Source organism: Odocoileus virginianus, chromosome 20 (assembly GCF_023699985.2).
Source record: "Odocoileus virginianus isolate 20LAN1187 ecotype Illinois chromosome 20, Ovbor_1.2, whole genome shotgun sequence".
NCBI lineage: Eukaryota > Metazoa > Chordata > Mammalia > Artiodactyla > Cervidae > Odocoileus > Odocoileus virginianus.
In genome coordinates this window covers 4771611-4908272 of record NC_069693.1, presented here as the reverse complement: position 1 = coordinate 4908272, position 136662 = coordinate 4771611, and the positions used below count along the sequence as shown (strand labels likewise).

General features: G+C 51.4%; 10 protein-coding genes and 2 long non-coding RNA genes across 18 annotated transcripts; 2 read left to right on the top strand and 10 right to left on the bottom strand.

The window, feature by feature from the left end:
* Positions 1-118: 118 nt before the first annotated feature.
* On the bottom strand, positions 119-5904 carry KLK8 (kallikrein related peptidase 8). The gene is made up of 6 exons (XM_020890489.2): positions 5765-5904; positions 5271-5348; positions 4677-4836; positions 4230-4489; positions 2208-2341; positions 119-324 (listed from the first exon to the last, which is right to left on the bottom strand). The coding sequence occupies exons 2-6, from the start codon at positions 5338-5340 to the stop codon at positions 169-171; spliced, it is 780 nt and encodes a 259-aa protein (XP_020746148.1). The 5' UTR covers positions 5341-5348; positions 5765-5904; the 3' UTR covers positions 119-168.
* LOC110135445 (uncharacterized) lies at positions 5830-10057 on the top strand. Of its 3 annotated transcripts, XR_011482013.1 has the most exons (6): positions 5830-5943; positions 6267-6415; positions 7170-7277; positions 7414-7599; positions 8304-8725; positions 9497-10057. It is a non-coding gene; the product is annotated as an uncharacterized lncRNA (long non-coding RNA). The 3 variants fall into 3 exon arrangements; XR_011482011.1 differs by lacking the exon at positions 9497-10057 and having other exon boundaries at positions 5831-5943; positions 8304-9422; XR_011482012.1 differs by lacking the exons at positions 7170-7277; positions 9497-10057 and having other exon boundaries at positions 5833-5943; positions 8304-9422.
* KLK9 (kallikrein related peptidase 9) lies at positions 7564-13352 on the bottom strand. Its single transcript, XM_020890490.2, has 5 exons — positions 13310-13352; positions 13017-13173; positions 10262-10527; positions 8359-8495; positions 7564-7716 (listed from the first exon to the last, which is right to left on the bottom strand). The coding sequence occupies exons 1-5, from the start codon at positions 13350-13352 to the stop codon at positions 7564-7566; spliced, it is 756 nt and encodes a 251-aa protein (XP_020746149.2).
* A 3813-nt stretch (positions 13353-17165) lies between these two features.
* On the bottom strand, positions 17166-22201 carry KLK10 (kallikrein related peptidase 10). Of its 2 annotated transcripts, XM_020890487.2 has the most exons (6): positions 22069-22201; positions 21502-21609; positions 20111-20294; positions 18927-19201; positions 18608-18741; positions 17166-17744 (listed from the first exon to the last, which is right to left on the bottom strand). In XM_020890487.2, exons 2-6 carry the CDS (start codon positions 21593-21595, stop codon positions 17592-17594), a joined length of 840 nt encoding a protein of 279 aa, XP_020746146.1. In that variant the 5' UTR covers positions 21596-21609; positions 22069-22201; the 3' UTR covers positions 17166-17591. The 2 variants fall into 2 exon arrangements, with proteins under 2 accessions (XP_020746146.1, XP_070306508.1); XM_070450407.1 differs by lacking the exons at positions 21502-21609; positions 22069-22201 and having other exon boundaries at positions 20111-20769.
* A 1429-nt stretch (positions 22202-23630) lies between these two features.
* LOC110135469 (kallikrein-11) lies at positions 23631-28442 on the bottom strand. The gene is made up of 6 exons (XM_070451898.1): positions 28362-28442; positions 26487-26561; positions 25906-26067; positions 25293-25649; positions 24627-24763; positions 23631-24114 (listed from the first exon to the last, which is right to left on the bottom strand). Exons 2-6 carry the CDS (start codon positions 26524-26526, stop codon positions 23962-23964), a joined length of 849 nt encoding a protein of 282 aa, XP_070307999.1. The 5' UTR covers positions 26527-26561; positions 28362-28442; the 3' UTR covers positions 23631-23961.
* Positions 28443-29173: 731 nt separating this feature from the next.
* Positions 29174-33716, bottom strand: KLK12 (kallikrein related peptidase 12). Its single transcript, XM_070451897.1, has 5 exons — positions 33643-33716; positions 32888-33047; positions 31785-32044; positions 30765-30898; positions 29174-29736 (listed from the first exon to the last, which is right to left on the bottom strand). The coding sequence occupies exons 1-5, from the start codon at positions 33677-33679 to the stop codon at positions 29581-29583; spliced, it is 747 nt and encodes a 248-aa protein (XP_070307998.1). The 5' UTR covers positions 33680-33716; the 3' UTR covers positions 29174-29580.
* A 9873-nt stretch (positions 33717-43589) lies between these two features.
* LOC110135461 (kallikrein-13) lies at positions 43590-51436 on the bottom strand. Of its 3 annotated transcripts, none has more exons than XM_070450402.1 (5): positions 51291-51436; positions 47615-47804; positions 47040-47308; positions 45453-45589; positions 43590-43751 (listed from the first exon to the last, which is right to left on the bottom strand). In XM_070450402.1, exons 1-5 carry the CDS (start codon positions 51418-51420, stop codon positions 43590-43592), a joined length of 888 nt encoding a protein of 295 aa, XP_070306503.1. In that variant the 5' UTR covers positions 51421-51436. The 3 variants fall into 3 exon arrangements, with proteins under 3 accessions (XP_070306503.1, XP_070306504.1, XP_070306505.1); XM_070450403.1 differs by having other exon boundaries at positions 47259-47308; XM_070450404.1 differs by lacking the exons at positions 47040-47308; positions 47615-47804.
* Positions 51437-60752: 9316 nt separating this feature from the next.
* Positions 60753-86878, bottom strand: KLK14 (kallikrein related peptidase 14). Of its 2 annotated transcripts, none has more exons than XM_070450405.1 (6): positions 86800-86878; positions 65755-65816; positions 64480-64651; positions 62252-62505; positions 61868-62004; positions 60753-61260 (listed from the first exon to the last, which is right to left on the bottom strand). In XM_070450405.1, the coding sequence occupies exons 2-6, from the start codon at positions 65792-65794 to the stop codon at positions 61105-61107; spliced, it is 759 nt and encodes a 252-aa protein (XP_070306506.1). In that variant the 5' UTR covers positions 65795-65816; positions 86800-86878; the 3' UTR covers positions 60753-61104. The 2 variants fall into 2 exon arrangements, with proteins under 2 accessions (XP_070306506.1, XP_070306507.1); XM_070450406.1 differs by lacking the exon at positions 86800-86878 and adding an exon at positions 78086-82910.
* On the top strand, positions 72670-80806 carry LOC139029802 (uncharacterized). The gene is made up of 2 exons (XR_011482009.1): positions 72670-73002; positions 76849-80806. It is a non-coding gene; the product is annotated as an uncharacterized lncRNA (long non-coding RNA).
* Positions 82986-90713, bottom strand: LOC110135460 (cytoplasmic tRNA 2-thiolation protein 1). Its single transcript, XM_020890513.2, has 3 exons — positions 90588-90713; positions 86800-87343; positions 82986-84323 (listed from the first exon to the last, which is right to left on the bottom strand). The coding sequence occupies exons 2-3, from the start codon at positions 87305-87307 to the stop codon at positions 83788-83790; spliced, it is 1044 nt and encodes a 347-aa protein (XP_020746172.2). The 5' UTR covers positions 87308-87343; positions 90588-90713; the 3' UTR covers positions 82986-83787.
* Positions 90714-98411: 7698 nt separating this feature from the next.
* LOC110135459 (cell adhesion molecule CEACAM18-like) lies at positions 98412-107533 on the bottom strand. The gene is made up of 6 exons (XM_070451576.1): positions 107482-107533; positions 105924-106280; positions 104465-104734; positions 102896-103204; positions 101347-101482; positions 98412-98511 (listed from the first exon to the last, which is right to left on the bottom strand). Exons 1-6 carry the CDS (start codon positions 107531-107533, stop codon positions 98412-98414), a joined length of 1224 nt encoding a protein of 407 aa, XP_070307677.1.
* A 4337-nt stretch (positions 107534-111870) lies between these two features.
* On the bottom strand, positions 111871-117270 carry LOC110135458 (cell adhesion molecule CEACAM18-like). Its single transcript, XM_070451575.1, has 4 exons — positions 116961-117270; positions 115246-115518; positions 113423-113698; positions 111871-112001 (listed from the first exon to the last, which is right to left on the bottom strand). Exons 1-4 carry the CDS (start codon positions 117268-117270, stop codon positions 111871-111873), a joined length of 990 nt encoding a protein of 329 aa, XP_070307676.1.
* Between the last annotated feature and the right edge of the window lie 19392 nt (positions 117271-136662).

Below are 136662 nucleotides of genomic sequence, written 5' to 3'. Positions count from 1 at the left end.
TTTGGACAGTGGTGATGGGCAGAGTGACCATGGGGATTCTCATCTCTCCATCTCCAGGGTGCAGACCCTCTGCCCCGCCACCCCTCCCAGGAGGGCCAAAGCACAGACAGGCAGAGAGCCAGGTTGATGTAGTGATTTATTGAGGGAGATTTAGAGCTTGTCTTGGGATCAGCCCCTGCCGCCTATGGTCTTCTTAATCCAGTCCAGGGAGCGGCAGACTTTGCTGTAGACACCAGGTTTCTCAGGCCGCCCGCAGGGGTCTGATCCCCACGATGTGATGCCCTGGAGAACGCCATTGCATACCAGTGGGCCCCCAGAATCTCCCTAGAAGGGGAGAATAGAAGATTTTCACCTAAGTTGCTCAAACATTACCAGCATTTCCTGGGCTTCTCTGGTGACTCAGATGGTAAAGAATCTGCCCACAATGCGGGAGACCTGGGTTCCATTCCTGGGTCTGGAAGATCCCCTGGAGAAGGGGATGGCTACCCACTCCAGCATGCTTTCCTGGTGAATCCCCTGGACAGAGGAGCCTGGTGGGGGCTACAGCCCATGGAACCACAAAGAGTCGGACGGACAGAGCAACTAAGGGAAACACGCACACCAGCATTTCCTACCATCTCTGTCACGTGATTGGTTCCCCGGGCATAGGATCTTTGTATCCTGGGACCAATGATGAGAGACAGGGGTGGGGCCTCCATGTGTTGGGATACAGACAGGATGTCTAAGGGCAGTGATCAGCGGGGAAAGAGAACGCTCTCTGGAGGGTCCAAGAGTAGCAATTACATCAGGGAGACTGAGCTCCTCCATATTTTGGCCAGTTGATGCGAAGAGCCGACTCACTGGAAAAGACCCTGATGCTGGGAAAGACCGACATCAGGAGAAGGGGACGATAGAGGATGAGATGGTTGGATGGCATCACTGACACAATGGACATGAGTTTGAGCAAACTCTGGGAGATAGTGAAGGACAGGGGAGCCTGGCGTGCTGCAGTCCATGGGGTCGCAAAGAGTGGGACACGGCTGAGAGACTGAACAGTAACAACAATTCCTGGCCAATCTTGAAGAGATCATCTAGTTACAAAACACAGGAGAAAGGAGCCGGGTTCTTGCGGATATACATACACCCAAGGGGAAAAGGTGGGAGTATGTGGGGAGACATTATTGTCTCTGAGCGATCATCTGGAAAAGACTAGCTTCCATAGCAGGATCTACTCATGGAAATGATTCTGTTCTTGGCCAATAGGAAAGGGAATGATTCTATTCCTGGCCAATAGGAAAGGGAGCATTGAAGCATTCTCTTCAGGGACCAATCACTAGCAAAGGGGGCGGGGACATATCCAAGTGGAGCCGTGAGGACTGAACTAGAAGCCAGTAGGCTAGAGAGTGCTGTATCAGTGGCAAAGCCCAAGATGTGTCATCTTGAGGATGGGAGCCCACTGAGGGAGCCCCGAAATCAACGGTGCCATCCTCTGGCCAGTTGGGAAGACAGCATTTCTCCCCAAGGAGCCAGTCATAGGAGAAGGCAGCCATGCTAGGGAACGCAGTCAGGACCCGGAGAAAAGGAGCTCACTCTACGATCATCGGGAAAGTCAGCACAAACTCCAGGTGCTAACAGTGGGAAAGAGGGCAGAGAACTTATCCTTCATGGACTTCCTTTCTCCTCCCCGCAACTTCCCCGGCTGGCAAGCGTTCCCAAGGAAACTGCAAGGACGATTCAATTATTCTGATTCCTGCGCTGCGCAGCCTGCAGGGAGAGTGTGCCTCCTCTGAACGCGCTTCCCACTCTGTAGAGACAGGGGTGCTGACTCTTTGGGATCGCCCCACTGCCAAGCCTCACGTCTCTGCAAGGCGAGCAAGGGAAGAAGGGAGTTTCAGGACTTCCCCGGTGGCCCAGTGGGTAAGAATCTGCCTGCCAACGTGGGGGACTTGGGTTTGATCCCTGGCCTGGGAAGATCCCACATGCTGCAGAGGAACTAAGCCGGTCCGGTAACTACTGAGTTCACGGGCCTAGAGCCTGCGCTCGGCAGCAAGAGAGCAATGAGAGGCTCGCGCGCCTCAACGAAGAGGAAGCCCGCCGCCCCCGCCCCCCAACACACACACACACCCCCACCCAGTTCGCTGCAACTAGAAAAAGCCCGAGCAAAGCCACGGAGACCCAGCACAGCCAGAAATAAGTAAATAAAAGAGGGAGTTTCCGAAGGCACTCACCTGGCACGTGTCAGCCCCACTGCTGTCGCTGGCACAGACCATGCTATCCGTGACTTGCCCTGGGTAGGCTTTCTCACACTGCTCCTGGGGAATGATTTTTACTTCTGCACAGTTGAGAGTGTCAGGAAAATTCTCTGAGGGAGCAGAGGTTGTAAGTTGCCAGAGACAGCAATCCTTTCCCTCCATCCCTGTTGGGATCTAACCTCCCGTCTGTGCACCCACAACTGCACAGGGCATTCTGAGACATCTCACAGGAGGGCACATCCTCCTCTCATCACAGGAAACAAAGCCGCGGCCCCTGCTCTTTCTTTTTCTCCACCCACAGAAGGACCTTCGGACCCTACTGTTTGTTTCTTGCTCTGAGGTCATTTTCAAATGAAGGATCTGGTGACTGGGGGGCCTGGAAGCGCCTCTCTGTGACACCTCTGAATCTTTCCAGTCTTCCCATTCCCAGACTAGCAGGTCCTTCATCTCAGCTCGGTCCTACTTCTTCCAAATATCACCTCTTCCTAGAAGCCTTCCCTGATTATTCTAACTACAACACCACATCTCCATCACTCCCTTTCCTCTCACCTCGCCCCTGTAATATTCCATTCTAGCGCTTGGCTCCACCTAATATTTCATTTTATATGTATTTGTTTATTGTCTATTCCCCCACCTGCATGCAACTCCACAAGGCTTTGTATGGTATAATACCTGGGGCATATCAGATGCTCACAAAATAAGTGCTGAATAGATGATGGGCAGTGGAACTAGTTTTTCTTATTAACCTTTGAAAAACAGACTTCAGAGGGAAAAATTCTACCTGGTACCTCTATGTACCAGAAGATATATGCCCAAAATCTCATTTAATCCTCACATGAGCTCTTGGAAGGAGGGAGTCATTCATTCCTTCATCCATGCATTTCTTCAACAAATGTTTACCAAACACATACTGTATCCCAGTCACCACCCTGAACACTAGGAGAACACAGTGAAGAAAACAGATATAATCTGAGCCCTCGTGGAGCTTAGAAACCTGTTGGATAATTATCCCCATTTTGTAGCTGAGCAAACTGAGGTCAAGAGATGGGAAGGGACTTGCCCAGAGAAAAGGGGCAGAACCATGATTTGAACTGACCTGCCTGATTCATGAGAAGATAGGTTTCCACAGCAGCCCATTGTTTTCTTAGGAGTCAGACAGGCAGGGACATGAATCCTGATTTTTGCTTTCCTAGCAAATCACATCACCTCTGAGCTGAGCCCCAATCTCTTCATTGTGAAGCAAGGCAAAGGCCTCTCTGAACTCTGAAGTCCCAGAGGGAGGACCTCAGTGGAGTCCAGACTTGAGTCAAGAAAGAGGAGGGAGCTGGGTATCTAGACTGAGTGTCCTGGGGGAGAAAAGGCCTGGACTCCTGGTTGTGACAAGATCTGGGGCCAGAATCTTGGGTTCAAGATGGAGAAGAGGGAGACTGTTTTCCTGGCCACTGAGTCCCTGTATCCCAAGTCTGTTGTGAAGATTATGTAAAACTCTGAACAAGAAAATAGGGCTTCCCTGGTGGTTCAGACGGTAAAGAATTTGCCTGCCAATGCAGGAGTCCCGGGTTCAATCTCTGGGTCAGAAAGATCCCCTGGAGAAGGTAATGGCTACGCACTCCAGTATTCTCGCCTGGAGAATTCCACGGACACAGGATCCTGGCGGGCTGCAGTCCATGGGGTCACAAAGAGTCAGGCTCGACTAGTGACGAACACTTTGACTTTCTCTACCACAAAAAGTCTCATAACTCTCCACCTTAAAGGACCATGCATTCACTCATCCACTCTTCATTCATCCATCCACTTTTCTGAGCCCTATTAAACAATCTGTTTCCTTTATCCCCCATCATGCCTATCAACATTCTGGTCTTGAAGGTTTCTAATGTGAACCACCTGTGACTGTCAACCTCACAGTCACGTTCCCTTCCTCATCTGCTCTAGAGGCAAAGCATCGCCAATGGCTTGGGGTCCACTGGGCCAACCAGCTCCTCCTCTCCCTCCCACTACCTAGGGGGCTGGTGACAGTGCCCCAGCCTGAGATGATGCACTTCTGGCCAACTTGAGGGCAGTGATCCGCCAGCTTGATGGGCTTCACTTTGGGCCCCAGGGGTACCCGACCACGTAGCTGAATGAGCATCACGTCGTAGCTGTGGTCGTTGTTGCTGTTGTTGTAGCAGGGGTGCGGGATGGACTGAGCCACGGCCCTCTCTTGTTCTGACTCATCCTTATTCTTCAGGCTGTGCTCTCCCACGCGGACCGTGTATTTCCTGTGATGATGGGGGTGGTTGGGCACCCGGGCAGGGATCCGGGCTCCCAGCCCCCTCCTCTCTGAGACCCAAGTCCCCTCTTCTCTCAGACTTCCATTCTCAGAGTCCCGGTCCCCAGCTCACCCCTCCTGAAGCAAAGCCCCAGCCCGCTCTTTCTCCACCACCTCTGCTGCAGGAATCCACTCACTTCTTTTGACAGTGGGCTGCTGTAAGAACCCATTTGTCCGCTATGAGAACACCCCCGCAGACGAGCCGGACGCCCTGGAACAAGGCCGTCTGCCACGGCTGAGAGTGGGGCTTGCACTCCTTGCCTTCCAGCACCTTGCTCTCCTGTGCCCTCAAGTGTCCTGGAGGCAGGAGGGAGAAGTTTGGGGCAGGAAAACACGGTGCGTTCAAACAGATACACACGCACACACCCTCCTCCGGCGTCTGCCGCCCGGCTTGCACGTGCTGCTGCACAGATGCACACGTACCCCTGTGGAAGGCCATGAGTCACCAGACACGGAGTCACACACCTGACCTGCGTGCACCCGCCCCGGAGACTCGCGTGAATGTCTGCGCCCCTCGGCAGGCAGCCCCACTGGCTTTGGTGCGCTCCTGCAATACCCAGCAGAGACTAACACATTCCTAGCTGCTGCCACGTGTACCAGGCCTCCACCCTCTGGAAACCCCATGGGAGCTCCCCATCTCACACTCCCCATCTCCCCACACGCCGCCACAGGCACCAAGACGGTGTCCCCCCAGGCTCACGTGCTCCACCGATGCCTCTGGGCCCTCTCACCTGCCCGGGATTCCAGCAGCAAGGGCAGGAGCATCCAGATCAAGACTGCAGCAGGTGAGGGGCATCCCATGGTGGGGCCTGGGAGACAAGAGGACAGGGCTGAGGCGGGGAGGAAGGAGTAGACCAAAACCCTGGGGATCTCGGGGTTGAGGTGGGGAGAAACAAGACCCTGAACCATTCTTCTGGGTCTTGCAGGAAGCAGGAGCTGAGGACCCAGAGTCTCAGGTCTGAAGAATGAAATGGGGCTCCAGATTGCTGAATCTGAGTTGCTGGGAGCCCATGGGGTTGGATTCCCACATTCCAAGGAGGGAGGGAGTCAGGGTCTCCGACTCCTGGGTCTGAAGGAAGACCCAGCCGGGAGCTGAGACTCCCACGTCCTGGAAAGCATGGGGCTGGGGTGCTGGTTGCTGGGTCTCCAAGGAAGAAGGGATCTGAGGTTCTGGGGGAGGGGGCAGGGGTCTGATGCCCTGTGCCTGAGAACTTTGGCATCTCACCTTATAGAATTCAGGGGGCGGGGTCACCTACTGATTCGGGCCCAGAGGAAGAGCTCCCAGTGCTTCAGCACTGCGTGCCTGGTACAAGATCCTGGAGCCTTTTAACCGGAACAGCCCGCCTCCCGATCTGACTCCTCCCACCAGGGAGCCGGCAGAGTGCTGAGGAACTGGAACCCTGGGTATGGCTGAGAGGCTGGGGGGCTGAACGGGAGATCTAGAGGGAGCAGGGGTTGGAATCTCCAGCTCTTGAGGTCTTGGAGGGAAGGAGCTTAGTACTGTGACTCCAGGAGCTGAAACAGAAAGGAATGGGTGCCCAGACTTCTGGAGCTGAGGGAGGAGGGGCTGGGGTCCTGGGCTCCTGGGTCTGAGGGAGAAGGGGGCTGGGGGTCTGGACCCCTGGGTCAGAGGGAGGAGGGGGATGGAGGCCTGGATTTGAGGTCTGAGCAAGAAGGCGCTGGAGGCGGAATTCTTCATGTTGTGTTTTGTTTTTTTTTTTTTGAAGGAGAAATTCGGAGCCTCGGTTTTTGTGGGAGGAGGGGGCTGCCAAAAACCCGAATGGGAGACAAGACCGTCTTCTGGGTCCCAACTTCTGAGGGCGGGGCGCCCCACCCTCTGGCGGCCCCCTGCGAGGTCCAGATTCCGGGAAGGCAGGTTTGGGAGGCGCTGTGACCTGGTTTCCCCTTCCCCTGGGGGCGACGGGACTGGCCCAAGCAGAGCCCAGGAGCCTTGCTGCAATAGGGCTGATGAGGACAGACCTAGGCAGGACCTACTCCGGGCTTATGGGGAATTGCAACGCAGCGGCCGTGTTCCCTCTTGCCCTCTATCGCGCACCCGATGCCCATCTTTTGTCCTACAAAACCCGCAGAAGGAAGGCAGGACTCCGCACGTTTAATGCAAAAATTATCCCTTAGATCGGGCGGGACTGAGCCCTTCTCCCAACTTCTCTCCTCCCGGTCGGTCCCCGCTAAGATGAACACCCTGGACACGCCCAGGAAGGGGCCATGGTGCGGGATGGGGGGAGTGGGCAGAGACTGACCCACTGCCTGAGTTCCACTTGGGGGAAGGGACCCTCCAGTAAGGCGGGGTCGCTGACGAAGGAGGTGGGGCCGTAAGGGGAAATCTCATTGGACAAAGCTCTGGAGGGAGACGCTGTTTATTAATTAACTTATTTATTTGGGTCTGTGCTGGATTCTCCTTGCTGCCTGGGCTTTTCTCCTGTTGTGGAGCCCCGGCTGTCGGTGCCCCAGCTTCTGTAGCTGCGGCGGGCACGGTGGGCTCAGCGTTGCAGTCCCTGGACTCCAGAGCGCAGGCGCAGTTGTTGTGGCTCCCGGACTTAGTTAATCCCGGGCACGTGGGACTCTTCTTCCCAGACCAAGGATCTAACCCAAGTCTCCTGCATTGACAGGCGGATTCTTTTCCCACCAGGGAAGCACCTAGAGAAGCTATTTAGTGGATGTCTTTCCCGAGGTAGACCGCAGGGGGCGCTATTTTATGGGAGCGGTGCCAGTTCCCGGTGAGTCAGAGATGCGGCCAAGAGGGATGGAGGTGTCTCCCCGCTCCTTTCAACTGGGAGGCAGCTATACAGTTCACGGGGAACTCTCTGAATATCTGGGGAACTGTCTGAATATCTGACAGTTTGAATCTGACAGGTCTGAATATCCAGAAACTGGGAACTTGAATATCCAGAAGGCGTCTCCAGGCCAGCTGAGGCCAGGGGCGAAGACCGTCGAGACTGGAGTCTTGCAAATCCGCCTGCCCTGCACCCATCCTCCTCTCCTGGTCGTCCAAGGCGCGAGGGCTCAGTTGTTCTCCATGGTTTCTTGGATCCAGTCCAGGTAGTGGCACACGCTTGTATAGACGGAAGGGCGCCGGGGTCTGGAGCAGGGTTCCGAGCCTCCGGACACCACACCGGCCAGGGTCCCATTGCAAACCAAGGGGCCCCCAGAGTCCCCCTGCACGCGTAACAGGAGCAGAGAAACAGTTAGGTCGGTCTACTCAGGACCTGACACAAGGCATTTTCTTCCTCCGAGGAAGCTTCCAGTTCCCTTCTCCTCCAGAACCCAGGCGTCTGGGTCTCCAGTCCCTCCTCCCTCAGTCCACCTGTGCGGGCTCAGTCATGTCCAATTGCTTTGTGACCCCGTGGACTGTAGCCCGTCAGGCTCCTCTGTCCATGGAATTTTTCCAGCAAGAATACTGGAGAGGGTTGCCATTTCCTCCTGCAGCCTAGGGATGGAACCCACGTCCCCTGTGTCTCCTGCATTGGCAGGTGGATTCTTTACCGCTGAACCACCTGGGAAGCCCAAAGATGCAGGAGTAAAATCTCATGGCCTCCACCTCCCCCCAGGACCTAGCATCGTGGATCCTAAGCCCTCTTCTCCCAGGACATAGAGTCCAACCCCTAGTCCCCTCCTCTTTTGGGTCCAGGAATCCTGACAGGATTGGTTCCCCGCCTTCCCACCCCTTCCCAGGACCCGGGTATCCCAGATCCTTCCATGTTCTGTTCTCGGAAGTCTGGGGCTCCAACTCTCTTCTCCCCCAGGACCCCGGAGTTGCTGCAGAACACCCACCCCCATCCTTCCCAGAGCAGGTCTCACCTGGCAGGAGCCCCGGCCCCCCTCCCACAGGCCGGCGCAGAGCATGCTGTCAGAGATGTGGCCTGGGTACGCCCGATGGCAGAGCCGGGGCTCCAGGATGCTGATGTTGGCACACTGCAGCGTCAGTGGGTACTCCACTGTTGGGAAAGCAGGTCGGTAAAAGGTCAGCAGCTGCCTCCTCGCAACTCAGCCCTCCCCCTCCCCCCGCTTTTCGAAGACGGACCCACCGCCCCACAGCACAAGACTCTCCAGACTCTCCAAGACAGGAACAAGTGACAAAGCAACAGGATCACAGCTTGGAGGAGAGACAGATGGGGACGAAGGGGAGAGGGCCGGAGAGACAGAGAAAGATGCAGAGGGCCAAGAGGTGAGAAGAGATAGGTATAAAATCCACACAGAGAAAAAGAGGGACCATGGTGGGAGACAGAGACCACTGGAGGGGAAAGAGAACTCTCAGAGGAGGCAGTGAAGAAATAGGGAGAAACAGACTCAGAGATGGGAATTCCCTGGTGGTGCAGTTGGCTAAGACTCCACATTCCCAATGCAGGGGGCCCAGGTTCGACCCCTGCTCAGGGAGCCAGATCCCACATGCTGCAACTATGAAGGCCACGTGCTCCGCCTGGGTCAGCCACCACAATTAGAAGCCTGAGCATCACAGCTGCAGGGTAACTCCCAGCTCTCTGAAACCAGAGAACGCCTGCATGCAGCGACAGAAACAAATACAATAAAAAAAATTGTAAATAAATAAACAGACCAAGAGACATCCAGGGAGAAAGTAGTGAGATCAAGGGGAGGAGACGTTTACAGTGAGATAGCCGTTGGCAGAGACTGAGATAAAGACTAGATAGAGATGGGGAAGTTGGGGAGGGGCTGTCTAGGGAAACAGTGGTCCTTGGGGGTGAGATGCAGTGAACCAAAGTACCCGTGTGTTGGCTGAAGGGCACAGCCTCCACTGAACTGTGCCAAATTCTGCCCAACAGTGGTCGTTATTTTAGAAATACGGACCCAGCATTGTCAGTTTTGAATTTTTCAAGCAAATCAATAAACTTGGCTTTTGTATCACATTGCTCAGGTTTTAACTGTTGGCAGCCACAAACCGACGTTTTTGTTTTTGTTTATTTTCATGGCCCTTTGAAAGCCAGTACTGCCGTGGGAAGCCGAATTTGACTAATGGATGTGCTGATTTCTGACTCCGAGTGACATAGACCTTATTTCAGTTCTGAGATGCATGTATTTTCACAAGTAAACATCTCTGAAATCAGGATGTGCCTTCCAGTAAATGATGTCATACAGGGATGGATGGAGACTTCCCTGGTGGTCCAGTGGTTATGAATCCATCTGCCAGTGCAGGGAACGCGGGTTCGATCCCTGCTCTGGGAAGATTCCATTTGTCGTGGGGCAACTAAGCCCGTGTACTACAACTTCTGAGCCTGCTCTCTAGACCCTGTGAGCTGCAGTCACTGAACCCATGTACCCCAGAGCCTGCGCTCCGCAACAAGAGAAGTCTGCACACCACAACTAGAGAGGAGCCCCAGCTCGCCACAACTAGAGAAAGCCCTGGCACAGCAACAAAAACCAAAAATAAATAAGAAGGAATAAAATTTTTTAAAAAAGAAGATAAGTGAAAACAATTGCAAATGTGTCTTTTTAGCTATAGGTACTTCCATGTATCTTGTAAGAAAAGGATGGCTGAAACCTGTTTTTCTTTTTCTCATTCTTAGTGGGTTGTAAGATAATGGTGCATCTTATCATTCATAGCATTTAGATCTGATGAAATATATGGATGCATAGATAGATGATAGACAGATAGAACATAGAGATGGAAAAGCAGAGACAGAGACAGAGAGGGGTTTCAGACCCCCGGCATGAGACATCAGGATGTCTGCGGCGGGTGAGGCTGTACCGTTAGGACTAGACACGGCCCCCCAGCCTGAGATGAGGCACTCGGTGCCGGGGGAGACGCAGGTCTGGCTGAGGTTGAGGGGCTGCACGGCAGGGCCTAGATGCGCCTTCCGGGGCAGACGGACCAACATGATGTCATCGTTGTGGTCCTGGGCGGTGAGGTCCTGGTTGAACCCAGGGTGAGGGAAGAAGTCTGTGGCCCGGAACAGCTGCTCCGGACCCTCCCATTTCCAGAGGTGGTGCTCCCCGAGGCGGACCCACAGATACCTGTTGGACAGGTGTCAGAGGTCAAGGTGGGAGAAGGCGAAGTGTCTTCTGGGCCCTGATCCTCTTTATTCTGACCACTGGGATGCTGGATGACCCTCCACAAGCCATACACCCTCTCTGCGCCCTTGTCATCTCTACGTGACCCACAGTGCTGTGTGACTTTAAGCAAGGCACACACCCTCTCTGGGCCCCTGCCTCCCACTCCATCCCTTTGTCTGCCTCTACCTTCATAGCTCTCCCCCAAAGCTCACACCTCTTCTTAGCCCCATGTCAAGTGAACCACCTTCCTCTCTGCCCCACCTGGAGCCCCAGTGGTGACCTGGGTCCCCTGGAACCATGGAGGGAGGTGAGGCCTCCGCCCATCACCCCACGACAGCCCTACAACCTGCACCCACAGGTCTGGTGGCTTCTGTGGGGTGTGGCGCTGTGTCTTTCCGTGTGTGTGTGTGTACGTGGAAAGGGTGGGATACGGAAAATCCCCAAGCTAGGCTCATTCGTGGCCTCAGACTTTTCCTGTCTGCTATATCCCTCATCTCTCAATGCACTTCTTCCTGAAATCCAGTCTCAAACCCTCTTCCTGTGGTGACAGAGCCCACTTGCTCTGCTCTGGCAGCCAGGGACCTACATGTCCATCCCCCAACCCCTGGCCTCTGACACTAGGGACCAGGCTAATGATTGAGAACTCAGGGTTTGAAGACTGTAAGGTGTTAGCTCTGTCTTTTCCCTCTCTGTCACACTGTTGCCGTGGTTTCTGGGTCTGGGAAACCAGCCCCAACCCCACCCCACAGCCCCGACTTGTCCCTGCTCCTGAATCTCCTGCATCTCCGTATTTCTGCTTCTCCCCTCTGTCTTTGGTACTGAAATGTGGCCATTGTTTTCCTAGCCTGATGTACAGGCCTGAGCTAAAAGAGTGGTGTATGATGGGAAATTCTCACAGAGCAGCCTGGGTAGCCCCTATGCTTCATTTCTTGAGGGAAAATATCCAACAGGAGTGATGGCCCCTTTCCCCAGATAATATAAAAAGGATTTCTGCACCAGGTAGATTCTAGAATTCTATTAGAATGCCCAGAATCTAAGATTCTAAAATTCTAAGGTTCTAATGCCTTGGAAACCCACAATTTTAGAATTCTGTGAGGCTCAAGCTCTAGTATCTTAAGAATTTGAGATTCTAATGTTTTTGATTTCCCTGAATCAAAAAGTCTAGGATTTTTAAATTATCTGAATTAAATCTAGGACATAAACACGTAGGGTTCTAATATTCTGGGACAGTAAAACTAGAATTTCATCATTCTAGAAATCTAGAAATCTTTGATTTTTAGAAATGTAAGAATTTAGGTTTCAAATAGTTTGAAACTCTCGAATTCTCTTGGTTAACACTTTGGGAATTTTAGAAATCTTGAATGGTAGTATGCAGGAATAGTAAATCCACCAGATTCTAGACATGTACGAACATAATCTAGAATTCTCTTGGTTCAAGATTCTAGAATTCTACAAACCACAGTATTCTAGGACACTGTAATTCAGAAATTCTGAGACTATGAGCTTCTCTACTCAATGAACCTAGGTAGAGCACTTTGAATCTAAGATTCTAGGGTTGAGCTATCTGACACAGTGATTGAGCGCTTAAATGTGGCTAGTCCAAATGGAGATGCAACATACTTGTAAAATGCAAGCCTGGTTTCAAAGGCTTAGTATTAAAAAAAAAAAAAGACTAAACTATGTCATTCATAAGTCTTTAAAATTGATTCCATGTTGAAATAACATTTTGAGTATGGCAAGTTAAATCTGCTATTAAAATTAATTTTACTTTTTTTTTTTTTTTTTGCCTTTTTGGTGTGTCTGCTAGAAAACTTAATCTTTCCTATGTGGTTAGGGTTCTATTTCCATTGGATAGTGCTGCTCTAGACTACTCAGATTCTACCTGTCCCTGAATCTATGTTTCTCCAATTCAGCAACATCACTAATGTAATTGCTTACTTACATTAGTGTAAAATATCCTTGGATGCAAGATTTTAGGAATGTATGGCTCTGGATTTTTCCAGGTCAGAGTCTAGGCATCTAGGAGTCTGAGTGAGTGAAGATGATCAGTAATGTCCAACTCTGCGACCCCATGGATTATAGCCCACCAGGCTCCTTTGTCTATGGAATTTTCCAGGCAAGAACACTGGAGTGGGTTGCCTTCCCTCCTCCAGGGGATCTTCCCGACCCAGGGACAGAACCAGGTCTCCTGCTTGGCAGGCGGATTCTTTATGGTGTGAACCACCAGGGAACTCACCTAAGAGTCGAAGTTTCAAAATCTCACCCTGAGGACCAGCTTCTTTAAGATGCTAGAATTTAGAGTCAACTCTCTGTCACTCTAGGAGATGAACTTGGGGAACAGAGGTGGAGGCTCGGCCCTTCCTGCCCACGGCTCCCTCCCTCCTCAACAGAGGTCCCTGGCCCCTCTCTCTCTTTCCTGACCTCCAGCCCCATCCGTCCGGGTCACTCACCGTTTGCGGCAGTGGGCAGCTGTGAGCAGCCAGCGGTCACTGATGAGGGTCGCCCCGCAGAAGAGGTGGGTGAGGTAGAACAGCCCAGCCTGCCAGGGCTGTGAGTTGGGGCGACATTCCTTGGCCCCGATGGCTCGGGTGTCTGCCCAGCCCTGCCCTGGGGTGGGGACGGGAGGCAGAAGGGTTATCAGAGAGCCAGGTGGCAGGGCTCGAGGAGAGAGGCTAGACAGAGGGCCTGATGGAAGGGTCCCGGCGGGGGGCCATGCAGGGGAGCATGCTGGCGGGAACCTCACCTTCCAGGAGGGAGAGCAGAGCACAGAGGAATCCCAGCCTCATGACCTCTGGGGTGCCTGGATCTTCAAGCCTGTGCTCAGTGTCCCTGCTTCTTTATGGTAAGCCATACTGTCTTCCTCCTTGGGGCCGCCCCATGATTAATCTGGGTTGGGACATGTCCTGGGGAGGAGGGGGAAGCCCAGGGGCCTTGACTGGGGGCCGTGGGGAGGCAGACTGCACCGGTAGACCCTTTGTCAGGATGAGCCAGGGGCCGGCAGCATCAGGGGTCTGGCGCAATGGGGGAGGGGCCGTGGATGAGACAGTCCTTCTCAGGTGGTTTCTCTGGAGAGGGCAGCCCTGATTCGCCCTGGCTTCGGGGTGGCAGCATCTGGTTACAGGATATTCTGTGGCCTGGAGGAGGAAGAGAGAAAGGAGGAAGGAAGATCCCTAAGGTGGAGTCCTAGGGTGGAAGCAAGTTCATTTTGAATGAAGTTGCAGTGGGCTGGGACCAACACACTCGGCAGGCTGGAGTGTTACCTAGCAAGAACTCCAGGGAATCAGGCTAGGAGTGGGAGAAAGAATCAGGACTCAGATGGAAGATGCTGGCAAACTAGACGGCAGGATGGGGGTGAGGTAGGGAAAGAGGGAGAAAGAAAAAAAAACCCAGGGAGACAAAGACACTGAAAGATGCAGCAAGAAAAAGAAAAAGAGACAGAAACGCTGTCTGGAGTGGCAGAGACCACAAAGGGAGCTACACACCCACAGAACCCTCCCTGGCACCGGGGCTTGGCCCCTTCCCACGAGGATAAAGGCCTCTCCCAGGAGGTTGAGAAATATGATCCCATCTGGGTTAACCTACTCTTGTCATAACCTACTTCCGTTTCCACATCTTTACCACCCCAAGGATCCAGGTGCCCAACCTAGCTGGTACTAAGCACTTTTCCCATTAATACCACCAGATCTTGGCTAAGTCCTGAGAACATGGTCTTGTTTCTTTTCTACCCATCTCCTTTCCAGTGTCCTTCATATCACCCCATGTCCCCTGCCTCTCTCTCCATCCCTCCTTCTCACCAGATGAGCAGTCCCTTGAGGGCCAAACCCAGATCTGACTCATCTCTGTGTTCCTCGCATCACCCTGTTCAAGGGTGGGCTCATGGGAGGCCTTAGGAGATGTTAATTGAATGAGTGAATGTCTTTCTCCATATACTTCTTAGTAGTGAACTCCTACTCATCCTTCATGACCCAACCTAAATGCCCCCTCCTCCAGGAAGTCTTCTCTGATTCCTCCAGGCAGAGAACATCTTTTCCACACCGGGCACTTCCACCCTGGCCCTTCTATGTTCTGTTGCTGTAAGACTTATGATTCAGCTGGGTCTGGGCTCCCTTGAATGTGTACACCTCACCAGGATGTAGTGGTTTGGAGCATGGACTCTGGAACTGGACCATTTGGGTCCAAACCTCAGTGCTGGTAATTGTTAAGTGTGTGATCTTGGGCAAGTCACTGAACCTCTCTCAGTTGCTCCATCTACTAAGTAGCAATCATAACTGGGGTTGTGGGAGGATTAACACATATGAAGCACAACAGTGGAAGGCTTTCAATAAACATGCCTGTCCCCCTTCTACAGAGCCCTGCACTGCCTCCATCATAATACAGATTATCCATGACTACAGTTGCCTTATATTCTCTGCAGACTGGGAGGTCCTTGAGACCAGAGACTGAACACCCGCTCTGTGCTAAGTGCCATAATAACTGCTTTAAAGAATATTTTGATAGCCAGCTTTTTTTGACTATTTATTCTTTGCTGGCAGTTGGGTCAACATTTCACGTATGTTTTCTCACTACATTCTCACAAGAGTCTAACTAATCTCTATTTCACAGTGGAGATAGCTGAGGTAGAGATAGCACTCAAGTATTTTGCTCAAGTCACCCAGTGAGTTACAGAAATATATTTCCTTCTCTACTTGGTGAACTCCTACTTATCCCTTAAAACCCCATGCATATGTCCCCTCATCTGAGAAGCCTTCCCTGATTCCTTCAGAAGGAGTCTTCAGGTCCTCTTGGGAAACCCTGGGCCTTCTTCTGTTACATCATTGATCATTTTGTGTTATTTGTTAATTTGGCAATGCGTTGAATGCCTTGTGTGTGTCAGGCATCAGATTAGGTGCTTAGAAAACCACAGTGAATAAATCAGAGTCCTTGCCCAAATTGACTGGGTGAGGGGAAGGAGACAGACCATTATGGAGTAAACAGATACTGAGATCATTTTTGCTATAACAAGTGCTGCAAAAGAAATACACAGAGCGATGGATTAGTGACCAGTGCGGAGGTTTACAGTGGGGAGAAGCTTTCAGCCAGGGAAATCCTGGAAGGCCTCCTTGAGGAAGTGACTTTGAACAGGGACCTGAATGACAAGAATGTAAGGCTTGCCTGCCTCCTGGACCAGACTAGCAGCTCCTTGAGGGTAGAGCCTAGTCTGATTCATCTCTGGGACCTGGCATGGCACACAGCTCAATAAACACTTATGATGTGACTAAAGGAATGGGTGAATTGCCTTTAAAAATGAATCGAGTTTTCGAGTTCCCACCTTCTTCACTCTGATTCTTACATAATAAGCTCAACTGATATGCCTCATTGGCGCTTCCTGGGTGTGCTAATAGGGGTGGGGAAACAGTGGAAGACAGCTGTGTCGACTCTGCTCAAACGCTGTGCCCCAGTCTTCCGTGGGATCTGTGGGGGTGCGGGGCAGGGGCCTTGTGGTCACCACCGTGTTCTCAGCACGCAGTAGTGAGCATGCCATACAACTGGTGCTCAATAAACTGATGTTGGGAAGAGAAAACAAAATAACCTGTGCAGGTTAGAAAACTTCTATTGTGCGTGTGTTCCACTTGTGTTACCACTCTAAAGTCCAGGCTCAGGGGAGGAGACACCTGGACTTCCGTTAGCTCTGCTTGGATTCTGTGTATAACAGCCCCTGTTCTATGCACTCAGTTATGTCCAACTCTCTGTGGCCCCATGGACTGTAGCGTGCCAGGCTCCTCTGTCTGTGGGATTATCCAGGCAAGAATACTGAAGTGGGTTGCCATCTCCTCCTCCAGGGGATCTTCCTGACCCCGGGATCAAACCCGTGTCTCCTGCATTGGCAGGTGGATTCTTTACCATAAGCACCACCTGGGAAGTCGCATTTAGCCCCTAGCATGGGAATATTTGCACAGAGACAGTATCAGGGAGAGGACAAGAACCCCCTCATCTCAAATTTTCAGGGCAAAAAGCTCAAAGCCAATTTAGGGGAGGAGAGGGGAGGGGATGGAGTTGGAATGTCTGGTTGTTGGATCAGCCAATAAGAATGGAGATGTGGTATAGAGATGGAATTGGATGGGGATGGATCTAACCAAGAAACCAAAATATTTCCCTTAAATTTCAGAGGGCTTCTTTGCGTAAACTTAGCAACTGAGGTAAGGGAGAGGTCCTCTGATCTTAGAGACTCAGATGCCTGTAAGGTGAGGTCCCTTGAGTTTCGGTGGCCCCAGCAAGGCACGGAAGGTACCAGATGACTCAGAGACAGCCCAGGTCCTGGGACAGGAGGAACAGGTGTTGGGTGGACCCCAACGTGGGAAACAGTGGGAGGGAAGAAGGAAGTGCTTAAGAGGTGCTCTACAGAACTTGACAGGAAGAAATGTGATTCTCCCATCAGTCCTGATAGACGGGGCTGGGAACGCAAAGGGTGGTTAGGATTAGAGGCTACCTCTGCACTCTTCTCCCCAGGTCACAAAAATCACACACATGCCCACCAGGACCTGGTGCCATTTAGTCAGAGTTCACCACCCACCATGTTAATACTTGATATGGCAATTTCCATGACAATCTACACGCACATGTTATAGTCTCCTCATGACACGTTTTATGAGGTAAGCACTTCATTGTTCCGGTTTTCCAAGTGAGGATAAACTGAGGCTCAGAGAAGGTACTGGCTTGCCCAAGGTCACACAGCAGGTAGCAGTGAAGAAGGCCAGGTCGGGTGATGGATAACTTCTCTCAGAGACTAGTGACTACCAGCTTCATTTCTCATGAACAAGACTTGGCCAGCTCTTTCTGCATCTTGGCCACCGCTGTCTGCATCTCAGCTTCAGCATGGGCAGAGAGCAGCAGTGGGCAGGGGGTGTGAGGAAAGAGGAGACATGTTAGCAGGTGTGCATGGGTGGCAGAAATTTGAGTAGGGCAGGGGGAGAGCCCAGCCCAGCTGGAGGAAGGAGGGGAGGTCGAAGAAGAAGGCAGGTGGAGAAGGAGTTGCAGGGCATCCTGGGTCAGTTGGAGCGGATGGTCTTCTCTATCCAAGAGCGGTACTTGCAGATCTGCGTGTAGACAGCTGGATGCTGGGCGGAGCCGCAGGGGTAAACGCCCCACGAAAGGATGCCCTGCAGGGTCTCGTCACAGACCAGAGGGCCACCAGAGTCACTCTAGGAGTGGGAGGAAGGAAAGATCAAATAAATACACCAACGGAAAGGCTGCCACCTAGGGGTCTGGGGTAGTGATGGGGAAGGGAAGGGTCGGGTAGGGTTGGAGCTGGGTTGGGATAAAGCTGAGGCTGGGGTGGGGTTGAGGTGGGATGGGGTGGGGATGAAGTTGGAGGTATGATGGCACTGAGACTGTTGTTCATGGTAGGTGAGGGATGGAGCAGGCTCTAGAGATAAGGCTGGGGTCGGGCTTTAGGAGGGCTTCCCAGGTGGCGATAGTGGTAAAGAATCCGCCTGCCAAGGCAGGAGACGTAAGAGATGTGTGTTTAGTCCCTGGGTCGGGAAGATCCCCTGGAGGAGGGCATGGCAACCCACTCCAGTATGAGAATCCCAAGGACAGAGGAGCCAGGCGGGCTATAATCCATAGGGTTGCAAAGAGCCGGATACAAATGAAACAACTTAGCCCGCAGGCATTAAGGAATGGCTTGAGGATGGGGATGTGGCTTAGGATGGGGTAGGAAGGGGTTGGGAGAAGAAAATGGCAACCAGCTCCAATATCCTTGCCTGGGAAACTCCATGGACAGAGGAGCCTGGAGGGCTATGGCTCATGGGGTCGCAGAGTCAGACATGACTGAGCAACGCATACAGGATGGGGAGACGGGCTTGGGCGTGGACTTGGAGACAGGGTTGGGCATGAGAAGGTGGACACAAGGGAGTAGAGTTGAGCATGGTGCTGACGTTGGGGTAGCAGTGGGATAGTGCTGGACATGGGGAGGAAATTGAGCTGGGAGTAGGGGGTGTCTGTTTTCCCATAGCCTCCCTGTCCTGCTCCCACCAGTCAGAGACCCTCCCTGGCCAGTCTGTACCTGGCAGGGGTCCTGGCCCTGATCCAGTCCTGCACACATCATGTTGCTGGTGATCACGCCGGGATAGAAGACTTCACACTCCTTAGGGCTCAGGATAGTGACCCTGGAGCAGCTCAGGCCCTTGTTGTACTTCACTGATGGGAGAAAGCATCGGGTAACCCTGGGGCCCCAGCTCCCAGTGCCCCAGGACCCAGGAGTCCCGACACGCAGACCGTGCCCCTCCCAGGCCCCAGACTCCCAGCCTCTCCTCCATCCGGGAGTCCCGGCCCCGCTTCCTCCTTCCCCGAGATCCAGGCTGCCCTGGGCCCCTGGCTCTTGCCTCTCCGGGAGGAAGTGGTGGCCCAGCCAGCGATCTGGCACTGGTCCCCGGGCTGCGTGCAGCGGAAGGGCAGGCGCAGGGGCCGCACGCGAGGCCCCGGCACCACGGGCCTGCCGAGCTTCAGCAGCATGAGGTCATGCTCGTCCGTGCGCCTCGGCAGGATGGGGCCCGAGCCCTGCTGGTACTTGGGGTGGACGATAGGACGAGAGGTCCGGCGCAGCTGTTCGCCCTGCAGCAGCAGCAGGTGGTCGTCCCCGACTCGAGCCCACAGGGGCCTGGGGAGGGAAGACCCTTCATCGGGACTGGGGCTGAGCCCCGAGTCCCTGGGAAAGAGGGTACAGGCATTGGGGTCGGGGTGGACTCTCGAGTCCTGGCAGGGGAGGGGGCTGGGGCTGGGATTCTAGGGTCTGAAGGAGGAGGGGCTGGGGGCCTAGATTCTTGGGTCTGATGGTGGAGGGGGCTGGGACTCCTAGGTCTGAGTAAGCACCGTGTAGGGGAAAAGGGAGCTGGAGACCTGAGGTGGAGGCATGGGGATATGTGACCACGGGTTTGGGTCCCTAAGTTCTGCAGGATTTGAGGGCAGAGGGTCTCCATGGGTAAACCTACTCTTTTCTTCCTCCTTCAGTGAGGACTCACAAGGTGAATAACTTCTTTTAGTTTTAAAGTCCTAACCACACTAGACCCCAACTTCTGTCTGCTGCACAAAACTGTCTACACCTAAGAGGAAAACCCTGATGTTGGGAAAGATTGAGGGCAGGAGGAGAAGGGGGCAACAGAGGATGAGATGGTTGGACAGCACCATCAATAGACTCAATGGACATGAGTTTGAGCAAACTCCAGGAGATAATGAAGGACTGGGAAGCCTGGTGTGCTGCAGTCCATGGGGTCACAAACAGTCTGACGTGACTTAGGGACTGAACAACAAAAACAGAAAAAATGGAACCCTAAGAGATTCGGCTGGGCAGTGGCTCTGGATGGGCCCAGAAACGCTGAGAAAGACCACACTGCCCCCTCGTGGCCACAGCACAACTCCACCTCTCCTCCTACAGGAAGCCCTCCAGGACTGCCCCCACGTGGAGCTGGCAGGCCCATACCCTCACGTGCTCCCGCCCCTCCCGCCCCCCCCGCCCCCCGGGGCCTGTCTCCCCAGCCCCTCCGTAGCGCCCCAGAGGAGCTCCCCCTACTTATTGTTCCCGCAGTGTGCAGCGGTGAGCACCCAACTCCTGTCCACCAGGACGCCGGCGCAGTGGAACGAGAGGCCATTGAAGAGGGACACCTGCCAGGGCTGCGAGCCGTGAGTGCACGGGGCGCCGGAGGCCACGACGCGGGAGCTTGTGTCGTTTGCGGGGAGCAGCAGAGCCTCCGAGACTGGAGAAAGAAAGCAGGTGGGGGTCGGAGCAGTCAGGGCAGTATGGCCAGCACTGGGTCTGGGATCCGAGTGGGGCCATAGGACGGGGCTTTTTCGGGGGTGGTGGTGCACAGCCTGAACCCGACGGCGTGTGTGGGAATTGGCTGTCCCGAAGCAACCGAGTGGAAGTGGGCGGAGAACGGCGTGAGAGGGGAAAGGAGACCCAAGGGGCCTCCCCTGGTGGCTCAGACAGAAGAGAATCTGCCTGCAAGGCAGGAGACTCGCGTTCGATCCCTGGGTCGGGAAAATCCCCTGGAGGACGCGATGGCAACCCAGTCCAGGATTCATGCCTGGGAAATCCCGTGGACAGAGGAGCTTGGCGGGCTAAGTGCATGATGACTGAGCGACTGACACTTTCACTTTCACTTGCAAGGAGACCGAAGAGGCTGATTCTGGAGGAGTGAGGAGTGAACCGAGTACAGGACGAGGTCAGGAATACAAGGAGGCGTGGCTGTGGGTGTGGCTAATGGGGCGTGGCTAATGGGGGCGTGGCGAAAGGGACGGGGATAGAACTCTGCGCTGCGGCGGTGAAAGTTAGGGTTGGGTGGGTGAAAGTTAGTTAGCGCTACCGTGCTAGCAGAAGGGGTGAGGGCAAAATACTGTAAAAGCAAGGCTTGGGATAGGGACTCCTCTGTTGGTCCGGTGACTGAGACTCCACACTCCCACTGCAGAGGGCGTAGGAGTTCAGTCCCTGGAGGGAACTAGATTCCACAGCCTTCAACTAAGAGTTCGCCGGCAGCGACTGAAGATCCCACACGCCAAAGCTAAAAAGATGCCCCAACTAAAAGTTGCAGCTGTGTGCTGCAACTAAGACCCGGCGCAGCCAAATAAATAAATACATATTAAAAAAAAAAAAAAGACTTGGGATTAAAATAGGGCGGAGTAAGAAGGGGCGGGGAGGGGAAAGGCGAGGACAAAGTGGGGGGTGTACTGATCCTAGCGGAGTGAAAAGGTTGGGATAGCTAGGGCGGAGTTAGAAGAGGGGCGGGTCTGACTTGGGGCCGGGCCTTTCCGGACCGGTGGGTGAGTGCTGGGGGTCCCAAGGGGAGGAGAAGTGCGCGACAGGTTTGGTGATAACAGCCCACTCTCCCATCGCCTCCCCGCCGCCCGCCCGCCGCCCACCCCATTCCCCGGCAGCCCCCATCCAAGCCTGCCTTCCCGCCTCACCCCAGAATTGCGCCATCAGTAGCGGCAGCAGCAGCTTCCCCAGGCCGCCCTGAGCGCCGGAGGCGGCGGAGAGGTGGAGATGTGGAGGTCTCATGGCCAGGACCTAGGCTGGGTAGGAGCAGCGACGCAGGCAGTTCAAAACACTTGCCGGGTCCGAGACCCCCACCTTGCCTGCCCGTCCGTGCATCCTGGGCCACCCCAACCTGCGGGGACCCGTTTAACCTGCGGCCGACGGGCGCAGGGGTGGGTAGCCTGGCGATTCGGGCCTGAACCGCCAGTGATGGGCGCAATTACCCTAATGACGCCCCTCTGGCGTCCTCCCTCACTCCCCGTCCCACGCCCGAGGGCAGCGCCCTCCTGGCCCGGGCTGTCCCGGGCTGTCCCGGGTGCCAACCTCTCGGCGCTTCGGGTTCCTGCCCTCCTTCATATAAATGGGCTGGAGCTTCGAGGCTCAGAGGATAAAGAGGATAAAGAAGCTGAGTCTCCAACAAGTCTACCCGCCACCCGAAGGTGCCCACCTGGGCTCTGGCGACCCACCCCCACCAAGGTGAGGTGCGTGCCGCTCACCTGGGAGCTGTGGAGGGGAAGACGTGCCTCAGCCCTGCCTTGTGGGCCGCTGGACTCCTCTGCCAAGGGACCCCTGGGCAGGCCTCCCCTTTTAACCCCGAAGAGCCTGTTTCCCCACCCTCCCCTCAGGGAGGTACCCACTCCCTTTCCCTCTCCCTAATTATGCCGTGGGTGAGGCTGGGCCCCAGATTCCTGCTTTGGGAGGGGCCCAGGAATACAGGCTTCTCCTAGTGCCTGAAACACCCTTTCAGAACTTGGATTTCGTGGGGTTTCCCCAGGTCCGGTGTTCCCAGAAGCTTTCTTAGGTGAGGAGAGAGGGGGGCCACATCCCCAGAAGTTGCCCGGGGGTCACTGGCATAGTGCTGGAGACAGATGACTGTAAGCAGAGAGAGAGGGAAATAAGTAAACAGGGAAATGCATACTGAGAGTGACGTAATGAGAAAAGCCGGGCGGCTGACCTGGAAAGAGGGAAGCAGAGCGATAAGACAGATGGAAGGAAAAAGAGTGGGAGCAAGAGACACAGACACAAGGAAAAGAACGCACAGAGAGGCAGGTGCGGACACAGAGGGATGCTCTGTGCCTGGGCGCGCACCCGTCCACAACCAGAGTGATGTCCTTGTGTGTCCTGGCCCCTGTGTGTAGGGGAGGTTCCGCACCCTCTTCGGGCACGTCCCATCCTTCCTGCCACCTGCGTGTCTCCAGGTGAGTCACAAGAGGCCAAAAGCTGCAAGGGGCATCCCATGGCACTTCAGCCAACTCCCTCATTTCGGGTGAGGAATGGGAGGCTCAGAGAGGGCAGTGACTCACAGGAGGCCACGCAGCAAAGTCCACTTAACCACTCAGAGGCCCCAGTCCCAGCTCGGGGCTCTGACTCCTCCTGCCAACCACCTCCCCTGCCAGGCGAGCAGAATGTGAGGAGAGATCTAGTTCTGGACTATTTGTGATGCTTCTTCTCCAACAAGAAGTGGGTTAATTCCAGAGGTAGCCCAGCTCTGTGCCCTCCAACTGAACTTTCTGCCGCGATGGAGAGGCTCCGTATTTGCTATCCAACGCAATAGCCACCAGCCACATTTGGCTACAGAGGTTTTGACATGCGACGGGTATGACTCAAGGATTACATTTCTGATTTTGGGCCATTTAAATTTAATGTTAATTTAAATAGCCACATGTGGCTAGTGGCTAATGTATTGACCTGCAAAGGTCTTGATGAACTACCTATTATGAAGGTTGGAAAGAAAACAATGATCCCTTCCTTTTATTGGGTCTCAGCTATGTGCAGGCTGACTGACGGAGTGTACATACTTCTGCATGCACAATTTTACAGATAAGGAAAGGAGTCTTAATCAAGGCAGTGTTGTTAAGAAATGATCCCTTGCTCCTCTTACTTACTGGCTGTGTGACCGTGAATAGGCGACTTCTTATCTCTGTGTCTTAGTTTTCCTCGTCTGCAAAATGGGTATAATAATAACAGCACCAGCCTCATATGGTTTTGTGAAGATTGTGTCGGGTGACATATTTAAAAGCCCTGGGACCAGGGTCACCAGGAGCATTCAAAAGATTCATTCGTTTAGTAAATATTTATTGAAACCTTAGTGTGTGCCAGGAATTGCATTTGCAGCTGGAGGTACAACAGTGAACCACACAGCTATTTTCACTCCCAGAGTCACAAGTTAGAATGAGGCAGGAGTAGAACCCAGGTCTCCTAACTCCAAATCCTAACCCTGATTACTAAGTAATCACACTGATTACTAAGTTAACAGCATCTCTCGTGGTCAAGAAGGCCTCTCCCCCCACAAAGTACATGAGGCTCAGACTTCCTTATTAACAGAATGAACAGGAAACCACAGCCCCAAGTAGGGATTAGGGGATTGGGCTGTGATCAGCTGGTCCTGGCTAATTGTTCTCCATGGTCTTCTGGATCCAGTCCACATATTTGCAGACCTTTGTGTAAACACCAGGCTTTTTGGAGACAGCACATGGATCCTGGCCCCAGGAGATGATGCCTTGAAGAGACCCATTACAGACCAGAGGGCCACCAGAATCACCCTGGAGATGGGGAAAAGAGAACCAGTTAGACAAGAGGTGAGAGGGGAAAGTGTTCATGGTCTTCGAGAGGACGTGGGGATAGTGTTAGAAGAGAGGTGGAGATTGAAGATGGGATTGAGGATGAGGTTAGAGTTACAAGTGAGAACAAAGATAGGAGAGAAAACTGATTGGGGGGACTTCCCTGGTGGTCCAGTGGTCAAGAATCAGCCTTCCAATGTAGGGGATGTGGGTTCAATCTCTGGTCAAGAAAGTAAAATCCCACATGCAGTTAAGCCTGGGGTCCACCACTAGAGCAAGCATGATTTGAGGATGGTTGGGGCTGGAAATAGGGGTGGGGATGGGAGTGGAGCTGGGGATTGTGTTTAGGTTAGAAAGGGGAACCAGGAGTGGAGCTGGATTGGGGGGTTGCTGGGGAAAGTTGGGGAATGAGATTCTGGCTGCTGATGAAGATGCGACTGAGGTGGGAGCTGGGAATGGAAATGTGGTCGGAGACCCAGGCCCTGCCCTCTGACCTGGCAGGAGTCCTTGCCCTCCTTTCGGACACTGGCACACACCATCGTGTCCGTGATGTTGCCGGGGTAGGCGTCCTCACACTCCTTGTGCTTGATGATGGTGATGTTGGCACATCGCAAGGTACGGGGCAGGTGCACTGTAGAGGCGACATGAGGGGGCACAGAGAATGAGAAGCCCTCGGTCCCCTTCCCTACACTGCAGGGCTGCCTCTAACCCCGGCAGAGAACCAAGGTCCTTTCTCTGCACCCAGTTCCCGTCCTTCTTGCTTGCAGCAACTCACCTCTCTTCTTGTAGCGACAGTAACAGTAATGCCATTAAGTAAAATTCTTTATGCCAGTTGCTCTATAAACATTATCTCTTATCTAGACCTAGCAGGTGGGTGTGATTATTCTCATCTTATAGAGAAGCCACTTGCCTAAGGACCTACAACTCTGCAGGTCGTGGATCTGAAATTGCACATCCTGTCTCTGAATCCAGGCCCCAAACGTTTGTCTCCACCCTCCCCAGCCCTAACATTTCCACTCTTTCTTTTGACTTATCCCACTGTTGACACCCCCGGGGTGGCCTCCTTTTGTATTCCTGCAAGTTCTCGTCTTTGCTATCCTTCTGCAATCATAACCGCGTGCCCCGCCCCTCCCCATCGCGTGCCCCTCTGGAGCCCCTACACTGGGGGCTGGACATGGTGCCCCAGCCGGAAATGAGGCAGTTGGCGCCCGCGGTGACGCAGCGCCGTGACACGGTGAGGGGTCGTACGGCCCAGGTGAGCTGGGCCGGGGTCATCATCTTCACCAGCATGATGTCGTTGCGGTGGTCTTTGTTGGGGAGGCTGTTGTTGAAGTCTGGGTGGGGGAAGGACTGGGTGGCAGTTCGGGTCTGCTCACAGCCATCCTGCTGCCGGAGGCTGTGCGCCCCCAGGTGAACCACGTATCGGCTGAAGTGGGAGACACACCGCGGGTCAGAGACGGAAGGGGAGGGAGACACAAGAGATGGAGAGAGGTGTGGTGTGGGGGTGGAGGGGGAGAGACGGAGAGAATGAGGAAGCAGCGCGGCTCCCCCTCCAGCCTCGTCCCCGTCGCCCACAACGCACCACGACCTTATCCTCAACACGACATCCGAGCCCAGCGCCATCCCGGCTTCCGACATCCTTCATCGTCCTAGCTTCAGTCTCAGCCCCATCCCACCGTCGATCCCTGACCCCACAGTCCCCACCCGAGCCCCTCTCCACCCATCTCTCCATCTCCAGCCCCCTCCCCTCCCAGCCCCGCCCCAGCCCCCGCACCCACGGCTTGCGGCAGTGGGCTGCTGTCAGGAGCCATCTGGGGGCGATGAGAGTGGCCCCGCAGAGCAGCCTCGTCTTCTGGAACAGAGCCACCTGCCAGGGCTGTGAATGAGGGGCGCACTCGTAGCCCTTGATGATTCTGGTCTCTCCCCCGACGTGCCCTAGAAGGGTGGGGAAGCCAAAGAGGGGGCCCAGCCATGAGAGGACTCCCAGAAATGGGGGGGAGGGGATCACAACCCTGGGGACTCACTGTATGGACCGGCTGGGCATTAGATGATTGAAACCCTTCCATACCAGCTGCTCAGCAGCCACTGTCCTGAGCTCTCTGAGTGTCTCCCACACCACCCCACCTGCCCTAGGCCCTCCTCTGGGACTGTCTTTGTCTCTTCCCTATTCTAGCTCTAAAGGGATTACACCTTTGGGTGGCAGGGGGCATCCGAGACTCGTTACGGCTCATCTACTCTTTCAGATGCCCTGTTATTCTGTATTTTTAATATCAGCTCCATCAGTGTCTACACCTTGAGGGCTGGGAATCCTAGAGACTCTGGAGGCCCCTGCCCGTCCCCACCCCCCACCGTACCTGTCACCAGAGCAAACATGATTAATTGCAGAGTCATCATGGCCTGCAGCGGGGGAGGGCAGGCCCCAGGTTCTTCTGGGAACAAGATGGACAAGAGGCCGAATCACTTCATGGGGAGATGGAGGGCTGGTGCGTGACCCTGCTCCGGCTCCTCCCCCAGCAAGAAACAACCAGGTTTGCGGAATTCCCTGGTTCTCACAGCCACCCCAACCTCCAAATTTTTAAAAATAAATCTCTAGTATGGAGGCTGGCTTTGCAGGGCCCAGTCCCAGTTAGGGGCTTCCCCAGTGGCTCAGTGGTAAAGAATCCGCCTGCCAAAGCAGGAGACCCAGGTTCCACCCCTGGGTGGGGGAGATCCCCTAGAGAAGAAAATGGCAGCCCACTCCAGTATTCTTGCCTGAAAAATCCCGTGGACAGAGGAGCCTGGCGGGCTGCAGTCCATGGGGTTGCAAAGAGTCGGACACAACTGAAGTGACCGAGTACACACGCATACACTCCCAGTTGGAAACTCCAGAAGCTAGGGGAGGGCTTTGCCCAGGGCAAGGGATGGGCTGACCCTGTGTAGTCAGCCATGGGACCTCGTAGGCCCTTCTTGCCCATCTGAGACTTAGGGCCCAGCCAGCTGGGGGTCGGGGGATAAAGGGAACCAGGCTCCATTCAGTAACCACCCCAGAGCTATCTGGGGTGTAGGAGGGAGCTCAGCCTGGGACATCATTCTGACCCCCAACTCTGCTGAACCCCTGCCCCTTGGAAGAACAGCTAGACAGGGCAGAGTGGGGCTGGTCACCTGGCCAGTGGGGGTGGGGGTGGAGGAATGGACTCAGTGATGGAAGCTGGGGTCCGAGGGCACTAAGCTTGGGGTGGGGGGCAGCCTGCTGGAGACAGATCAAGGCAGACAGACACAATGCCTCCACCCCGAGAAGGTCTGAGCAGGAGGAATGATGCCAGGCAGAGGCCTGGCACCCTCAGCAGGGCGCCTTCCCTTCCGCCCTCCCACCACACCCCCAGACTCACGGGCGCTGGGGCTGGGGCTCGGGGGGCCGGCCGACACTGATGCAGCAGGTCTTGGAGTGGGAGGCACCAGAAAGGTGAGCAGGCAGGGGGTGGCCCCGGGCGGGCCCAGGATGACTGGCCTCCCAGCCCTGCCTTGGCGCCCCCGGGGGCAGGGTGTGGGGGGCACTCCCCAGCCTGGCCCCGGCCCTTGGGTGTGTTGCCCACCTGCCACTGTCACGTCCCCAAGTCTCTCTTCTCTGTGCATCTGTATCCCCTCGCACCTCTGGGTCCATCTGTCTGTCTGCATCCTTTCCTGTTCCTGTGAATCTGCCTTTATCTTTCCCACTTTTCTATAATTCTGTGTGTGTGTGTGTGATTTTTCTTTCCGGTCCTTTCTCTCTCTTTGTCCAACCCTGTTTTTCCCTCCCAGTCTCTGCAAGCCTCCTGTAATTCTTCCCATCTTTCTTTGTGCCTGCCTCTCTCTCGTCTCTGCCTCCCTCCATCCCTGTCCTTCCATCTCTCCCCACATTCATGTCTAAATCCCTCTCAGTCCTCCTCCTCTCCCAGTCTGCCTGTGTCTCCGGTCTTTACTCCTCCCTTCCCACAGCCCCCAAGCCCAGGGGGGGCCCTGGCCCCTTTGTTCACCATTCCAAGGAGTGGGGTGGGGTGGGGGGACTCGGGCATCACACAGGTGGGGCTGCTGCCAGGCAAAGAAGCAGGCAGGAGGGTGGGGGAGGCAGGATGGGGCCTGTGGGATTCGAGGCCCAGGAAAGGGAAGTCCGCCCTGGGCTGGCATCCACCCCCCAGGGCTCCTCCAGGGCTTCACTTCCCTGCCCACCCTTCTCCCGGGGTCCTCGGGAGCCAGCTGTGGCCCTTACTCACTCTGTGACCTAGGTCCGATGACTTCCGGAATCTGAGCCAGCTCAGCTTCCTCCTCTGCAAAACTCAAGTGCCGATCCCTACTTCTGCGGGTTTGTTTATTATCACTTAGATCTCCCTCTGTCTTGCCCTCCTCTCTCCCCTAATGAGATGTGAAGCAAGACTAGGGGATAGGCTTGGGTTCTGACAGCAGCCAGCCTTGGCCCCAAATCTGGGCACTGCCTCTTCCTACCACAGTGACGTGGGATGAAGGACTCCACCCGGCTGAAGCTCAGTTTCTTCATCTGTGAGATGGGGGTGACAGCTCTGCCTCAGGGGGTTGGGATGGAGACTCAAGGAGAGCCGGGTACAGTAGGCAAGCATCCAGCAAAATGCTGCCATGGCTGTCCTGATCGCCCCTCACCCTCTCTCATCTCAGTGTCCCTTCCATTCATTGGGGAGAAGAAATTCTCTTTCCAACTCCTGGAGAGGTTATGAAGACAGACCCTAAGAGGTGGGCAGAACTATTTTAAAACCGAGGCTGGGTCCTCTTGTTTTCTAGGGCTACAGCCCCTCCTCCATCATCACAGACATCAAAACAGACCTGCACCCCACATTAAATATAACGCGTACTCAACTCCAGCTGAGCCAAGTTGTGATTGGCTCGTGGGAAGAATGTTATGTTTTATAGACGTTTAATTAAATGGTAGTGAATTTTGATCTTGCAGCTTTCATTTGGTATTTTGGAGCTGACAACCCTGTCCCCCACCACCCCCACCACACACACACGCACCGCCCCATGTCAGGTCCTTCATGGCCCTTTGAAAAGTTTATAAGCTCTAAACTTATAAGTTCCTGTTGCGGCAGATGGAGAAAAATGGCCTTAATTTCTAATGCAATTTTCTCTAGTGCATTCATGTGAGGCTCCTGAGGGAAAAGCCTTACCCTCTCGCATCTTTATTTCCACACCTGTGGGCAGGGTCACTGATGAGACCTCCCTCTAATCTCAACCAGCAGAGGGATTCAAATAGACACAGCCCCTTCTCCAGGTTTATTTATTCCAGTCACACACTTCCTTCTGCTTCAGCCGTGGGTCTTAGGAGGGCTGGCTGGAGTTGGGAGTTCTGCGAAGAAGATCCCCAGTTCAAGAAGAGTGGGAGCTAGAGGTGATGATGGAGACGGTGTTGGCGCTCTGCGGGTCACAGTGGCCCCCAAGCTGAGGTGTGACGATGCAGAGAGCAGGTCAGCTGCTCCCTATGACCGTCTGGATCCAGTCCACGTATTTGCAAATATTGGTGTAGACCCCTGGGATGCCTTCTTGTCCGCAAGGCCCCACGGACCCCCAGGACACCAGACCCTGAAGAACCCCTCCACACACCAGGGGCCCCCCGGAGTCACCCTGCAAGACAAGAGGTGAAGGAGCACGGTCTGAACATGGGGAAACCCTGTGCCAGTTTCCTCTCCACAGCCTCCTGCCCCCTCACCCATTTCTTGGGCCTTGAGGATGGTGGCTCCAAGCCTTGTCATCAGGGAAAACAAGAAGAGCCAGGTTCCCAGAGGACAACAGTGACTAAACAGAGAAGAACACATTGTCCTTAGGGGCCAATCCCAGGGAAGGAGGGCAAGCCTCTACGTCAGGTTAGAGGGTTCTCTCAAAGACAATAGCTGAGCCTTGACCAATGAGGAAAGAGAGTACAGGCACCGATGACCAATCCCAGTGGAGGAGGGCAGGACTCCATGTTGGTCAAGGAAAAGGGCTGGGGCCCTGACCAATGAGAGAAGAGGACACTGGTACCAGTGACCAATGGTAGAGAAGGAGAACTGGACATCTCAAGAGCCCTCTCCAACCATAGCTGGGGCTCTGACCAATGAGGGAAGAGAGCACAGGCATCAATGACCAATCCCAGTGGAGGAGGGCGGGACTCCATGCAGGCCAGTGACCAATGGTAGAGAAGGAGGACTGGACGTCTCAAGAGTCCTCTCCAGGACTCTGGCTGGGGCCCTGGCCAGTAGGCAGGGGCAGCCTTCAAGCTGGAGGACCAACAGGACAAGGTAGCCGAATTACAGGATGAGAGAGCCCTCCAGCCCCTCTCTCCTGGGCCAGCAGCAACGGGAGGATGGATGGAATGGGGAAGACTCAGGACTGGAGAGACACGCGGTCACCTGCCTGAGCTCCGAATGCCCGCTACCTTTCGCTCCCCCTCCTTTTGTGCCCCACCCCAAATCTCTCCTGCTCTGTACCTGCGCTCCCTCTCTCTGTCCTCCACTCCCTGGGCTCTCTCCCTGGCGCTTTCTGTGCCTCTCCTTCTTTCTGACCTCCTCTCTCTCCCCGTCTCCTCTCTCTGACTTGCCCGTTCTGCTCCCCCCACCCCACCCCGTTCTCCCGCCCCTCCCTCCCGTCCTGGGTGTTCCCTGCAAGTCGCTCACCTGGCAGGCATCCTCCCCAGCTTCGCCGCCAGCACACACCATGTTGTCTGTGATTCTCCCGGGGAACACTGCTCGGCAGGTGGCATTGGAGACGATGGAGAGGCTGAGGCACTGGAGTCGGTCTGGGAACGGGCCTGGAGATGGAAGATGGATGCTGGAGGATCCCCCAGTGCTTCCCTCATCCCGCCCCCCACAAAGAGGCCACATGGAAGCCCAATACAAGTTTATCCTCCACCCCCTCCCTGTGACCTCCAAGACAATCCTCGGGCCTTTACATTTCAGATGATGATTTGATTACATAGTGGCTCTAGATTTCAATCCATTGGCCCAGTCCCCCCGACCTTTAGCCTATGACTCAGATACAGTGACTCCAGACGTGACCTTCTCCTTCAATCCCAGCTACTGTGACCTTTGACCTTCAATCTTTTAAAATAACCCTTTGAGCCCACCTTGGCCTCACGTCTTCTCTCTGTCTGTCTTCCTTGTCTTCAACTTAACCTCTGACCTCAGCTCTGCATCCTCTAAACCACTGGTTCCTACTCCAAAGTGGCCTCTGATCCTAGTTTACTTGACCCCAGACTCCATGACCTCTAACCCTTGGCTCCACACACCAAACACTATGGCTTCCAGTCCCAGACCGGTGACGCTTGATGGAATCCCAGTTTCCGTCCTCAGATTGCGGCCGACATCTGGGTCCCATGACCTCAACTCCACAGTGACTGACGCCACAGTCCATGACCCCAAGAGCCTATTATCTATGCCTTTCGCTCTAGCCTGATGACCCTTGACATCTGTCCGACCTCTAACCTCATCCCTGACCCATGACTTCCAACTCCATATTCAACCACTGAAACGCTTTGACTCCCAAGGCCCTTGATGCACCATATTCTCAGACCCCGGGGCATGATCCTGATGGGGGACCGTTTACCCATCCTTCCTCTGAGAAGGCAGGACCCTTGACCTCACACCCTATACCCCCAGCTCTGTCCCTCCTGACCTCTGACCCCGGGACCCCCTTACTCCATGGGTGGTTGGTGGTGCCCCAGCCCGAGATGTGGCATTCGGTGCCAGCTGTTGCACAGGTCGTGGGCAGGGGCAGGGGCTGGACGCTGGCAGTCAGCCGGACAGGGGTGCCCAGTCGCAGAAGCCGGAGGTCATTGTCATGGTTCCCCAGGTTGCCTCGGTAGCTGGGGTGGGTCACCGAGAGGCCGCTGCGTCGGATCTGTTCCGTCCAGTCCAGTTTGCTCAGGCTGTGTTCCCCCAGGCGCACCCAGTACCTGCTAGGGGGGTATGGCGGGTGGTGGGTGGGCTGTCCCGGGGCTCCCAGGCCCCCTGCCCCTCCCTACCGCTCCGCACCTTGATAGCTGTCCTCTCGCTCCTTCATTCCCTTGCTCTCACTGTCTGTCTCTTCCCATCTCTTGGTCTCTACTTCCATTGCCATCTCTGCTTCTCTAGCGTCCGTCCTGTCTCCCCTCTCCAAGCCACTGTGTCACTTTCTGACTCTGATTCTCTCAGCTGGTGATGCCCATGGGGCAGGGACATCAGTGAGTCCTGTTCACTGCCCTGTTCCCACCACCCAGCAGAAGGCTGGTCATCAACATTGTCAACTAACTGCAGGGGGAAATAAGGAGTAGATTCTGTTTGTCTTGCTGGTGTCCCTCCCTGTCCCCACATCTCTCTGTCTCTCCATCCACATCTGAGAGCATCAGACTTATCAAGCCCAATCCCCTCATTTTACAGATGGGACCAGTGAGGCCCAGAGAGGTACCAGATGTAGCCTTTGACGTTGCACAGAGAGTTTGGGTCAGACATTGGCCCGACGGCTCAGACTGGGCCAGGGGACGCTGGCCTGGTGACACACACCATGTGGGAAGGAAATGAGACGTGAGGGAATGTAGGGGCTGGGTGGGCAGGTTGCAAGACCCCTGCTCTCCACCCCACAGCTCCCCACGCAGGTCCACCCCAGGCCCACTGTGAGGAAGTCCTACTTCTTGTCTAACCTCAGGCTCTCTTGTTGCAGGACCATCTGCTTACTCCTGTGAGCCCCTCCCCTGCAGTCCTCCCCTCCCCACCACCCTCCCTTTGACCACCCTGAGTAGGGAGGCTCCTAGGTGGGGGCTTACCTGCCGCTGCAGTGAGCAGCCGTGAGAACCCACCTGCGGTCAATGAGGACCCCCCCACAGCGCAGACGGGTGCCCTCAAACAGCCCCACCTGCCAAGGCTGAGAGTGAGGGATGCACTCGGTGCCGTTAACGATCTTCTCTTTGGCCTCGTGGCTGAACCCTGAGGACAGGGTCACAGGGCAGAGGGATGGGGGTCAGAGGCTTAGAGACTGTGGATCAGATAGAAAGAGAAGTACAGAGCTCTGGTGCACACACGCCACAACTAGAAAGTCTGCGCGCCTCAATGAAGGATCCTGCATGACCACGAAGATCCCACGTGCTGCAACTAAGATCTGATGCAGCCAAATAATAAATAAATTTTTAAAAAAGAAAAAAAGAAAGAGGGACACAGAATGAGCAAGAAAAAGGCAAAGAGAAAGAAACAAGAAACAGAGACGGCGGGAGAGGGGGCTCAAAGGCAGGAAGACAGACCGGTGATATACAGAGAGAGACACATGGAAACACCCAGAGACACAGAGAGGAAGAGAGAGGAGAGAGATGCTTCAGGAGAGAAACAGACATTCAGAGAGAGAAAGGATGGAGGCGTGGTGACAGGGAGAGACAGAGGGGAGATGGATTGGAGGATAGAGAGAGAGAGGCACAAGACCCCGGAAGAGGGAAGTGAATGGAGGTGTAGAGTCAGCCCGCCGCCCTCCCCTCCTCAGTGCTCGGCATTCTCATGAGGGAGGGACCCACCTTCCCTCTGGGAAACTCACCAACGAAACACAGGAGCAAAAAGATGCTGGCTCTCATGGTGGCCCACTTCCAGGTTCTGGGGGCACAAGATACAGCATCTCAGAGATGGCAAGTGGACCCTCCCACTCCCATCCCTTGCATCAGCAACTCCACGAGGAGGGGACGGTCCACACGCCCATCCTTCTCTGTGCCCATCCCCCCAAGGGTCACCCCGCCCCCACCGGTGTCTGCCTGCCTCCTCCTCACCTGGTCTCTCTGCCTGCCGGTTCCTCCAGGTGTCTGTTGCGATCAGCCTGTCTGTCTCTCTATCTCGTCTGCCCACCCACCGGCTTGTCCTTTCATCTGCCGGCTACCCTGCCGGTCCACGCTCCCGCTGTCCACCTGTCCCCCTCCTTCTGTCTGTCTGTCCCAGACCAGCGGCTGACACAGCTTTTAACTCTTCTTTGTCCCAGCCCTAGCGATTTTTCCGGGTTGAGGGAAGGGGACAAGGAAGTCGTGGGGTGGGGCTCCCTCTAATCCCGGGGAAACTCTTCTAGGCTAATAACACTTGACTGAGATTTACAGTTAAATGGACGGGGGAGGGGCCTGGATGACTCCAGAGGGAAGACCCAGCCCCTATCCTTCTCCCCTCCTCTCCAGATCGGTCAGCATCCCATGACTCATGGCCATCTGGGAGCCGAGTTCTAATCCCGACTCCAGTGACAAGCCTCAGGGAGGGTTGGGGTGGTGGATCCCTGGGACTTTTGCCCTGAGAGGTGCAGGGAAGGGGCAAGAGGGTGGAAATGAGAGTCGGGGAAACTGAGGACAGAGAGAGCCCGAGAAAGAAGAGGTGGAAAGGGAAGAGGTTTCAAAATAGGTGAGACAGAGGAATTTCCAAACTGGGATCCAAGGAAGTCTGGTTCTAATGGAAGTGTGCAAACAATTCTGTTCCCTGCTTTCAGAGCACAGGTCTTGTGATATCAGGTTGATTTATCTAATTCCATGAAAATTGTTTTGCATGGGGACTTCCACTGAGAAAGAAATGCAATAGGAAACAGAGGGAGAGAGAAAGAGATTTAAGGCAGAGTCCTTCTCTCTCATTCTTTCTGCCATCATCTTTTTTTTTTTTTTTTGAAGTAAAATTCACATGACATAAAATCCAGTTTTGGGGGACTTCTCTGGTGGTCCAGTCCCCAATGCAGGGGACATGGGTTCAATCCCTGGTCAGGGAACTGAGATTCCACAATCTTCGGAAAAACTAAGCCCGCTATGAAAGATCCCACATGCTGGAACTAAGACCCAACATAGCCAAATAAATAAATAAATATTTTTTAAAAATCCAGCCTTTGAACCAGTTTAAAGTCTACCATGCAGTGAATTTTCCTGTACTCAGAATGTTTTGCAACCATCACCACCATCTAATTCCAGAATATTTTCATCACCCCCAAGAACACCCTCTACCTGTTAAGCTGATGCCTATCCACTGATGAATGGACCAATAAAATGTCTGTCCCTACTATGGGGTTTTTGGGTGTTAAGTCACTTCAATTATGTATGACTCTTAGTGACCCTATGGACTGTAGCCCACCAGGTTCCTCTGTTCATGGGATTCTCCAGGCAAGAATACTGGAGTGGGTTGCCCTGTCTCCCTCCAGGGCATCTTCCCCACCCAGGGATCGAACCTGTGTCTCTTACGTCTCCTGCATTGGCAGGCTGGTTAGCACCACTTGGGGAGCCCACTATAGGGTATATTCAACTATTAATATTAATTAACTAATTAATATAAAAGGAACAAGTATTGATATGTGCTATACATGGAGGAGGGCTTCCCTGTGGCTCAGTTGGTAAAGAATCTGCCTGCAATGCAGGAGACCCAGGTTAGATCCATGGGTGGGGAAAGATACCCTGAAGAAGGAAATAGCAACCCACTCCAGTATTCTTGCCTGGAAAATCCCATGGACAGAGGAGGCTGGCGGGCTACAGTCCATGGGGTTGCAAAGAGTTGGACACAACATAGCGGCTAAACCACCATCATATGTGGGTGAACCTTGATAACACTGTGGAGAGTGAAAGAAGTCAGTCACAAAGGACCACAAACCATACGATGATCTCATTTATATGAAATACCCAGTAAAGGCAAACTGATGGAGGCTGAAAGTGGTTTAGTGGTTGCCTGGGGCTGCAGGGAGTGGGGATGGGGAGTGACCACTTGGTGGTTCTCTTTGACACACAGGCTTACAGCTTGTGGCTTCTGCATAAAGCCAATTCCTTTCTGAAGCTGGTAGCTCCAAGAGGACAGACCTCCTGCTTTCAAGAAAAGCACCAAGAGCCTTTGTCAACTCTCCCAGGGAGCCCCCCAGAGCTCTCAAGTCCTTGTTCCTAGTGCTTTCCTCTTGGGCATCACCATAAGCTCACTATGAAGTCCATTTATAGGGAGAACTCGGGCCTCCCAACACGGGGGTGACGTCCCCGAGCACGGAGACCATCATGGGTGAGGAAGCTGACAGCTGAAGGAAGCCAATTGCTCACAGTCACACAGCTGGGAAGAGGCAAAACTGGAGTCAGAAGCCAGGCAGACTGGCTCCAGAACTTGTATGGTTAATCACTTTCCAAGTATGTGAATGAACAAAAGAATGACTAATTGAAGGAATATACATGTGAATAGATGAATGTAGAAGTGTTGCTGTGGGTTTCAAAGAAATCGGGTGAGCGTTTGGAAAAGTACAAACTGGGTTGAAACCTCAGTTTGTCTCGTGGCTCCCTGGGGGCCACTGGGACACTCTCTTGTCCTGTCCTCTTGCCCATCAGAAAAATGGGTCTGGGAGGTAGGTAAATGTTTACCCACCACTTCCTCTTGGGGTCATCAAACAAGGCAACAAAAGATGAATGGGAAGGGAGAAAATAAATGAGGAGTTTGAGATTAATATGAACACACTACTATATATAAAATAGGAAGAAAAAAAACCAAGGTCCTACTGTATAGCCCAGGGAACTATACTTAGTATCTTGTAATAACCTATAATGGAAAAAGGAATCTGAAAAAGTATATATGAATATATATATATGAATCACTTTGCTGTATACTTGAAACTAACATAACAATGTAAATTACACTTCAAGAAAAAAATAAAAACAGACAGAATAGATGGATAGGGGGACTTCCCTGGTGGTCCAATAGTTAAGAATCCGTCTGCCAATCCAGGGGACATGGGTTCGATCCCTTGTCCGGGAAGATCCCGGGCAGCCAAGCCTGTGTGCCATGACTACTGAAGCCTGCGGGCCCAAGAACCCAAGCTCTGCACCAGCAAGAGAAGCCTCCGCAATGAGAAGCCTGAGCTCTGCAACTGGACAGTATAACCCGGCTCGCTGCAACTAGAGAAAGCCCACACACAGCAACAAAAAAGACCCAGCACAGCCAACAATAAAGAAAAAATTTTCAAAAATCATGGATGGGGTACATGTATGCTAAATGCAGACATGAGTAAGATTGCCCCTATCCATTTATTTCTTTTTATAAAGAAGGGACTTTCAAAGCTGACAGATGACAGAATCTTTCTGCAGTCTTCAGTTTATCCTTACACCTCTGTCTCATTCTATTTCTGTCTCATTCATTCACTCAACAGGCATTTTGCGCTTGCCCTGTGTACCTACCTGATCCTCTGCTGGGTGATGCTGGGGTCACAGAGTTTAATCAGAACCCACAGCCCCACACCCCCTCCCAGGCATTGCCCTGTTTTTCTACCATCCTTCCCAGCAGAACTTCTCCATGGAGATCTACTCACTGTTTGCACCCCACAGCCACAGTCTTTCTTGGGTCTCCAGAGATTTCCATGTTGAGCAATCCAACGGTCACCTGTCTGTCCCTGTCTTACTCAAGCTTCGGGCAGCATTCAAAACACGGCCAGCCCTCCTCTGCCGGCTTCCTTCCGGGACACCGTGCATTTCTGGTTTCCCTCCTACTCCTGACTCTCCTTCCCAGCCTCCTTCATGAATAGGACCTTTTTCCTCCATCAGTGTCAGTACAAACAAGGGTGTTCCCAGGGCTCTGTCCTAGGCCGTGTCCTCTGCACCTGAGAGTGTACAGCTGACAGTTTCACCCATCACCTGGGGCAGCTTCGTTCTCAGGTTTCTCCCCAGCTTCATTCCTGAGCATCCGACAGCCCTCTGGACAATCTAAACCTACCTCGCCGTCTGTCCCCACCGACCTGTTCTCAGACCCCACACTCTCCACCTTTGTGGTTGGCTCCACCATCCACCCAGTCCCCTGCCCAGGCTCTTCTCTCTGGAACCCAGCTTCTTTTCTTTCACTCTCTTTGCAGACCACCCCTTGTAGCAGTTTTTCTTTTTGCATTACAGAAAGAAGACTGGGGAACAGTACATAGAAGACAATGGGCTACAGGACTGCCAGACCCAATTACCACTGGATTACTGGGTTACCTGATGCCAGCTGATGACTGATTTTTGAAACAAGGCAAGAGGAAGAAGACAAGATCTTTTCACCTTTGTTCCCCATCACCTACCCCTGACTGTGAGCCCTCCTCTTACAGAATCGCCCAGATTCCTCACGGAAGGTGGGGGTGGGAGGGCACAGTTCTTGAGGCACAAGCCTACTCATTCTCCCCTCCAGCAGCTGAGGATTAAAGCCACCTTTCTATTCCCTCTGAACTCTGTATTTTTCTTTTCGTCTTTTTGGCGGGGAGAGAAAGGGAAGATTTTGGCGCCATCATCCTCCCCAAGATGGCTTCGAACACTTACTCCTCTGCGTCTTTGAAACCTGGCTCCCGAGGTCCGGTCCTCTGCAGGCTTCGCCCTTGGGCGTGCCCCCAGCCCATCTCCCTCTGTGTCCCCCAGGAGCTCTGCGTCCTACCCCTAGGTTATCTCAAGGAGACCCCGCCACCTACTGATTAACTAGGCTGAATCCAGACACTGTCCTCCTTCTTACCCCTCCTCACACTGTTCCTCTTGTCTCCGATTCTCTCAAGCCCTAACTTGGCCCCAACTGGCCTCGTTCCCTCCTCCTAGACCCTCACCCAAGTCATCTACCTGGATTCTCAGCCTCTGACTGCCCCTCCCCACTAGTCCACCACTCAGAAAGCCCCAGAGGGATCTTTCTACATCTAGAGCCTTCTCTGGTCCAGCTCACACCCCTCCCGTGGGTCCCTGGTATGCATTTGATTTTCCTCCTGGATTCTGGTCACAGATGTTTTAAAATTTTTTGGAATCTCTCAAGTGGTAGGGGAAGGAGGCCGAGTGGTGAAGAGTTGATGCTTTCGAACTGTGGTACTGGAGAAGACTCTTGAGAGTCCCTTGGACCATAAGGAGATCAAACCAGTCAATCCTAAAGGAAATCAACCCTGACTATTCATTGGAAGGACTGATGCTGAAGCTGAAGCTCCAGTACTTTGGTCACCTGATGTGACAAGCCGATTCGTTGAGAAAGACCCTGATGCTGGGAAAGATTGGGGGCAGGAGGAGAAGGGGGCAGCAGAGGATGAGATGGTTGGACAGCATCACCGACTCAATGGACATGAGTCTGAGCAAACTCCAGGGGACAGTGAAGGGAAGGGAAGCCTGCCGTGCTGCTGTTCATGGGTCACAAAGAATTGGACACAACTTTTAGTGACTAAACAGCAACATACATAGAAAAGCACAAAATTCGCTAACTGGAGATGTTTGTTTTCTTTATTTAACAATCATCTCTTGATGTTCCAACTACCTGGTTTTTGTTGCAAAAACTCCTGTGTATCCTGGCGCCTCCCTTATTTCTTGGAAAGTTCCCTGGAGCTCTCTGAGAGGCTGTCTCCCAGGCTTAAGTCCTCAGCATGTCTGTCAAATAAAACATAATTCTCAGCTTTAAGGTTGTGCATTTTTTTCAGTCGACAAGGTGGTGGCCCTATCAAGGCTCCCACTCACAGTGCCAACTGTGGTCACCCCTCAGAGGTGGAAGTGACCCTTTGTCGCATGTGTGGCATCATGAATCATGACATCTGAACCAACCCTTGGATGAGGAAGTCCATCCTATTTCTGTGGGAGTCACTACATTATTCTTCATTATCCCTTCCTCCTGGGCTTCCCAGGTGGCGCTAGTGGAAAAGAACCCCACCTGCCAATGCAGGTGATGTAAGAGACTCAGGTTCAATCCCTGGGTCAGAAAGATCTCCTGGAGGAGGGAATGCAACCCACTCCAGTATTCTTGCCTGGAGAATCCTCAGGGACAGAGGAGCCTGGTGGACTACGGTCCACAGGGTCGCAATGAGTCAGACACAACTGAAGTGACTTAGCACGCATGCGTGCATCCCTTCCTCCAAAAAGCCCGACTTGAGTTTCCAACCTCCTCAATCCACTCACAACCCATCTGCTTCTTTCATCTTAACATTGAATTTGTTAGGATGAAATTGTGGGCTCATATGCCCATTGCTCCCATTCACCTGGTAAGTCCAGCCTAGTCCCTTAAACAAGGCCTCACATAGACTTCCCTGTTGGTCCAGTGGTTCAGAATCTGCCTGCCAACACAGTGCACACGAGTTCAATCCCCGGTCTGGGAAGATCTCACATGCGACGGGGCAGCTAAGCCCAAGCACCATAACTCTTGAAGCCTGTGCATCCTTGCACCTGTGGCCCGCAACAAGAGAAGCCACCGCAGGGAGAAGACCGTGCACCACAGCCAGAGAGTAGCCCCTCCACTCAGCACAGCTAGAGACAAGCCTGTGCAGCAACGAAGACCAAGTACAACCAAACAGTTAATTAATTAATTTAGCAAAAAGTGAAACCAAACAGGGCCTCACAAATGGGGCAGTGGCTCAGCCCTGTTTGGACTGGCGTCCTTCCAGACTTGTGGGGGTCGGGGGTGGGGGTGGGGGGCGGAGGTGGGTGGGAAGGAATGTCCCTGGGGATGTTCTCAGAGGAGAAATACAAGAAGGTGTCTCCATCAGCCTGGAGGGATTCGACTCACTGCTGGATTGTCTTTAGGTCCACGCGGCTGTAAAATGGGGGAGCTGATATTTCCCCAACTGGGGCCTCGAGAGAAAGACATGAAACGGCATTATCCGCTGGACTGATGATAGGAAGTGTGGTTCTCTTTTTGCTCTGGTCTCCCCCTTCCTCACCACCCATCGTTTCACCTCCACTGGCCTCCAAATTCCTTCTTGCACAGGATCTCATTGTTATTAAAAAATCCCCCTGGGGCAAAACAGGAAGGAGCGGGCAAGTGGTTACAAAGTCCCCAGGAGAGGCAAGGGAGGCAGGCGGTCTGAACAGCCTGCCACCTGGCTGGCCTTCTTGAATTAAAGTCCTGTTGGCAGTCAGATCCTCCTGCTCAGGTATGTCATTATTTTCTGTTCCGCAGGAAGGATTGGGCAGCCGCCTCCTGGTTTCAGATCCTCAGCTGCCACCCAAGGCGACCTGCTCGGGGCTGGAGCCTTGGAGACACGGCACCATAACAATGACATCAATAAAAAGAACAATAATACTCGTGACAGCTGCCACTTAGGGAGCTTCACTCAGTACTGGCTGTTCTTTGAGTGCTTTCACGTATGAAATCAATCCTCTCAAGAGTCCTCTGAAGTAGGTGATGTTCTCTTTACCTTTATTAATACACTGAGATGGTTCTTCATCCTCAGATCGGGAGAAGTGAACTCACTGGTGGCACATTATTGTTCATGATCGGTACAAGCCTCTACTTTTGTTTTCCTTCTTTATTTCCTTTCGCCCTCATTTCCTTCCGCTGCTACCTTTATTATTGTATATCTTTGCCTAGCGTTTCTGTCACTGCATATCCTCTATGATCACTTTCATTATTGTGTATCCTTGCTAGTGCGGGCTTCCCCCCATGGCTCAACGGTAAAGAATCTGCCTGCCAATGCGAAGACACAGCAGCCGTTGGTTCGATCCCTGGGTCAGGAAGATCTCCTGGGAAAGGAAATGGCAACTCACTGCTATTCTTGCCTGGGAAATTCCATGGACAGAGGAGCCTCTGGCTACAATCCATGGGGTCACAAAGCGTCGGACATGACTGAGTGACTGAACAACAATCTCGATTTGCAGTTAGTTAGTTTGTGTTGTTTATTTCCTGTGAAGCCACCCAGGGCAGAGTTTATGGCTGCTTGCTTATCCAATACACAGTTTGAAACCAAAACTTCTGGCCTTTCCCTGAAAAACTGTTCCTTCAGCTTCCTCCCATTTTAGTAAATGGCAGCTCCATCCTTCTGCTTGCTCAGGCCAGAGTCTTGGAGTCATCCTCGACCCTCCTCTTTTTCTTTTTAATGTTGAACATTAAAAAAATTTTATTTTATTTTGTATCGGAGTTTAGTTGATTTACAATGTTGAGAGAGTTTCTGGTGTACAGTTAAACATATACATAGATCCATTCTTTTTCAGATTCTTTTCCCATATAGGTCATTACAGAGTACTGAGTGGACTTCCCTGTGCTATACAGTAGGTCCTTGTTGATTATCTACTTTATATAGAGTAGTGTGTTTACGTTAATCCCAAGCTCCTAATTTATCCCTCCGGCCCCCTCGATCCTCCTCTTTTTCTCACGTTCTCCGGCTGAAATCAACAGACACTGTAACAATCCATTCAAACAAATCTAATATCTGACCTCTGAACTCCTCCGAGGATATCATTCTGGTCCAAGCACCATCACCTCTCACCTGGGCCATTGCAGTCATTCCACACCAACCTTTGCACCTTCTTCTCTAATCTAATACACCAGGTGGGCTCCTGCCTCATGGCCTTTGCTTTTGTTATACTTTCCACTTAGGCATTTAACCACTGCACTTGAGGGTCATAGACAAAGATGTAACAGCACGGGGTACTGAACAAGGATTGTGAGCAACAGAACAGAAGATCTGGTGGACAATAGCCGCCAGGAGACCAAACCAGTCGATCCTCAAGGAAATCAACCCTGCATATTCACTGGAAGGACTGATGCTGAAGCTGAAGCCCCAGTACTCTGGCCACCTGATTCAAAGAGCCCGACTCATTGGAAAAGACCCTGATGTTGGGAAAGATTGAAGGCAAGAGGAGAAGGGGGCAGGCAGAGGATGAGATGGTTGGATAGCGTCACTGACTCAATGGACATGAATCTAAGCAAATTCCAGGAGACAGTGAAGGACAGAGGAGTCTAGTGTGCTGCGGTCCATGGGATCACAAAGAGTCGGACATGACTTAGCAAGTGAACAACAACAGCAGCAAAAAAGCATGGAGGCCGCTTGGAACAGTCAACCCCAGCACCCTAGAGTTTAGAGCACTGTTGATATTGAATGGGCATGGGGGTTCAGAAACAGGGAATACTGGCAGAAATGGAAAGCAGGTAGAAATGGGACAATTGGGGAGACCCACAAATGTCTCCAGAATTTCCCCAGGTTCGTTTGAATGAATGAACCAGCATGTGGCTCCAACGTTAGCTGTGATGAATCAGAGGTGCACATTAATGTTGTCAGGGCAGAAGATGCTGCAGACAAGAGAATATAGGAAGAAATGTCTTGGGAGTCTAGAACCCTCTTGAGTACAAAACATAGAAGGATCTAGAATACTGGCAGTGAATAAATACTTGAAGGCGTATAGGATGTTGTCAAGGAAGTTCCGTTCATAGAACATGGATGAGATCGTTGGATGAGATCACATGGATGAGATCACAGAATATCGTTGAGATGGGCAGACGGAGGCATTCAAGTGTTCCACAGATTGCACATTCAGACGATGATCTAGGTTTATGTTGAAACAGCTGGGAGATCTGGCACGTTGTCTTCATTGGGATGTCCAGGGACTGGGATGTTTCAGTAATGCAACGTCTGGGAGAGCGTGATGCTGAAAATGATTGAATGCTTCTGAAATATGCAGTGTCAGCTGGGATCGGATGTTTGGAGAACATGGGTTGCCAGTGCAAGTAGAACACTTTGGGAGGGACAGAGAAGAGCTGGGCAAACCGAGTCAGGGGGCAGGAAAGCCAGCCCTACTTTTATTGCGGGCCCTTCATCCATTCCTGCTACCAGGCTTTCCGTTTTCGGATTGTTTCTTGGATCCATGGAACATACTGAGAAACTCGGGTGTAGACACCAGGCCGGTTGGGCTGCCCACACGGAAAGTCTCCCCAGGAGATGATGCCGTGAAGTGTTCCGTTACAGACCAGGGGACCCCCGGAGTCACCCTAAGTGGGAGAGAGAGAGAGGTGGGGTGTCCTAAACCAAGGCAGAGACACACACAGAGGCAGAGATAGAGGGAGACAGGGATACGGAGAGAGGGTGAGAGAGAGAAAGAGAGATAAGCAGACAAACACAGACAGACAGACAGACAGACATTTCTGTGTCTCTCCCTGGTTTTCTGTTCTTCAGTTCCATTAAAACGGTGGTGGCTTACCTCACACCCCTGTTCTTGGTTCTCAAGCCCCAAATCTCACCTTCTACCCTGCCCCACCTCTCAACCCTGCTTCGGCTTTATGGTTCCTTGGTATCATCTTACTATTGAGTTAATCCAGCCGTATTCCTGGTAGGGTACGCAATACACCCGAAACGCCTCTTCTCCCTCTGGGCCCAGGGCAGAATTTACTGATTGATAAGGCTCATATTACTAGTTCATTATCATACCCTTTCCCATGAAACCAAAACTCAATCTTAAGAAGCTCCCCTGTCTTGGGTATAGGGTTTTTGTTTGTTTGTTTGTTTGTTTTGCCTGTGTAGTACCCATTTCCCCTCATTTTGATGACAGCCTCCTGAGTTTTTCATTTGGAGAATGCCTTCTCTCCTACTCCCAATGCATACAACTTGTCCATGCCTCTGTCTGCCCTCTCTGTCTGCCCCAAGCTAGTCACACGACTCAGACTTGGCCCATCAGAGAACCCCACAGCTCTGGCTCAGGACACAATGCAGCTGACCCTTGGATGGCACAAGGGTTAAGGGCACAGACTCTCTGCACAGTAAAACTCCCCCTATAACTTGTAATTAGCCCTTTATAAATGCTGTTCCTCAGTGTCTGAGGTTCTGCACCTGCAGATTCAATCAGCCTTGAACCGTGTATTTGCTGTAGTACTTACTACTGAAATAAACTCCATGTATAAGTGAACCCATGCAATCCCAACCCGTGTTGTTCAACGGTCAGATATCCTATGTCAGCCTAGTGAGAAAATCATGCTCAGTGTTTATGTACACAGCTAGAAAAGAGATCAAAGATGGTTCCTTACAGGGTAAGATTTAAGACCAAAGCTGCTGGGGCCAACATGCTATGGCATGGGGAAAGTTTAACTGAGAATGAAACCAAAACAGAAGAGCTGAAAGTTAAAGAGAGACAGACTCTTAAACATCATGTGGGCACCTGGATCCACCCATGCCTGAAACAAGACATCCTGGACTTTTCAGTCACAAAAGCCAGGGTTTCGCTTAAGCTGGCTTGTGCTAGGTTTCCATCACTCTCAACCAAAGGAGTCCCAACATTGATATACCTCAATACAGGGATCTGGGCAGCCACTGTCAAAGCCCAAGCTTAAGATGAATTCTGCTTGCCAGCCAGGGGTACCCTCTTTTTATCCTGACCCCCTTGTGGCTCAGCTGGTAAAGAATCCGCCTGCAATGTGGGAGACCTGGGTTCGATCCCTGGGTTGGGAAGATCTCCTGGAGAAGGGAAAGGCTACCCACTCCCGTATTCTGGCCTGGAGAATTCCGTAGACTGTATAGTCCATGGGGTCACAAAGAGTCGGACATGACTGAGTGACTTTCACTCACACTCACTCACTCTATGCTAAGAGACAGCTCACCTTGCAAAGACTGGTTTGCCCAAGGCTGGAAGCAAATCGTTCCCCCCAAGCCTCTGTCCCCACCTGCTGGCTTGTGGCACCCCACCACCCCCTTGGCCTCACCTCACAGGAGTCATTGCCACCCTCTTTTGTGCCGGCACAGAGCATGTTGGGTGTGATCTTCCCCGGGTAGACTTGACGACACTCCTCATCTGAGCGAAGCTCGATGTTGGCACATTGGAGGGTTTGGGGGTAACTCACTGAGGAGGAGAGAGAGGAAGGTCTAAGGATGTCTGTTGTGGACAGGTTATAGAGTGGAATCTGGATGGGAAGCAAGTTTGTAGAGAATAACGATGGGAAGACAAAAATGGGAGAAGAGATGGGATATGTATTTGGGTAAAGTGATGGAAGACAGAAATGTGGAGAGAAGGTGGGGGAGAGCTGGAAGAAAGGATGAGAAGTAGAAAGATGGAGAGGAGTGGACAGGGGTAGATAAATATATCTCAGTAAGAGATATAAGCGGGGAGGTAGCGGGAAGGTGGCGGGAGAGACAGGAGGGCAGCAGTGCTGACAGAGAACTGGAGATGGGAAAAGCACAAGGAAGAGGAGAGATGGAGAGACAGGTGGGAGAGCAGGAGAGAGAGGCGGGAGAGCGGGACAGAGAGGTGGGAAGAGGGGTGGGGCACGCTGGGAAGGAAGAGACCAGTGGAGAGCCAGGGATGCTGAGGAGGTGCAGAAGGCTCTTGCTGCTGTAGAGCTCACCGTATAGTCATATGCATATATATTTATATCCAACAGATGTATTTATTCATGCTTTATTACACTTAATAACCAATATATTAAATTTAGTTTCTAAATTATAAATGATACATCTATATTTAAATACATATTTATGCATAATATATGTTATTTGTATACAATGTATTTAAATAAATATATCATTTATAGCTTAGGAAATAAATCTAATTTCTATAATATACATATTTATATACAGATGTTTTACTATGTATATCCATATAAATATAATATGTACATATACTATATATTATATATTTGTATATACTTATAAGTTTATATATATAAAGGAAACATAATTTTATATATGGTATATAACATATGTAATTATAGCTCTGTATTCATAAATTATGCATATTTATATATATAACTAATCATTTACATGATATGACATATTATATATAGCTATATATATTAATACATTTAGATTTATGTATTCTTTATAAATATGGACTATAAATATAACTATATATACTTACACATTTATATTTATACATACTTTATAAATATAACTTTACATATATTTAAGTATTCTTTATATAGAATATAAATATAACCTTATATATACAATTATATTTACATATTCTTTATAAATATAAAATATAAATATAACTTGATATATATTCACACATTTGCATATCTTTATAAATATACATTTATGTTTTTATATATTTATATATTCTGTAAAGGATATATAAAACTATACATTATATATAACATTATATAACTTCATATTTATACTTTTACATATTTACACTTCTATATTTACATGAGGGATAGATATACCTTTATATATCACTATGTGATTCATGACTCATCCCATGTCTAGTAAACCTAGTTTTGTCTGTAGAGACTCCTGCTCCGACCGGCCCTCCCGTCTCGCCCGCGTCTCCCCGCCGCCGTGCGGGCGCGTACCCTGGGGGCTGGTGGTGGTACCCCAGCCAGACACGCGGCAGCAGGTGCCGGGCGGCAGGCAGCGCTGCCGAGAGAGCGGCAGGGTCTGGATGTGCCTGGTGAGCTGCACAGCAGATTTCAGCTCCAGAAGCATGATGTCGTGGTCATGGTTCAGGTGGGTGGGGCTGCTCTGGTACCGAGGGTGGGGGATAGCTCGGGCCACCTCCCTCACCTGTTCGCCAGCCTCCACGCGTGCCAGGACGTGCTTGCCCAGGTACACTCTGTACCCTCTGTGGGTGCAAGAAGCAGGTGGTCACAAGGGTCCAGGAGCTCGTCTCCAGTCGCGTCCCCAGTCTCACCCTTCCCCGGCCCGTGGCCTTATTTTCAAAGGTGTCTGCTTCCACACCCTCGACTCCAGTTCCCTCCAAAGCCTCTGCTGGGACCCCCTTTCCACACCCCCACGTCTCCACCAAGCCTCGCGCTCACCCCATGCCCATCACAACCCAACTCCAACCTCATCCTCAAATTCAGCTCCGCCGACACACCACCTCACTCACAGTCTCACCCCACCCCTTGCTCCCCCGGGCCCCACATACTCCTTTAGACAGTGTGCTGCAGTGAGGACCCATCTGGGGTGCACCAGGACTCCCCCGCAGAGCAGCCGACCTTGCACCTGTAGGGCTGCCTGCCAGGGCTGAGAGTGGGGGGTACAGGTGTAGCCGCCAGGAAGGAACCCGTTGGTCCCATTGGTGCCATTGAGAATCTTGGGGTGCTCCCGAGAGATGCCTGGTGGAGGGGAGAACATGTTAGAGAATTGGGGCTCACAGGGAAAGAAGGCTGGGCGTTATGGTTCTTGGGCTTGGGGAGCGAGTCAAAATTTTGCTTTGGGTGGCCAGGAGCTGATGATTCATTTGTCGGTCTCTGGGAGTTGCCATTTCTATGTAGTGGAGTTGAGCCAGGGCGAAGAGGTTGATGTCCCTTTTTTCGAGAAGCGCCAAACCCTCCACTGGAGGTTAAAAGAAGGGTTTGGGGAATGAGGAAGCTTTCTGAGCAGAAGCCTGACTTCTTCCCACCTGAATTTTCTCTCTTGGTCCACCATAGGGATTGATTTCCAGGAGTAGAGGTGAGCCTACCCTACCTATCTCCTTAAGCAGTATCCATCCATCCATTCCTCCATCCTTTCTAAACACTTTTACTGAGTGCCTTCATGGCCTTAAATACCATTCATAACCTTTGTGAAGGGAACTCTCCTGGTGGCTCGGATGGCAAAGAATCTGCCTGCAATGCAGGAGACCCAGGTTGGAAGCACAGCAGTCCACACAGACAAAGAAGGTCTAACCCGGGGCTTCCCTGGTGGTCCAGTGGTTAAGAATCCACCTGTCAACGCAGGGGACACAGGTTCGATCCCCGGTCCCGGAAGACCCCACATGCTGAGGGGTAACTAAGCCCATGCATTGCAACCACTGAAGCCCGCATGCTCTAGAGTCCCTGCAACAAGAGCAGCCAACACATGGAGAAGGCTGAGCACCACAAGGAAATGTAGCCCTGCTCGCCACCGCTGGGGAAAGCCCCAGTGCACCAACCAAGACCCAGTGCAGTCAAAACAAGTACAATAAGCTAAGAAATTTAAAAAAAAAAAAAAGGACGTTTAATCCTGAATGTGCCACTTCCTGGCTGGGTACAAGTCTCAGCTTTCTCTCCTGTAAAGGAGGGGAAGTTATAGATCGTCTCTCATCGGACAGTCGTAGGTTCCATAAGATCCTACATTCAAGACACACACAGGACCTGCTGTGGAGCAAGCACTCAGGAAGCGGGGAGTGTTTTAATTGCATCCTCAGAAACTGAGTCATCATCACTTCTCTTTCAAACCTGATTTTGCCAGGAGAAAGTTTTCATGATGGTGCTCATAGCCTTTTAACATCTCTCTTGTCTTGCTGAGCTCACCTTTTCAAACCAGGAGGAAGCGGAAGGTTGCCTTCGGCTGGCAACCCCCAAATTAAGTAGAATCAGCTGCCTTTCCTACTATGGGGGAGGTCAGAAAGGGAAATTGCCTATCATTGAGGGAGGTCAAAAAGGTAAACTGCCTATCATCAACAGGCAATTCAATAAATATTATAATTGAAAACAATATTGGTCCAATTCAATAGATACTATTTTTGTTTATTGTGCGGAACTGATTTTTTTTCCATTGTTGTCCTTCAGTCTCTAGGCCCTGTCTGACTCTTTGTGACCCCCATGGACTGCAGCATGCCAAGCTTCCCTGTCTTTCACGATCTCCCGGAGTTTGCTCAGATTCGTGTTCACCGAGTCAGCGATGCCATCCAAACATCTCATATTCTGTTGCCCTGTCCTTTACCTTCATTTATAGCAAAGGATGCTGTTTTCCACTTAGAATAGTGATTAACTTCAAATATGCGCTAAGAAAAAAAAGTTGCCTCTATGAAGACCATTAGGTTGAAAATAATAAAGATGGTTTGTGCTAAGTCCCTTTAGTCGTGTCTAACTCTCTTGCGACCCTGTGGACGATAGCTCGACAGGCTCCTCTGTCCATGGGATTCTCTGGCTGGGGTTGCCATTCTCTACTCCAGAGATGGTTTGCCAGAGCATAAAGTCCAGGGTGTGGAGGCCAGAGCGGGCAACATGGATTAAGGTCCTGACTCAGGCACTGCTGCTGACTTTGGGGCAGGACCCTGCTGTCTGAGCATCTTGGGCTTTTCAGCGGTGAAACTGGAGTAATTCCAGTGCAGCTGCCTCACCAGGCTGCTAAGGGCTCCGTAAGACCTGCCTGTGGAGCTCCTAGCTCTGGGGCGTGGCACCCAGGAGGGCATACGGGAGTCCTAGGGGTGTCACCCCAAGAGAGAAGCTACCCTGCCTTCAGCCCAAGAGTGGTGATGGGTGCCCGAAGAGCCCCCTCCTTTGGGTCCCAGCTCAGGCGTCAAGTCCTTTGGGGGCCCCGGTTCTAGGCCAGGAACTACCATTACATCTCTGGGCTTCCAGGTTGGCTCCGTGAAGCCATCACAGTTCTAACCATTAGGGGAACTGTCTGAACGGCAAACATCCCCACTAGGCTCTGGGTGCTGAGCACAGGAACTGTGTCTACGTGTACCGCACCCAGCACACTGCCTGCTGCTCGGCTGTCTGTTGAATGAAGGGATGAATGCGGTTTCCCCCTTGCCTGGCGAGGCAGGGCAAGGGGACTGAAATGTGAGGAAGAGGAATCTCTGGGGACCAGCTTTTCATGGAACCAAGGTTGGGGGTCTCCTCCCTGGTGACTCAGGTGGGAAAGAATCTGCCTGTCCGTTAGAAGATGCAGGAGATGTCGGTTAGATCCCTGGGTCAGGAAGATTCCTCTGGAGAAGGGAATGGTAACCGACTCCAGTGTTCTTGCCTGGAGAAATCCCATGGAGAGAGGAGCCTGGCAGGCTACAGTCCATGAGGTTGCAGAGAGTTGGACATGACTGAGCAACTAACACTGTAATGATTATCAAGGGCTAAAGAACAATCTAGAAGGTTCTGGAAGGACCTGAGAATAGACAGAATACTACCAATAAAGCAGTGTGTGTGTATGCAGTCACACGCATGCTCACTCACTCATCCCACCGTGACCCCAGGGACTGTAGCCCGCCAGGCCGCTCTGTCCATGAGGATTCTCCAGGCAAGAACACTGGAGTGGGTTGCCATGCCCTTCTCCAGGGGATCTTCCCCACCAAGGGATGGACCCCTTGTGTCTAATGCATTGGCAGGTGAAAGAATTCTTTACCATGATGGCCACCCGGAAGCCAATAAAGCAGTAATAACGACTAACTTCCCAGTCCCTACTATCTTCCAATATTCGCAGCCACCCTTTGTGGTAATGTTTCCATGTTACAGATGAAAGAAAGAAGCTGAGATACTGGCTCAGTGAGGCTGCGTCGGGATTTGAACCCCTGTCTTTCTCTTCTAACTCGAACTTGCGAAGGTCTTGGGGGTGGACTTTCCGGTACAGAGTAGGACAGTCAGTAAGAGGGCTGGTGTGCAAGGTCTGGAAGGCTTAACAATAGGGCAAGCCCATCTGAACCGGGATACCCCAGGGAGAGGTCTGGGGTGGGTGGGGAGCCTGGACTGACCCCAGCTGGGTCACCAGGTCACGCAGGGACAAGCAGGAAGCACGCCCTAGGGACCCGCCTCCCCACAGGGGGCTGGGGGCGGAGCCTGCGGCTCCCCGCCCCTCCCACCTCCTACCTCTGTTTGCAGCGGCCACCCCGCCTCCGCCCCCGCGCATTGCATTCTTACCGCCTGACCAGGCCACCGTCAGGAAAGAGATCGCGGCGGCCAGGGGCCACATGGTGACTTTGTGGTGGGGGGCAGGGAGGGCGGGGCCTGAGAAGTTGAAAGTGGGTAAGAGCGGGCCAGAACCCCTCATCTCTGGATACTCCCTGCCCTCTGGATACTCCCTGCCCGCTCTGCTCTGCCGGCTTCCCAGTCTTGAGTGTCCTCTCCTTTACTCTGAAAACCTTGACCCTGGAATCTGCACCGACCCCCCATCTCCCAGTTCCATTCTTGGTGTGTGTGTGGAGGGGTGGGGGTCCCGGTAACGCGATGGGAGGGGCAGCTTGCACATCCCTCCCCGGGGCTGCAGCTCTCTCGCCGCCCTTCACCCCGGATGGCCCGTCCCTCCACCCCAGCCCTCCAGCCAGCAGGGTCCTTGGTGCACTCTCCTGCCCCTCTCTACCGTCTGCAGGCGCCTTCTCCCCTCTCCGACGCCTGGTCTAAAACTGAGCATCTTATCTTTCCGCTGCTTCACCTCTCAAACCTCTGCAGATTTCGGCCTGGAACCTTGCCTCTGGCCTCTGTCTCCCTCTCCCTGACTCAGCTGCCTCCCGCTCTCTCCGACCCTCCCCCCTCCCAGTGCTCCTGCCCCTGCCTTAGGCGGACCCTACCTGGGTCGGCCCCGGGTGACTTCTGCTGCCAGCTGCCTCCAACTTCAGCCTCGACCCATGGCTTTTAACCCCTGAACTCCCTCCCCCAGCGCCTTCAGCGTTTCCCTGTTGCTGGCCTTCCCTTCTCCACCCCCAGTGGCTCAGCAGTCTGTCGCCGGCTCCCCCAGCCTGGGCTTGGCCCTTCTCAGCGGGGCGGAGCTCCCAGGACAAGCTAGGACCCAGATCTGGTTCCGCCCAAGTTGAACCCGCTGTGAACTTTCAGGCAGCAGGACCCATCTGGGAGTGGGGGGAAGAGCCCAGTTCCTTCCCCAGGTCCACCTTAAATCCCCCGGGGTCCTCTCTAACACCAGCCCATTTTTCCATCCCACTTTCTTACCTCCCCTCCAACCTTGTCTGACTCTTTGTGATCCCATGGACAGTAACCTGGGTTCCTCTGTGCCACTGGACCAACAAGAAGGTCCCTCCCACCCAACCCTACCCGTATTCTTAATTTACATCAGTTCCCAGCCATTTTCCATCCTCTTCCCACCTCCCTACCTAATTTTGACCATTCTCCACACTTAACATCAGCCCGTCCCTCAGGCCCATTCCCGTCACAGCCATTCTCAAGTTTAATTCTCCACGTCAAACTCAACATGTCTAAGTTCCAGTTCTCAGCCTCATCTCCAGCTCCAACTCCATCTCCAGCCCCTTTTCTTCTGGAAAACACAGGGATGCCGAAATTTACCCTACCGTGCCCCTCTCTCCAAATCACACACAAGAAGGGGATCTTCAGATGGGTCAATTTAGAAAGTCAATTTAGATTGGATGTGGGCAGGGGTTGGATCTGGGAAAGCAACATTTTGGATAAACGTGGCCTTTTAGGAGTAGGGATGAGGCAGTCCACGGGAGCGTAGGTGGGGACGAAGAAGCAGGAATCAGAGTTCTCGGGTGTCTGGGGGCCGGATGAGCGGGAAGAGGAAGGAGGAAGGGAAGGTGTTTTAGGTGTTTGAGGAATGAGAAGGCGTCTCCTGGAACTGGGCCTGGGTGGATTCTGTGAGCTAATCCCAGGGGGTGGAGGAGGCAGGATTAGGGATTAGACAGGACTGAGGTGGGGTCAGAATTTGAAAGAAAGCCAGGGATGAGGATCAGATGAAGTCTGGAAAGAGAGACAGCAGTGGTGTCATGCGGATTAGGAACTGAGATGAAAGGAGTAAACCTTCATCTCAAAACTGGTATGACCCATATTGAGAGATTAAAGTTTTGCATTTAAGGGTCAAATCTAGTGTTAAAAGATTTTTTTTTTTTAAACAGAGGATCTAATCATGACACTCCTGCATCTATAAAATGAATATATGTCGAAGATGTTATTTGGATTCATTAATACGTGATGGAGCTAGCAAGCTGTTACAAAGAACCACATGCATCTAGGCAATAAGTGCTGAAAGGAACTAACAAATAGATGCAAAAGTGGCTTATTCTGTGTTGTTGTTGTCTAGTTGCTAAGTTGTGTTCAACTTTCTGCCACCCTATGGACCATAGCCCGCCAGGCCCGCCTGTCCACGGGCTCTCCCAGGCAAGAATGCTGGAGTGGGTTGCCATTTCCTTCTCCAGGGGATCTTCCTGACCCAGGGATGGAACCTGCATCTCCTGCATTGGCAGGCAGATTCTTCACCTTTGAGCCACCTGGGAAGCCCTATTCTATATGGAGGGAAGGGAATTGTACTTCCACCTGACAGAAGTCATTCCACTCGGTTGTTATGGATGAGAATTATTTGCACTGCTATCAACTGTTTATCATTCACAGGATGGTAAAGTAGCTCAGACAGTAAAAGAAGTTGAGACCCCATCCAATCATAACTCATCTAGTGTTTCATTCATGGTATCGATGGGTCCATCTTAAAGCATTTCACAAATTTTCCTACACTAGGAAGAAAAGTTTGTGGTCAGGTTTAGGATGGTAGGGGGTGTAGTTGGGGACGGGGCTGGGGGGGTCTGATGATAGCAGGCGAATTTGGGGAAGAGAATGGACCTGGAGTGAGGGTGGGGTTGGAGTCGGTTTGGGGGATAGGATTGAGTTGTAGATGGGAGGGATCTGGGAATAATGTTGATGATGTCCAGTTGGCTTGGGGCTGGAGATGATGCCAAAACTGAGTGTTTGGATGTGGAGGCGTTGAAATATGGTTGAGGTGGTGTTATGCGTTGACAATGAGCACTAGACGTGTCTGTGTTGGGATCAGGTTTTGGTGGGAGTGGGCTGGGTCATAGCTGGGAATGCCTCTCAAGGTGACAGAGAGGTCACTGTCCTTCCCCACCTTGGAATTAGCCCACCTCCCAGGACTGGGCCCAGAGTAGAGACTGAGTTCAAGTTCAGCAACCCTCCCCCGCCTTTTTTTTGTTGTTCCACTGGGATCTTAAGTTCCCTGACCAGGGATCCAACCTGTGTCCCCTGCATTGGAAGCGCAGAGTCTTAACCACTGGACCACAGGGAAGTCGCCGGGTTCATTCTTTTTCCATCAGTCTGGGTTCAGAGTGAGTGCCAGGAGGGCAGATGTGGGGTGAAGTGAGGTGACAGACTTGCGTGGGAAGTCGGGGTACCTGTGCCCTCTGGTGGCCTGGGTTCACATTTCCAGAAAAAGCCTCTCTCACTTGGGAAGGGCTGGAACTTGGAGTGGGGGTGGCTGGTTTTGGTATTTGCTGAGGGGTGAGTACCAGGTCAACACTGACATTAGGACTTCTGACTGGCTGGCTCTTGCTGAAGTGAGGTCATGGACCCCGCTAAGGACTAGGAGTATACCACACCCTCTCCCTGGATGAACCGGAGCCCGTGGACGGCAGTGAGCTGCTGAAAGGCACGTACCAATTAGACTGAATCCAGGGGGGTCTCATGGATCAGGGTCTGTTCCCCCCTCACAGAGAAGGGCTAGAGAACGAAAGGGAAAGGACTAGAAAAAGAGACAGTGTTCCTAGTGGTTCAGAGCTGAGTTCAAGTGGCACGGCCACTCTGTGACTCAGGGTCCCATTTGTAAAATGGTGCTCTCAGTAGCACCTCCCTCATAGAGAAGGAGTAAATGAGTTAACGTTTGAAGATGCTTAGACCAGAGTGTGACATGAACCAAAGGCCACAAACGTGACTTGTTATATAAGTAAAGCTGGTGATGGAGGCAACCCAAGGTTCCCGGGGTGGGGGGGGGGGGTGCCCCACCCTAGCTTGGCTTCAAAATGGGATTCTTTGTCAAGCAGGAACTGGAAGTTCTGGTTGGAAGTGCTGGCTGGGGCGAGAAAGTTGGCCCCACACCCAGGCCTGGAGCAGAGGCCCTGGTGCAAATACTAAGGGAAGAGGAGACAGACAAGGACACGGGGAATACACAGAGATAGAAAAACAAGGGGGATGGGAGAGGGCAGGCAGAGGAAATGCAAGGAGAGACCAAAAAAAAAAAAAAGGGCAAGACATTTAAGAGGGAGAAAGATGGAGAGACGCCTGGGGGAGAAACCAGACTTGGGCTTTTGGAGAGAAAGATGCGCAAGAAATTCAGGCACGTGAATTCTTTCTTTAGAGCTGGATCCGTGTTATTAAGGATGTTGGCCCTGGTCACCATCTTTCTCCACAGCCACGAAATACCGCTTTTCACCCATCGAAACAGCAAAAACTAGAAGCGTCAGTCTTGCCATCTACCTGCATCTGTGCCCACATCCTCCGCTTCCTCTCCCATTTCTATAGATGAACAATCTTCACCCCCTTATAAGACAGACCCCCTCCACCTGCGCCAGGTACCCCATCCCCTCTCACCTCTTTGAGGGCACTGTTGCAGCCAGCAGTTCTCTGCTCCCTCGCCTGCATCATCATTTCTTCCCCTTCCCCATTATCATACGAACACATTACAATTTCTCACATGTTCCATGGAAAAGAATTAAAAACAAAAAAGCACCCTGCTCTCAGCCTTCATGCTCTCCTAGTTTGGGCTCCCCTTGACAGCAAGTCTCCAAAACGTTGGCTACACGTCCTGTCTGCATTTCTCTTCTCCTGCTCTGAGCCCACTCCCTGCAGGCTTCCTCCCCTGCTGAACTTTACCAACTGTGCCCCTTTGACGGGCACCAGTGATGTCTGTGTTATTGAAGCCAGTGGCTGGCTCTTTGGGGTTCACCTCACTTGATTCATCGGCAGCATTTAACGAGCGGATCCCTTCCTGCTCCTTTGAAGTCTTTCCCTGACTTCTGAGACACTACTCACTCCTGGCCCTTCTCTTAATTCATTGACTGCTTCTCCTGCGTGCCTGGTGCTGTTTATTCTCATGAACCTCTATATGATCAAGCATCTGGGTCTCTTCTTTTCCTCTGTCGACGCTCACTCCCTTGGTGATCTCATCGTGGCTTTAAATACCATCAACATGCTGACGACTCCCACATTTCATGTCTCCAGCCAGACCTGGCTCTTAAATTCCCCACTTCATGTCCAACTGCCTACTCAACAAATTCACCTTCAAAACCAAGCTTATGACCTCCACCCTTCTCTCGTTCCAGATGAGCTCCTTTTAGAGTCCCGGTCTTCTCAGTAGAGTCTCTTTGTCTGTTCCACCCTTCCGCCATGACCTCAGTCTTGCCCTTGAATTTCTTTTCTCGCACGCCATGTGTCTGTTTCTACCAAACCCTGCCCGCTTCAAAATAGACCCGGAATCGAGACCATTTCTCAACACTTCATCCTCGCCACCCCGGTTCCTCCCAGCAACACTCATCTCTCACCGGGATTGTCACAACTTTCTTATCTGGCCTCAATGCTTTCATCCCTGTCTGCCTACACTCTGCTTACCGCACACAGCCGCCAGCATGACCCTTTAAAGATGTAAGTCAGGGCAGGTTGCTCCTCTTCACAACGGCCTGCAGACCTTGCTCTTGTTCAGAGTGAAGGTGTCCTCGTGGTGGCCGAGAAGGCTCTGGAACCTCTGTTCCCAATAGTCCTCCGATATCACTTACCCCTTCCTCTTCTCCCGCCTTTCCCATGCCACACACAATCCCATCTCAGAACCTGAGCAGTTATGGGCTTCCCTGGTAGTCCAGTGGTTGAGAATCCACCTGTCAACGCAGAGGACATGGGTTCAAACCCTGGTCCGGGATGATTCCACATGCCGTGGAGCAACTAAGCCTGTGGGCCCCAACGACTGAAGCCCGTGCGCTCTAGAGTCCATTCTGCTGCAACAAGAGAAGCCACTGCAATGAGAAGCCCACTGGTCACAGCTCAAGAAAGCCCGTGTGCAGCAATGAAGACACAAAATAATAAATAACAATAATAAGCCAAAAATAATAAATAACAGAAAAGCACTTCAGTAGTTCAGTTCCCACTCCCGGAGCCCTCTCCCCCACCAGGTGTCTGCCTGACTTCTTCCCTTCTTGCCATCTTCCGTGAAGACTTCCTTCATCGCTGTAGCTGGAGATCCTTGAGACGAGGTCCGGGAATCACTAAGCAGGACTCACAGAGCTCAGAAAATCTCCTCTACCCAGGATGTTGGTTTATTCCAGAGAGAAAAATGGCGCACGCGGCCAAGTCCAGGACTAACCAGGCATGAGCTTCCAACTGCCCTCTCCCGTGGAGTCGTATGGACAGTGCTTCCTTTGCCCAACAACCCTGTGTGACAACATGTACAGGGTATGGCCCCCCAGGAAAGCCCACCTGAGCCTGTGGTTTTTATTGGGTGTTGGTCACATAGGCACATGGCTGTCTGCCTGCACCGCTAGCTTTAGTCTTCAGCTCCTCCGCAGGTCCAACATGCCCCCAGACCTCCACCACGAATCCCCTCATTAAGATAGACTATCTGATGTGGCCCAAGGCCCCCGGGTAAAGAAAGACACTGTTATTAGGCGGAATATTCCAAGGGCTTACAGATTTTCTCCTAGAGACTGGGCAAGGGCCAAACTTTTCTTTGTAAGGTAAATAACAGTCCTGCTGAATTAACCACTCAATGCACGACCTGCTTACAATTATAACCTTCCTCTGACGTTCTCTGCATTCTCTATCCCCTCACTCTGCCTTGAAAGTGAAAGTGTTAGTGGCTCCGTTGTGTCCAAGTCTTTGTGATCCCATGGACTGTAGCCCGCCAGGCTCCTCTGTCCGTGGAATTCTCCAGGCAAAAACACTGGAGTGGGCTGCCCTTCACTTCTCCAGGGGATCTTCCTGACACAGGTTTGGAACCCATGTCTCCCGCATTGCGAGCAGATTCTTAACTCTCTGAATATTTGCTGGATGCGTGAACGAGCTGCAGGCATTTTTGAGGGTGTGGTGAGATATGAATCCTTCTTATCTGAGCAAAAGCTTGCCAGTACTTGGTGAAATTGATTAAGAGTAAGACTTTTGGTCCAGCGATCCCGCTTTTGAGAGTATTCCAGAGAAGCCTTCTGTAGATTATATAAGGGGCCTGCCCCACAGTGGTCATTGCACTATTGCCTGGATGTCCATCACTGGGGAACTGGGTCATTAAACATGGTGGGTGTATACCATGAGTGGTGCTCCTCAAGTTAAAAAGCATTGAATCCCCTGGATTGCAGGGGTGGGGGGTGGGTTGGTGGCTTGGGCAGGGGATCTTGTTACAATGCAGATTTTGGTTCAGTTGGTCTGGGATGGAGTCCGAGACCAATATTAATTTTTCAATATTAATTTATTTTTAGCTGTGCTGGGTCTCCGTTGCTGAGAGGGCTTTTCTCTAGTTGCAGCCGAGTGGAGGCTCCTCTTCGTTTTGGTGCCCGTGCTTCTCACTGTGGTGGCTTCTCTCGTTGCCTAGCACAGGCTCTAGGCGCACGGACTTCAGTAGTTGTGGTGCACGGGCTTAACTGCCCCCAGCATGGGGAATCTTCCTGGACCAGGGATCAAACCTGTGTCCCTTGCATCAGCAGGCAGATTCTTATCCACTGCACCCCCAGGGAACTCCTGACTCACAATGTTAAAACTTATGCTGCCTTTGCAGTTTTTGTGAAGTGTTGACTCTGTTCTCCCCCAGCAGTCTGATGAGCTGTAGCAGCTGGGCAGCTCCCAGGCTGCCCCCTCAGAACTCTCTGATCCTCAGTTGCCCCCCACGGCCGAGCAGATGGACACATGTGGCCACGCAGGCTTCCACTGTATCTGATTCTGCAAGCACAGAACCTCGAGAAGATGGAGATGGAATCGGGAAGGGATGCCCAGATGCTTGGGGCTTTCCAGGTGGCACTAGTGGTAAAGAACCCGCCTGCTAAATCAGGAGACAGAAGAGACGCGGGTTTGATCCCTGGATCAGGAAGATCCCCTGGAGGAGGGCATGGCAACCCACTCTGGTATTCTTGCCTGGAGAATCCCATGGACAGAGGAGCCTGGCAGGCCACAGTCCATGGGGTCGCAAAGAGTCAAACACGACTGAAGTGACTTGGTACACATAGATGTCCAGATGCTCACCGTTACAGACATAACGTGACAGATATAAATAGCCTTGAAGCATAGATATCAGCAATGATAATTAGGAATTGATGAGTTTTGAGTATTGACTTTTCAAAAGTATACATTATTTAATTGTGAGTTTCTGTAATTTAATTTTCTTTTATGGTTGTGTTGAGCAACCGGCACTCCAAATCCCTGAAAATTTGCCAAGAGGCTCTTATGGGCTGGTATGAGCTGGCTCTGGCGTACATACAAGGCCTGCCACCCAGCCCAGGTTTAATGACCTTTTTATTCCTAGCGACTCTCTACCTTTAAATGATGTTTACTGTTTCTTGTCTGGCATCTCCTGCTAGGACGTAAGCTCTGTGATGAGAAGCGTTTACATTTGTCTGGCTTGTTCGTGGGCCTACTTCCAGTACCTAGGAACCATGCCCGGCGCATAGTAGGTGCCCAGTAAATAGCGGTTCTTGAACGAAAATAAGAAAGAGAATGAGATTCAAAACACAACGATGTTGTACAAATTAGAAGCAACACGATATGACAACCAGTGTGGGCCAAGGAGGCACATTATTGCAGGCCCAGCTGGGCTGGTGCCTGTGGAGAGGAGGGTATCCGGAGTCAGGGGGTGACAAGTAGAAATAAGTAAATGAGTTCAGGACCTGAACTCAAGGGTGTGATTAACTCAAGTCTCCTCACCTAACTGCTGATGAGGAAAAGAAGGACCTCTCCATTTGCACCGTGTTTTCCCAGGAAACAAGGTCGGGCTTTGCCCTGCCGGTCCTGGGCCTGGCAGTCCCTAATCACAGGACCCTGAGAAGAGGCTGGGGGAGGGGTGGTCCTGCTCAGGGGGCCACACGGCAAGGCTGGAGTGTTTTCTTCCACCACACCAGGTACGGTGGATGGCGAGGGGGCGGACCCCCAGGGGACACCATGCGCCTCAGGACACGGCTCCTGGCTGGCCGTGATTGGACCGCTATGCCTGTCTGTTGAGTGCGTTAGATGAATGGGTGAATGGAATTTAAGATTGTTAAAAAAACTTTCTTTAAGCTTTTTATTTTGTATTGGGGTACAGCCGGTTAGGGCTTCCCTGGTGGCTCAGCGAGTAAAGAATCCGCCTGCCAATGCAGGAGACTCGGGTTCGATCCCTGTGTCGGGAAGATTCCCTGGAGGAGAAATAGCAACCCACTGCAGTATTCTTGCCTGGAGAATCCTCCTCCCCTGGACAGAGGAGACTGGCAGGCTATAGTCCAAAGGATGTCAAAGAATCGGACACAACTGAGCGGCTGAAAATGCAGGCAGAGCCGATTAACAAACAACGTTGTGATAATTTCAGGCAAACAGCGAAGGGACTCAGCCTCACTATACACATGTATCCTTTCTCTCCCAAACGCCCCTCCCATCCAGGCTGCCACATAATATTGAGCAGAGTCCTCTGTGATATACAGTAGGTCCTTGTTGTAGGACTGTTAAAATTTTATTGATGGTATTTGTCTGGCTTTTAGAGACATTGAGAGCTTTGAAAATTGTCCTCTTTGGAATATGGTGCCAGTTCAATGCCTCTGTGTTCATGCGCCTGCTCTGGTGTCTCAGGGGTACCCTGGATAACGATGGGGAGGGTGTAGGGGTGCAGGGAGAAGCCCTGAAGGAACCGCTCTGGGAGAGGGGAGTTCTGAGCCAGGGGTCAGGATCAGGATGCTGGGGGTCCGAGGGAGGGGGTGCTGGGGGCTGGGTCTTGAGTGGGAGGGGCAGGGTCTTGGGGAGCCTGTGGGCTGGTGAGGTTCTGTCCTGCCGGCTACGATCTGCTCCGCATGGTTTCCTGGATCCAGGTGTGGTATTTGCACAGGTTGGTGTAGACGCCGGGGTAACCGGGCTGGGCACAGCGCTCCATCCCCCAGGACACGAGACCCTGGAGCTGCCCTCCGCAAACCAGGGGTCCCCCGGAGTCACCCTGATGGGGAGAGGCAGAGACTGAGACATCCGTGGACCAACGGCCAGAGCCCCGGCCGCGGGGAGCCCTAGAGGCAAAGATGTGGGGATGACTGAGACTCTCCCCCCTGCCCGGGCAGGGCCTCTGGAGGTCTCAGCTCCTGGGGCGTGGGGTCCCTTGTCCTGTGTGTCTCTTGGGCTCCTCTTCATCTAAGCTCTGCGTCTAGAAAACTGCATGTGTGTTTCCACATGCAGTGACTCTGCATGACTCTGGAGCCGTTGCTCGGGGATGGATTAAGACCTCCAGACCCTGAGCAAGCTTTCCAGGGGCCCACATGTAACAATGGCAATGACTGTGGTGGTCAGAGCTCTGCACTCTTGCCATGGACGAGCTCATCCCATTCCACCCTGTCCTGCTGCCCCCATGGGACAGGTGAGGAAAGTGAAGCCCGGAAGGTTACGTCCATACCGAAGGGCGAACAGCTAGGAGACAGCCTGGCTGTGACAACCTCTCTTGGTCTCTGGGGGTGGGAGGGGGCCTCCCCTGATCTTCCTGCTCCTGAGGTCCTCTCATACCCAAGTCTTAGCCCCGACAAGCTCCCCGCCCAGGCTTTCTCCCTGGGGCTCACCTGACAAGAGTCCTTCCCGCCTTGGGGGACCCCTGCACAGACCATGCCCGGGGTGATGGCTCCAGAGTAGGCCCGCCGACACTCCTGATCCGAGAAGATGTTGATGTTTACGCATTGCAGAGAGTTGGGGTACCTGGCTGAGAGGGGGTGGCATTGAGGTGTTAAAATGAGGTCTACTCTCCAATAGGACCCAGAAGTTTGGGCCTGAGACCCTCCTCCCTCAGACCCGGGACTCAGCCCCCCAGCCCCTCTGCCCTCAGACCCAGGGGTCCAGGCCCCCAGCCCCTCCTCCCTCAGACCCAGGGGTCCAGGCCCCCAGCCCCTCCTCCCTCAGACCCAGGGGTCCAGCCCACAGCCCCTCGTTCCCGATGCAGGACCCCTCACCAACAGGACTGGAGATGGTTCCCCAGCCTGACACAAGGCAGGAGGAGCCCACGCCGGCGCAGGAGCGGGCCACGGAGATGGGCCGCACCCCCCGCCCCAGCCGAGCAGGCCGCTCCAGCCGCAGCAGCATCAGGTCGTTGTCGTTGGTCCGAGAGTTGTACTGGGGGTGCGGCACCTGGCGGGCCACGCGCAGCACCTGCTGTGTGGCCTCCCAGACCTTCAGGTTGTGCTTGCCCAGGGCGACTCGAAGGATCCTGGCCCACGACCCCCAAGAGTGGTGCTGCTCAGGATGTGAGCTGAGACCCCGCCCCACCATCCAGCGATGCTCCTGCTCCCGGGACGAGTTTTCCTCCAGGCTGACCCTCCCGTGGGCTTCCCAGGTGGCTCAGCGGTAAAGAATCACCCTGCTGATGCAGGAGACACCAGAGACGCGGGCTCCATCACTGGGTTGGGAAGATCCCCTGGAGGAGGGCGTGGCAACCCACTCCAGTATCCTTGTCTGGAGAATCCCCATGGACAGAGGGGCCTGGCGGGCTACTGTCCAGGTTCACAAAGAGTTGGACATGGCTGAGCACACACACACACACACACACACACACACAACCCTCCCTCTAATTGCAGGCAGAGTGTTTCCTGGAATCTTGGACCCTTTCCGCCGGCCTGGACACTCTCTCTGGGCCCAGTCTTATATCCTCCCCTTCCACTGGTGGGCTGTGCTCTGCCTTCTGAGGTTTGCGGGTTGCAGGCTCTGCCCTAGGGTATGTGCCTGGGTCAAGACTCCGTGTTCTAAAGCGAGGCTCTAAGCTGTGGCTCTAGGCTTGAAATCAAATTGCTCTTCTGGAGTAGGCACCAGGGAGGCTCCATTGCAGTTCCAGCCTGGCCTTTGGGCTCTCGACACCCTAAACTTTTGACTTAAGCTTGGAGTTGTGTTCTAGATTAAATCTAGATGCTAGCATACTTTCTAGATACTAGCAGATACTAGATGTGAGCTCCAGGTTCTAGGTTGAGTTCTGGGTTCTTGATGAAGCTCTGGTTTATGACGTGGGTTGGAGACAGTGACTTGAGCTCTGTGGTCCAGTTGGCCTCAGGGTTCTAAACATCAGCCTGCTTTCTTGATATTAGGTTGGGTTCTGCTTTAGATCAAATTACAGGTGATAGTCTGTGGATTCTTGGTTCAAGATTCTGATCTGAGCCTTTGACCTCAAGTTGGGCTCTAGGTTCTAGAAGGAGCTCCAGACTATGGTCAGGATCCCAGGTTCTAGATGTTGGTTTCCATTCTGGGCTTTACGTTCTAGACTCTGGGCCCTCAGTTCTACACTGAACTTCAGTTTATGGTGTTAAATCTGGTTTGTGAGCACTGGGTGAGCTTTTGTCTGGACATTGATTTCTAGTGTGGGGTCCAAGTTTAGGTCTAGAATCTGGGAAGGGCCCTGGGCTCTCTATGAAGCTTTAGATTATGGCCTTCATTCTGGGATGGAGAGAACAGGTTGAGGTCTGGGTTTTAGACTCCTCAAAGAAGAGCTGTAGACTAGACTCTGGATTACATGTTGGATCTAGAACAAGTCCCAGGTTCTGTCTTTACCCCATGCTCTGAGCTGCAAGCAGGTTTCCAGATTCATGGCTGGACAGTGGGTTCTGAACCTGACTCTGGATCCCAGGCAGTGTTCTGAGAGGAGTCCTGGGTGTCTGAAGGTAGCTGTGTCCCGAATTCAACCACCACTCCCAATCTTAGTCTCTATGTGGAGATTGGCCTCTGGATGGATGTCAGGTTTTGTGTTAGGTTCTAGATTCTGTGCAGGACTCTAAGCTGGTGTATGGGTTCTAACCGGCTTCCCAGGTGGCTTAGTGGTAAAGAATTCATCTGCCAAAGTATGAGATGCAGGTTCGATCCCTGGGTCGGGAAGATCCCCTGGAGGAGGAAACGGCAACCCACTCCAGTAGTCTTGCCTAAAAAAACCCAACAGAGCAGCCTGTTGGGTTACTGTCCACAGAGACCCGAAGTGTCAGACACGACTGAATGACTAAGCACATGAGCATGGTTTCTAAGCAGTTGATCTGCTTTTAGAATCTAAAATCAGATTCTAGATTCATGGCTGGGTTCCATGTTCTGGGTCTGTGGTTCTAGGCTCTTATCTAGACCCCAAACAAACCCAGCTAGCACCCTGGATTGTACACAGGGCTAGACTCTGGAATTCACTTGGCAGAAGAACCAGGAAGGAGCCACTCACGGGCGGGCGCAGTGAGCAGCGGTGATGACCCACTGGTCGGACAGCAGGGACCCTCCACAGAGGAAACGATGCAGCGGGCCTTGCAGGAGGGCTGCCTGCCACGGTTGGGAGCTCTGGGTGCAAGTGTAGCCACCAATTATCTTGTTCTCATTCCCTTGGTTCTGGGCCACGGCTAGGAGAAGGCAAGGGTGAGCTGGAGTAGGGGGAGCAGGTAAACAAAGGCTCTCCACCCAACCCCTAGCTCTCAAGGATGTCCGGAACCCACAAGTCCCCCCTATGTTGCCTAATCCTTAACCCATCTATCTTTATGTACCCCCACCCTGTATGAGATATACCCAACAGTGCCCCCAGTACTGTCCCAACACGACCAGGGAGTTTTCTGACACCCCCTCACCCCCAGGCACCCCCATAGCACCTATTATGAGGTCCCAGAACCACCTCATCCATGGTCCCGACACTACCGCCCCTGACTCCGCTCTCCTACGCATGCTTTCTACGATCACTTTATGCAATACACCACAGCTCCGCTCAGCTATCCTCCAGCACCATCGGGGAGCTCCCTGTCCCTTCCCCAGACTTCTCGCTCTGTGTGTGGTCCCCCAGGATCACACAGGGCCCCCAGGTTCCCCCCCTCCGTACACCCACTCTTCATGCCACACCACTCCCCCGCCAGGAACCCACCACCCCATCATCATTTCTGCTGTCACTTCTGATTAGTTCTTCCCTAACACAATCAACAGGGCTTCAGTGGTAAAGAATCTGCCTGCCATTTAAGAGACAAAGGATCGATCCCTGTGTTGGGAAGATCCCCTGGAGGAGGAAATGGCAACCCAGTCTAGTATTCTTGCCTGGGAAATCCCATGGACAGAGGAGCCTGGTGGGCTACAGTCCACGGGGTCGCAAAGAGGCGGACACGGCTGAGCGAGTAGACGACAGCGCAGTCAGCAAGTGTCCTGCTGGTACTTTCTCATAAGACTCGGTCAGGACCTGACTGTTCTGCTCAGTTCCTCCCTTGATTTCTCACTATCTCTTGATGTTGTTCAGTTGCTCAGTCATGTCCAACTCTTCACCATCTCCTACAAGTTCCTGGACCCTGCGATATTCTAACACCTCCACCACTTAGAACCTGGGCCTTCCTCTAGCACGCTCCTCAACCATGGTCCCCAGACTATCCCCCACCCCTTCTTGCCAGGTGAGCATCTCAGGTCCCCAGGGCCCTTCCCCATCTCCCTGTCCCTTCTCAAAGTTCAGCCCCCCGCCCACCCACTGTCTTACCTACAGCCAAAATCTGAAGAGCCATCAGCAGGAGGAACATTCTGAGGGCTGGCGGCTGGATTCTGGCAAATGCAGAGAGAAAGTGAGGGTCAAGGAAGCTGCAAGAGACCTAGAGGTTATGGGTCAGAGAGGCTCTTAGAGACTGAGACGCTTAGGGACCTGGTTGGGGGACAGAAGAGAGGCCAGAGACCAGGAGGGCGGGGTCTGGGGCAGGGAGTGCTCCTTGGTGGCTGGAGAGGATGCTGAGAAGGGCTCAGGGCTTGCCTTGATGTCTCCTGTCTGGTGGAGTGGGGGTGGCGTCTGCCTTCCTTGTCACTCGCCAAGGCCTTTTATCCCTGGTCTGAGTAGCTGGCCCTGCTTCTTCCTCCACCCTTCTGAGGTTTTTTTTTTTCCTTTTTTTTTTTTTTTTTTTTATTGCCTATTTCCCACTCCAGGATCCCCATCCCATCTCCTCCCATCTCCTCTCTGGCCAGAGAAGCAGCCACAATTGTTCATGAGAACCTGCCTACCTGGCGGGGGAAGGTGTTATAATCTGGGAGGAACCCAGGGAGGGGGGAAGTCCCGGGCAGGGTGGACAAGTGGGGTGGGGGGGGGGACTTGGGGGAAGGTGCTGGGAGGGGCCGGGAGAGGGAGGGACAGGGGCAGAGAGAGAGAGAGGCTGCCCCGGGAGCAGAGTGAGGTGAGGAAATGTGAGAGAAATAGCAACAGGAAGGCAGAGGGCGAGGGAGAGGAATACGGCCCAGAGAGACCTGGGAGAGGTGGGGAGACTTTAGGGAGATGGAGACTAGAGATCAGGAAGGAGGAGGCAGACAGAAAAAGGCAGGATGGGTGGGGGCGGGGCGCAGCGACAGGGATTCACGGAGAGATGAGTGTGGGAAAATGAGAGACAGAAGCAGAGAAACAGAAGGAAGGAGGGGAAGACAGAATGGACAGAGGCAGAGAGAAGGAGGAAAAAGCACATAGAGACACAGCAGCAGAGGTGCCCCACCCCCACACACATGTGAGGGATGGCAGCGGAGAGGACCGGGAGGCCCAGGGATGGCGAGGAAGGATGTGGAGATCCGACACGAGACCGGGCAGAGGACGGGGGAGAGGGAGAGGGAGTGGAGGTCACGGAGGGCCCTTGAGAAAGAGGGGCGACGGGGAGACAGAGATGAGAGGTGACAGCCGCAGAGGAACAGAGAGGGGCTGGGAGTGGGGCTGGGGGCTGGCAGGAGACGGGAGGAGCTGGGGGCACCAAGGTTCTAGGCGGCCTGTCTCCCACACGTTCTCATCCTGTGGTCCTCGTGGCCCTGAAAGGTGGGGGAGCAGGGGCCCCGGCAAGGAGTGGGGAAGGGAGGGTCAGGGCAGAACTGGTGCCCCCCAACTCAGGCTCTGCAGAGAGGTCAGGGGAGAGTGGGACAGAAGGACCCAGAGAGAAGGGGAAGGGACCCAGACAGAGTGGGGACAGAGACCCAGGGAGAGCAGGAGAGATGGAGTGATGAGATGGGGAATGGGCCTGGGTTTGGGGGACCCATCCTAACTGTTGGGCAGGGCCCTGCCACCCTCAGCCTCTCCCCCAGCCTCTTAAATTCCCTAATGACGGCAGTGTGTCTCAGGGCAGTCTGGACCACCTCACGGTGACTCAGGAGGTCAGCTGTCTGCACTCTCCCCGCCGCCCCCCAGTCCCCCCAGTCCCCCCACCCCAACCCCGGGGGTCTGGCTCCCAAACCACTTTCCTCCCCTCCCCACCTGGACTGCTGCTCCCCCGCCCCCCTGCAGAGGCGCTCAGCGCCCCCTTCAACTGGCTCTGCAGAGAGGCCACACTGCTTGGGGCTGAAAACCTTGGTTCAAGCCTTGGTAGACCAGAAGGGTGAGATGCACAAACTAGAAGCCCTTCCGCCAAGAAAGAATTCTCTGGGGACAAGGCGGGGGTGGGGAGGGGTGGGGGGGTGGGGGTGGAACAGGCAGCTGCTCTGTGAGGGCTCAGATGCTGTAGTGGGTTTTGCTGTTGCTTTGGCATGCAGAATCTTAGTTCCTTGACCAGGGATTGAACCCCTGTCCCCCGTGCATTGAGAGCATGGAGGTTTTTTGTTTTTTTATTTTTTTAATTTTAATTTCATTTAATGTTTTACATTCCATTTTATAATTTATTTTTAATGGGAGGATAATTGCTTTACAGTGTCAGTTTCCGCCTGTATAACGACGTGAATCAGCCTTATGTATGAATATGTCCTCTCTCCCGAGCTTCCCTCCCGCCCCCGTCCCACCCCTCCAGGTCATCACAGAGCACTGGGCTGAGCTCCCTGAGCTATAAAGCAGCTTCCCACTGGCTATTTCACACGTGTGCGCAGTCGTCTCTGACTCTTTGCGGCCCCAGGGACTGTAGCTCGCCAGGCTCCTCTAGCCTCGACCTTCTCCAGGCAAGAATACCGGCGTGGGTTGCTGTGCCCTCCTGCAGGGAATCTTCCCAGCCCAGGGATCGAACCCCTGTCCCCAGCATTTGCAGGCGGATTCTTCATTGCTGTACTGCCAGGGAGGCCCCAGAAGACTGTAATTTGAAGGACTCACAGGGATCCTCTGCTGAGCTGGAAGATAAACCCGAGATCTCCTCTTCCCCGAAAGAATACGCAGCTTAAGCAGAAGGCCTCAGTGAGACCCAGGGAGCCCAGGAAAAACGTACTGGGGACGTGGCCACAAAGAGGGCTCAGCTCACTGCCTTATCTCCCCACTCCAGCCCCGAGCCCCCTCAGCATCACTGCTGGGTTATCTGTCCCCTTCCAGCCACACTCCGTCCTGGGCTGCCCTGCTCCCACTCCACCCATTATGGGGGTCCTCAAAAAATATTTGATGAATGAATGAATGGACACATGGCCACAATCCTTTCCTTCCAGGAGCTCACTGTCTGGCAGGAGAGGCCAAAGAGGCAACGGGGGAAACTCAGTCCAGTGTGACGCGTGTTCTGATTGGATGGAGGGGACTGCTGAAGGTTCTGATGAAGCCTCAGGAGTGGGCAACGGGCTCCCAGAGGGTGGGCTTTCTAAGTCGGGCCCTGCGGATGAGTCGGAGCTCACCAGGGGCATGGACGCAGTGAGGAGAGCAGCTCTGAGTACGGCTCTTCAGACGGGAGGACGGGGCAGAGCTCAGAGTGCTAGGGGGAGAAGGGATCCCCCAGTGATTCTCAGCGGGGGAGAGAAGCGCCCTTAGGGCCGTCACTGCAGACCTGGGCTGCCTCTGAGGGGAGCTGTCTGGTTAGAGACAGTGGTGGGGTGTCACTAGCACCGATGGAAGGTGCTGGAAACCGGAGCGCTGCGGCACTCATGTGAAGTGATTGAATAGAACGAAAAGACCTGGGGCGTCTGCTCTGGACCCCAAGGAAGACCCCCAGCTTAGGGGTCAGGGGGCTGAGAAGGAGAAATGGAAGAGCTAAGAAGGAAACCAGGAGAGGGTGGCATCAGGGAAACGGAGATGAATTTTAAGAAGAGAGTGGTGCCGGAGTCAACACATGAGACCCTACCCCTAACAAGGCCGTAAGGGAGAAAACCTGACGGGCAAGGGATTTCGAAAAGGCCAGCTCATGAGATCCCACCCATGACAAGGTCATGAGGAGAAAGCCTGGCAGGCAAGGCAGATCAGGTTTTCAGGGATTTCAAAAAGCTGCCCCCAGCTCTCACCTTAAAGATGATATCTGTCTTTCTGATGCCTGCCTCAGTGGACTCTGACACAGGCAGGAAGGCCTTCCCCGATCTCTTCCCAAATAAGAATCAATTTAGAACTTTAATCAATAAGTTTCCCAGGTGGTGGTATTTTATGAGATTATTCAGGGTGAAAGGAGTGTTTTAATTCAAACTCCTTTGCTGGTAGTTTGTTAGCCAAATGAATTTATGCCCTTGGTACTAATTTGCATGATTGCTTATAATATCCTAATCATAAAATAGCATAAAGAGCCTGATTATATAAAAGCCCTAATAGACATAGAGCCTTTTTAAGGGGTAAAGGAGTCCTATTAGAAAACATAAGAAAAATTATTCTATAGGTGGTTATTGGGTTGAGATTCGCTTGCTGTGTTTTTGCTCTTAATGTGCTAAGGCTGTGTTATAGAAGCCATTGTTAATATAGTTAAAGATCCAGAGAAATAAGGACTTAGCCCTAGTGTGGTAGCAATGAGATGGTTGTTAATTGTCAGTCAGGAGTGCTAGGCAGAAGCTGCCTCACCAAAGTCGCAGAGTCGGTGTGGGGTAAACTTTTTAGATAAACACAACTGACAACTTCTGCAGAAGGATTAATTTTTGTGTTAACAAGGTTATACTTCTACTCTGTACTGTTGCCCTATGAGACTGCTACCTTTCAGTTAAAGTCACCAGAAAAACAGAAAATAGGTTTACATTCACCTGACCTGCATAAAATGTTAATAGTCCCCAAGGCCAGAAGATAATGTACGAGACCCTCATAAACAAAGAAGTGTGCAGAAAACACCCTGGTTTCGTGAAGGACAAGCTGATGTAATGTTAAACTATCTTCCCCTTAGAAATGTACTAACTTAGGGTATAAAAGCTATGGTAAAAAATAAAACATTGCCAGACTCTGACAGACTCTGCACCCCCCGTCTGGTCACTCTCTCTCTCTCTCTCCCTTGCAGACTCGGCCCTATCAAGGCTGGTCACACGTGTCTTCTCTCTCTCTCTCGCCGATGCCGTTCATCCTGAGGGTACCCCCTGGATCCTGTCGAGGCTGGACCCCGGCAGAGTGGCACGAAGGTTGGACCCAGTGAGGTGGCCACTGGCACTGGGGGCTTTTTCTGTTTCTTGTTTTTTCTTCTAGCCTCGTGGCATGTGGCATCTAACTTCCCCGGCCAGGATTGCACCCGGGTGCCCTGCAGTGGAAGGTAGATTCTCAACGCATGGATCACCAGGGAAGTCCTCATTCACAGCATTGAGTGTACAGTCCAGTGGCAAGAAATACTTTCACTTGGTTGTGCAACCATTACCGTCATCTGTCTCCAAAACCTTTTCATCTCCTCTGACTGCAGGTCTGTCCCCATGAAACACCAGCTTCCCATCCTCCCTGCCCCAGGCCCTGGTAGACTCCATTCTACTTTCTGTGTCTATAAATTTGACTACTCTGAAATAGGTATTTCACATTTCAGTGAGCATAGTGCCCTCAAGGTTCACGTGGATGCTGTAACGCATCAGAATTTCCTTCCTCTTTAATAATTAATCCGGTTATTTCCTCTTTGGCGGCACTGGGTCTTCACTGTTGCACGCGGGTTTCTCTAGCTGTGGTGAGTGGGGGCTCCTCTCTCGTTGCGGCGTGGGGGCTTCTCACTGTGGTGGTTTCTTTTGTTGCGGAGCACGGGCTCTAGGGAGCACAGGTTTCAGGAGTTGTGGTGCATAGGCTTAGGTGCTCTGTGGCGTGTGGAATGTTCCCAGACCAGGGATCGAACCCATGTCGCCTGCCCTGGCAGATGAATCCTTAACCACTGGACCACAGGGCAGTCTCCCTTTCTTTTCTCTTCTCCTTCCTTTCAAAGGCTGGATCACACACCTTCGTATGGATGGGCCACGTTTTGTGTATCCAGGTAACTGTTTTTTAAGAGTTATTTTGGGCGCGGGTTGTTGACATTTTAGGGACGAGTGTTTACGTATAGATTTTGGCTCTGCTGGGGCTTTGCTGCAGTGCGTGGGCTTCTCCTTGCGGTGGCTTCTCTCGTTGCGGAGCAGGGGCTCTGGGCACGTGCGCTCAGCAGTTGCAGTCCCCGCGTCTACAGCACAGGCGCAACCGTTGTGGCGCGCAGAGTGTAGCTGCCCCGTGGCACGTGGGATTTCCTGGTGGTCCAGTGGTTAAGCAGCCACCTGGCCACGCAGGGGACACTGGTTCGGTCCCTGGTCTGAGAAGATCCCAGGTCACTTTCTTAATATGGGTTAGTTTCTTTCATCCCTCCTTCCCTCCCCCCGCCTTCCTCTCCCTCCTTCCCTTCAACAAATATTTTTTGAGTACCTGCTATACATCAGTCATGGTTCTAAGGGACTATATAGTCCATGGAATTCTCCAGGCCAGAATACTGGAGTGTGTAGCCTTTCCCTTCTCCAGGGGATCTTCCCAACTCAGGGGTCGAACACAGGTCTCCCGCATTTGCGGGTGGATTCTTTACCAGCTGAGCCACAGGGGAAGTCCAACAATACTGGAGTGGGCAGCCTTTCCCTCCTGCAGGGGATCTTCCTGACCCAGGAATCGAACCAGGCTCTCCTGCATTGCAGGCGAATTCTTTACCAACTGAGCTATCAGGGAAGCTGGCTAAGCGCTGAGGATATGGCATATGCCTCACTGATACTTAAATCCTGGAAGCAAAAGAAAGTTAAATTAATACATAATATCACAAGTCATGAGTGCTAAGAAGAATAAGAAAGCCGAGAGGAGACTTCCCTGGTGGTCTAATGGTTAAGACTTCATCTCTATCTGTAGGGGGCGTGGATTCGATCCCTGGTCAGGGAAGATCTAAGATCCCACATGCCTACACAGGCAAACAAAACAAAAGGAGACCAAAACATAAAACAGAAACAATATTGTAACAAATTCAATAAAGACTTCAAAAATGATCCAGATTTAAAAAAAAAATCTTAAAGCAAGCAGGGAAGAGGTCAGGGTCGGGGGAAGGCGCTCTTTGAGCAAAGACCTGAAGGTCGGGAGGGACATGGGGGTGGGGGTGGGGGGACAGTGTGGGGGGATGGCAGCACCTGCGAAGGTTCTGGGCTGTAAGGGGGTCTGATGCGCCTGGGGACCAGCGAGGAGGCCAGTGTAGCCGGAGAAGCTGAGCCAGGGGAGAGAAGAGAAGGGGATGAGTGCAGTGAGGTGGTGGGGAGTCCACCCTCCCTGGGCTAGGTACCATCCTGAGCCGGTTTTACAGCCTGAGGAAGGAGGCTGGGGGAGTGGGGAGTGGCCCGTCCGAGGTCAATCCGCGGGTAAGCGCCGGAGGGGCTCCGGACCCCCTGAACCCTCTCTGTTGTCTCCGTGATTTGAGCGTCAGTTTCATCTGAGTCTTTACTTGTGTGTCCAATGCCGTTTTAACGCATGTTTCGTCAATTACCTCGCCGAACCCTTCCCACGGCCTCGTGAGAAAGATGTTTTTATTATCTTCCGCACGCAGGTGGGGAAGCGGAGTCGCCCGTCCACGGTTACGCAAAGGGGAGCAGTGGCACAGCCATCCGAACCCAGGCGGCGGGCTCTTCCCCACCGCAGGGAGCCGGATGCCTGAGAACGCAGGGGCGGAGGGTGAGCCGCCCCGACGGGGGGATTAGCCGCAGACAAAAGGAAGGACGCCTCTCCCATTGTTCGGAAGGAAGCAGGAAGGGGTGGGGGAGGTTGGCGGGTGGGGGTCAGATGGCCAGGAGGCTCGGGCCAGCTCATCCTGTCTCCTGGGGCACCTGCTTGGGGAGGTGAGGGTGGCGGCTAGGTTCCCAGGTGAGGTTGGCGACCAGGAATTTAACAGCGGCCTCTTCGGAGCAGCTGAATGGCTCTTGTTCTGTTTGCCTCCAGCAAAGAGCAGGCGCGTGCAGGGCTGGGTGACTGGGGGGAGGGATGCTGAGAGTGGGGCGATTAAGACAGTGGGGGGCCCCTAGGGGCGTTAAGAGGGCAGACTGTGAGTGTAAAAGAGGTGCAGACGGAAGGGGCTTTGTTGGTGGAGGGCTCGGGTCGTCTTGGAGGTGGACAAACAGGTACGGCAGAGCTCTGGAAGCATGGGAGGGAGGCTGTGGTCAGGGAGTGGGATGTGGGATTTTGTGGGGTTTTAGAGGTGGAGCTCCTCTGGATGCAGATAGAGGCCAGGGTGTGACCTTGGGAATGAGTGATGGGCCAGGTAGACTCTGGCCACCTTTGGGGACTGTGAAACCCCCCAGGGGGCGGGGGGGGGGTCCTCTCTCCGGGGGCTCCTGACTCCCTGTCAGCAAATGCCTGTCTCGACCTCCACTTATAAATACAAATCTGGCAGGTTATCTAGGACTTTGCCTGCGTTATCACCTTCAATTCTTGCAAGAGCCCTATGAGGTTGGGCTTAGGGCTCATGTTAGGATGATGGGAGAGATGAGGAAGCCGGGTTCTCAGTAGTCCTTTGTGCAAATGGCATTAGCTGGGATCAGAATTTGGGTCATCTGGCTGTTAAATGCTACGCCATTCAGTCCCTAAATCTGTCTCCATACCGTTCATGGGCAAGGAGTTCTCCGCTGCCTCCCTGTCTCCTGATACAGCCCCATAGAGTCCCTGCAAGGAATGCTTCTGGGATGTGCAAATCCCCCCTGGAACTTCCCTGGTGGTCCAGTGGTTAGGACTTAACTCTTTGATTTCAGGGGGCATGGGTTTGATCCTAGGTCAGGGAACTAAGATCTTCTTGTTGTTCAGTCACGAAGTCCTGTCTCACTCTTCGTGACCCCATGGACTGCAGCACGCCAGGCCTCCCTGTCCTTCACCAACTCCAGGAGTTTGCTCAAAGCCATGTCCATTGAGTCGGTGATGCCATCCAACCATTTCATCCTCTGCCGCTCCCTTTCCTCCTGCCCCCCATCTTTCCCAGCATCAGGGTCTTTTCCAATGAGTCACCTCTTCGAATCAGGTGGCCAAAGTATTGGAGCTTCAGCATCACTCCTGAGATCTGCACGCTGCCAAAAAGACAAATGAGCCAGTCCCTGACCTTTGCCTTCTGTCCCTGTCAGCTCTTGGCTGACAGTTTCTCTCGTGCCTCCCAAGCGCCACATCTCACTTATTCCCTGCACCAGCCCTAGAGGTGCATATAATCACTCCCATTCTACAGATGAGGAAACAGAGAAAGAAGGTCAGTTGCCCAACAAGCTAGAGGCGGAGCTGGGACTTGAACCCCAGCCTGTCTGGCTCCATGCCCCTCTGCTGCTGACCTCACGTGTCCCTAGGATTACCTAGTCTCTCTGGATAATCCCTGAGATGGCTCTGAGTCAGCACCTGTATCTGCTACGTGCCAGGCAGCTTCCATATGCATGCCTGGGCGCCCCTGATGCCCCGTCAACAACCAGCGAACAGCCCTACCCAACCTCCCTCTCCCGTCTCCATCATCAAGCACTTGTTTCCCTTTGTAGGTGATGACACCACCCTCTCCCCAGTTGCTTCTGTCAAGGGCTGGGAGTGGTCCTTGATCCCACCCTCACTCCCACTTCCCACTTTGGCAATTCCTGTCACCTTAGCGCCAAAATAGACATCAAACCCACCCACTTGCTTCCGCTCACTCATCCTCTTCCAGGTTACCCTTATCTCTCACCTGGACAGGTGCCGTAGCCTCTAAACTCGTCTCCCTGCTTCCAAATTTGAACCCCGTTTCCACCTCCCCCCCCACGCCCACCCCACACTAAGTCCATTCTCCACTTGGCAGGCAGTGCGTTCTTAAAATATAAAATGGTGTCATGTTAGAATCTGCTTAAAACCCATCTGTGATTTCCCACTGCAGTTATAATAAAACCTAAACACTTCCAAGGCACCCTGTGCCTGGCTTTCTGCCCGTCTTGCCAGCCTCACCATTCTACCACGCGCTGTGCCTCAGACCCCCCAGGCTTCTTTGGTTTTGCTGACACGGTAGGTGCGCCCCCCCCCCCCCACCTCACTGCCTGTCTTTGCTGTTCCCTCCCCCTGGGACACACTTCCCATCACTCTGCCCATGGTCGCTTTCTCTGGAGTGGACCTTCCCTTCTGGTTTCTGTCTCAGCCCCGTGCTGCTTTCCTTTCCTCGTTTTAATCTATAATTGCCTTACGTGTTTGCTTCCTTGTTTATTGTTGCTGTTGTTTTCTTCTTTATGGCGTTTATCACGGTCCGATGTCCCTCATCTTTTATTTACTTCCTTTTCTGTGTAGTCTGTCTCCCACAGTTTGAGTGCCAACTCTGACAGGGAAGGGGGGTTTGCCTGCTTTCTCTGTTTCTTTTCCCTGGCATGTAGTATGTGCTCAGCACACTTTTATGGACTGAAGGAACATTTCTCTCAATCAAACCAAGGCTTCATGAAGGCAGGGACCCTGTCTAACATGCTCACCGCTGAATTCTTAGAGCCCACTCTGGTCCCTGACATGTGAAGCGCCTCTGTGAAAACAGACTAGATGAGATTAAGGCTATCGAGAGACTTCTCCCCAGAATCTCTGCACCTGATGCCTCTACATCTTCAGACCTGACAGTAGTCTCCAGTTACCCATCCCTGGGAGAGCACACACAGGGGGGAACATGGGGAAGCCCATCTTTCTGAGATTGGGCCCCATCCTTGCAGGAAAGAATGCTTCTGACTCCAGGTGGTAACCCTAGGGTATGGGGATTTCTGGATTATCAACTTGGGTCCTTTCCCAGACATTCAATAAGCCTAAAGGACCCCTTATGTTTATGTAGGTCTTCTCCAAGGTCTTCCCTGGTAGGTCAGCTGGTAAAGAATCCTCCTGCAGTGCAGGAGACCCCAGTTTGATTCCCGGGTCATGAAGATCCCCTGAAGAAGGGTTAGGCTACCCACTCCAGTATTCTTGGGCTTCCCTGGTGGGCAGGGAATCCACTTGCAGTGTGGGAGACCTGGGTTCGATCCCTGGGTTGGGAAGATCCCCTGGAGGAGGGCATGGCAGCCCACTGCAGTATTCTTGCCCAGAGAATCCCATGGACAGAGGAGCCTGGCGGGCTACAGCGCATGGGGTGGTGGCACACAGCACGGCCTTGTCCAAGGCCACGGGCCTCAGCAACACCCTGCCCTGCCCTCCATGTTTACCACGCTTTCTCTCTCAGCGAGACTCCTGTGATCACCACTGCCATCTGCCTAAGTGGCAAAGATCTTTATTTCCGTTTAGGAGAAGCTTCTCTTGTATTTACAGGGTTTTTTTGGTTTGTTTTTGTTTTTGGTGGGGTGTGTGTGTGGAGGGGTTATGCAGGAGCTCTTACACTTATAAAACAACACCTTAGACTTGAGCAGGATTTCAAGGTTTCTTACATAGTCCTCATATCTGTTCCCACCATCCCCAACTGCTTATGGCTTTGGCTTCTTCCTGGCCTCCTTGCTTTTAAGTTTCCCCACAGTCCTCCTAGAGGCAGTAACAGAAGGCTTAAAAAAGTGTTTTTTTTTTTTTTTTTTTTTTTAGGTTTTGGCCCTGGCCTGAGGCATGCGGGATCCTGGTTCCCCGACCAGGGAACGAACCTGCGCCCCTCTGCCGAGGAAGCACCGAGTCTTAACCCACTGGACCGCCAGGGAAGTCCCCAGAAGGCTCTTTTTGACACTTTTTCAACAAGCCTTGTCAGCTCTAAGCCCTCTGCCTTGTGCGAGGGCATTCTGACCCTAGGGGGTGCGGGTCGCCGCCCACCCGCTCCGGCTAGTCCAGCACCAGAAGCAACCATTCCTCCCCTGGGCTCAGGAGTTCGCGGTGCGCCCTGGCCGGCAGGCCTTTCCACCGGCTGTTTTCTCTGCCACAGGTGCAGTCGTTCCCCTCCCACCCCTTTCCCGTGCTCATTCTTACTCATCTGGATCCTGGTTTAAACACTACCTCTTTCAGAAAGCATTCCGCGACGCCCCACGCTGAGTTAGCTGCCCCACCTCCGGGCTCCCCTCTGCCCTTACTGATCTCCGCCTTAACGCCCATCCCTCTGGGTCTTGATTTGCCAGAGTCGGTGCGCACTGCCTCCCGCCATCAGACAGGGAGCCCGTTGAGGGCAGGGACTGGGGCTGACTCAGCTCTGTTGCCCCACGAACCCCCTGCAGGGCCTGGCTCCTGGGAGGTGCCTGGGCAAATGTTTGTCTCCTGAATAAAGGATGATCCTTATCGCTCCTCTGTTCCCAAATCTCGGTGGCTTCCCGCCCCTGCGACCTGGCCCTCTTTCATCTCTCCTCCACTCGCCCACCTCCGTCACTCCTCTGCCTCCCTTGGAGTTTGCACGTGCGGTTTCGCAGCCAGCAAAGAGGTCTTCCCCAGGGTCCACCCTACTTAAATGTTTGACAGGACCGATCAATTTGACATGATTGATCAGTTTATCACCATCTGAAATACTACCTATTCTACTTAGTTTCCTCCTTTTGGGGCCTCTCTCGTGAGGGTGGGCTTTTGTTTTGTTCATTGCTGTCACAAATTGAGTGCTGCATAAATAGTTGCAGAATGAATGGATGGATGGACAGACACATGTCTGTCTTTGGGTCTTGGAATCTTCGGGTCATGGAATTTTTCCAGTGTTCATATGGGGCCTTCAGGTTTCTGCCAGACTGTGTCTCTCGCCCTTGGATCAAGGCTGGCTGGGGCCAGAGGGGCCGGTTTTGGGGGGTGGGGGGCAGGCGGGGAGAGGGAGGAGGAGGCAGCGGATTTCACCAAGGCCGCGCGTTAGGAAACAGACCTGTTCTAAAGAGCCGGCCATCGGATGCACGGTGTGATCACACTGCCATCTTGTGGCTGGAGCTGAGAACAGCGTCTTCCTCAGCTTCTCGAGGCCCTTTGGTCCCATTTGCGACAGAACTTTGGTTGAGTCTCAATGGAGATAGACTGTTACATACACACAGAATTTTGAATACTTAACTATAAAAAAAAGGTTAAATTTCTCAAGGTTTAGAGATAAGATTTGATAGACAGAGTGCCTGAAGAACTATGGACGGAGGTTCATGACATTGTACAGGAGGCAGGGATCAACACTATCCCCAAGGAAAAGAAATGCGAAACAGGAAAATGCCTGTCTGGGGAGGCCTTACAAATAGCTGTGAAAAGAAGAGAAGCTAAAGGCAAAGGAGAAAAGGAAAGATGTACCCATTTGAATGCAGAGTTCCAAAGAATAGCTAGGAGAGATAAGAAAGCCTCCTCCAATGATCAATGCAAAGAAATAGAAGAAAACAATAGAATGGAAAAGACTAAAACTCTCTTCAAGAAAATTGGAGATACCAAGGGAAAATTTCATGCAAAGATGGGCACAATAAAGGACAGAAATGGTATGCACCTAACGGAAGCAGAAGATACTAAGAAGAGGTGGCAAGAATACACAGAAGAACTATACAAAAAACATCTTCATGGCCCAATAATCACGATGGTGTGATCACTAACCTAGGGCCAGACATCCTGGAATGTGAAGTCAAGTGGGCCTTAGGAAGTGTCACTATGGACAAAGCTAGTGGAGGTGATGGAATTCCAGTTGAGCTATTTCAAATCCTGAAAGATGATGCTGTGAAAGTGCTGCACTCAATATGCCAGCAAATTTGGAAAACTCAACTGTGGCCAAGGACTGGAAAAGGTCACTTTTCATTCAAATCCCAAAGAAAGGCTATACCAAAGAATGCTCAAACTACCGCACAATTGCATTCATCTCACACACTAGTAAAGTAATGCTCAAAATTCTCCAAGCCAAGCCTCAACAGTATGTGAACTGTGAACTTCCAGATGTTCAAGCTGGATTTAGAAAAGGCAGAGGAACCAGAGATCAAATTGCCAACATCCATAGGATCATCGAAAAAGCAAGAGAGTTCCAGAAAAACATCTACTTCTGCTTTATTGACTATGCCAAAGCCTTTGACTGTGTGGATCACAGCAAATTGTGAAAATTCTGAAAGAGATGGGAATAACAGACCACCTAATCTGCCTCCTGAGAAATCTGTTTGCAGGTCAGGAAGCAACAGTTAGAACTGGACATGGAACAACAGACTGGTTCCAAATAGGGAAAGGAGTATGTCAAGGCTGTGTATTGTCACCCTGCTTATTTAACTTATATGCAGGGTACATCATGAGAAACCTTGGGCTGGATGAAGCAAAAGCTGGAATCAAGATTGCTAGGAGAAATATCAACAACCTCAGATATGCAAATAACACCACCCTTATGGCAGAAAGTGAAGAAGAACTAAAGAGCCTCTTGATGAAAGTGAAAAAGGAGAGTGAAAAAGTTGGCTTAAAACTCAACATTCAAAAAACTAAGATCATGGCATCTGGTCCCATCACTTTATGGCAAATAGATGGGGAAACAGTGGCAGACTTTATTTTTTTGGGTTCCAAAATCACTGCAGATGGTAATTGCAGCCATGAAATTAAAAGATGCTTGCTCCTTGGAAGGAAAGTTATGACCAACCTAGGCGGCATATTAAAAAGCAGAGACATTCCTTTGTCAACAAAGGTCCATCAAGTCAAAGCTATGGTTTTTCCAGTGGTCATGTATGGATGTAAGAGTTGGACCATATAGAAAGCTGAGCACTGAAGAATTAATGCTTTGAAACTGTGGTGTTGGAGAAGAATCTTGAGAGTCCCTTGGACAGTCCTTCCCTTCATTGGAAGGACTGATGCTGAAGCTGAAACTTCAATACTTTGGCCACCTGATGTGAAGAACTGACTCAATTGAAAAGAGCCTGATGGCGGGAGGAGAAGGAGACGACAGAGGATGAGACAGTTGGATGGCATCACTGACTCCGGGAGCTGGTGATGGACAGGAATGTTTGGTATGCTGCAGTCCATGGGGTCACAAAGAGTTGGACACGACTGAGTGACTGATATGACTGACACACAAAAATATTAATATTTTGGATATTTGTTGTTGTTCAGTTGCTAAGTCATGTCTCTTTGTGACTGCATGGACTGCAGCACGCCAGGCCTCCCTGTCCATCACCATCTCCCAGGGTTTACTCAAACTCATGTCCATTGAGTTGGTGGTGCCATCCAACCATCTCATACTCTGTTGCCCCCCTTCTCTTGCCCTCAGTCTTTTCCAGCATCAGGGTCTTTTCCAATGAGTCAGCTATTTGCATCAGGTGGCCAAAGTGTTGGAGCTTCAGCTTCAGCACCAGACCGTCCAATGAATATTCAGGACTGATCTCCTTTAGGATGGACTGGTTTGATCTCCTTGCAGTCCAAGGGACTCTCAAGAGTCTTCTCCAACACCACAGTTTAAAAACAGCAGAGCACAGTCCAGTGCTCCGCCTTCTTTATGGTCCAACCCTCACATCCATACATGACCACTGGAAAAACCATAGTTTTGACTCTATGGACCTCTGTCAGCAAAGTGATGACTCTACTTTTTAACACACCATAATAAAATATATTAATAACATTTCACCTCTTTTCTCTCCTCTTTAAAAATATGACCAGGAAACCAGATCTGAAAGAGACACGTGCACCCCAATGTTCATCGCAGCACTGTTTATAATAGCCAGGACATGGAAGCAACCCAGATGCCCATCAGCAGACGAATGGATAAGGAAGCTGTGGTACATATACACCATGGAATATTACTCAGCCATTAAAAAGAATTCATTTGAATCAGTTCTAATGAGATGGATGAAACTGGAGCCCATTATACAGAGCGAAGTAAGCCAGAAAGATAAAGACCATTACAGTATACTAACACATATATATGGAATTTAGAAAGATGGTAACAATAACCCTATATGCAAAACAGAAAAAGAGACTCAGATGTATAGAACAGACTTGTGGACTCTGGGAGAAGGCGAGGGTGGGATGTTTCAAGAGAACAGCATTGAAACATGTATATTATCTAGGGTGAAACAGATCACCAGCCCAGGTGGGATGCATGAGACAAGTGCTCGGGCCTGGTGCACTGGGAAGACCCAGAGGGATCGGGTGGAGAGGGAGGTGGGAGGGGGGACTGGGATGGGGAATACATGTAAATCCATGGCTAATTCATTTCAATGTATGACAAAAACTACTGTAATGATGTAAAGTAATTAGCCTCCAACTAATAAAAATAAATGGAAAAAAAATAAATAAAAATATGGCCATACGAAATCTTTAAATTACATATATGGCTCATATTATAAATATATTTCTGGTGGTTAGTGTTGCTGTAAACTACAACAGAAATCTAATCAACCACCCGCCTCCTGATGTGAAGGGAGCAACTCGATTAAGAAAAGTCCCTTGTCCAAAACCACAAGGTGAATCAGTGGCTGACATGCAACAAGGGCCCAAGTCCCCTGGCTTCCAGCAGGCGGCACAGTGAAAAGGGTGAATAGCCCCAGCTTCTTCACTGATTTACTACTGTGTGACCTTGGGCAAGTCACTTCACATCTCTCAGCCAAAAATTTACTATTTGTAAAACTGGGGATCAAAACACAGTCTATCCTATCGCTGAGCTTAACGCAAGGAAGGAGTGCTCCGCAAGGGCCTGGCAAACTAGGACTGGGACATGGGCTCCCGCCTAAGCGAGACCTTGCAGGACCCGCCCTGGCAACCACCGCATCTCGACTCTTGCTCTTCTCCCCGCTGCCCTCTGCTCTGGCCACACCACCTGCCTGTCATTTCCTGGACTTACCAACTTTATTCCCACCCTTGGCCTTTTGCATCAGCACTTCCTTCTGCCTGGAAAGGTCTTCCCCAAGATGGCTCTATGATTTTTTTTTTGTTGGCTGCCTTTAGTCTTAGTTAACTCAGGATCTTTTGTTGCAGCCCCAAGACTCTCTAGTTGTGGTGGGTGGGCGCAGTGTTGTGGTGAGGGTGGGGTGGGGGGACTTAGTTGCCCCCTGACGTGTGAGATCTTAGTTCCCACACCAGGGATCGAACCCATGTCTCCTGCATTGCAAGGCAGATTCTTAACCACTGGGCCACCAGGAAAGTCCCGATAGCTTTATGATCCACTCCTTTGCTTCACTCAGGTCTCTGCTCAAATGCAACCTCCTCAGAGAGGCCATGACCTGACCACCATGGACACTGGCGCTCACTATCTCCCTCTCTAATCCTGCTTTATTTTTATTGGTTGTGTTAATCACTACCTGACATTATATATTCATTGACTTATTGTCTGTTTCTCCCAGACTGTGAACCTCATGGCGCCTGGGGCTGTTGTCTTTTGCTCACTGCAGTATTTCTAGCCTTTGGCACATGGGCCACAGATGAGGTGCTCAGTAAGTGTTTGTTGAAGGAATAATTAACCTAATGCTCGATTAATTCACAGGGGGCTCTGAGAACATCTGTTCCCAGCCCTCCAGCCCAATCTAAATAGGAAAAGAGAGACCCAAAGAGTGTGGATGGCCAGAGGACAGGACCCAGCGGCTGGGGTTTGGGAGAGTCCCAATGTCCTGGGCTGGGCAGGGTGGGAGGAGAGATTCAGGGACGCTTCCAGGAGGCCCCTGGAGGATGTTGAGTGGGAAGATAGGAAAGGAGGGCGTTTCTAACAAAGGAGCAGCCCAGCAAAACTTGGAGGTGGGGCTGAGGACGCCAATACTGCCCAGGAGTCAGGCAGTTTCTGAGCCTCACGCCTGTCTGGATCGGCAGGGCAGCAACCCCGAAATCGAGCGCCCCCTGGTGGCCAAATCTTAGTGTGAACAGTCAAGTAGGACACATTTATTGGGCGCTTTTATCAAACATTCAAAACAGTGCTTTGGTGGGAGGGCTTGATTCCATTGTCAGCGGAGAAAATGGAAGATCCGAGAGGTTGAGTCACTGTCCCAAGCTCACCCAGCTCTGCCTCTAGAATCTGGTCTGGAGAGCCGTCCCAGTTGCTCTTCATCCATCCGAGATTCAGGTGGTAGTGGGAATAAGGACTAATTCTACCGTCTTGAAGAGCCCCAGGAGGGCCTGGGTGAGAGCCCCCAGGTGGGGCTCCAGAGAGGTGACCTCGGGCCAGTTATGGGCCTCGGGCTACAGCCAATGAGATCGTGGTGCGGGTGAAAAGAGATGGCCCAGCGCCTGCAGTACACACAGCGCTCACACAGAAACACCATGAGTGCTGTAACTGACATGTCCATCCAGGCGCGTGGGTGTGCTTTTCCTACTGCAGGCAAACACGAACACCAGGCAGGCAGTAGGCGATCGAGAAGGGTTAGGGCCATCTGAGCATGCTCAGATCCCACAGAGGTACAGGCAAGCAGCCCCCTAATTCCCACTCGCTCAGGAATGGAAGGTCGTTTAGTGCTTCCCTCTCTGAGACCCAGGAGTCCCCGGCCCCCAGACCCAGGAGCCCAGAGCCCCAGTGTCTGCAGGATCGCAGGTAACAGGTTCCGTCTCTCTCCCAGCTGCACACGAAGGCCGGGCTCAGGTAACTCGGGTTCATTCCGTGGCATTTACAGGCGGCCCCGCGCCCCCATGGCGCCGGATCCTGGCAGGGAACTGGAGTCTCTAGAAGTCGGGGACCGACTGGGAAGTCGGCGGTCGGGATGGCTGCGGCTCCCGCGGCGGCCCCTCCTCGTCCAGCCCCCGGCGGCCCTTGCCGATGGCCAGGCGGGGCCGGCCGCGGTTCAGGCCGTCCAGGAGCGCGCAGGCCTGGCAGAGCGTGCGGCTGGCCAGCGCCCCGCAGCGGGAGCAGGCGCCGGGCGGCGGGGGCCGCGCGGCCGGGGCCAGCGCCAGGCGCTCGGCCGAGTGCACCAGGTCCAGCACCGCTGACGGCCGCGCCGCCTCCAGCATCTTGAGCAGGTCGCGCGCGTGGCCGCGGAAGGCCTCGGGCGCGTACACGCACTCCTCGGAGAAGTAGTCGAGGCGGCGGAAGTGCGCGTACAGCACCACCTCCTTCTGCGACGCCAGCTGCAGCGGGCGGCAGCGCGGCAGGGCGCCCCCCTCGCCCGGGGAGCCCAGGCCCCCGCCCCGCGCCAGCCGGCCCGCGTCGCCCCGCAGGAAGTTCATGAGCACCGTCTCCGCCATGTCGTCCGCGTTGTGTCCTGGGAGAGGGGAGACGGGACCCGTGAGGAGGGGGCCGCGGGAGGAGACCCCGGGGCACCGCGGGGCGGCCTGGGGGAGGCTGCGGGGGGACCCGGCGAGAAACGAGAGGGCGACGCACCCAGGCTCCCTGGAGCAGCCCGGGTGCCTCACTTACCCCCACTTATCGCAGACCAGGCCCTCTGCTAGCGAGTGAAAGTCCTTTAGGCTACAACCATCATTTCAGAGCCTCCCTGGTTGCACAGAAGGTAAAGAATCTGCATGCAGTGCGGGAGACCTGGGTTTGATCCCTGGGTCAGGAAGACTGTCATTTCAGTCTCAGTTAAAAGTGTACTTCAGAGAATTCCCTGGCGGTCCAGTAGTTAGGATTTTGTGCTTTGGATGCCGAGGGCCCAGGTTCAATCCTTAGTTGGAGAACCAAGATCCCACAAGCCCAAAAGACACCCCGCCCCCACCCCCCCAACAAAAAGAAAAATGTACTTAAGACTACACGGAAGTCATTTAATGGAAATTGGAAAGAAGGCTGTTGTGGTAAGCAGAATCCCCCACCCCCTCAACCTGAACATATATTGGGTCCCATGGCAAAAGAGATCAGGACCGCATACAGAATGAGGGTTACTAATCAGCTGATCTTAATACAGGGAGAGCGGCCTAGCTGAGCCAAGTGGGCCCCAGGGTAATGACGTGCTAAGTCGCTTCAGTGGCGTCCGACTCTTTGTGACCCCAAGGAGTGTAGCCCACCAGGCTCCTCTGTCCATGGGATTCTTCAGGCACGAGTACTGGAGCGGGTTGCCGTACCCTCCTCCAGGGGATCTTCACAACCCAGGGATTGAACCCACCTCTCTTTATGTCTCCTGCATTGGCAGGCGGTTCTTTACCACTAGCGCCACATGGGAGGCCCAGGGTAATGACAGGGGTCCTTAAAGTCAAAGAGTCAGGATGGAAGATGTGGGGACACAAGCAAGGTCAGACGATGTAAGATGAGAAGGACTCAGCTGCTGGCTCTGAAGCTGGAGGAAGGAGGCCTCCAAGAGGCAGCCTCTAAAAATTGGAAGAGGCAAGAAAATGGACTTTCCAGTAGATTCTTCAGAGGAATGCCGACCAGTGAGACTTCTGCCTGAACCTTAATCTCCAGAACTGCAACCTGATAATTTGTGTTGTTGTTTTTTCTCATTGATGTTGCTTTAAGCCACTCAATTTGTGGTAATTTGTTACAGCAGCCACAGAAAACTCATAGTTGTTGACACAAGTGCCTTTGATGGCACAGACTGCAATGTTTTTGTGTTATCCTTGTTTAGAGACCAGGGAGAAAGTAATGAAATATTTACACAGCGTTTTAAAAAAAAAAAAGCACTGATTCTCTCCACCATCGTCTCTCACCTGGCCCACCCGCAGCGGCCACCCTCCAGGCTCATCTCCTTTGCTCCGTCCTTGCCTCTCCAACCCAGGCTCCTCACCCCTGCCCTAGTGTACTTTTCAGAGCCTTTGTCAGGCCCACCCATTTCCCCATTGCTCAAAGGATCAGATGTTAACGCCTCACCATCAAAAGGGGAATGCGGATCCGAGCTCCGCCCACTGCTCTGGTCTTCCTGGGGCCCCTCAAACTGGCCTCGGCACAGATGGTTTCCCTCATGGTTCCCTCTGCCTGGAACAACCTCCACCCACCTCAAACACCACTCCTCTTCACCCCCTCACCCAGAGCCCTCGGATCTCGAAAGCCCTTCCTCATCCCCTCTCTCCTCACCATAAGGTCCTCTTTTTGCACCATGTAATTTTTTCCAGTAACATTTATGATCGTTTATCATTTTATATTTGAACTGTGCAAAGGTACGGGCTTGGGTCAGTCTTAGGCATCGCTGTATTTTCAGCCATAGCCCGATGAGGATGATGTGAGCATATATAATACAAATGTGTGTAATACGTACTCTATATATTAATAACAGCTTGGATCTGGCATTTAGTAGAAGCCCAGTTGTTGTTTGTTGAAGGAATGGATGAGAGCGAGAGAAGACAAGAGAGTTATGGAAAAGAAGAGATGGCAACAAGAAAAAGAAGTTACGAGGCAGAGATACTGTCCAGAGACAGAGATGGATTCTGAAGAGAGACAGCTGGGGGCCATGAGACCGAGAGTATTAGAGACGACTAAAGATAAGACTCAAAGACCTAATCCCCAGAGACTAACCTCTGTCACTCGCTTCTCCCATCGCCCACCCTCCCTTCCAAGCTACGTAGACCAAGACAGCTGCCAAGACTCGAAGTCTTTGTGATGCACAGCCCATCCTGTTTCCCTCCGCCCCCACCACCCCGCCATGCTGGAGCATGCGCACATCCCCTTTACCGTGTTCGGTTCTTTCCTCTAGGCCATTCATAGTCTCCATTACGCCTTGGGCACGCACTCCAGCCCCCTTACGGCGCCCGAAGCTCTCCCGCGCAGGCGTCCCTCCCACCACGCCCCCTCTGGGCCGCGCCTGCGCTCACCGGTCACGACGTGCGTGGCTCCCACGAGGCGCGCCCCTTCCTCCAGCGCGCGGCGCCGCAGCACCCCGCAAAAGGTGCAACAGGAGCGGCTGCGGCCGGAGCCGGCCGTGCTGCGGGCCACGGCGTCCATCGTCCAGCCCCCGAAGAGGTCCGCGTAGGCCACGACGGTGAGCGGGAGCTCCCAGCGCGCCGCCTGCCGCCGCACGGCCGCCAGCGCCGCGTCCCGGTAGCCGCCGATTCCCTCGTCCACCGCCACGAGGTGCAGCGAGATGTCCAGGCGCGGGGCCAGCTCGCGCAGCACGTGCGCCAGCACCGTGGAGTCCTTGCCGCCCGAGGCGCCCACGGCCACCACGGCGCCGGGCGGCAGCAGGCGGCCCGCGACCACCGTGTGCAGCACCTCGGCCTCGAAGGCGGCGCAGAAGCAGGCGCCGCACAGAGCCTGGCCCGAGCGCGGACGACGGAGGGCGGCGCGCGCCTTGTTGCAAGAGGCGCACTGCGGGGCGGGCATCGTGGGGTCCTGGAGAGGCGGGAGGGGTCGGTTCTCCTGGATGGGTGGAGAGGGGAGGCAGGTTACACGTGGATTCCGGGTTGCGGGTCGTTGCTTACAGAGGGTAGTGTCCCTGCCGAGAATAGTGGGGACCAGGTAGGCTTCTTCCGGAGTATTTGCAGTAATGAGTAGTTTAGTCGCTAAGTCGTGTCCGACTCTTGCGACCCCTTGGACAGTAGCCTGCCAGGCTCCTCTGTCCATGGGATTCTCCGGGCAAGAATATTGGAGTGGGCTGCCATTTCCTTCTCCATCTTCCAGAGTAAGGGAGGGTTATATGTATACAGTTGACCCTTGAACAACGCGAGGATTGGGAGTACAACCAAATTCCACATTAACTTTGCGGTCGGCCTTCCATATCTTCCCTGTTCCAAGTCCAAGGATTCAACCAAACTGCGGATGGTGTAGTATTGTATGTATTTATTGGGGAAAAAAAAAACTGAGTCTCAGTGGAGCAGTTCAAACTCATGTTGTTCAAGGGTCAACTGTTTGACACTTGAAGGTTTGAGGAGGTTTGAGGAGGCTAGTGCCTCCAGGAAGGCTTCTTGGATTACACCCATTACACACCAAGGAGAGAGAAGTAGCTGGTTGGAGGTGAGGGGTGGAGGGGAGGGGTAGAGATAGGCAAGTTAGGTCGGATTCTGTTTGGAGGAATGGAGGTGCATATTAAGGACACATTTCACAGTCTCCAGGGAAGCCACACCTCTTACAACCCTAATCAGAAGGACAGGTCGCTGACCTGGGCTTCCAGGGCTGCTAAGAGAGCTTGGGAAGGGTCAATGATCTAAGAATAGAAGGAGGCAAGGGGACTGCTGGCAGTTCTGTTAGGGGAAGGGGGATAAACAGGAAAGACCAACTGGACTTTCACTTTGGTGGGGTGGGATGCTTTCTCTAGGAATGGGTTCCGATTGTATCCTCTGAAAGGCAGGGCAGTCATCTCAGAATCTCCCGCAAGCTTCTGTGGCCTTATCAAGAGGTGGATCAGCCCATCTTTGACTCCTTCTGTTTCCCCCACCTCACTCCTCCATACCCAGCCAAGATTCCCTTGGACCCACCTGCGGGGGGAACCCATCAGACTGAGTCCCTCCCCTCCAAGGCACCATCATCTCTGGGCTGGACTATCATAGTGCAGTAGCTTCTAAGCAGTTCACCCTGTTTCCAGGATTTCCCATAAAGTGTGGAATCATTTTATGTGACTCACGTGCTTACTGCCTGTAACACCAGTTAGGGGCCAGTGCAACTCAGCTGTCTGACAGGCACCGCAGAACCCAGATTCCCGATTCCCCTTCCCAGACTGCTCTTTTAAAGGGCAGCTCTCTCCCTCCAGCTACTCAGGGCAGGAGCTTTGTGTCCCAGGACACTGGACTGCTTTCTCCATCCCTCTTAACTCTCCCTGTAGGTGATTCCAAATTGCAATGTTAGGTCCCAACCTTTCCTCCAAATGCCCCACTGAGAATGCACTGGGGCATGTCCTCAAACCTCAAACCCCATACATCCAACCAGAATGGAGAAATTCCTGTTTGTAGCTTTAAAACAGACCCAGAAGCCCAGCACGCCTTAGCATCTACACAGCTGCAACTCTGGTCTGAGCCATGTCTCTCTCCCGGTTACCGCAGGAGGCTCCTCCTCCATCTCCCTGCCCTCCCCTTCCCTCCTCTGCACATGCAATTGTCCACAAAACAGCCAGTGAGATCCTGCCCAGGGTCTTCTCTACATCCTCCCATGCATCTCACCTCACCCCTGCCTCTGGCTTGATTCTCTCTCTCTCTCCTGGCTTGCCTCCTGCTCAGCCTCTTTTGGAGAGGCACTTTCATGGTTCCTGCCCAGCTCATTTTCCTTGTGGCTGACTGAATCACGATGTTCATCAGGCTTGTCCTTCAAATGTCCCATTGAAGATACCCACTGGTTCTCTAGAATTCTAGGTACCCAAACTGACCAGTCCCCTGCTCCCCACGGAGAAACCTGTTCTTGCTCAGCTGTTCCCTGCTTGCTGAGAGTACCACCTCTCCACCCAGCTCCTCCGTAGGGCACGGCATAAAGTCACTCTGGACTCATCTCTCTTCTCCCCCTAAATCTACGGTCACTAGGTCCCAGGAACCTGCCTCCTGAATGAGGAAGACTCTGCCAGGAAATAAGTACAGATTTTCAGAGGCTCATAGGCCATGATACAGCTTTAATTTTAATTAAGAGAGAGATTGAAACCATGGGAGGGTTCTGTGCAAAGGAAGCATATGATCTGATTTAGGTTTTAAGTCTCCCTTTGGCTGCTGTGTGGGGAACAGACTCTGGCAGGCAGGGGGGCTAGAGAGGAGGCCAGGGCAGTAGTCAGTGAGATGAAGTTGGCCTGGACTGGGGTGTTGGCAGTGGCCATGACAAGAAAAGGTGGGGTTTTGGATCTATTTTGAAGGTAGGGTCCGTAGGACTTGCACAAGACTTGGATTGGGGTGGAGGGTGGGGGCATGAGAAAAGAGAGGAATGAAGAATGATTTGAAGGCTTGGGCCTGAGTACCGGGGAGGACGATGGGAACATTCAGTTGTGGAGGAGGCTGGCTAGAATTCCATTTGGACACGTCAGATTTGAAACGTGTGTTAAGCATCTTCCCCTCGAAGATTTTATAGACCCCAGGCTGGCTCACGCACCCTCTCTGGGGTCGCAGAGCCCCTTGTATGCCTCCATCCCAACCGGATCACGACGCTACCCTTCATGGTGACAGGCCTGTCTCCCTTCCCGTGTCCTGTGAGCTCACTACAGGTAGGGAAGGACAGGGTCTGCCTCAGCCACCACTGACTCCCCCTGCCTTGCAAGGGATTTGGCAAAGGATCGGGGCTCAGGAAAGATCTGTAGGCTGAGGGAATAAGTGCTCCCAGAAGGCGGGGCCCAGATCCCAAGTGTGCCTCCGTATCGCAGCTTTGTCAGAATGATGGGTAGTGTGTAACATCATTCTATCAAGACACAGGTTTCAGGACAGCGTAGGGACCTCCTGGAAGTATCCAGTTGGAGGTGAGGGCAGGGAAATAGTCGAATTTCCCCGAGCCCACCGAGGGGAGAGGGGTGGGAGGGCCAGAGACAGGCTGGACCGCGGAGCCCACAGTGAGGATTCCGGCCAGTAGGCCTCTGGGATACAAGCATTGGTAAGTCAGAGGCGAATGTTATCACTAACGGAGAGTTCCTCAACCCTCACACGGCACCGCGACAAAGAGCGGGCGCTCTGGGGCCGACCAGCTCCGGGAGAAAATAACTCACCTGAGGAGAACGCGGTGCTGGATCGTCCAAACTGCCTAACACGCGGAACTCCTGTACGGAAGTGGCTCCGAGACTACGACTCCCACAAGGCTTTGGGAGCTGTCTTGCCTACGGCTCCCAGAGCCCCACGCGACGGCTCCACCTGAAGCAGGGGTGGTTACTGAGGCCCTCGGCCTACAACTCCCAGCAGTCCCTGCGGCCCCTGATTCAATCGGCCTACTACTCCCAAAATCCACTGCACTGTGTCCTTCTGCGCCTGCGCATGGGCAAGGGACGCGGCGCGTGTACTGTTAACTAAGGTTAACAGTAAGCTGTCTCCGTGCCCGACGCTTAAGAGACGAAGTGGCTGCATTCTGGTTATCTGCTTTTGTGGGATCACGATAGGCTTTTCGAAGGACCCGGTTTCAATCTCTGGGTGGGGAAGATTCCCTGGAGAAGGAAATGGCAACCCACTCCAGTATTCTTGCCTGGAAAATTCCATGGACGGAGGAGCCTGGTAGGCTACAGTCCATGGGGTCGCAAAGAGTCGGACACGACTGAGCGACTTCACTTTCACTTTCTTTCATAGAGCACATTATTTTTGCCCTTTGAGTTTGGGTCGCAGCCGTGTGAATCTCGTCCTCCACCTTTTGTTGGTAAAAGCAGTAATGAGCTCAATCCAGATTCAAGAGGAAGATGTAATAAATTTCATTGTGTAATAAATGAAATTTATTACTATTTTGCCTTAAGGAAGCGGTGGGATTGTTTGGAGCTCTTTGGAGACTAGTGCCTACAGCTACTCATCTATCTGTCAGCTGCTCCCCCTATTTGATGAGGGGGATTACCCCTTTCTGTCAGGCATGTTCAGAAAACGAAATGGGATCATATATGTTAAGGGGTAGAACAAAGCTTTCACCTTACCCAGTGCTTGGACCTTTGTGTCGACAGCCTAGCATTGTCCACAGAATGCTCCTGAGGGTGGCCAGAAGGTCAAGGAAGACGAATAGAGATCTTCCTTTCCCTGGAGTCCCTCCTCCCAGGTAGACCTGGGCCCTTCCCGGCACGTCTGACATATTGTTGACCCTCCTGAATCCAGACCGAGGGTCCTTGTTCTTTGTGGTCAACCTCCCTTCCCCCCTCCCCAAGGCTGCAGACATTCTGAGTCAACAGTCAACTCCGAATCAGCACCACGGATAGCGGCATCGCCGTTTCCTAGGGACCCCCAGAAACCAGACAGAGAGCACCCAAAGGGTGCAGAGGTGGGGTTGGTCACAGACACAGCCCAGAACTTGGAGGATCCCCAGCACAGTGGGAGAGTGAGTGGGATTGGGAACATTGTACCTGAGAGTCCAGGGTCATCTGCAGAACTCACACCACTTGTGAGAGCCTGAAAGTCTCCACTATGTCTGCTTGGCCTATTCCTCTCTGAGAACTCACCCTTTAGTCCAGAGAAGCAAGAGCCCCACCCATCACATGCCTTTGTTTCCCCACCACAGGCACTTTCCCTGTCTCATTGGAATTGTCAGATGATTTGTCTCCCAACCAGATGTTGCTTTTCTCAAGGGCAAGGGTTGAATCTTTACTAAAAACCTAAAGGTACAGTGTAGATGGTTGATGAATGAATGAAATTTCTTCCCTCACCTCATGGTAAGAGTTGACAGCTCTTCCCTCTCATATTAACATACACTTCCTATCACCCAGCCCAATGAACCCTAAGCCGTCAACTGATGAACTGACTTCCTGTGCAATTCACTTGCCTACTCTGGACCTCAGAGTCTTCTGCAAATTGAATAAGTGGGGTTAAAAGTCCTCCTAAACTCTGGTGGCTTGTGGTTAAAAGTTCTTCTTTCACCCACCGTTAGATTCTCCATGACTTCCCTCTGTCTCTTCTCTGATTCTTCTGTTTTTGTTTGCAAATTAAGGACCATGGGAAACAGCCCTTCTGAGCACCGAGATACTATAAATGCCCCTGCTAGGAGAGAGTGAGTCGGTCAGGACAGAGGGGGCCCAAGAGGGGGATGGGGCTGCAAGATGAGATATCAGCTGAAAATGCAAGAGCTGATGATGGCGTGGGCATGCCCATGTACGCTTATCCCCTGCACCTTCCCTTCTCAGCGGTCACAGCACTGACCCTACCCCAGGTTATGGATAACGGTTCCAGGAGAGGGGTGAGGGGTATAAGATGGGCAGATGCATGAAGCTGAATGGAAGAAAACAGATGGATTTTTTTTTCTCTTTATACCAAGTCTTAAGAAAAACAATTGCAGGGGGACCGGGATGGGGAATACATGTAAGTCCATGGCTAAAAAAAAAAAAAAAAGAAAAAGAAAAGCAATTGCAAAGCTATAGTACCAAAGGCAGCATGCTCAGGTGATAAAATGTCAGAGAAAACCAAGGAACCAGTTGGCATTAAAGTGAGGCTAGGGGCTTATTGGGGCTTTCCTAGTGGCTCAGAAATCAGGTAAATAATCTGCCTGCAATGCGGAAGATGTGGGTTCGATCCCTGGGTCAGGAAGAACCCCTGGAAAAGGGCGTGGCAACCCACTCCAGTATTCTCACCTGGAGAACCCCAGAGGAGCCTGGTAGGCTACAGTCCATGGGGTCACTAAGAGTTGGACACAGCTGAGCTAAGACTCTCCCTCTTTTCTCACTAGGGGCTTATTGAGGGAAGGGGTGTGCAATGGGGAGGAGGAACCAGCAGATCCTGAGGGCCTGCAGCATTCTGTTTCTTGGGTGGCACCGTGGTCATGGGGGCGGAGAAGGGGGAGGGACTACTGGGCTCAACCACAAGAGGGTCTTGGATCACTGAGGTGGGAAAAGGATTAGACAGGGCCCTGGGCTGGAGGCAGTCCCTTCCTACAGCCTGGGAAGGGCTGCCTTCTTACCTATGCTGTTTCCTTGGACGATGGTCACGGTCAAGTTCAAGTTCAGTGGAAAGTCTGTGACAGAGAGACATGGCGGATCCATGTCAGTAGTGAGGCCTCAATGAACATGGGCCCTGTGTCCCCAGGAGCTGCAGAAATGGGGAAAGGATGGGGCAGGGATCCTCCTGACCCCCTCCCAGGCCAAATTCTGGGATCCGATGTTCGAGGCCCATAACCCCCGGTTATGGGTAATGGTTCTCGGGTACCCCCGCTGCCCTCCGGACCCCGTCAGGGGCCCGGGCGTCCTGGCCCAGCTCTCACAGGACACGTTGAGGTGGACAAGCCTCGCTGTGCTCACTTCAGCTCCAGGCGAGGTCACCCAACAGGGGAGTTTGGTGCCGTGGGGTGAGCACCAACGAGAGGGGGTCCTGGGGCCCAGGGAGGTGGCAGCAACTGATGCCCTCCTCACAGGCCCAGGGCACGGAGCTGGTCAAGTTCCTGGGGCGGCCGAGCTCCAGGGTCCCAGAAACAAGGATGTGGGGTGTGTGGTTTAGGGCTGGTGAGGAGAGGGGGAGATGGATTAAAAGGGGGGTTCAAGGTGTAACCCCCAGACAGCCTCAGACTTTGGTCCATCACCTCCCTCGGGGCCCCATTCTACTTTACCCCAACCCTCATTTCTGAAGGAGAGTCTCATTCATAAATTTTAATATTGATTCTGTCACCTACCAATTGGCACTTGGCATCTACCTCGACAAAGGTCAAATCCTGACCCACTGTGGCTGCTGACCTTCGTTACCCCCTGAAAAGAGTTCAGGGTGGAGATCAGGAATGAGGTATCTGTGCTGGGGGAAAAACTGGCAGGACAGGTCTTCAGACAATTAGATATTTTCAGGAGATGATTTTATGAGCCCAATTCATGCATCTCCTTGTGTCTAGAAAAGCACTCAATTCCTTCCTGGTGACATCTGCTCCTCGTGACTAGCAGCAACCTTCACAAGGAGAGCAGAAACCTTCTTCAAAAAAAAAATGTGATTAATTAAAAACATAAATGAAGTGGCCAAAAAAAATGTGCTTGCTTTCATATTCCTAAGTCTCATATATACTGACCTTTTGCCCTATCTCTTTGGAGCAGTTTCTCAGACCTAGAAGGGCTGTCTCCGGGGCTATAGTCCTCATTTTGCCCTGAATAAAGCTTAACTCACAACTCTCACATTGTGAATTTTTTTCAGTTGCCAATTCCATGTTTAAATATTGTTGATATGGTGGGTTAAATATAATACAATTAAAAGTAATTTCAGACTTCCCTGGTGGTCCAGTGGTTAAGAATCCTCCTGCCAATGCTGGGGATGTGGGTTTGATCCCTGGCCAGGAGAACTAAGATCCCACATGCCATGGGGCAACTAAACCATGCACCACAACTCCTAAGTCTCTAGAGCCCTCAAGCCACAACTATGGAAGCCCCAGCGCCCTGGAACCCATTCTTTGCAACAAGAGAAGCTGTCACAATGAGAATCCTACACACAGCAGAGAAGAGTAGCCCCAACTCACCTCAACTAGAAAAAGCCCGTGTGCTGCAAGGACGACCCAGTGCAGCCAAAAATACATAAATAAGTAAAATTTAAAAGTAATTTCACCAAGTTGTTGTTCTATGGTGGCTATTAAGACTTTTAACATTACATACATGGCTTGCATTCTATTTCTTTTGGATAGCATTACTCTAGAAGAAAATTTAGAAGAATATCTATGGATGTGCAAAGAATTCTTAAAGGACATCCAAAATACCAAGCATAAAAATACATAAATTAGACTTCATTAAACACTTCTGTTCATCAAAGACCGAATTAAGAATATAAAAGGGAAACTATAAAGTGGGAGAAAATCATATCTATCTATCTATATCTTCTATCTATCAAGAGATCCCTGAAAGACAGGTTGAACTTAAATATAAAGAATTCTTACTAGTTGATGAACCAATGTTTTCAAAAAAGAAATTGGGCCCCAAATGGAGTCATACGTGCTAAGTCCCACATCAGCAAACAACACTTATTACCTAACCTAATTGCAGTTTCAGCCTCCCAAGGGTGTGACCTTTAACCAGTCAGTTGGGAATTTCCTGGTCAGCACTAGTGGATGATATCCCATATAGATCTGTATCTCCCAAAGAAAGATGAGGTAATTCATTTTTATCCTGGTCCCTGCATCCTTCTGATATAAAAGCCTTCCATTTTGTACATCTTTCTACTTGTTAAGTGAGATGTTGCCTGATTTGTGAATAAGCAAATATTTAATTAGATACTTAAATCTACTCAGTTGAATTTTGCCTTTTTACACCAATGACAACCTAATTTTTAAATTGGGGAAAAGGACTTGTTTATATATTTTTGTAAGAGAAGAGATCCAAATGGCACATGAAAAGGTGATCAAAAGATGCCAGAGAAATGAAAATTAGAATCACAATAGATGTCCTATCACATCTGTTACAGTGGCTAAAATTTTAAAGCCTAAGCATACCAAATGTTGGAGGGGACATGGAGGAACTGGAACTCTTGTACATTTCTGTGTGTGCTCAGACGCTCAGTCATGTCAAACTCTCTGTGACCCCGTGGACTGTAGTCCACGAGGTTCCTCTGGCCATGGAATTTTCTGTGCAAGAATATTGGAGTAGGTTGCCATTGCTTACTTCTGAGATCTTCCCAAACCAGGGATTGAACCTGCATCTCCTGCCTTGGCAGGCGGATTCTTGAACCACCTAGGAAGGCACAGATTTCTTGGGGGGAATGTAAATAGTACAACTGCTTTGGAAGATGATGTGGCAGTTTTGTGTACAGTTAAGTATAATACATCCACTCTATGACCCAGCAATTCTACTCCTAGAAATTTACTCAGGGAGAATAAAAGCAAATATCCACACAAACACTTATATGTGACTGTTTACAGCAGCATTATTTATAATGGCCAAAATGTGGAAATAAACCAAATACTAAAAGAGAATGGATAACCAAAGGAGGCTATATCCATACAATGGAATACTAGTCCTCAATAAAAAGAAAAAAGAAAAAAAAGAACAATGGCACCTGTAACAAGAATGAATTTTGAATACATGTTGAGTGAAAAAAACCAGATGCAAAAGAAAACATACCTTATAATCTCATTGCTATGAAGCTCAGGAATAGGTAAAATGAATGTGTAGTATCAGAAATTTCTCCTTCATGGATCACAGGCTTGTTCTGGTGAGGGGGCTTGCATAACTCAATGAAGCTATGAGCCGTGGCTCAGGGCCACCCAGGACGGACGAGTCATAGTGAAGAGTTCTGACAAAACATGATCCATTGGAGAAGGAAATGTCAACCCTCTCCAGTATTCTTGCCTGGAAAATTCCATGGACAGAGGAGCCTGGTGGACTACTGTCCATGGGACTGCAAAGAGTCAGACACGACTGAGCACACACAATTGACTTATGATATTACATTAGTTTCAAGTGTGCAAGAGAGTGATTTGACTTTTTTAACGGAGATACAGGTTTAGATATAGACGTAGAACACATGCCCATCTCTGTCAATGGGAATACGCAGTGGTTAACTTGGGATGTGTCTGTTTGTGTTAGTCGCTCAGTTGTGTCCAACTTTTTGCGACCCCACAGACTCTGTAGCTCACCGGGCTTCTCTGTCCATGGAATTCTCCAGGCAAGAATACTGGAGTGGATTGCCATTCCCTTCTCCAGAGGAACTTCCCAACCCAGGGAACAAATCCCGGTCTCCTGCATTGCAGGCAGATTCTTTACCGTTTGAGCTACAGGGAAGTCTGTATAGTGAAAGTGAAAGTCGCTCAGTCGTATCTGACTCTGTGTGACCCCATAGGCGGCAGCCCACCAGGCTCCGCCGTCCCTGGGATTCTCCAGGCAAGAACAGTGGAGTGGGTTGCCATTTCCGTCTCCGATGCATGAAAGTGAAAAGTGAAAGTGAAGCTGCTCAGTCGTGTCCAGCTCTTAGCGACCCCATGGACTGTAGCCTACCAGGCTCCTCCATCCATGGGATTTTCCAGGCAAGAGTACTGGAGTGGGGTGTCATTGCCTTCTTCGCATGGACTGTATAGTCCATAGAATTCTCCAGGCCAGAATACTGAAATGGGTAGCCTTTCCCTTCTCCAGTGGATCTTCCCAACCCAGGAATCAAACCAGGGTGTCCTGCATCGCACGCAGGCGGATTCTTTACCGACTGAGCTATGAGGGAAGCCCATGAGGGATGTGTTTAGTTTTTTATTATTCGCATCAAGCGATTTTGGAAATATACATGAATCTAATGCATCTTAATGCATAGATATGACAGGCTGCAGTCCATGGGTGTGCAAAATTCTTGGACACGACTTAGTGACCAAACAACAAAAATGGTGGTTAAATAATGGAGCACAGCGACCACAAAAAGGGGGTTGGGATGTGTAGGGAGAACATATAGACACGGCACCAAGATGCAGTAACAGGCACTTCTTTCCAATCTGACTCCACGGGGAGGGGGGGGTGGGGGCGTGGAGCTGGCAGCCTGGGACAGGGCCAGACGGTTAACGTCTCAAATCTTGACAATTTACATCCGGAAGAATTTCTCACAGCAGCTCACAGTCCCGATTCTCTCCTAACAAGGACTGGGATCCCTGTTGCCTCCTCCTCCTGAATCACTGTTCATAACAACTCTCCCAGCTTTTTCTGAGCCCCTCAGCTGCAGTCCTGGGATGACCCGTGCTCGGTGGGCGGACCCAGGCAGTGACAGGCAGAAAGCCCCGCCCGCTCTTTTCCTTCTCCCTTCCTGCGCTCTTGATGAAATGAAAAATCTCATCGCTCCTCCCAGAGGAAGGTCCCTGTTTACATGACGTGGCTTGGCCACTGCCAGCCCCACCCAGGACGCCTTCCCGGTTTGAAGAGGAGAATTAATAACTCCCCCACACTCCCCAGTTGATACCAGGGATTAATTCAAAGTTCCTGGAGGCGTTCTCACTTCTGAATCAGGCTGGGGAATGAACCGGGGTGTGGGAGGTCGCCTGTGCCCTTGCTGGGTCCCAGCTGGGCGGTGGAGTCTGACAGTAGCTTTCTTCTAAAAAACAATCAGACACACGTATGGCTTCCTGGGACCTTTGCCAAGCACCTGGCCGGTGTGAGGCTCAGCGCCAGGTGTGCGGAAGGATCCTGAGGAATGCAAAGTGTCGCATTGGTTATGGAGATGAGGAACCAGGCTCAGAGAGGTTAGGGGGCTGCCTCGGGGTCACCCAGCCTCTCAGGGCAGCGTTGGGACTCACGCCCCTCCCGGTTTCTGAGGGTCTCTTCCTCATGGGCTGTTGTTGGGTCAGGCAACCAGCAGACCCCTTGGCCATGTGTTTGCACGAAGTAACCTCCCATGAGGACTCTTGTTTTTTCTTGAAAAAATGGCAGTGAATGACCTAGTGACTCGGGGACAAGCAGATACAGATGAAGAGATGAAGGCTAGAGGACCCCAAGACGGAAGAAGAGATCTGAAGCAATGGGCCGAGGAGACTGCATTGTGTCCAGAACCGGCCCTAACTGCTTCCTGAACCTTCAAACTGTCAGGTATTTCCTGAGAGCGGCGCCGACCACAGGGGCTCGGCTGGGCCTCCACACTCCCATAGATCTCGCCCGGAGAGAGTCTCTCTGTCTTTTTCTTTCTCCCTCCCTCCCTTATTTCTATTCTGTTATGGGGATGAGCAAATTGACTTAGATATTTTTGGACACATGCATGAAGAGAGCTCAAGGAAAAGTTCCAGAAATGGCATTATGAGGTCTCAATAAGCCGTATGTTTTAATTTTATTGGTTCTTATACTAAATATGAAAACAGCTTATACACTTTGAGAAGAAAAAAAAAAAAAACACTTCAGAGCAGACAGTAAAGTGCAAAAGGGAAATTTAGATAGCACCGTTAAGAGTTAACAGCTTCTACAATTTGTGCACAGATATTTATATATATATGGAGATATATATGGTATATCTATATGTGGACATTGTTGTTGTGAATATCATTGTTGTTCACTTGCTAAGTTGTGTCCCACTCTTTGCGCCATGGACTGCAGCATGCCAGGCTTGCCTGTCTTTCACTATCTCTCTGAGTTTGTGCAAACTCATGTCCATTGAGTCCACGATGCCATCCAACCATCTCACTGGATATATATAGCATATGTGTGTGTGTGTACACATATTGTAATATTGTACCTATATCAATTAACTAATCTATACTTTTCACAACATGGTCCTATCAGATGCAGGTCTGTATTGTGTGTTTCTAACTCAGCATCATGTTGTGAACATTTCTCACACTAGTAAGTATCGTTGCCCAGCAAAGTTTCTAACCATGACATTCACCCGACATGCGCTGTGGTTCCATCTCTCTGTTACTGGCGATGCTGAGATGGGGCATATTTGCAAACTCTCTGATGGTCCCACAGGGTCTGGTTAAGGAAGTAGAGAAGTTGGAATCCTATTTACTTGTGGGGAAGAGGCGTGGGAATTAGAGCCCCGCCCCAGTCTGCATCCCATTGGCTGGTTCTGATTGGCAGATGGAGTGGTCAGTAGCCATGCGCTCCTGGGGTTCCCCACCCTCCCACCACCCCCTGGTCCTAGGAGCAGACTGTAGACGTTCTCTGGGAGCCTCCACCTCCAGTCCCAGCCTGACTGGCCCGAGTCCCTTGCTTGACTGTCCCCTCCAGCCAATTCCTGAGCCCCTTCCAGCCTAGCTCGTCTCTCTGGGGACTCTCACTCCCACCTCACCTCCTTGCCTGTCCGGTTTTATCCTCCAGGTCTGAGGCGGACAGTCATACAGACCGATTTGCCCCGTGGAGAGAAATTAGGGAAGAAGTCAGACCTGGGATCCATAGGAAATTGTGAGACCTGGGTAGGTGAGGGGTCAGCTTCCTCTCTCCAAGCCCCCATACTCCTAAGAGAGATCATGAATCTGGGAGCTTACTCCATACAGTGAGTGTCTCCAACATTTGCACAGTTTAATATTTCTGAGGTCTTAAGGTCGCTATAGAGCAATGCTGTGGGGCGAGGGAGAGGGAAAACAGACTGGGTGTTCTGGGAAAGGTATTGGTACTACCTGGCCTGATAATTGACAATGATGAATTTCACACCTGTTTTATGCCAGGCACTATGGTAGATCATTTATAGAAATTGTCCTGAACAGATACACAAGATATATTTTGTGGCTGAAAGAATAGGAGTTTAGTGAGGTGCTTGGGCAGTCACTTGCCCAAAGTCACACAACTTCCTAGGTTCAAATCTATGAAGTCTCTAGAGTCCCAAGATCAGAGTTGGGGTAAATTCCAGGGAGATAAGGAGAGCCAACATTTTCCGAGCATTTCCTCCATGCCAGCAGCCACCACTGTAACCTGCATGACACTACCAGTCTCTGTACAGAGTAAGTGATTGTTATCAGCATCACCTCCACTTTGCGCTATTGTTGTTGTTTAGTTGCTTCGTTGTGTCTGACTCTTTGCAACCCCATGGACTGCAGCATGCCAGGCCCCCCTGTCCCTCACTATCCTGGAGTTTACTCAAACTCATGTCCATCTAGTTGGTGATGCTATGAAACCACCTCATCCTCTGTCTCCCCCTTCTCCTCCTGTCCTCAATCTTCCCCAGCATCAGGGTCTTTTTCAATGAATCAGCTCTTCGCCTCAGGTGACCAAATTATTGGAGCTTCAGCTTCAGCATCAGTCTTTTCATCACCTCCACTTTACAGGTGAGGAAATGGAGCCTCATGTCCTTGTTATCTAATTGTTTGCCCAGATGATCCTTGAATACTCAGTTCCTGGCTGGTCCCTTCCCCATTCTGGCTCTGCCTCCTCTCTCAAGGATGTGCTGTCCCTTGAGTTCGAGTCCCCAGCCAGTGCCCCACCCTGGGCCCAATGCAATAGGTACCTGGTAGAGTAATGTCTGAACAGGGCACGGATCAGGACCGCAAGGAAGTGGGTGAAGCCCAGAACTATGAATATGATGAGAAGCACCAACAAGGATCCTGAGATGGTGAAACTTCTGCTGACAACAGGCCGGTGCCCTAGGAGGAGAAGATGCATAGAGGTCAAGAGCATCATTCGCTCATCCCTTCGTACGCTCACACATCTGCTCTTTGATGATTTCTCAGCACCTTCTTCTATGTGTGAAGCTCTGTTCTGGGTGCTAGGGGCTCAGTAGTGAACAAAAGAAACTTCTTGACTTGATGGGGCAGACTTTCTAGCTGGGACATGGAGCAGGTCAGCAATTAAGCAAAGAAACATCCCACTTCATCACAGGTAGCAAGAAGTGCTCTGGAAAAGCATGAGCAAAAGTGAGGGGAGAGAGGGTGGCAGGGCAGGCTGTGCTGGATACACAGGGTCATGAACTCGTTCCTCAGCGATTCCTTCACTGGGCTCCAACTGTGTGCCAGGACCGTGTTAAAAACTGGGGCTGAATGATGGTCAAAGTGCTTGCCCAACCTCTCTCTGTCCTCCTGAAGTTTAATAGTCCAGTGGGTGTCGAATGGCGTGAATTGAAGCATCATTCATATGCAAAAATTGTATCTGTTCGATGCTTAGCAAATAGTGCAGAGGGACTGAAATAAATGTCTCCAGCCCCCATTCAGTGTCCACTCACGTCATTCTGAGCCAGGCTGACAGCTTCTCGTGCCCTGTCTGATGTCCCTTGTGCAGCAACCCCATCAACTAGAACCCTCACTATCAAACTGCAAAGGGGGAAACTGGGGCTCAGAGAGGTGACGCTGCTGCCCCTGTTCACGCAGAAGGGCAGCGGCAGAGCTGGGATTTGATCTCAGGTCACTGGGCTCCAGTGTGCCTGCTCTTCACGGCCCTGCATGCCTGCTCTCTCCCAAGCCTGTCCATCTCTCTCTGTGGTGTAGAGGATCGGACGTGGGGTCCCTGAATAGGTGCCTCCCCCACGTGCAGACTCCTTCCTAAACAGCTTCAGAGGCCACACCATGGAGAGCTCCCCACCTCCCCTGCATCACCTCCCCCTGGCATGTTTGCTCTTCCTCATCTCAGAGCAGCCCCGAGGATCTGTGGAGGGCAGAGGCTGTGAGGTCAGATGGCCAGGGTTCGTATCTTGCCTCCTCTGGCCATTAGAACTGGAGCCTTGAACAAAGCGCCCAAACTCTCTGTGGCTCCATTTGCTCACCCGTAAGAATGGAGGTGATGCTGATAAATGTCACTTACTCTATAGGGAGACTGGAGGGTCACCCAGGTTAGAATGGTGGCTACTGGCACAGAGTAAGTGCTCAGTCAGTGTTGGCCGATCCTGCATCCCTGGAATTCGCTCCAACTCTGACCTGAGGATTCTGGGGGCTTCATAAAGGAGACAGTTTGGACTTGGGAGGTTAGGGAGACTTCATCTGACTAATATGAGCATGGCAACACATGCTGAAGAGGACATTTCTATGACAGGCACCCCCCAGGCAGAGGCATAGAAGTGGGGAGACTTGGGGAGAGCAACGGCCCCCAGCTGCACTCACAGGGTGCCTGGACGTGGACTTCTTCATACAAGGTGACCTGGGTGGCGGAGTTCTCTGCGATGCACCTGTATCTGCCCATCTGGTCCCAGGTCAGACTCGGGAGGGTGATGTTCTTCTCCGAGAAGCTCAGGAGGGAGCCATTGTGGATCCAGCGGTACTTGGATTCTGGTCTGGAATAGGAGATGCACTCCATCTCCACCTGGGAGCCGATCTCAGCAGACAGGATGCCGTTGAAGTCAGTGGGACTACTGCTGAGCAGCAGACTGTAGGGCCCATCTGCAGAGACAGGGCAGGACCCCTGGAACCATGCTTCTGACACCTGGGAGTCCCAACTTCTTCCCTCAGTCCACATGAAGTCCTCCCCCAGTCCTGAGATACCCCCACTCTGTACCCCAAGCAAACTCCCAGACCCATCCCAGGTAGGGTAGCTGAGCCAACGACAATGACAGTAACAGTAGCATCTTCTGTTACCAAGAGGTACTACAGCCCAGCTCCCTGGCTGCCCTTCACACAAAATAGGCATAAAGTAGAAGCAGGCATCACACCTACTGCACTCCAGGCACGTTTTAAACATGTCACACATTCACACACTCACTTAATTCCCACACGACCCACGTGATCACAGCCACTCTTGATCCATTTCATGCCTGAGGAGGAGAGGTTTAGGGATTCATGAGGCCCCCTGTTGACCTACAAAAGGACCAGGCAAGTACCCTTATGACCTGGGAGGAATTTCCCTGAACACTTGCAGCCTCGGGGTCTTTGGCTTTGGTTCCAAACCTCTGGCCAGTGAGCAGTGCGGGAGGTCAGAAATGATGAGCCCTTTGTCCACAGCTCTCGGGTTAGGAAATCTGAGACACTGCAAGAATCATTCCAGATTTAAATGTGATAACGAGGCTAGACTTGATGTGTTTCCCAATTGAAAGAGGTGAAAGAGCTGGTCAGTGTGAACAGTCCTGGAATGTTTCAAAGAATCTGAGTTTCACTGCATTTCTAAGTTTAGTGCCTTGGATTTACAAGAGAATTTGAGCAGGTCTGAATGGGTTGCCAATTTGTGTTGATGGGCAGCGGAAGACTTCAACAGAGTGTCTATAAAACACATAACTTAGCTTGAAAACCAAGCTCTTTAGGGGAGTATAATCAATCCCATCCCAGTAACAGCAAAAGTGAATATGATTTTTACTAAATTTAGAAGAACTGAATAAAATGATCAGGGAGCTGAATTTGAAGACCTGTGCATAGTTGGGTTTTGAAAAATTAAGACTCGAGACAGGTGTCACAAATTCACACTATTTCTAATATGAGAGGTAGGGGTTAGGGCCCCCATTTTAAACAGAGTGGAGGCCAGGGTTCTGGGCAGTGAGTAGGGTTCTGAAGCCTAAGGGTTAAATAGCCAAACCTGGGCTTCAAACCCAGGGCAGCTGTCTGCAAGGAAGCTCATGCCGCTCTCTCCAGTTCTGCTGGTCTTACTGCTACGCCCTGGGAAAACCCTGAGCCCCACCCCCAGCTTCACTCTCACAACCCCAGAACACTCACAGGCCACTGTCACATAGATGAGGTCACTTTTCTGAATAAGCTCTGGGAGAATTTCTATCCCGCACTGAAGTGGTGAGTCGAAGCGGCCGAACATTCGGATGACGAGGGTCTTGTTGTCCGGGGAGATGGTCATCCTGTAATTGCCGGACACCGGTACATAATTCACATACCACCGGATGTGGCTGTCATTGGTGTAGCAAGTGGCAGCCACCGCATCCTCACCATCTACGACGGAGGTGGTGTTGACTGAGATTTGCGGGGTTTCCAACTCTGGGTGAAGCAGGGAGGAGAAGGGTAAGGGTTGGATCTGTCTCCCCACGCTCTGCTCCTCTCCAGTGGGGATTTCATGGTATGTTGGGGGAGAAGCCCAGAATTATAAGATAGGACCTAGGATCCTGGCAAGAGAGCATCCCTAGGGCTGAGAGGGACAGAGAAGCAGGGATGAGCATGAGGCAGTCGAGATGGGGGTTCTCTACTGAGCCTGTCTTCCAATGCTCTGAGCCATCTCTATGGCTCCATTATAATAACCGTGAGTTCTTACTATTGTCCAGTGGCCTGATGGTTGCTTCTGAACCCCCAAACCAGGACATCCCCATCAAAGGAAGTGCAGATAGAACTCGAAGTGAGAGATGGTGTTTGTTCTCCATAACAATTCCTCCCATTAACTATTCCCATTCTCTTTACAAATTTCCGCCTCTAACTTTAAGGCAGACCATAGCGATGGATAATACTGCCATTTTACAGATGAGAAAACTGAGGCTCAAAAGGTGACATGGTACATGAAGAGCCAGCGGTGAACTAAGTTCTTCCGCCTTCAAAATCCATACTGTCCTGCCCTAGCCCTGTGGAACACCAAGAGCTCATTGGAGTAGACAGAATTCCAAGATGGCCCCATGATCTCCACTCCCTGGTATAACCCCTCTATAATCCCATCCCCTCAATGTGAGTGGAGCTCCTGACTTTCTTGTAGCATATTGAATACGGCTAAGGTGATGGGCTGTCTCTCACTGTCATCATTAGCTTTGTTGTATTAGACTCCTCTCTCTCAGAGAGATTTTTGTTGGCCTTGAAGAAGCAAAGAGCCAGGATGTGAAATCCTGTAGACAGAGTCACACGTGAGAACATGGCCCCGGCCAACACCCTGTGAGTCTCAGCGCTGGAAATGGCTGAGCCACATCAGAACTTCTGACTCACAGAAGTGGGTGTTCTTTTAAGCTACTAAATTGGAGGCAATTTGTCACGCAGCAGGAGATAACTAATACACTGAGAGGGAACCTGGAGCCCTTGAAGGTAGTAAGGATCCCATTTCTGGGGAGAAGCTGGGCTACCATCCACCAAGGCTCCCAGTGTCACCTGGAGGTGGGTAGAGGTTGGATGGTGTGAGCTCCAAAGGACACCATCCCCTAAACCTCCAGTCCAACTCAGCTGCAGTTGGGTGGTGGGGCAGCTGCCAACTCACCTAGAATCTCGAGCCAGCCAGTTGCTCTCTGGGTGTCATTGATGGTGTCCACCCTCACTGTGTAGTTCCCCGTGTCATTTAACTGTGACCTCCAGATCCTCAGGGTACCTCTAATGGACACACTTTCCCGGCCGCTGTACATGGGCCCATCCCGCCTGGAATGAGATGTGGTGTTGTAGCTGATAATCAGATTTTCCTCAGTGTCATTTGCACCCCGGTGCCAGCTGTATTCCTGAACATCTTCAGGGGCATTCTCAACGGCCAGTGAGCTTGAATATCTTTCCACTCCGATGAGTGAATCTGGGGCGATGTAGATTTGGCTGGAGGCCTGGCGGATCCCACAGGCCAGCAGACTGGCTGAGGAAGACAAACAGAAAAAGACACACACACATACATACATGCACACAGGTTTACATGCACAGGCAATGATCCACAGAGACCTTGGAAAATGGGTCAAGGGCTTCTAGCTTGTGAAGGACTTGGCAGTCTGTTCCCCTGCTCTCCATCACCTCAGCCCCTGCCCTGGTCCATTCTTTTATCGTCCTGTTCCAGGCTGGCCTCCTCCCTGAACTCCAGTCCATCCTCACACGTCAGTTTTGTGGATCCTTATGTAGTCCCACAGGTTACCCTGTTCTCCCTCTGCTCACGTATCTTCCATGGCTCCCCAGTGCTCTCACAATAAGTTCAAACCCTTAGCATAGCTTGTGAGACATGTAGAGAGAATTGGTCTCTAGGACCTAATGCAGGCTCTTTTTGAGTCACACCTACCGTACTTTACCATCTTCATTCATTCACCAGAAGACACAGCATCCTAACTGTGTGCCCCAGCCACACACACAGCTCTTCTTGACCTGTCACACATACTCTTCCCTACTTCTATCACCCTGATCCCTGCTCCCTCCTCACCATGTCCATCTTCCTTGTTGATTCACTTCTGTGTCCCTAGCTCCCCGGAGATCAGGGTGGAGCCCAGCAGGAGGGCTCAGAATGGTTATCTAGGGGGGTTAAACTCCCCCAAGAGGATTTACACTGTCTTTGTTTTATCATCTAGGTTCAGTGGCACAAACACCAATGGGGGTGTGTATCTGTTATCTCCTAAGTGGAGGCGGGGCAGGTGTCTGCTGCTCTGGGAACCCTAAGCCTTGCCTCCATGGAGGAGGCAAAGACAGCTGAGACCCCCTGCTCCAGGGATCCAGGTGTGGACCCTAGAGGTTTTGGAGGACAGTGTATGTGGCCGCCAGGGAAACACGAGAGTGGTCAGTATCAGGAGGAAGCAGAGTGTTTGGGGGGAAAGTGAGGGGTTGGGGGGGTCCTGCCACTGAGTCAGTGGAGGGCATCAGGGCAGAGGAGGTGAGCCCAGAGGAAGTGATTGCTGGGAATTGTGTGTTGGGGTTCAATTTCATCATGGCTTGTGGTGGGTAGAGATGAATGCTACGTGTGTGTGTGTGTGTGTCTTGGGCAAGCCGTGCCCAGGGGTGTGAGTTCATGAAAGTTCTGCTGAGGGTTCTGGGTCATTCCCTTCTCCCCCACCTCCATCCTGCTAGCCCCACTGTCTTACCCACAAGGACCAGTTCCCTCCAGACTCTGCACCTGGGTCTAGAAAGGTCCATGAGCCGCTCCAGTCCTCCTGCTGGAGGCATCTCTCCAGGGACCCGGCCGTCTTCTGGGCCCTTTTACAGACCTGCGTCCTCTCAGGCCCCAGGTGTGGTCTCCACCCACTTCCTGCTCAGGGATGGACTCTGCACTGCAAGGTGGGAGGGGCTGGGGAAGAGACACTCTGCTGAGTGGGTGATTATCTTTAGGACTGGATACCGCAAGGAAGGACCTTGGACCCATGGCAACTTAGAATGTCAATGATCATTATGAGGAATTTTTGCTATCCCAAACTGACTGTTCTTAAAACTGAATTGGACCACCTGAGGACAAAAAGAGAACAAACAGCATCACTCACCACCTAGTTGTACAAGGCTTCAGTCACTGTTGCAGTCTCCCAGCAACAGTGAACCCTGAGAGAATTTCCGGATGGAAAAACAGGATGAAACACTCTGTGATTTGGATAACCGGGCCCCTATAGGCATGACTCAGGGAGAATCTCATGAATTCTTCTGGTGATGAATTTCATAAATTCTGACTGATGACTTCTGCCTCACTCACATGCAAGAAAAAAGCACTAAAATCATTAACTTGGTATATCTGTTCTTTGCGATGAGCTGTGATCAGTTACCAAGATGTATGCTCGATGACACATTTTTCCCAGCCCCCAAATTCAAATACACACTGGCTCCTGCCCTTCCTTTTTGGAGCAGTTCCTCAGAGCTGTCTCCCAGGCTACAGTCCTCAGGAAGACCCTGAATAAAACTTAGATGCTCTGTGTTTTGCTTTGAGTGGACAGGCTTTTATAGAGTCAGCCTAACTTATCACCCCGGTTTCTCCAACATATCAGTTAGTTCATATGCTTATAAGTGAAGACTTGCCAGTGACTCCAGCACCAGGGTGAAAGCCACTAACTGGGAAATGCCTGACAGATCTCTAGGAGCCCAGAGATCAGTCAACTGATTTGTTGTACAATCAGAGTGGGGCAATCACTAGATGACTTTATCATGTGCTTTCTAGGGATTTTCCAAAGCCTGTTGATCGGACAAAATTCAGGCTTGCACAGAAAAACCTGATGAACCTATTCAGGACTATCACAATCAGCCTCAGATTTGAAAGAATATTCTGATCTTCCTTCAAATGTTGGTTCCAACCAGGTAGCTTGTAACTCTATGGTTGTTAAGAGGCTGAACTGGAACCTCTCTGTCTCATAAGAAGGACCAGGATGGGCTGGGAAATTCTGTTGGAGATTTAGCTAATCTGTCTATTCCTCCCGCCCTGTTTCCTCTTTTCTTCCTTCCATTCTAACTGCCATGGTGATGAACAAACTTGCTTATATATTTTTGGACACACCCATGAAGAAAGTTCAGAAAAAATTTCAGAAATGACATTATGGGGTCTGAACTAACTTCATGATGTTTTAAATTTATTGGGTTGTATTTCCTTTTTTTTCAGATTTTTTAAAAAAATTATTTTTTTTAAGCTGAAGGATAATTGCTTTGCAGAATTGTGTTGGTTTCTGCCAAAGTATTGGGTTGTCTTTTCTAACTATGAGAACAAATTATACACTTTTTTTTAACTTAATTTTATACTTTATTTTTTTTCCTTTATTTTTATTAGTTGGAGGCTAATTACTTTACAATATTGTAGTGGTTTTTACCATACATTGACATGAATCAGCCATTGGTTTACATGTATTCCCCATCCCGATCCCCCCTCCCACCTCCCTCTACACCCGATTCCTCTGGGTCTTCCCAGTGCACCAGGCCAGAGCACTTGTCTCATGCATCCCACCTGGGCTGGTGATCTGTTTCACCCTAGATAATATACATGTTTCGATGCTGTTCTCTCGAAGCATCCCACCCTTACCTTCTCCCACAGAGTCCAAAATTCTGTTCTGTACATCTGTGTCTCTTTTTCTGTTTTGCATATAGGGTTATTGTTACCATCTTTCTAAATTCCATATATATGTGTTAGTATACTGTAATGGTCTTTATCTTTCTGGCTTACTTCACTCTGTATAATGGGCTCCAGTTTCATCCATCTCATTAGAACTGACTCAAATGAATTCTTTTTAATGGCTGAGTAATATTCCATGATGTATATGTACCACAGCTTCCTTATCCATTCGTCTGCTGATGGGCATCTAGATTACTTTCATGTCCTATCTATTATAAACAGTGCTGTGATGACAAATTATACACTTTGTGATGGAAAAAAAAATGCACTCAGAATATACGGTAAAGTACAAAGAAGGAAACTAAGACAGAACTGCTGATAGTTAGCATTTTCCACAATTTTTGCACAGATCTGTATATTTACTATATGTACATCATGCATACATGCGGATGTAAAACTGGAGACAGACATACAAACTGTAAAATTTTATCCATATCCACTAGCTAATCTATACTTTTCACAACATGGTCTGTATTGTGCGTTTCTAACTCGGCGTCAGGTTTGAACTTTTTGCACACCGGTGAGTCTCGTTGCCCAGCGAAGTTTCTAACCATGACAGATTCACCCGACATGCGCTGTGCCCCATTTAAGCAATTCCCGGTAGTTGGACATGTGTAGGTGGTTCCGTCTCTCTTTCACTGGCGATGCTGAGTTGGGGCATCTTTGCAGCCTCTCTGATGGTCCCACAGGGTCTGCTAAAGGAAGTGGAGAAGTTGGAATCCTATTTATTGTTGGGGAAGAGGTGTGGGAATTAGAACTCCGAGCTCCGTGCATGCCTCGCCCCAGTCTGCATCCCACAGGCTGGTTCTGATTGGCAGATGAAGTGGTCAGTAGCCAGTGCTCCTACGGTTCCCCCCCACTCCCTCCCTCCCTGCCGGTCCTAGGAGCAGACTGTAGACGTTCTCTGGGAGCCTCCACCTCCAGTCCCAGTGTGACTGGCCCGAGTCCCTTGCTTGACTGTCCCCTCTAGCCAGTCCCTGGGCCCCTTCCAGCCTAGCTCGTCTCTATGGGATCTCTCACTCACCCCTCACCTCCTTGCCCATCAGGTCTTGTCCTCCAGGTCTGAGGCGGACAGTCATATAGACTGATTTGCCCTATGGAGAGGAATTAGGGAAGAAGTCAAATCTGGGATCCACAGGAAACTGTAAGAATGTAGGAGAGTTCTGGGTAGATGAGAAGTCACTGCTTCTCTCCAAGCCCCCACATCCTGAAGGAACCCCAGGAGTAGGAGGTGATGAATCTAGAGGCTTGACTTCTACACCAAAAGTCCCCACACTTTTATTGATTTTTTTGCCTTTGTGATTAGCTAGCTTTCCCCCCATACTTTTAATATATCTGAGGTCTTAAGTTCTTGGAGGAAGATGCCATGGGTCGTAGGATGGTGGATTGTATGGCCAGGCCACCAAAAATGGCTGTTCTCTTGCCCTCAGTTGATCCCCTGCCCAATCAGCGCCCGATTCACCTACAGCCAGCTCACATCACTGACCTGCCTACGCTTGCTGCAGAACCCATGCTAAGCTGCTTTAGTCGTATCTGACTCTTTGCAACACTATGGACTGTAGCCCGCCAGGCTCCTCCATCCTTGGGACTTCCCAGGCAAGAACACTCGAGTGGGCTGCCATTGCCTTCTCCAGGGGATCTTCCCAACCCAAGGATCGAACCTGAGTCTCCTGCATTGCCAGGCAGATTCTTTACTGCTGAGCCACCAGGGAAGCCCCACTGAGATGATTGTCTGACCCCAAATGCTTATGGTGCTGAGAATGGAAATCTTTGTCCCACTCTGTTCCTATAAGGAGCGCCAGTCCCTTCCTCCTCCACAATGTGTGTCTAACCCCCACATCACCCTCCAGGGCAGTGTGACTCTTCACATCCTCCAAGGGGGCTGGGAGGATGTGAGAGGAGGAATAATCTGCTCAAGGTCACCCATCCAGCTGGTGGCAAAGCTGAGTTTTGAACCTAGATTTTAATCATCTCCCCACCCAATCTCTTCCTCCTGCACAACTGACCTCTGCCACCCATTTCCCCAACTTCTCTTGGTAACTGGTGACTACCGTGTACCAGACACATGCGGGATGCTTGACACACACCCCTGTTATTCTCACACCTGCCCTTCTAGGTTGATCTTCAATATCTACACTGTAAATGCAAACAAACTGGGCTGAAAAGATGTCACTGGAGGAAACCTCACTGCTGTTTAGAGGCATGGCTGACCCCAGACCCTCATTCTCCCCTACAAGCCTCTGGTCCTTAAGACCTATTTGTTTGCCCAGATGACCCCTGACAGCCCCGTTCCTGGCTGATCCCTTCCCCATCCAGTTCTGCCTCCCCTTCTCAAGGGTGTGCTGGTCTTAGAGTCCCAGTCCCCAGCCAGTGTCCCACTCTGGGCCCAGAGCTATCAGTACCTGGTGGAGTAACATCTGATGAGGCCCACAAGGATGAGAGTAAAGAGGAGGACATAGCCCAAGATTGACCACGCCATGAGGAAGTCCAGGAGGAATGTTGACATGGTGATGCTTTGGCTAAACCCTAGAGGGAGAAGAGGCATGGAGGTCAGGACCACCATTCGCTCATCCTTCCATTCACCCACACATCTGTTCCTCGGAGACTCATGAGCCCCTACCACATGCAGGCACTGTTTCGGGTACTAGCGGCTCAGCCATGAACAGAATAAACTTCCTGCCTTAATGGGGCTGACATTCTAGCTGGGAAGTGCACAGTGGAGAACAAAGGAAAAAGATGTCCTACGTCATGGAGGGTAGAAGTAAGTCCTCCAGAAAAGCATGAGCTGGAGGCAGAGATCAGCAAGGTATAGAGTGCGTTGGTTACACAGGACCATGAACTCGTTCCACGGGGATTCACTCACTGAGCTCCACCTGTGTGCCTGGCAGGCTAAGCACTGGGAACAAATAGAGATTTAAGAACTTGCAGCCTCTCTTCCCTTGAAGTTTTATAGTCCAGTGGGTGTCAAATGGCATGAAATGCGGCATCATACATACACAAAAATTGTATCATTCAATGCTTAGTAAATAGTGCGGAGGGACTGAAATAAATGTCTCCAGCCCCCATTCAGTGTCCGCTCCCCTCATTCCGAGCCAGGCTGATGGCTTCTAGTGCCCTGTCTGATGTTCCTTGTGCAGCAACCCCATTGACTAGAACCCCAAACTGCAAAGGGGGAAACTGGGGCTCAGAGAGGTGACACTGCTGCCCCTGTTCATGCAGCGGGCAGTGGCAGAGCTGGGATTTGATCTCAGGTCACAGGTCCAGAGCTCCTGCTCTTCACGGCCCTGCATGGCTGCTCTCTCCCAAGCCTGTCCATCTCTCTCTGTGGTGTAGAGGATTGGACGTGGGGTCCCTGAATAGGTGCCTCCCCCACGTGCAGACTCCTTCCTAGCCAGCTTCAGAGGCCACACCATGGACAGCTCCCCACCCCCCCTGCACTGCCTCCCCTGGCGTGTTCCCACTTCCTCATCTCAGAGCAGCCCCGAGGATCTGTGGAGGGCAGAGGCTGTGAGGTCAGATGGCCAGGGTTTGAATCCCGTGTCCTCTGCCCATTAGAACTGGAGCCTTGAACAAAGCACCCAAACTCTCTGTGGCTCCATTTGCTCACCCGTAGAGTGGAGGTGATGCTGATAAAGGTCACTTATTCTGTAGGGAGACTGGAGGGTCACCCAGGTTAGAATGGTGGCTACTGGCACAGAGTAAGTGCTCAGTCAGTGTTGACTGATCCTGCATCCCTGGAATTCACTCCAACTCTGATCTGAGAACTCTGGGGGCTTCATACAAGGGATAGTTAGGATTCAGACCTCGAAGGGTGGGGAGATTTCACCCGACAATTGTGAGCATGGCAACACAAGGCAGAAAAGGCATTCCTGATGACAGGCACTGCCTAGGCAGAGGCACAGAAGTGGGGAGATTTGGAGAGAGCAAGAGGCCACTTCTGCACTCACGGGGGTGCTGGACCTGGACTTCCTCGTACAGGGTCAGCTGGGTGAGGTTGTTCTCCACGATGCACCTGTATCTGCCCATCTGGTCCCAGGTCAGACTCGGGAGGGTGATGTTCTTTTCTGAGAAGCTCAGGAGGGAGCCATTGTGGATCCAGCGGTACTTGGATTCTGGCGCGCCATTGAAAACACACACCATCTCCACTTGGGAACTAATCTCAGCAGGCAGGATGCCATTGTTGTTACCGGGCTCGCTGAGGATCATTACATAAGAGGGTCCATCTGCAGAGGCAGCACAGGACACCTGTATTATGCTTCTGACCTCTGGGGTTCCCATCTTCTTCCCTCAATCATATGAAGTCTTCCTCCAGCCTGGAGTTGCCCCCACTCTGCACCACAAGCAGACCAAGGCAGCTGGGCCAACAACAGTGACAATAATCATAGCATCTTCTGTTGTGGAGACTTACTACAAGCCAGCTGCCTGGCTGTCCTTCGTGTCATAATAAAACAGGTGTAGAATAGAAGTGGGCATCCTGCCCACTGCATGCTGGATGCTGTTCTGCATACTTTACACCTTCACACACTCCGTTAGTTCCCACATGACCCACGTGACCACAGCCACTCTTGATCCATTTCATAGATGGCGATAACAAGGCTCAGAGGAGAGGTTTAGGGATTCCCGAATCCCCTGTTGACCTACAAAAGGACCAGGCAAGTACCCCTATGAACTGGGAGGAATTTTCCTGAACATCTGCAGCCCCTGATCCTTGAGTTTGGTTCCACACCTCTGACCAGTGAGCTGTGTTGGAAGGTCAGAGACTGTCACCTCTGTGACAGCTTTCTTGGCAATGTGGCCACAACCCACAGGTAAGGAAATCTGAGAGCCTACAAATGCAGTTGCAGATTTAAATGGGAAATGATTCTAGACCTGGGTTGAAAGAGGTGCGAGAACTGAATCAATCTGGACAATCTCGGAACATTTCAAAGACTCTGAGTTTCATTGCAATTCTGAGTTCAGTGTCTTTGATTTGCAAGACCTGTTTGAGAATTTGAGTAGGTCTTGCAAGCTTGCCAACTTGCATGGTTGGGCAGCAGAGAGGTTATAAAAACAGAGCATGTATGCAATGCCTACCTTATTTTTTAAAATTTATTTTAAAACTGAAGGATAGTTACTTATGATGATTTTTATGCCATATATCAAAATGCATTGGCCATGTGTCCCCTCCTCTTGATCCCCCCACCTCCGTGGGTAGAACCCATGCCATCCCTCTAGGTTGTGACAGAGCATTGTCTTTGGGTTCCCTGTGTCATACACCAACTCCCTCTGGCTCTCTATTTTACATATGCCTACACCTTAGTTTTAAAATTGAACTCTTTAAGGGAGTGTACTCAATTCCATCCCATTAAAAAGAGTGAAGATAATTTTGCTTTCTATGAAGAACTCAATAAAATGATCTATGAGCTGATTTGGAAGGCTCAGGGAAAGCTGGGTTTTGAAAACTTAAGAACTGGAAAGCCAAAGTAAGAGACAATTGGTTGTAGGCCGGTACATCTTTACACAAAAGACAGATGTCCACAAAAATCATATTTATAATCTGAGAAGTAGAGATGAGGGGCCTCATTTTAGAATGAGTGAACCAGGGGTCTGAGCAGTGAGGATACTTCTGAAGTGCAAAGACTTGAACAGCCAGACTTGGGATTTGAACCCAGGACAGCTGTCTGCAGAGCATCTCATGCCACTCTCACCAGTTCTGCCTGTCTTGTGGCCATGTCCTTGGAAAACCCTGATGCCACCCTTGGCTTCCCTCTCATGACCCCATAACACTCACAGGCCATCGTCAGATATATCAGTTCACTTCTCTGAATGACAGTCCCTAAGACAATTTTGACCCCACACTGCAGCAGCGAGTCGTAGTTCTTGACCCTTTTGATGATGAGGGTCTTTGTTTCTGGGGAGATGGCCGTGCGTTCAGAGCTGGACACCAGTGTGTGAGCCACATACCACTGGACCTCGGTGTTGTTGGTGTGGCAGATGGCAACCACGAAGTCCACATCCTCTAGCACGATGCTGGTGTTGACTAAGATGCCCGGGATTTCAAACTCTGGGTGAAAGAGGAAAGAGAAGATTAAGAGTTTGGATCTGACTCTCCAACCTCCGCTCCTCTCCGTAGGGAGTTTCAGGGTATCTTGGGGGAGAAGGCAAGACTTGTCAGATAGGATCTAGAATCCTGGCAGGAGGTATCCCTGGGGCTAAGAGGGTCAGAGGAGAAGGGAGTGGGCAAGAGGCAGTCAAGATGCAGGCCATCACCCGAGCCCATCCTCCAATGCTCTGAGCCATCTCTATGGCTCTCTTTCAATGACGGTTAGTTCTTCCCACAGGTGTGTAGCCATATGATTCTTTCTGAACCTTCAAACAGAAAACTCCCATCCAAGGATCCACAGGTTGAATTCAGAGTGAGGGGTGTTCTTTGCTTTCCATAGCTATTCCTCCCATGATCTGAGTCCCATTCGCTTTACAAATACTTCCTCCAACCTTACAACAGACCACAATGGGGGTAGAACCTGCCCCCATTCTATAGATGAGAATACTGAGGACCAGAGAGGGAAGACAAAGGCGATCTGGTATACATAGAGTCAGAGGTAAGCAAAGTTCTCCCAGTCTTCAGAATCTACACAGTCCAGCCCTAGCTCTGTGGAGCCCCCACTGTGGAACTCACTGGAGTAGACAGAATTCCAAGATGACTCCATGATCTCCACTGCCTGGTATAAGCCCTGTATAATCCCATCCCCTCAATGCTGGGACCTGTGACTTTCTTGTAGCCTATAGAAGATGGCGAAGGTGATGGGCTGTCCCTCCCATCATCGTCTGACTGTGTGTGCTCAGTTGCTCGTTCATGTGCGACTCTTTGTGGCCCCATGAACTATATTAGCCTGCCAGGCTCTTCTGTCCATGGAATTCTTCAGGCAAGAATACTGGAGTGGGTAGCCATTTCCTCCTCCAGGGGATCTTCCTGACCCAGGGATCTAAACTGTATCTCCTGGGACTCCTGCATCGGCAGGCAGGTTCTTTACACACTGAGACACCTGGGAAGCCCCAGTAGCCATTTATATAAGACTCCTTTTCAGCAGTCTAGAGGCATACCATTTTTAACCTTGAGGAGGCAAAGAGCCATGATGTGAAATCCTGTGGACAGAGTTACCCATGAGAACACAGCGTTAGCTGACACTTTGTGAGTCTCAGCACAGTAAATGTCTGAGCCACGCTCAGACTTGTGACTCACAGAAGTGGGTGTCCTTTTAAGCTACTAAGTTGGAGGCTGTTGGTCATGCAGCAGGAGATAACTAATATACTGAGAGGGAACCTGGAGCCCTTGAAAGTACTGAGGGTCCCGTCTCCGAGGAGAAGCTAGATGACCATCCACTAAGGCTCCCAGTGTCATCTGGAGGCAGGTGGAGACTGGACAGTGTGAGGTCCAAAGGGCACCACTCCCCAAACCTCCAGTCCAACTCAGCACAGTTAGATGGGGGGCAGCTGCCCACTCACCTTGAACCTCGAGCCAGCCAGTTGCTCTCTGGGTGTCATTGATGGCAGCCACCCGCACGGTGTAGTTCCCCGTGTCCTTTAGTCGAGACTCTTCGATCAGCAGGGCACCAGTAGGAATCACGCTTTCCCGGCCACTGCACATGGGCCCCTTCTGCTGGGAATGAGATGTGGCGTTGTAACTGATAACCAGATTTTCCTCAGTGTCATTTGCACCCCGGTGCCAGCTGTATTCCTGAACATCTTCAGGGGCATTCGCGATGATCAGCAGGCTCTGTCGTCCTACCACTCCTGTGAGTGAGGTGATGTCCATCTGGGCCGAACCCTGGCAGATCCCACAGGCCAGCAGGCTGGCTGAAGAAGCCAACGAGAAAAAGACACACACATATGGATTTACAGCTGTAGGCAATGATCCGCAGAGATACTCATGAACAGGTCAAGAGCTTCTAGCTCTCGAAGGACTCATCAGTCTGTCCCCTCCTCCCCATCTCCTCAGCCCCTGTCTCGACCCATTCTTTTCTGATTCTTTTCCATGCTGGCCTCCTCCCTGGACACTCAGCCTCTAACATCTTCACATGAAAGTTTTGTGGATCCTTATAAAGTTCTTCTGGTGACCGTGCTCTCCGCCCCCCCCCCCCCGCCCCCGGCTCCAGTATCTTCCGTGGCTCTCCAGTGCTCTCAGGATAAAGTTCAAACCCTTAGCATGGCTTTTGAGACATTCTTTGCAAGAACGAGTGTTGAGAACCCAACTAAACCCTTTTTGGATCACATCTACCCTACCGCATCACCCCAGGCACTCCCTTACATTCATTCATTTGTATATTCACTTCTCAGGAGATGCTGCATCCAGGCTGTGTGTCCCAATCACACATACAGCTCTCCCTTGACCCACCACCTCTCTCCTGACTTCAGGCTTCTGCACTTGCTCTTCCGCATTTCTGGTACCCTGATCCCTTGTCTTCCCTCCCCATCTGCATCTTCCTGTTTAACTCACATCCTTTCATCTTTCAGGGTTCAACTTTGATGTCTGCTCCTCTGAAGCCTGGGTCAGGCAGCCCCTCCCTGCTCACCTCACTCTGAGCTCTCTTATTTCTTCCCCCGACATGCAGGGTTATCAGAGTCTAATGGCAGATCTCCATCCTTCACGAGACTGAGTCTGGCTGCATTAGTCACCACTGCCTCCCCAGCCACCCTGAGCACAGGGTGGAACCCAGCGCAGGGGCTCGGCATGGTTATCTGAGCAGATGAATCTCCCCCCAAGACTAGACACCTACCTTTTATCTAGCATCTAAGTTCAGTGGAGTGAACTTGAACGGAGGTGAGGATGTGTTTTCTTTCCAGAGTGTCTGCTGCTCTGGGAACCCTAAGCCTTGGTTCCATGGAGGAAGCAAAGACAGCTGAGACCCCCCTGCTCCAGGGCTCCAGGTGCAGACCCCGGAGGTGTTGGAGGACAGTATACATGGCCACCAGGGAAACATATTAGCGTTAGTCGCTCAGTCGTGTCAGACTCTTTGAGATCTGGTGGACTGTAGCCCACCAGGCTCCTCTGTCCATGGGAGCATACAAGGGAGAAGGCAGCATAGAGTCCCAGTGAAAGTGAGGAATTTGAAAGGGTGGAGTTCATGAGGTAGCAGAGAGGGTCAGGGTAGTTGGGAAACTCAGAGGAGGTGACTGGGGTGGTGAGCATTGGGGTCTAAGTGCATCACTTCATGGGGTGGGTAGAAATGAATGCTATGTGTGTGTGCGTGTGTTTGTGATTTGGGCGCGTTGTGCCCATGTGTTCATGAAAGTTCTGCTGAGGGTCCTGAATCACTCCCTTCTCCCCCTCCTCTGTCCTGCTGCCCCGCTCTCTTACCCACAAGGACCAGTTCCCTCCAGAATCTGCACCTAGGGCTGGAAAAGTCCATGAGCCGCTCCAGTCCTCCTGCTGGAGGGATCTCTCCAGGGACCCAGCCGTCTTCTGGGCCCTTTTACAGACCTGGGTCCTCTCAGGCCCTGAGCTGTGGTCTCTATCCACTTCCTGCTTAGGGATGGACTCTGAACCGCATGGTGGGAGGGGCTGGGGAGGAGACACTCATCTGAGTGGGTCATTGTCTTTAGGACTTGTTGCCCACATGGAAGGACCTAGGACACGTGGCAATGTATAATATCAATGACCATTGTGGGAAACGTTTGATCTTCCCAACTGACTTTCATTAAAATCAAATCAAACCACTTGTGCTCAAAAAAACCATGAACAGCATCACTCATCACGTAGTTGTACAAGGATTCAGTCACTACCTGCTGCAGTCTCTCATCACAGTGCACCTTGAGAGGAATTCAGGAGGAAAAAACAGGATAAGGCACTTTATGTTTTGAATAATCAGGTCCCTAGATGCACAGCTCAGGGAGAATTTCAATGACCCCAAACTTTTGCATCGGTCATATGCAAAAAAAGCACTAAAAACATTAACTTGAGATATATGTTCTTTGTGATGAACAATAATCAGTTATCAAGACATATGCTTAATGACACATCTTTCCCAGCCCCCAAATTCAAATATACACTGGCTCCTTACCTTCCTTTTTGGAGCAGGTCCTCAGAGATGTCTCCTAGGCTATAGTCCTCAGGAAGACTCCAAATAAAACTTAGATGCTCTGTGTTTTTCTTTCAGTCAGCATCCTTTAATTTGCTTTAGTCATTCAAACTTATTACCCTGATACCTCCAACTTATATCAGTTAGTTCATATGCTTGTCAGGGAATCCACCATTGGGTGGGTTTGTCCAGGAACTTGAAGCAACAAACAACATTGTTATCCCCTGACACTCTGTTATTCCCAACCCTCATGTATGATGGCCATCCATTCCCACTGGCAGTATATTTTTATCCTCATCCTGGATTTGCAGTCATGGTCCTCGTGGCTTCGAAACACTCCGGATCCCTCGGGTTCCATTTCTCTGGAGAATCCTGATTAAAGCTCAGGGATCCTCACCCACACAGACTGAATCCCCAGCCTGTGTTCTCATTCTGTTTCCTAATAACCCAAATGTACCATTCAGGTCAAATATCCACTCTCTGTATACACATTTCTCTGTATACCGTCAGTTGAAAATTAACTATTAATTACATTGGGACACCCTGGCAAACATTCACAGAAGCACAGTTCTCTTTTTCTAGCTCTCAGTCAAAGACATGAATCTGGCATTGCTATGACTCAAAGGGAAGCCAGGTGAGGAAGCTGGGAGCCTGTGACAGGGGCTGGCGATCCCAGTCTCAAATCTTCATGATTTACATCTGGAAGAACTTCTCAAGGCAGCTCACAAAGGCTTGTCTCTGAACAAGGACTAGACTTGCCTTCTCCTCTCAGAATCACTTATGTAAGAGCCCTCCCCGCTTCCCCTGGGTGCCACAGGGCAGTCCTGGGGTGGACTCTCCTCGGTGGGCGGCTCCAGGCAGCGACAGGCAGAAAGCCCCATCCACTCTTTCCTTTCCCTGTTCCCTGCGCTCCCTGGAAAAATCTCATCCCTCCTCAAGACAAATGTCCCTGTTTATGTGGCGTGGCTTGACCACCGTCCAGCCCCACCCAGGACGAACAGCAGAATTCATAACTCCCCCACAGCCCCAGTTGATATCTGGGATTAATTCAAAGTTCCTGGAGGCGTTCTCACTTCTGAATCAGGCTGGGGAATGAACCGGGGTGTGGAAGGTCGCCTGTGCCCTTGCTGGGTCCCAGCTGGGCAGTGGAGCCTGACAGTAGCTTTCTTCTAAAAAACAATCAGACACACGTATGGCTTCCTGGGACCTTTGCCAAGCACCTGGCTGGTGTGAGGCTCTGCGCCAGGTGTGCTGAAGGATCCTAAGGCATGCAAAATGTCGCATTGGTTATGGATGTGAAGAATCAGGCTCGGAGAGGTTAGGTGGCTGTCTCAGGTTCACCCAGCCTCTCAGGGCAGCATTGGGACTTATGCCCCTCCTGGTTTCTGCGGGTCTCTTCCTCATGAGCTGTTGTTGGGTCAGGCAACCAGCAGACTCCTTGCACCAAATAACATCCCTGAGACCTTTAGATTTTTACTGAAGAAGGGGGTAAATGAATCAGTGACTCAGGGATGAGACAGACACAGATGAGGTGATAAAGGCTAGAGCAGGGGTCTGCAACCCCGGGTACCAGTTCATGGCCTCTTAGGAACCAGGACACACAGCAGGAGGTGAGCAGCAGGGAAAACCAACCCCATCCCCCCAACCACCTCCCAAGCACAGTCAGAAGGCTGTGGGAAAATTGTCTTCTATGCAACCCGTCTCTGTTGCCAAAAAGGTTGGGGAATGATGGGCTATAGGACCCCTGCCCATTCCTTTATTTGTTTCCCCCCTTATTTTACAAATAGTTTAAAAACTGAGGCTAAATTTACCCAAAATGAAGTATAGAGATTTTCAGTGTACAATGGCATGAGCTCTGCCAAACGTGTCCTCCTGCATGACCAACATCCCCTCAGGATACAGAATTTCCCATCATCCCAGAAAGTTCCAGGTGCCCCTTCTCAGACAAGGTCCACACTTAAGAGCTGCTACTGTGTGATCCAAGCACTAGATATTATTTTCCATTTATATAATTGGAATTATGTAAGTTGGTGGATCATGCAATAAAATAGAATTATACCAATTATAACATACATTAGATTTTTATTACTATTAATATAAGGTATCACATGAAATAATATATTTCAATTAATCACATAATGTGTATAATACAAAATGATAAACTATACATTTTTTGATAATACTGATAGAATTAAAAATGCCAAGTAATAGTATGATTGATAATTTAAATCACATAACACACAAATTCTATAAACATCATATATATAATTGATTTATGTAACTGAAGTCATGCAATATGCTCTTTTGTATGTTTTTTTTTTTCACTCATTATGGCTCACTTTGAGATTTGTCCATGTAGTGTGTATCAGTATGTCATTCTTTTTGATTGTTGAGTAAGACAGCAGGGTATTACAGCTTATTTACCTATTTTTCTGTGGCTGCACATTATGCTTGCTTCCAGGTTTTGGCAATTATTAATATAGCTGCTGCGAACATATTTGTCCAAAGCTGGGTATAGAGATACATTTTCAGGTCGCTCAAGTTTTAGGAGGCAGAGTCGAGATGGAGACAGTGAAGTCAGAGCCACATGTTGGCAGCTCAAAGTTCCCTGGGATACCTCCCCTGCCCCAGGAGACCAGCATCTGGCAGGCAATTAGAAAGATTAGAAAGATGAATGGTCTGGAACTCAGGAGGAAGGTAGGGATGGAGACACACAGTGGAAAACACCAGGAGGTCCAATAGCCCTGGCGATGAATACTTGCTATTGTGGGTTGAATTGAGTCTCCCCCCACAAAAAAAGGATATATTCAAGTCCTCACCCCTCATATCTGTGAATGTGGTTTTGTTAGGGGAAGCACACTGATTGAAACTGCCTACCCTGGCCAGGCACCATAGTAAGCATTTGCATGAGCTGTTCTAGGACAGGAGGTCCTGGTAAGGAACAGGGAACCAACCAGAAGAGTTCAGGAAAGGTCAAAAGGAGACACCATGTGTCTGACCACCTCCCAGAATCCTCCTCTCTGGCATCCATCTTGGCTGAACAAGGCGTGTACCACCAGGAAGGACTCAGAATGATTGGCTAAGGACAGTCTGGAAACTAACCCCATCACCATAAAACCCGAGACTACAAGCCATGTGACAGAGCAGTTCTCCTGGGTTCCCTTACCCTAGTGCTCTCCACCTGGGGGTCCTTTCATGATAAAATCTCTTGCTTTGTCAGCGGATGTGTCTCCTCAGACAATTCATTTCCGAGTGTTAGACAAGAGCCCAGTTTTGGGCCCTGGAAGGGCCCCCCTTTCCTGCAACAGTTTTATTTGGAGAAAGGGTCTCTGCAGATGTAGTCAAGTTAATATGAGATCAGGTTGGACACATCAGGAGATGCCAAGTCCAGTGAGTGGTGTCCTTATACAAACAGGGGCATTTGGAACGTGTAGGGAGGAAGGCCGTGTGACAGAGGAGGCAGACAATTGAGCTATGCTGCCACAAGTGGAGAAATGCCACGGATTGTTGACAACCACCAGGAGTTACAAGAGGCAAAGAAGGAATCCACCCTAAAATCTCCCAAGGATGCATTGACCTGCCCAAACCTTGATTTTCATCTTCTGTCCTCCACAGCTGTGAGAGATTGTATTTCCGCTGTTTTAAGCCACCCAGTGTGTGGTATATAGTCACAGCAGCCCTAGGGAATGGATACATTCACTGAGCACCCACAGACCATTAAATCCTCATGTATCCTGCATTCTCCAATTCTAACGTTGAGTCTAGAGAGGATCAGCACCATCCCTGGGTCAGGAGGCCTGGGTGAGCAGCTCAACGCCACCCAGGCCAGCAGGTAGAGGGTCCAGGTTGAACCTGGGCACCACAAGGGGTCGTAACCCTGGGCTCCAGGGACTGCCTTGTGTCCAAAGTCCTAATTGCTTCTTGAATAATGGAGCAGTCAAGTGCTTCCTGACAACAGTGATGACCACAGGGGCTTGGCCACAATTCCATAGACTTGGCCAGAAAAGAGTCTCTCTCTCGCTCTTTTTCTTTCTTCTCACTTTCCTTCCTTCCTTCCTCCCATTCTAACCGCCATGGGGATGGACAAATTTTCTTATGTATTTTTGGGCACATCCATGAAGACAGTTCAGAGAAAAGATCCAGAAAGGACATTATGAGAGCTGAACTAATTTCAAGCTGTTTTAACTTTATTGGGTTTTTTCCTAATTATAATAACAATTTACACATTTTGTGATTTAACCAACCCTACAGAATATACATTAAAGTGCACTAAAGGAAATTGAGATAGAACTGTTGATGGTTAACATTTTCCACATTTTTTTTTTGGCAAGGGAGGGAATATGTGCACATCTATGCATACATGTGTATATACATGTGTGTGTGCATGTGTGAACATTTCCCACATCAGTGAGTCCTTTCTCAGCCAAGTTTCTAACGATGACAAATTCACTCGACATGCGCTGTGCCCCATTTAAGCAATTCCCGGAGTTGGGCACGTGTAGGTTATTCTATCTCTCTGTCACTGGCGATGCTGAGATGTGACATTGCAGCATCTCTGGTGGTCCCAGGGTGTCAGGTTGAGGAAGTAGAGAAGTCAGAAACCTATTAACTGATGGGGAAGAGGCACCGGAATTTGAGCAGAGAGCTTTGTGCATGTCCCGCCCCAGTCTGCAGCCCATTGGCCGGCTCTGATTGACAGATGGAGTAGCCAATGGCTACATACTCATGATGTCACACCCGCAGGTGCTAGGAGGAACCTGGAGACTTTCTCCGGGAGCCTCCGTCTCCCAATCCCAGGGCGACTGGCCTGGGTCTCTTGCTCGACTGTACCCTCCAGCCAGTCCCTGGACCCCTTCCCGCATAGGCCGTCTCTACAGGGACTCGCACTCCCCCCTCACCTCCTTGCCCATCTGGTCTTGTCCTCCAGGTTTGAGGTGGACTCTCATGTGGCCCGATTTTTCCTACGGGGGAAAATTATAGAAGTCAGATCTGGGATCTATAGGAAACTGTGAGAACATAGGAGAGTCCTGCGTGGATGGGCGGACACTGCTTCTTTCCAAGTCCCTGCACTCCTAAGGGAGTTGATGAATTTGGGTGCTTACCCCTTACAATGAGTCTCCAACATTCTCCATAGTTTAGTATTTTTAGAGGTCTTAAGGTCACGAGAGAAAGATGCCCTTGGGGGCACAGGTGGGAGAGGGAAAGAGGCTGGGTGTTCCTGGGGAAGGTATTGGCACTACCTGGCCTGATTACTGATGATGATGAAGGAAACATCTGTTAAATGCCAGGCACTGTATGGTAAATGATCTATAGAAATTCTCTTGAACCCTTCCTAAAAAATAAGATGAAATTACACAAGGTAGGTACCTTAACCCTACTTTGTGCATGAAGAACCAGGAGTTCAGAGAGGTGAGGTCACTTGCCCAAAGACACACAGCAAGGTGATATGTAAACCAATAGTCTAAACCTAGCCTCTCTGATTCCCAGCTCCCTGCTCTCATGCCAGACTAAACAACTCATGGAGTTCTTTATGGAGCGCCTGGTACCTCCTCTAAGGGGAATGGAGAAGTGGAGATGTCAGGTTGACTCCTGGCTGTGAGGTGATGCCTGGTTAGAGGGCTTCTCCCAGCATGTAGATGAGGACGTGACCCAGACCTCCTGGAAACACTCTAACTCCTTAGAGCTTATCACAACCAGTTTGGAACTGTATACTGAATAAGGTCAATATTAATAATAATAGACAAGGTTGGATTGAGTGCTTACTATATGCCAAGCCTTGTTCAAAACCCTTCACCAGGATTAGCTAACTTTACCACCTTGGCAGATATCCCTGTGAGGCTGGCAAACCTAGGTACAAAAGGGCTGACTTGCTTCTGTCATGGGTTTCCTGGGTGGCTCAGTGGTAAAGAATCCACCTGCCAGTACAGGAGATGCAGGTGATGCGGGTTTGATCCCTGGTTTGGGAAGATCCCCTGGAATAGGAAATGGCAACCTACTCCAGGATTCTTGCCTGGAAAATTCCATGGACAGAGGGGCCCAGTGGGCTACAGTCCATGGGGTCACAGAGAATCAGACACGACTGAACCACTGAGCAGGCACGCATGTGCGCTGTTGTCAGTGACGGTCAGCAGTGTACGCTTCTTGATATAGAGACATTGTCATGATCACAAATAGGCTTACATCAAAATAATAAAAAATGACATGAAGAACATATCTTCTCAAATCTTCACCATCATCACCACACAGCACCACCATCACCATCATTATCACCATTGTTCTTATAATTTCCACCATTATCACTGTCATAACCACTATCACTGTTGTCTCCATTATGCTGCCATTTTTAACATCTACTCCCCCAGTCCTCAAACCAGTACAGTTTGAGCCCCCAGGAGAATATTCTAATGCCTAGACCCGGGGCCTCTGGTACCTGGTGGAGTAACATTTGATCACACTGAGAAGCAGATATCCGCAGATGATGACACTGCCCACGACTGACCCCATGATGAGGAATGCCAGGAAGGGTGCTGAGATGCTGACCCCTTGGATAAGCCCTAGGAGAAGAGGCACAGAGGTCAGGACCACCATTTGAGCATCCCTTCATTCACCCACACATCCGTTCCTTGGAGACTTATGAGTACTTACTATGTGCAATAGTGTTTCGGGTACTATGGGCTCAGCAGTGAACAAAACAAACTTCCCGCCCTTATGGGGCTGACATACTAGCTGGGAGTTAGCTGGGAATTCTAACTGGTGGACAGTTGAGAATTAAACATTGAGACATCCAGATTCACAACAGGCATCAATAACTGCTCTGGAAAAGCTTCAACCCACATCAGGGGAGAGAGATAGTGCCAGGGTAGGGAGTGCTGCATACGCAGGGTCATGAACTCATTCCAGGGTGATTCATTCACTGAGCTCCAACTGTATGCCTGGCACCGTGTTAAAAACACATTGGTGATCAAAGAACTTGCCCAGCCTCTGTCCTCCTGAAGTTTAACAGTGCAGAAGATGTCAAATGGCATGAAATGAAGCATCATACATACACAAAAACTGTATCATTCGATGCTTAGTAAATAGTGCGGAGGGACTGAAATGTCTCCAGACCCCATTCAATGTCTGCTCACCTCATTCTCTGGGATGAGCCAGGCTGACAGCTTCTCGTGCCCTGTCTGATGTCCCTCATGCAGCAACCCCATCAACTAGAACCCTCACTATCAAACTGCAAAGGGGAAACTGGGGCTCAGAGAGGTGACGCTGCTGCCCCTGTTCACGCAGAAGGGCAGCGGCAGAGCTGGGATTTGATCTCAGGTCACTGGGCTCCAGTGTGCCTGCTCTTCACGGCCCTGCATGCCTGCTCTCTCCCAAGCCTGTCCATCTCTCTCTGTGGTGTAGAGGATTGGACGTGGGGTCCCTGAATAGGTGCCTCCCCCACATGCAGACTCCTTCCTAACCAGCTTCAGAGGCCACACCATGGAGAGCTCCCCACCTCCCCTGCGTCACCTCCCCCTGGCATGTTTGCTCCTCCTCATCTCAGAGCAGCCCCGAGGATCTGTGGAGGGCAGAGGGTATGAGGTCAGACGGCCAGGGTTCGTATCTTGCCTCCTCTGCCCATTAGAACTGGAGCCTTGAACAAAGCACCCAAACTCTCTGTGGCTCCCTTTGCTCACCCGTAAGAATGGAGGTGATGCTGATAAATGTCACTTACTCTGTAGGGAGACTGGAGGGTCACCCAGGTTAGAATGGTGGCTACTGGCACAGAGTAAGTGCTTAGTCACTGTTGACTGGTCCTGCATCCCTGAAATTCACTCCAACTCTGGCCTGAGGACTCCAGGGGCTTCATAAAGGAGGCAGTTTGGACTTGGAACTGGGAGTCTGGGGGGACTTCTGACCATCGTGAGGGTGGCAACACACAGTGAAGAGGGCATTTCTGATGACAAGTACTGCATAGGCAGAGGCATGAGAGTGGCTGGTTTGGAGAGAGCAAGGGGCAGCTGCTGCACTCACTGGGCACGTGGGTCTAGACCTGGACTTCATCGTACAAGACCTTGTGGGTGGCGGAGTTCTCCGTGATGCACCTGTGTCTGCCCATCTGGTCCCAGGTCAGACTCGGGAGGGTGATGTTCTTCTCTGAGAAGCTCAGAACAGAGATGTTGTGGATCCAGCGGTACATGACTTGCGGTCTGCCATCAGAAAAACACTCCATCTTCACTTGGGAGCCAATCTCAGCAGGCAGGATGCCCTGGTAGTTAACGGGCGTGCTGAAGATTGTTGCATAGGAGGGTCCATCTGCAGAGACATGGCAGGCCACCCGGACTATGCTTCTGACTGCTGGGGGTCCTGTCTCCTCTCAATTCACAGGAAGTCTCCCTCCTACCAAGGGTGTCCCCACTCTTTGTCCCAAGTGGATCACCAGACCCACCCCATGAAGGCAGCTGGGCCAACAATGAGAGTTATCACAGTATCTTCTGTTATGGAGACTTACTACAGGCCAGCAGTCTGGCTGCCTTTCATGTCACAATAAAATAGGTGTAGAGTAGGAGCAGACAGACTTCTCTGGTGGTTCAGAATGTAAAGAATCCACCGGCAATGCAGGAGACCCAGGTTCGATCCCTGGGTTGGGAAGGTCCCCTGGAGAAGGGAATGATAACCCACTCCAGTAGTCTTGCCTGGAGAATCCCATGGATTCCATGGGGTCGCAAAGAATATGATGTGACTGAGCATGCACTCAGTCCCTTCTTTACACAAAAGCTAGATGTGTATGCATTCATAATATTTCTTGTCTGACAAGTAGGGATTAGGGCCCTCAGTTTAAATTGAGTGGACTGGGGTTGTGAGCAGTGAGGATAATTCTGAAGTCCAAAGCTTAAAACAGACAGAGCTGGGATCTGAAGCCAGGACAGCTGTCTTCATGGTGTCTCATGCCACACTTTCTGGGAGACCCTGAGACCAGCTTGGCTTCCTTCCCTCCCATGACCCATGGGACTCACAGGTCTGTGAGTGACCACCCTTCCCTCCCATGACACTCACAGGTCACTGTCAGATAGACCGGTTCGCTTTTCTTAATAATCTCTGAGAAGACTTGGATCCCACATTACAGGGGTGAGTCGCTGCTCCTGACCCTTTCGATGATGAGGGTCTTAGTGTCTGGAGAGATGGTCATGCATTTGTAGCTGGACACCTGTGTGTAGCCTACATACCACTGGACATTTGTGTCATTGGTCTGGCAGATGGCAGCCATGGAGTCCACATTCAGTACTGCGTAGCTGGTGTTGACTGAGATGCCTGGGGTTTCAAACACTGGGTGAAGAAAGAAGGAGAAGATTGGGGGTTGGATGTACCTCTCCAAGCTCTATTCCTCTCCAGAGTCAGAGCAGGCTGGGAAGAAGCCCAGAGTTGTAAGATGGGATCTAGGATCTCAGGCTGAGGCAGACAGGGAGGCAAGGAGTGGGCACGAGGTAGTCGAGATGCAGGCGATCCCCTGAGCTTGTGGTCCTATAGGCCGAGCCATCCCTCTAGCGGTTCATCGCAATAATGGTGAGTTCTTCCCATAGGCATGTTGTCATGTGGTTATTTCTATAAAACTTGGATCCTCCATCCATGGAACCACGGGTTGTATGGACTGAGAAATGGTCTGTGCTCTCCATACAATTCCTCCTACTATCCGAGTCCCATTTCCCTTTACAAATACTTCCTCTAACCTTACAACAGACCACGCTGTCTCTGATTCTACTGACAAGAGGGTCAGAGAGGGAAGACTAAGGCGATTTGGTATATACAGAGTCAGAGGTAAACAAAAGTCTTTCAGTCTTCAAAATCCACACTGTCCTGCCCTAGCCCTGTGGAGCCCCCTGGAGCTCAGGGGAGGAGACAGAATTCCAAGATGACTCCACGATCTCCACTCCCTAGTGTAAGCCCTGTATAATCCCACCCCCTCAATGCCTGTAGAACTTGTGACTTTCTTGTAGCCTATAGAAGATGGCGAAGGCGATGGGATGTCACTCCCATCATTGTGTGTCTATGAGTGCTCAGCCTCTGAATCGTGTCCGCCTCTAGCCTGCCAGGGTCCTCTGTCCATGGGACTTCCCAGGCAAGAATACTGGAGTAGGTTGCCATGCCCTCATCCATGTTCCTGACCCAGGGATTGAACCCACATCTCCTGAGTTTCCTGGATTGCGGGTGTATTCTTTACCCATTGTTATATAAGGTTCCTTCTCAGCAGTCTAGAGAGAGAGACTGTTTTTGACCTTGAAGAGACAAAGAGCCATGATGTGAAATCCTATGGACAGAGCCACCCATAAGAACCTAGCCCCGGCTGACACTTTGTGAGTCTCAGCACTGGAAATGGCTGAGCCATGCCAGGACTTCTGACTCACAGAAGTAAATGTCCTTTTAAGCTACTAAGCTTGAGGCTATTGGTCCTATTTGTCATGCAGCCAGAGATAACTAGTACACTGAGAGGGAACCTGGAGCCCTCAAACATGGTGAGGGTCCTGTCCCTGGGGAGAAGCTAGACGACCATGCACCAAGACTCCCAGTGTCATCTGAGGGCAGGTGGAGACTAGACACTGTGAGCTCCAGGGACCACCACTCCCCAGACCTCCATATTCAACTGAGTGCAGTTGGGCAGTGGGGCAGCTGCCCACTCACCTCGAACTTCGAGCCAGACAGTTGCTCTCTGGGTGTCATTGATGGCAGCCGCCCGCATGGTGTAGTTCCCTGTGTCATTTAATTGAGAATCCTTGATCAGCAGGGCACCTGTATGGGACACTGTTTCCCGGCCACTGTACATGGGCCCATTCTGCTGGGAGTGAGATGTGGTATTGCAGCTGATAATCAGATTTTCCTCAGTGTCATTTGCACCCCGGTGCCAACTATATTCCTGAACATCTTTAGGGGCATTGTTGACAGTCAGGAGGCTCTGGAATCCCTTCAAACCTGTGAATGGGTCTGGGCTGATGTACATTTGGCTGGAGGCCTGGGTGATCCCACAGGCCAGCAGACTGGCTGAGGAAGACAAACAGAAAAAGACACACATACACAGGTTTATACCCACAAGCGATGATCCACAGAGACACTGGTGAACAGGCCATGGGTTTCTAGCTCTGAAGGACCCCCCACCCTGTCTCCTTCTCTCCATCACCTCAGCCCCTGCCCTGGTCCATTCTTTTATCATCCGTTTCCAGGCTGGCCTCCTCCCTGGATACTCAGCCTCCAGTCCATCCTCAAAGGTCAGTTTTGTGGATCCTTAAGAAGCCCCACAGGTGACCCTGCTCTCCCTCTGCTTATGTATCTTCCATGGCTCCCCAGTGCCGTCACACTCTTAGAGAACGAACTGGTCTTTATGACCCAATGTAGGCTCTTTTTGAGTCACATCTACCCTACTTTACCACCTTTATTCACTCACTCATGTATTCATTCATTCATCTGAAGACTGTGTGTCCCAATCACACATACAGATCTCTCTTGACCAACTTCACTTTCTTCTGACTTGGGTTTTTGCACATGCTCTTCCCCACGTCTATGTCCCTGGCACCCTAGCTCTCTCCTCCCCATGTCCATCTTCCTTGTTGACCCACTTCTGTGTCCCAGCTCCCCGGAGGTCAAGGTGGAACCCAGCAGGAGGGCTGAGAATGGTTATCTGGTTGGATTAAACTCCCCCAAGAGGATTTGCACTGTCTTTGATTTACCGTATAGGTTCAGTGGCATGAAATGAATGGCGTTGGGGATCTGTTATCTTGGCAGGCGTCTGCTGCTCTGGGAACCTCCCCCATGGAGGAGGCAAAGACAGCAAAGACCCCACCCCCTAGAGTTCCAGGTGTGGACCCTAGAGGTTTTGGAGGACAGTGTACATGGTCACCAGGGAAACACGAGAGTGGTCAGTATCAGGAGGAAGCAGAGTGCTTTGGGGGAAAGTGAGGGGTTGGGAGGGGTCCTACCAGAGATGCAATGGAGGGGATCAGAGCAGAGGAGGTGAATCCAGAGGAAGTGATTGCTGAGAGTTGTGTGCTGGGGTTCAATTTCATCACGCTTTGTGGTGGGTAGAGATGAATGCTATCTGGTCTGTGTGTGTGTGTGTGTGTGTGTGTGTGTGTGTGTGTGTCTTGGGCAAGCCATGTGTCCAGGTGTGTGAGTTCATGAAAGTTCTACTGAGGGTCCTAGGTCACTCCCTTCTCCCCCAGCCCCCCGCCCCCCATCACGCTAGCCCGACTCTCTTACCCACGAGGACTAGTTTTCTCCAGAGTCTGCACCTGGGTCTGGAAGGGTCCATGAGTCACTCTGGTCCTCCTGCTGGAGGGATCTCTCCAGGGACCCGGATGCTTCCTGTGCCCTGTTATAGACCTGCATCATCTCAGGCTCTGAGCTGTGGTCTCCACCCCTTTCCTGCTCAGGGATGGACTCTGAACCACACGGTGGGAGGGGCTGAGGAGGAGACACTCTTCTGAGAGGGCGATTATCTTTAGGACTTGATACCCACAAGAAAGGACCTTGGACATGCGGCAATTAAAATATCAGTGACCATTTTGTGGAATTTTTGATATCCCAGCCTACTTTTCTTAAAACAGAATTGGACCACCTTGACCAAAAGGAGAACAAACAGCGTCACTCATCACCTAGTTGTACAAGGGTTTTCAGTCACTACCTGCTGAAGTCTCCCACCAACAGTGCACCCTGAGAGGAATTCAGGATGAGGTACTCTGTGCTTTGGATAATCAGGCCCCAAGATGCATAGCTCAGAAAGAATTTCAGTGATCTCAGACTTCAGCATCAGTCATACTAAAAAAGAAAAAAAAACTCTAAAATCGTTAACTTGGTATATCTGTTCTTTGTGATGAGCAGTGATCAGTTACTAAGATGTATGCTTGATGACACATCTCTCCCAGTCCCCAAATTCAAATACGCACTGCCTCCCCCTCTGCCTCTTTGGAGCAGTTCCTCAGAGCTATCTCCCAGGTTACAGTCCTCAGGGAGACCCTGAATAAAACTTAGATGCTCTGTGTTTTGCTTTAAGTGGACACCCTTCAATACAGTCAGCCTAACTTATCACCCTGGTTTCACCAACTCATCAGTTAGTTCATATGCTTATAAGTGAAGGCTTGCCAGTGACTCCACCATTGGGTGAAAGCCACTAATTGGGCAAAGCCTGAAAGGTCTCTAGGATTACTGTGAGGAGGCCAGCCTGCTAATTTAATATGTGGTCAGGCTTGGCCAATCACTGGGCCACTTCATGTGATTCCTAGGGTTTTCCCAAAGCCTGTTGATTGGACAAAATTCAGGCTTGCACGCAAAAATCTGATGAACCTGTTTATTGATAGGGCCCACGTGGGGTCTCACTGATAAGATGGCTCCTTATGTTGACCTCGGAAACAAAGAATAAAGCACAGTGATCAGTGAGACTGAAATTGCCCAAATGGCATCCTGTTATCTCACTGGAGCCTATCGTCTCAAAACTGCGAGACCACCAGATTCCAGACCTCTGGCTACATGACCATCCCTTCAGGGAATTTTTCATTGGTGGGGTATAAGAAGGACTCCATCAGAAAGGGAGGACGCTGGTTCTCCTTAGGAGCCACTCACCCTCTCGTTTCCCTCTAATAAATTTCCCTTTTCTTGCCTGACTGCCTGGCTCACTCTCTTTTTCTCTGCACTCAACTTACATTTATGACTATCACAATCAGCTTCAGGTTATTTTGAAGGATATCCTGATCTTCCTTCAGATGTTGATTCCATCCAGGTAGCTTTTAACTCTATGTTTGCTAATGGGCTGAACTGGGACCTTTCTTTCTCATAAAAAGGACCAGAATGGGGTGGTAAGTGCTGTTGAAGACTTAGCTAATCTGGAAAAACAGCTCTCTCACTCTCTAGAGGAGTTCCTTAAAAGGAAGACCTCCTCCCAAATTCTTCATCTTTAACTCTAGCCATTGAAGACCCCTCAATGAAAGCAAGACCCTCCTTGTTTCTGCTCTTATTAAAAAAAAAAAAAAAAAACCCAGGACATTGGAAAGGATTGTCATAAATTAAAAGTCTTAAGTTGCGTTTTTGCTCCGAATTCTCAATGACAGAGCACTGAGGAGCTATAGGGCCTCTTCCCCCTTTCTCCCTCTTCACTGATTTGAGAAATACTTCTCTAGATTGGGAGTAAACCTCTCTGGTCCTAATTCACACTGTAGATACACATTTGGTGCTCAACCCACTATCATAAAACAGCCCCTGCCTTGAGTACTAAAATCATCCAAACAGTGGGGATCTCCAGTGAACCCCAAGAGACTCTTGCCTCTGAACCTGTTCCCTCTGTTTAGACCTTTGAGGTGCTCACCCTTTTCTCCTTTGTTCCTCCACCCTATGTATTCATCAGGTTGAGACTCCTTAAAGAAGTATCACGCTGTCATATCTTTCTTCCAAAGGGGAAACTAATTCTAGAATTTGACTGTAGTAGTAGAATTTGACAGCAGCCAACCAAGTGAATTAAATGAGCCTTTGACATCTTATCCTTGTTCCATCTCTGACAAAGCTAAAGCTGAACCTGGAAACACTGATCAATTATCTCTATGGAATCAGCTACCCTCCTCCTGGGCAAAATCTCCAACTGATAAGTCACAGTACACTTCCCACCAAAATCCAGTGACCCTTAGGAAGTAGTCCAGTGGTTAAGACTTCACCTTCCAATGCAGGAGATGCAGGTTTAATCCCCGGTCAGGGAGCTGGAATCCCATGTGCCTCAACAGTCAAAAAAACAAGCCATGAAACGGAAGCAATGTTGCAACAAATTCATTAAAGACTTTTAGGGTCTCCCTGGTGACTCAGGGGTAAAGAATCCACCTGCCAATGTAGGAGACACTGGTTCAATCCCTGATCTTGGAAGATCCCACATGCTGGGGAGCAACTAAGCCCAAGAGCCACAAGTACTGAGCCTGTGCTCTGCAACAAGAGAAGGCTGCTCAATGAGAAGCCAGTGCCCCCCAGCTAGAGAAGCCCCCACTCACCATAACTAGAGAAAAGCCCACGCAGCAGTGAAGACCCAGCACAGCCAAATAAATGAATAAATTTTAAAAATACATAAAGACTTTAAAAATTCAAATAGAGCTCTCAGAATTGCTTCTCAGAATTAATATCCTATAAGCAAGAAGACCTTCAGTGCTTCCCAGGTGTCACATTCGATCCCTAGGTTGGGAAGATCCCCAGGAGGAGGACATGGCAACCCACTCCAGTATTCTTGCCTGGAGAATCCCTTGGACAGAGCAGCCTGGTGGGCTATGGCACATAGAGGTGCAGAGAGTTGGCCGCAACTCACGAACCTTGGCGCACATGCCCAAGAAGTCCTTCAAGGCTTGAAGGCCATCACAGAAGATTACAAGGCTCAAAGCCTTTGTACCAGTCCCTGTTAACACTGCCATTTTGGCACTGAGGATGAAGGTCTGTCCCAGGTCTTCAAGGGATAAACAGAATTGCTGTACTTTGACACTGTTGTTCCTAACACTCATATGTTGTGGGCATCCCTTCCAACCATAAGTAAATTCCTTACTGCAAGTGATTCTTTTATGCAAGTGAAGGCTCCATCTTGAAAGCAGGACTCCATCTGGGGCCGGACTGTGGACTTTGAACTATGTGCCCAGGATCTATGAAAATGACACAGCAACTGGAAAAACAGGCCCCCGGAAGGAAGAGTCCCAGGGCTCTCTGTCCCCTAAAAGAATACCCTAATTATCTGTATAACTGAATAGAATCATACATTCTATTATGCTTATTGGGGTATGACCACAGGCCTATTGATAATGGTCCACTGTTAACTACCTAGGCTTAAGGCATAAGAATCAAGGGTTAACTTTGATTGTATCTTTCTTTTCCTTTGTTCAGACTAGTTTCAGAGAATTTGGGGAGGTAGGTTTGGGCACGTACACTTAGGGTATATAAGGTTTTCACAAAAACTGGTCAGCATCCTTGGCTAAGAGGAGACTCTGTCTTGGTCCCGCCTGTGCACTCCAATATCTGCAATGTCCTTCTGAGTGAGTTTATTTCTGGAAAGAGTGCCTACAACATTGTGAGCCCAGGGAATGTAGCCTGCCAGGCTTCTCTATCCATAGGATTCTCCAGGCAAAATACTGGAGTAGGTTGCCATTTCCTTCTCCAGGGGATCTTCCCGACCCAGGAATCGAACCTGGGTCTCCTGCATTGCAGGCAGATTCTTTACCTACTGAGCTATGAGGGAAGCCCCTGGTACCAGGGCAGTTTCCAAAGGACAGGATGCGGGGAGGCAGCCAGGAGCAGGGGCAGCAGGTCCCAGCTTCCCAAGTGTCTTGGGTTGTTCTTTGCCTTCTCTGGACTGCAGCATCTCTCTGAAAAATGGGTAAATGAGCACCATTTCTCAAGACTGCCAAGCTGTGATGAGAAAAGGTCTGAGGTTCCTCTTCTGTACATGCACACACATACACGCACACTTCTGTCAGAACTTCCTCTTGCTCACAGGGCTACTGGTTGTTTGAAAGAGGGAACCTAGACATCAGACAATCCCAGAAAAGAGCTTGGCCCTTCCCACTCCCTCTACTGTGCCCACCTGATGAAAAGAATTGACTCCTTGAAGAAGACCCTGATGCTGGGAAAGACTGAGGGCAGGAGGAGAAGGGGACAACAGAGGATGAGATGGTTGGATGGCATCACCAATTCGATGAACATGAGTTTGATCAACCTCAAAGAGATGGTGAAGGACAGGGAAGCCTGGCATGCTACAGTCCATGGGGTGCAAAATTAGATATGACTGAGTGACTAACAGTTTCATGTTCACTTTAGGAGGCTAAAACTTTCTTTTACAAATGAGAGGCAGGGGACGTGGGGCAGTCTGTCTCTGGGAAAGGCTCTTACTCAATGTCAGTTCCACACCCGGAGGAACTAAGGACCTCTAGGGTCTGGACTAGGGTTTCTCAGTCCCAACACTGTTGACTTTGGGGCTGGATGGTTTCTGTCGCAGGAGTAGGGACTGGGGGTAGAGTATAGCATGTTAGGAAGCTTCCCTGGGCTTGCCCACACCCATCGAATGCCAGTTTCACCCAATATCCAATCTCCCCTGGCGTTTTGGGGCAGGGGTAAGAACCACTGGTCTGGACAACAGGGTGACCCTCCCTGGCCAGGGCAGA

Excerpts from the sequence above, each read along its gene's own strand:
- KLK8 (XM_020890489.2), bottom strand. The coding sequence starts at position 5,340 with ATGGGATGCCCCTCACCTGCTGCAGTCTTGATCTGGATGCTCCTGCCC. Across the intron at positions 4,490-4,676 it reads GCAGCCCACTGTCAAAAGAA|GAAATACACGGTCCGCGTGG; the intron begins GTGAGTGGATTC and ends CCATCATCACAG. Across the intron at positions 325-2,207 it reads GTGGGGCTGACACGTGCCAG|GGAGATTCTGGGGGCCCACT; the intron begins GTGAGTGCCTTC and ends CTCCCCTTCTAG.
- KLK9 (XM_020890490.2), bottom strand. The coding sequence starts at position 13,352 with ATGAGGCTGGGATTCCTCTGTGCTCTGCTCTCCCTCCTGGAAG. Across the intron at positions 13,174-13,309 it reads TCTGCTCTCCCTCCTGGAAG|GGCAGGGCTGGGCAGACACC; the intron begins GTGAGGTTCCCG and ends TCCCCACCCCAG. Across the intron at positions 7,717-8,358 it reads GGGGCCGGGGCTCCTGCCAG|GGGGACTCTGGGGGCCCCTT; the intron begins GTGAGACCTGCT and ends TTACGCGTGCAG.
- KLK10 (XM_070450407.1), bottom strand. The coding sequence starts at position 20,622 with ATGAATCCTGGACTGGGTTGCCATCGCGTCCTCCAGGGGATTTTCCCG. Across the intron at positions 18,742-18,926 it reads CACCACTTCCTCCCGGAGAG|TGAAGTACAACAAGGGCCTG; the intron begins GCAAGAGCCAGG and ends TTCTCCCATCAG. Across the intron at positions 17,745-18,607 it reads AGGGCCAGGACCCCTGCCAG|AGTGACTCTGGTGGCCCTCT; the intron begins GTACAGACTGGC and ends TCCCACTCCTAG.
- LOC110135469 (XM_070451898.1), bottom strand. The coding sequence starts at position 26,526 with ATGATGACTCTGCAATTAATCATGTTTGCTCTGGTGACAG. Across the intron at positions 26,068-26,486 it reads CATGTTTGCTCTGGTGACAG|GGCACGTCGGGGGAGAGACC; the intron begins GTACGGTGGGGG and ends CCACCCTTCTAG. Across the intron at positions 24,115-24,626 it reads AGGGCAAGGACTCCTGCCAG|GGTGATTCTGGTGGCCCTCT; the intron begins GTCAGAGGGCAG and ends CCCCATCTCCAG.
- KLK12 (XM_070451897.1), bottom strand. The coding sequence starts at position 33,679 with ATGAGAGCCAGCATCTTTTTGCTCCTGTGTTTCGTTG. Across the intron at positions 30,899-31,784 it reads CACCACCAACCACCCATGGA|GCCCGTTCCCAGACCGACTC; the intron begins GTAAGGGGGTCC and ends TTCCATCTCCAG. Across the intron at positions 29,737-30,764 it reads CTGGGGAGGATGCCTGCCAG|GGTGACTCCGGGGGGCCCCT; the intron begins GTGAGCGACTTG and ends CTTGTCTTGCAG.
- LOC110135461 (XM_070450402.1), bottom strand. The coding sequence starts at position 51,420 with ATGAGGGGTTCTGGCCCGCTCTTACCCACTTTCAACTTCTCAGGCCCC. Across the intron at positions 47,805-51,290 it reads GACGGTGGCCTGGTCAGGCG|GCATCTCTCGGGAGCACCCC; the intron begins GTAAGAATGCAA and ends CCCCTCCACCAG. Across the intron at positions 43,752-45,452 it reads GTGGCAATGACTCCTGTGAG|GGTGACTCCGGGGGTCCCCT; the intron begins GTGAGGCCAAGG and ends TCTCCCACTTAG.
- KLK14 (XM_070450405.1), bottom strand. The coding sequence starts at position 65,794 with ATGTTCCTCCTGCTGATGGCTCTTCAGATTTTGGCTGTAG. Across the intron at positions 62,506-64,479 it reads GCTGCTCACTGCGCCCGCCC|GATCCTTCGAGTCGCCCTGG; the intron begins GTGAGTGGCTCC and ends GTCGTGGGCCAG. Across the intron at positions 61,261-61,867 it reads GCGGGAAGGACTCTTGTCAG|GGTGACTCCGGGGGACCCCT; the intron begins GTGAGCCCCAGG and ends TCTCCCCATCAG.
- LOC110135460 (XM_020890513.2), bottom strand. The coding sequence starts at position 87,307 with ATGCCCGCCCCGCAGTGCGCCTCTTGCAACAAGGCGCGCGCCGCCCTC. Across the intron at positions 84,324-86,799 it reads AGCCACGCACGTCGTGACCG|GACACAACGCGGACGACATG; the intron begins GTGAGCGCAGGC and ends CCCCTCTCCCAG.
- LOC110135459 (XM_070451576.1), bottom strand. The coding sequence starts at position 107,533 with ATGGACCTTTCTAGACCCAGGTGCAGAGTCTGGAGGGAACTGGTCCTT. Across the intron at positions 104,735-105,923 it reads TGGCTGGCTCGAGATTCTAG|AGTTGGAAACCCCGCAAATC; the intron begins GTGAGTTGGCAG and ends TGCTTCACCCAG. Across the intron at positions 101,483-102,895 it reads GGGGCCGTTGCTCTCCCCAA|GGCACCGGCCTGTTGTCAGC; the intron begins GTCTCCCCACTT and ends TTCTCCTCCTAG.
- LOC110135458 (XM_070451575.1), bottom strand. The coding sequence starts at position 117,270 with ATGGACATCACCTCACTCACAGGAGTGGTAGGACGACAGAGCCTGCTG. Across the intron at positions 115,519-116,960 it reads TGGCTGGCTCGAGGTTCAAG|AGTTTGAAATCCCGGGCATC; the intron begins GTGAGTGGGCAG and ends TCTTTCACCCAG. Across the intron at positions 112,002-113,422 it reads AGTCCAGGTCCAGCACCCCC|GGTTTAGCCAAAGCATCACC; the intron begins GTGAGTGCAGAA and ends TTCTCCCTCTAG.